Genomic DNA, 141600 nt, shown 5'->3' on the forward strand with positions numbered 1-141600 from the left:
CTGACTGCTGTGTTCTCAGAGGGTTATAATATTTCTTGGGAAACCATCTACCAGAACTTTCCTTACTACTTTTTGAATGAGGAGCTGGAATACCAGCTACGTTATAAGAGAAGGACTGACACCTGGGAGGTAAGTGAAATGTGACTTTAAACTGAAAGAGGGTAGACTTAAGTTAGACATTAGGAGGAAATTTTTCAGTATGGGGGTGATGGGAAAATGGAGCAGGTTGCCCAGGGAAGTTGTGGGTGCCCCCTGCCAGGAAGTGTGCAAGGAAATGTTGGTCAGGACTTTGAGCAACCTGGTCTAGTAGAAGGTATCCCTGGCCATGCAGGGGGGTTGGAAACAGATGAGATTTAAGGTCCCTTCCAACCCAAACTATTCTATGATTTTATGAGTCTATGTTAGCTTCCCATCAAGTAGTATGCACCATCAAAGAGGAGGCCAGCATAACCAGGACAGGAGTAGTAGTGTGGAAGAAGGGTTTTCATGGTTTAGAGAAGGTGGCTTTTTGGAGACCCTTTGGAATCTCTCCTGAACTGAAAACAGGCAAAACTGAAAAAAAAAAATTGAGTAGCAGAAGCTGCTTGAGAAGTAATAGATCCTGTGGGAAAGGCTCAGAGTTTCCTTGCTTCTTGTGCTATCCTGCATGGGAACATGGATATGCCCATGGGGGCATGGGTCCCCCAGGGTCTCCTGCAGCTACTGACCAGCCAGAGCAGGGCCTGAAGAAACATGTCCTTGGAGAAAAGTAGAGGAGAGTACTTTTGCAGGGCTCCTCACTGTGTGGCAGTGAGGGCAAGGTGGGAACAGTCGTTCCAGCACTGAATGTTTTGGTGTTTAATCATTCACAGACTCAGAAGACTAAAGCTATTCATGAAGATAAACGGACACTGGTGATCCTGCCATGGGAACTCCAGGCAAACACTGAGTATGAGTTCCAAGTGAGAGCCAGACCCCGGGAAGACACGAGCTTCCATGGATTTTGGAGTGAATGGAGTTCTGTGCTGACACTGAAAACCAGCCCTGCTGGTATGTACCTCCAGCTCTCCTTGCCCTTCCAGTTGATGTCAGAGAATGTTTCTCTATTATCAAATTAATTGGAACATATTCTAAATAATCTAGTAAAGATAGGCATGTTTGTCTTGCTTGTTGAGTATGTGAACCCCAGGACTGGGCTGATATATGCTGTCTCTATTGACCTTCTCACTGTGATGTAAAGCCCACCTTACAGCTTGGGTTTGGTGGGTTGGCTGTGGGTTTGGGTGCCTCTGGCTTTCTTTCTAGTGTCAAACACCCAGGGTCCTGTTGCAGCTTTCAGAAATGGGGGAGTTCCTAGTAGTGTTGCTTCCACTACTGCAGTTTAGTATTGCCTTCAGTTGAGGGGAGAGGGGACCCTACTCTCAGGCTATCTTACATCTGAACTCCGTTTTTTGGTGATACTGGGTATGGGTATGTCATTTGATAGCCACCACTCCCATCCCACAAGGAGTGCACAGTACCTAATGCACAGAAGCACACTGGTGCTTGTCGTGGTGGAACAGAGGTTATGAAAACAGGGAGTCTCTTCAAACAGAGCAGGGCAGGGTGACTGTGGTCAATGTCAGAAGTGTATGCTGAACTTCTCTGCTGTCACTGCTGTGCAGCTCAAACTGAAGTATTATATGGTGCTGTGGCAGCAGGGTCAGGCTCTGTTTGCAAAGGATTGTCTGAGTTCTGGGCCTCATGGGTGCTCCTTTCCAACACAAGCAGAGAGCAGCCAACAAGCACTCATCTAGTCAACACCTTTTCTTCACATGTCTATAGCCAGCTTCACTCTCTACTTCATAGATTGGTTGTGGAGATGTCCCTAACCCAGAAAGAGGCAGAAACACCAGGGATCTTTGCAGCAAGGAGCTGCTGTTCTGCCCCAAGTATGTTGTCTGTCTGTGCTATGGTCTGTGGTTCAGCCAGGCCATAGGGCAGCTCATGCACTGCTCCTTTCATTGGTGCATCTTCATTAAACTTTGTGCCTGGAGTGCTGGATGCCCGGTGACAGTCTCAGTGTCCCTAAGAGAAGGTCTGGGGTAGAAATGGAGGGTGTTTCCTTGTCACGTCCTGCTTACTGACCAGGTCAGAAATGCAAGGTGAGCCTGAATGACCCTGTCTCTTTCTCCAGCAGTGACACAGGCAGCAGGTGTGAGCTGGCTGCTTCTGTTTGGTGGTGTTGTGGCAGTCACTGTCTCAATCACAATCTTTCTGGCCAAGCAGCAGAGGTAAGAATGCTTCAGGAAGCCAGAGTAAGTGCTCCTACTCTGTCTGGCTAAAGATGGGGTGCTCACATGCACCCTTCTTTGCATCTTTTATATCCATGCACAGACACAGCTCTGTGTCTCTGGGGTTCAGCAAAATATGGTCTCCAGATGGTGTACTGCCAAGGGTGCCTTGCTTTTCTCTGGGGCTCTGCTGTCACCATTCAGCTGGCTGGGACAAGCCAATAGCACAGGGGGGCTGAGCAGGGGCCAGCCAGCCTCCTGGACTGCTCTCCTTGTCCAGTCTGTGCTCTGCAGCTGCCAGATGGGAACAGCAGCCAGGGCTGCCCTGCCCTGTTCCAAAGCTGACACAGGCCCCTCAACACTGTCTCTCTTTTCTCCTTCAGCTTGTGGAAGAAGATGGCTTGCATCCCTGATCCTGCTGCCTTTTTCAAACCTCTTTACCTGGTGCATAATGGAGATTTCAAGGTATAAATGGGCTACATAAGCAAGTGAAGAACATGACAAAGCTAAACTAAAAGGCCTGTCATCCTACCCTGGGCAAGGGATTCTCATTAGACAGTGGGAGGGGGAATCTGTCTCAAGGGAATGCCAAACAGGTCCAGGTATAAGGACCAGAGCTCTCCAGTGTCTGTTCTGTGCCACAAAGGCCTTTTGTCTGGTCTGTGCTGCTCATTCCCTGTAGGTGCTATCTCAGTGGATGAGTTGAGCTCGTGTGATATGTGAAGCCTGGGAATCTGAAGGGATACTAGGACAGTAACTGGAATTTTTCCAAAGGTCCAGTTCCATGTGGCTGGCCATCAAGGCCAGGAATCAGACTTCAATGTAGAGCTCAATCTCCCTGTGCAGTGACACAAGCTCAGCATTAAGCCTTGTAGCTCTCTCTGGAGTCACTCATATAGAAATAGATAAGTGTATCATCCTGGAAAGATGGCTTGAGCTTTGGGGGCATGTAACTGCTGGGTGATTGTACAGTGCAGCTGCTTCCATATGAAGGAAGTAACTTTGCTTAATCCTCCCAAATCCTCTTCTTGTTTAACACCAGCCAAACTTGCACATGTGACAATGCAGTTTGCAAAGACTGCAGATTTTGCTGGAGTTATCAGGATACAAAAGTAAAAGAACTCTGAGCATCCATAAATAATGACTGTATTGAGAAGAAGAGCAGCTCACATTGCTGTTATTTATCAAGCTGTGAAAGTGCTGGCATGTGAGTGCAGACATCACTGCCTCTTTCTGAACAAGTTCCTGTTGCTACAGCAGCACTTATCAGAGACACTTCAGTGTCTGCTTTTTGGTTCTGATTTTTCTTAGACCCTCAGGAAGCAGGACACCAGCTGGACCCTAATGATCTTCATGTACTTTCCCACTTCTGCACTGCTGATGTTTGCAATGAGGTTAAGCAAGTAGTCTTGGATGGGTGCCATCCAAGCTGAAACCTGGTGTGACTGTCTCACTTCCTTCCTGCCTTCCTCTTTCATCCCCATTATGGCTTCCCATATCTGCACCAGAAGGGCACTTGCCTCCTCTGGAGAGGCAGGTGGCCCTGATTGCTCTCAGGGGAAGAGGTCAGGACCAGGTAAACTCAGTCCTGAGAGAAGTAATGTCTTAAGACAATGGAGCAGAGGAGATTTGGTGTATTGGAAGGGGACTGTTGGCTGATGCACAAAAGAATGCTGCTCTGGGCAGAGGCTTTCTTTGCAGCATAGAGAAAATTAAAAAGCCATACAGACCTTTCAGAGCTTATTGTTTTCAATGATGAGTCAGTTCTCCTGCAGCTGCCTATGTCTGGTTATAACAGCATCTCATACCCTGATTTTTGGAGAAGTGAGCAATCTTAGAGTTTGACTTTGCCTCTAAAAGCATAAAAACTTTGGACATTTATGTCAATAGTCAAATCTTATGATACTGACCTCTTTCTCCCTGTATGTCTTTTTATGCAGCAGTGGGTTGGTGGATCCCATACAAAAATGACCCTTGATTTCTTTGAATATGGAATAGTCCTTCCAGAAATCTTAGAAGTTTACACCATGTGTCCTTCCAACAGCACCCCACAGGAGGAGCTGGGTGAACTGAGAAAAGATGTGCCCTGCAAGCCCTGTGTGTCTTGCCTGGCTGCCCCAGGTCAGGACAGGCAGTCCCTGCTGTCTGGTGTGAGCAGCAGCAGTGGGGCACAGGAACATCCATACCGGCACTTGTCCATTGATACTGTGACTGTGGTTGATGAGTTCACACCTTGTAGCTGCCAGTGCAACTGTAACCCCGTGTACAGGGGACACCAGCTTGCCAGCCAGGAGCACAGTTGTGCTAGAGAAACAGGTTACCCCAAGATTAACATTGATGATGAAGACAGAAAGATATCCAGTGACTTGCATCTGGCTGACCTGAGCACACAGGACAAAATCCTTGCCTCAGGGTCTGTGTCCACAGGCCCCCTGGGGAGTTCACATGTCCCAGACCACCAACAAATAGAAAGAGCTTTGGGAGGAGGCATGAGGAACATCCTAGAAGCCCTTTGCTTGCAGCCTGATCAGTGGGATTTGGAAAATCAAACTTCTCTACCTTCTACTGCTGGTGAAAGTGTTTCCTACAGCGAAGTCTCCTGTGACTTCTTTTCTCATATCACAAAGCCTGGTGACAATTATCCTACAATCTGTGTAGATTTAGACACTATTGACAGTGGCTTTGTAGACTCAGACTGTGGGAGTCCAGTTGACTGTGAATTTGAGGAGAGCAATCAGACCAACTGTGGGTCCAACCCTCTTGAGCAGGAGGGGGAAGAGGACAATCCACGGAGTTACATCAAGCAGTGGGTGTCCTGTTGCTCTGACTGCCCACTCAGTGGGACACAGACAAGCTAAGGGCATGATGTTGCCTTGCAGAGTGCAGGGCCTTTCCACACTGTACCAGGAGCAGTGTTAGCAAAATTCAGAAAAGAAACAAAGTTTACTTTGTGCAAGCTCCATTGCATACAACTGAAAGCTGTTAGATCCATAGAAATATATGCCTATTTCTATTGCCATTTATCCTGTTAATATCTTAAACACGATGTGATGGTTTTTTCTTTTGTTTTGTTTTGTTTTTTTAAGAGTCCTAGGTTAACCCCCCTTATAACAGCACAAAAAGCAACTGTTCCTTTAAAAATTACCCTTTAGCTTACGTAGAAGTGCAATTTTTTTTTTTCGGCAGTAAGCTTACAGAGAGTGAAAAACTTTAAATCCTGGTATTCTCACATGACTTGAGAGTTTGTATGTAATTGTAATCTTAGAACCATAACCCGTGGCGAGCATGTTTGTTATGTTAAATTCCCCTACCCTTTCCAAACAACACAGGTAGTGTTACTTTTCCTGCTAATATTCTTGGCTGTCTAAACCCAGCTTTCAATATTAGTTAATTACAGAGGGACCAGGCCCTGTCCATGGGGTATGATCAAAACCAATTCTCATTTAGTTATCACAGAATTATGTGCCCAAAAGACAAAACACAACTGAGGTTTCAGAAAGGCTTTGCCTTTCCAGGTGAAGGAAATGCAATGAAAGCAAACAAAAGTCTTCAGGATATGTACAATTCCAGACTAACTCTGCTACCAGGGCTTTCTACTGAACCAGCACCTCTCCCAGTATTTTCCAAGCACATTAACAGGAACATTGAGCAACTTTTAGGATTATATTGAAATTTCAGAAATGTGGTCCTCTGTGGGTGTGCCTGCAACTCCAACTTCCACCTGGGACCTGGTCTGCTGCAGTAAACAGGTCAGTAGCACAAAGTCTGAGCCCAAGTTTGAGCAATTTCTGCTAGAAAATAAAGCCAACCATGAAACTGCTGTTTCTACTGTAACTATAACTCCATTTCCCTCTGACATCTCCCTGTCTCTGTTGAGGTAGTTGGCTTTCAGAGTTACTGTAATGCTGATGTAGGACTGGCCTAATGGCTACACCAATGGCTGCCAACCGGTGGAGGCCAGTGACAAGTGGAGTCCCTCAGGGATCAGTGTTGGGACCGGTCTTGTTTAACATCTCTGTTGGTGACATGAATGGTGGCATTGAGTGCACCCTCAGCAAGGTCACTGCTGACCCCAAGCTGCATGGTGTGGCTGACATGCTGAAGGGAAGGGATGCCATCCAGGGGGACCTGGAGAGGTGGGCTCATGCCAACATCATGAAGTTCAGCAAGACCAAGTGCAAGGTCCTGCATCTGGGTTCAGACAATCCCAAGCAATGATCCAGGCTGGGCAGTGCCTGGCTTGAGAGCAGCCCTGGGGAAAATGACTTGGGGGTGCTGGTGCATGAGAAGTTCAACATGAGCAGTCAGTGTACACTTGCAGCCCAGAAATCCAGATCCTTGGCTGCATCAAGAGAAGCATGGCCAGCAGGTCGAGGGAGGGGATTCTGCCCCTCTACTCTCTTCTTGTGACCCACCTGGGGTCCTGCATCCAGTTCTGGAGCCCCTTGTACAGGAGGGACATGGAGGTGCTGGAGCATGTCCAGAGAAGGGACACGAGGATGCTCAGAGGGCTGGAGCAGCTCTGCTGTGAAGACACTGAGAGAGTTGGGGTTGTCCAGTCTGGAGAAGGCTCTGAGGAGACCTCACTGTGGCCTTCCAGTATCTGAAGGGGGCTACAAGAAAGCTGGGGAGTGACTTTTTCAGATGTCAGGTAGGGACAGGACATGGGGGAATGGATTCAAACTGTAGAAAGGGAAACTTAGATTGGAAGTTAGGAAGAAGTTCTTCACCATGAGGGTGGTGAGACACAGGAACAGGTTGCCCAGAGAGGTGGTGGAAGCCCCATCCCTGGGAGTTTGGAAGGCCAGGCTGGACAGGGCTCTGAGCAACCTGATCTGGTGGGAGGTGTCCCTGCCCATGGCAAGGGGTTGGAACTAGATGATCTTATAGGTCCCCTCCAATGCTGAAAATTCTATGATTCTATGTAGAATGTGGAGACCTACATCTTATGTAGCAAAGTGCTACCAACTCAACTTCTGGAGCTGCTTGGCTCCAGAACATCTTATAGTGGGAGAACCTTTGTTATATGTTTCCAGTTTCCAAAACCAGTTATAATCTGGTTTTGCTGTGATACCAATACATTGTGATACCAATACATTCTTGTCCCTCTCCCTCATTTCTTTTACCCAAGACTTCGGCCAGCTCTCCGGCCCCCTAAATAAGAGGAAGCACTGTAATGAAGAGAAGCTATTTCTTTCACAGATGATTCCTGGGATAATTTTTCTATGTATCTACATCCCTTGTTTGACTGTTCAGATCAGCCACAGTCCCTCCTATGCTGATTTTGAACCTACAGGGCTTAACTTTGCCCATGTTCTTACTACCTTAATACTCTCCTAGCTCAGAGTCTTCCTGAGCACTGCTCCAAGCACTCAGATATTTTTTGTTCCTTCCGTCTTTATTTTCCTTTTTTCTTATGATCTTCTGTAGGAAGCTGTGGGAGGCATTATCCTATTGTGTTTATCCTTCCTCCCAGTGCTGCGTGCCCTCCCCAAGGCAGCAGAGGATCAAGGCAGCTTAGCCTCCCTGCTGATGATAAGAGCCTGTCCCAGTACAGCTGTAGTAGCTCTGTGGTGACCTGCAGCACTGTGCTGAGGAGGTGCAGAGATACAACATGGATGCAACTTTTACCTGCAGGAGATGGGATGTTTTCTGCTGCAGCAGGAGTACTGCAGGCATCTGGACAGTTCTGGGGCAGCATGTATTATTTGAATGCTTCTTGTGTTTTAGGGGCTTTCTGTTCAGGACTGTTGTGACTATGATAAGTGTAATATGCATTTAAATGGCTACCCCGGGGCTTTAAAGGATTCTTAGTTTGTAGGGAAGGTCCAAAACAGGTATTGGGAGGAGCACCATAACTCAGTCTGAAAATGTTTGTTTCCATTTCTGCATGACCTCCATCTTCCTGTCTCTTGGACCCTAAAGCTTACACTGGTAGTAGACTGTTGTTCAGTCTGTGCTTTGTCTGCTTCTCTCTTTCCTTTCCCTGGTGCTAGACCTGTGTACATGACTCACTTTGTGGATCCTGACTGTAACACTACCACTGCAGCATTGCATCTGGGTATGGAAGATCTATTCCTTATACAGTCCAGGATTTGAACATGGAAGCACTGCAATGCTTGTTGCCTTTGCTTCCAGAGTTGCCCCTTTGAGCACAGTGCCGCAATAGGCTGTGGAATGGTACAGGACAGGGGAGTTTAGGGGTACCTCAGGCACCTGACCCCAGTTGGGAAGAGGCCTTGAGGCCTTGGATGGAAGCAGTCTTGCCTCACATTCGTACAAGGCTAGGAAATGGCTTGAGGTCACTTAGACAGCTCTTCTGCTGGCTTTTTTTATATAAATGTTGCAAAAAGGTACTTTTATATTCAGAACATTACTTGTCCTTTTAAATGTTAACCCTTTAACAGATATCCCTCAGTTTCTCCATTACTAATGAGTAATTGAAGATGCAGCAACTTTTTAGCTCAATCTGATAATCTGAGCACTTTTTCATTGGTTCTTAAGATTATCTTTAAAATCAGGTACAGTAAGATCTGCTTTATTATGCCACTGCTGCTACAGACTGCTCATCAAACCACACAGCCTAAACCATGAAGGCACAGTACCAGCGTGAAAAGTGAACTTTCCCTTGAGCTGGTAAGACAGTTTAACATATTTCTGGTAAATCGTGATAGGGTATATCTAGTGAGCTAAGATACTGAGAAATAATTTCTTTACCTAAATGTGGAATTCTGTATTGGTTTTAGTACTAGGAACCTGGAACAATAAAACCACAAGAAGAGTCTTTGTGCTTTTGTTCTGTTAAATTCTTGAGCACCTAACCACAGTATTGCCTTTATTCTGATACAGAAAGAAGTACTGAAGAAGTTCTGTGCTAGAAAGAAGTACTATCTTGAACAAAAGATTTTTAGGTACTCCTCTCTGACTGAAACAGACAAATGCAAAATGAATGCAGCCAAAGTAGCCCTCAGTGTTTGGGACTTCACAGAAAAAACATGCTTGTTTAATGTGTATGTATATGTATATAATAGATGTGTGTATGACTATCACTTTATTGCAGTAGTCATCCTTTGTAGCAGCTTGTTTTCAGCCTCTGGGATCTAGTTCTGTCAAATCTAAAAGAACATATCTATTTGTGACCATCTCATTGTGGAAAAATGTCCCTCAAAAAAAGAAGGGAATAAAAGACTCGCTATATGGGGTTCTCTCTGATAAAATGCACAGATGAGGAAATCTTACTACACCTTATTCTCCATCAGTTTGCATACTGAAACATGTGATTCTGTTATGCACACTTCACATGCTTCTGTCAAGCCTAGATATTTGGGAGGTGGATAATGTATGATTAATTTTTGTTACAGAACCAACTCAGCAATGTTGCAGAAACTGTCTGTTAGAACAACAGAAAACATCAAGCAGACTGGCTAGGAAATTGATTTGTCTTCCAGTCCCTTAGCTGCTGTAACAGTGTCCTTGATGCTAGCACTGGGCAAAGGACATGCCAACGACATAGATTTTTAATATTTTTAATTTTTTTTTTAAGATACCTAACCAAGATTTATAGCCTACAGTTTATCAAATTGCTAGCAATTGCCTGGAAATATTCTGCCCTGGTTTAGTTATCGTGACCTATGTTTGTGTGCCTGAACAAGTTCTTGTAAGCACAAGTATAATTCCACTTAATGCAACTCTGTCTCTCTCATAATTAGTAAGTTTTACTGTATTTATCACAGGGATCAAATGCAACCCTGATTAGAATGATAAGTAGGAAAGACTTTGTGCCTCCCAGCCTCGCTCAGCTAAAATCAGTTAATGGTAACACTTCCTTTTGACAACCCCCACTCTGAAGAAGTCCTGCAGCAAACAGGATATTTACCAAAAAAACCCCAAAACAAACCAGAAATGGTGAAATGGAGATGAGAAAGATTACTTTTGATCAGCTTCTGAAATACTGTAACAATTTTACTATTTGATGCAGAAAAGGGACACCATAAGTGGGCATATTTACAGGAAAGAGAATGATATGTGGATGCTGCTCCCTAGTTTTGTGAGATCTGGGACTGGAAAGATGCTCTTGGTCATAAGCAATGCCAAAAAATGCAGGAAGAAGGAAAGCTGGAACACCTTCCTGATCATGATCAAATGTCAGGGATTAAAGGCTTCCTTTCAGGGAGCTGATGCTTTAGATTACTGCCATGAGGAGAACAGTTTCTGTAGAAGAAACTCTACATCTGAGTTGGTGCCCTGTCAGATGGAGTCTGACCATACACCTAAGCTTCAACCTGCTGGTACAAATACTGGCAAAACTACCTCTAACAATTGTTCTGTTTTTAGATAGATACTGTCTGGCATGGGAGGACATGTATGGCAGCTGGGCCTCCAGCTGTGTGTTATTGCTGTGCTGCTCTTTGGTGAAGGAAGAGGGAGAGGTAAGAGGAGGTCCGGAGTAGATCCAGCGTGGGAAGAGAGGCATGTACATGTGCTCCTTTTTGGTTCACAGACCCCCTAGAGTACGTAACAGAAGATTTTGTGGCTGCCCTTTCCCGGGCCCCAGGAGCTGATACAGCTGGCTGGGGAACTGCTGGGCAGCAGAAAAACCACAGCCACTGCACCAGGTCCCTGCCCTGACATCTTATACTCATCTCATGCAGAGAAGTGCGCTGCAAGAGGGGGAGAACCTCATGAGGGAGGATAGATGAGGTGCCAGTAGAGGAAGCACTAGAAACTAATGAGTCTGATGTACCGAGCCAGGCCTCATCAGGTGTCACATGAATGCAGCTCTGGTCTCCTTCCTCTGCAGAATTCCCTGGCAGCCTGAGCTGCCTCAATAACTACGTGACTACTGTCAGCTGCACGTGGGCAACAGAGGAGCCTGTGGGCGATGGACCTTTCTACCTGCATTTCACCAAGTAAGAGCTGCAAAGCCAGAGGTGCCAGTGTCAGCCCCAGTCCTGGCATGGACAGGACAGTGCCAGGGAGCAGAAGGGGCAGCCTCAGACTGTGCTGTCCCCACAGCAGGAGACCTGTGGCACAGCCACCTCTGCTGCCCCAGCACGCCAGACCGGGGCTGCTGCAGAAGCTGCTCCCTTTGCACCCTTCTGTGGGTCCATGGCCTTGGGGGTTCCAGCACACACAGCTCCGTGATGTCCTGCCGGCTCAGGGCAGTCCATCTGCCCGTCCAGTGTCCCCTTGGGCAGGGCCCTGAGTGCAGACCCTACCCATCCCAGCCTCTGCTCCCCATGGCCTAAGGACCTTCAGAGCCCATGAAGATTCCTAATTAATTTCTAATTGCTTCTCAGTTTGTTGCATAGAACTAAACCCATGTGGTTCAATCCAAATTAGTTCATATATATATATATGTATGTGAACAATATATATACCAAAGGATTTTGAAAGTCTGGTGAGTTATAAGCTTTAATGACAGTTTTAGAATATTATGTGAATAGCTTTTCCTCTAACAGAAGAAATCAGGTGAGTAGTTTGCTAGGCAATATGTTAATAAGCATTGTGACATGTTAATTTGAGATGAATGTGTGTAGATTATGTTATAATGTTGTTTTGACTACCAATAACTGCTGAACTAATACATGAGGGTAAGCCACTCTGACATGTATTCTAGCCTCATATATTCTGCTAATGTTAAGTAAAAAATGGTCTAACTCTTAATGATACTGGTTTTTAAATCTATGGAAAAATGCCAAGCTGACAAGCTGTGGTATCCTACTTTATTGTGGGGTCACATGCAACATTAAAAAAATCACTGATCAATTGCTACATCAGATAGTTTAATAATAGAGGACCGTTCTTTGGAGCTTACTCCCCAAGATTATGTTTTCTGTCATCCTGTTATGCTGTGCTGAAGCTTGTGAATAGTGAAAGAAACCCCACCAAACAACAAACCAACCGTAGACATGTTTTCCTGTCAATACTGGTGAAGCAATTAAAATGCATTTATGGTAATGCGCGCAGCATTGGCAATAAGCAGAAAAAGCTTGAAACTATTGTCCAGCAAGAAATCTATGATATAATTGCCTTTACAGAAAACTGGTGGGATGCATCCCACGACTGGAGTGCTGTAATGGCTACAGGCTCTTCAGAAGGAATGGGCATGGAAGGAGGGGGGGGGGGTGAGGCCCTGTATATTGTAGAAGATCTCGACTGACTTGACCAGGTTAATGATGGTCTTGATGGGGTTGAATGCTTATGGATAAGAATCAGGAGGAACATAAATAAGGCAGATATCATGGTAGGGGTCTGTTACAGACAACCCAACCAGGGTGAGGAGGTTGATGAAGTATTCTGTAAACAGCTGCGAAGGCTTCAGATTCGCTTCCCCTTGTTCTTGTGGGAGACTTCAACTTATCAGATGTCTGCTGGTAATATAATACTGCAGAGAGGAAGCAGTTCTGGAGATTCTTGAAGTGTGTGGAACACAACTTCCTAACAGAGCTGGTGACTGAGCCAACTAGGAAAAGCTCACTGCTAGATCTCATTGTACAAGGTTAACAAGGCCAAGTGCCAGGTCTTGCACCCCATGGGGAGCTACAGACTTGGAGAAGTGTGGTGAGAGAGCTGTAAGTTGGAAAGGGACCTGGGGATATTGGTTGACAGTCAACTTAATATATTGAGTCAGCAGTGTGAGCAGGTGGCCGAGAAGGCCAATGGCATCCTGGCTTTTGTTAGGAACTCAGTGGCCAGTAGGAACAGGGAGGTGATCATCCCTCTGTACTCAGCTCTGGGGAGGCTGCATCTTGAGTTCTGTGTTCAGTCTGGGCACCTCACTATAAGAGGGACAGAGAAGTGCTGGAGCATGTCCAGAGAAGGACAACAAAGCTCAGGAAGGGCCTGGGACACAAGTCCTGTGAGGAGCTGAGGGAGCTGGGGGTGCTCGGTCTGGAGAAGAGGAGATGAGAGGAGACCTTATTGCTCTCTTGACTTACCTCAAGGGAGGTTGGAGCAAGGAGGGAAACAGCCTCTGCTCCTGAGTCAACTGTGATAGGACCAGAGAGAATGGATGGAAGCTGTGCCAGGGGAGGTTTAGGATGGATATTAGGAAATGTTTTTTCCCTGAGAGGGTTGTCAGGCACTGGAATGGCCCAGGACAGTGATGGATTCACCACCTCTGGAGGCATTTAAAAGGCATTTGGAGCTGGTCCTTAAGGACATGGTTTAGTAGTTAGATTATGGTGTTGGTCAAAGGTTGGACTGGATGAGCTTGGAGGTCTCTTCCAACCTAACACATTCTGTGATACTGGTTTGTTTGTAGTAAAAGAGGCTTCAACGTACAACTTCATTAGCTCTGTGCTGTGCACTTTGTAACCAGCTGTATGCTCACTCCTAACTCCCTACACCAGCTGCTTTCCTGCAGAAGCACTTTAGAGGCCTCTCACCTTCAGAGGGAGCAGGGGCAGGCAGCTGGCTCTGTGCAGCTGCTGGAAGATTTGGTGCTCTGAGAAGTGAGGTTATGAAGGCCTCTCATTCCTCCCTCTTCAGTCCTGCTTTTGCATTTCTTTCTATTCTGTTTGCACTAAAAAGGTCTGTGTTTTTCCAGAATGTAGTGCTGTGCTAAGCTGCCACACATCTTTTATAAACTGAAAAGCACTTAATCATATGACTTAAAAAGAAACTTTCAGCCCTTTTATTCTTCTAGCCTCTGGTCAAAGGGCCACAACGCCAGCTGCAATCTGAATGCCAGAGAGGGAATGCAGAATCAGTACCACTGCACAATCCATTTAGCCAGCCAGATCTTGGAAGCTGATGGTTACAGAGTCTCTCTCCAAGGCAACTTCTTTGGATGTAATTACACATATATTACCTTTCCAGAGTACAATCCCCGCAACCACAGTAAGTATGGACCAGGGTAGCTGTGGCCTGAGGCCCTGCCCAGCAGGTTTGGGGGAGAAGCCTGACACACACGGCAAGAAAGGATGTCTCAAAGACAGCAAGTGAAAATAATGGAAACAAGCCAGGGCAACCATCACCCACAAATGCACTACATGGGCTTCATCAATAAGAATGCAGTCCCAGTGTGTTTCCATTATGATTTTTCCAGTACTTCAGAGAGTTCTGGCTCTGGAGAGCCTTCAAGTAAACTCATTTGCATTTTCTTGTGCCATGGATTGATATATAGTTGAGGGTTTTTTGGGTGTGTTTTGTTTTGTTTTCCTAAGTAATGAAGTAATGAGAAATCAAAGTCATGGATCTGCTTCAATGTCCCATGGCCTGGTACTTCAGATAACAGCTCTAGTATTCAAAATCTCAGAGCTTGTATACATTAGTGGTATGCTAAAAGGACAGAATGTGACATCGAGAGTGGTTCTTCACTTGCAGGACTACCCCCAGCAGCTATTTAATTATCATTAATTTATGTCAGTTCTGACCTGCCCTGTAAGCTAATTTGGTCTAATGCTGGTCCTAGTATCACTCTGTAGACCCATCTTTATCTTCCAAGACTTTAGCCACACATCTCTCTGTTAGTGTTCATGTCTCAAATACTGTGAAAAAACCTACCTCTCTATTTGCAGTAAAACTTGACCCACCTTTGAACATCCAGAGCAACGTCACTGCCAGCAAGTGTCAGATATGGTGGAGTGTACCTTGGTACCTCACTGAAATTCTTCAATACGAGTTGCAGTATAAGGAGTACAGCATGTCCTGGGAGGTAACTGGATGAGGCACACACTGACACTACCTTGCTCTTTGGGTGCAACGGCCTTGCCACTCAGCTCAGGGACTTCTGGCAGCTGACTCTTTTAAGCTGGCCTTCTGATTTCCCACATCAAAGCTGAAAGATTTTGTATAAAACATCAGTACTGAAGATCAATATGTCTTCCCCTGAGCCCTCTGTTCAGTAGTCATCCATTATCATGCAGACCCTCTTCTTGCATCCGAGAAAAGACAATTTATAAAAGTGAGATGAAAAAAAAAAAAAAAAGTATTTAAAGGACCATCTCTTTGCCCAGCCTTGTTAACAGAAAATCTTTGTAATACTTTGCAGGCTGCATTGAACAAGACAGTGCCCAGTTCACTGCCACAGATAGAAATTGAAGCTACAGAGCTTCGCAGAGGCATTGCTTACGTTGCACGAGTTCGCTGCAAAGTTTCTGAGGATGAGGATTCCTACCATAGCCAGTGGAGTGAGTGGAGCCAGAAAACAGTGTTTCAAAGAGAAGGTATACAGAATGTTGTTTTTAACCATAATTCAATTTTACCTTTAAAAAAAAAAGATACCTTGTAACATGAAGCTTTTCAAAATAGAAATAGCTTTCTTCATGTTTTCATAGCCAAATTCCTTTCCTTGAGGCCTTTAGTAGCCTCTTTCATTTGAATTTCTTGGTTATTTCTATCCTGACTTCCAGAATTTTTATCAATTATTATTGTGCTGATTCTTTTCCTAGGTGAACCAAAACTATCTGAAAACATGCTAAATAAGAGGACTCTGCAATTTTTGTTTATTCCTCTGAGTTTTGGGACTCTACTGTATATATTTTGGAACTGCAAGATTTCCTCAAGGTACGTTAAAGGTTTTTATTTAAGTTCCCCTTGATCTTTATATCCCTTTTGCTTTCTGTTTCTGCTGCACAGACACAATAATTTTCAAAACCTCATTTGACAAATTCAAACCAGTGGAAATTTATTAATTTTCATGTAGATAAATTAAAAGTGAAAGTACACACCAATCCAGAAAGGTGTGAAGGATAAAAGGAATGAAACTAAAACTCTCAGTTCCGGAAAAATTTGTTTAGCAGTAAGATACTAAGCAAATGTATAAATAGCTCCATGCTTATAATGAGTAATAGACTAGTATTGAGTGTGTGGCATGAAACTGTCCTCAGGAACTTTTAAGGCTGCTTCAGGGAAGAAACATTAAATGAATGCACAGGAAGCAGATAAACAATTGCATGAGATGTCAGAAACCATGTGAAATGGACCTCTTGTGCAGTCTTTCTAACCTAAGTGTGAGGTGTTCATTTAATCCATGTGCTATATCATTGAGACAGAATACAGAAATATTGCCTTTTTTTAATTTAAGTGTTGTTTTCTCACTTCAGGGCAAAAAGGCTCTCCTGCTTTAACATTCCCACACCGGCTGCTTTCTTTCAGCCACTCTACAATTTTCACAATGGGAATTTTAAGGTAAGAAATAAATTTAATATCTTTCTTATGACCCTCAGTTTAAGGGGGGAGAATTTTTTTTTTTTCTGGGATCAATCATTTTCGCTCCTGAATAGCATTCCTGGCATGGTTTAAGTTTTCCTGGGAGATTATAGTTTCTCAGTTTCTTGCCTTCACATATGAGCAACACCACCAATGCTAGCATCCAGATTCCCTCTCCTTAGAAACGTAAACCCTTCCAATCATCACTCGCTTTCCCTGCTGAATGTGAAGGGTGTACCCTGCCTTGGCAAAGCTAAAGCAACACAAGCAGTTTGTAGTATATTCTGGAGGTAAATTATTGAAAATTTATTGTAAAATCCAGTGAAAACAGCAGCTAGGCTCCCTACCCTTTTGCCCAGTAGATTTGCACTAGACATTGGGATTATTGCGCCAAAGCCACATAGCAAGAACTGTTATTTTGCAAATTCCAACTCTAAGCCAAATGTCCTGAACTTATTGATCCTTTCATTAGGACTGGGTTGGACCTAACATGGCTTGTATCCAACTCAGAAGAGAAGAGGCTAGCAACTCAAACCAAGTGACTGCAGATGGAATTTTTGATATAAACACCCAAGAATTGATTTCCCAGATCTCCTTGAAACCTATAGAAAGCACAAATCTGGTTGGTGCAGAAGAAAACTTTGTATTTGCCCCAGGTTCAAGCCAGCAGGATGTCCCCAGCAGGTATTTAAGACCAGAAGAGGTAGGAGTAAGATTGGGACTGTTGTTTGCACAAAACCATGCTGATGATACAGCTGGTCAGAAAATATCTGAAATAATTAAAGCCAATCTTGAGAGCCCTGGCATGGGAAGGAGTTATCCCTCTGACCCACAGCACGGAAAGGATGATTTCCTTATGCTTCAGGAATCTTTGGAGATAGCAAATTTGTCCTTCAGCAGTAGTGACTACTGTACCTTGTGTGATAATGATACCATGGGAGGTTTGATTCCTGCTGAACTACTGATGCTCTCCAACTTCAGTCTTGTTAAACATCAGAATGATCAGAGTGACCTTCCCTGAGGAATACTGCCTGCAAAAATATTTGTCTTGTCCTCTCATCTTCAAACACTGTCTTCCCAAGTGGCTTAAATGGTGACTGTGCAGAAAATTACAAATGTACCATTTCTAGGTAAATCTTCAATATTTGTACTTCAAAAGAAAATTGTATCCAACTCCTCTGGCTAGCAAATACTAGCCCACAGGCATGACAAGGCCTGACTCCAGCAGCATCTGCTGTTTCAGGAGGCAGGCAACCATGCCCTTCCCTAATTTAACCTCCTCAAAGCAGCAGAAGTCCATCAACCCCTTAATCTAAGGAAGCAGCATCAGACCTGCTATTTTTTCCTTAGGAGGAACTAGTGGAATTGTGTGCCTCTCCCTGGCCTGCAAGATGATGCTTTCCAAATTTCCTTGTGAGACAACAGCTCTGCACTGCTCTCAGTAGATAGGTCTTTCCTCACTGCAAATCAGGTTAACTCAACCTTTACTCTATCCTGAACATTAGCACCTGCTAGACTGAGAAGCAGCAACATTTGTGGTGTGAAGAACCATGATTTAAACTCAACATAATTTTAAAACTGTGTACAATTCTTCATAAAACCATGACAATTCTTGCTAAAGAGGGTAATTTTGTGTCTTAATGTGATAATGAGGACTTCAAGTGGTGTCTGATTTAATCAGAATTTATAATAGCACTATTTAAAGGCAGTGGGCCTTGTTCTTTAATATACTGAATGGCTGTACCTTTTATTTTGCAGTAACTAAGCCCCATGTACTACTTTGATTTTGGCACAAATTTTTTGTCAAGTTTAAGTGCCTGGGCTGATCTAACAGAAAAAGGTGAATAGCAAGAACTAACACTTTGTGATTATTCAGAAGTAAATAAATCAGAGGAATTAATGCAAACTTCAATTTTTTTAGAATTTAGTGTCAGAGAGCCTTAGAAAGAACTTTAGTTTAGAAAATGGCTGACTGTATGAATTCTTAGTAAAAGTTGTTTGACAACATCATAGAAGTAGAAAAGGTAAGACCTGAATGCTGGTTTGCAGACCAAAGCACTAAAGCCACTGCTGCTGGACCAACAGAAAAGGGGATAAGAAAACTCCTGAGTGAAGCTGTACTTCACAGCTCATGGAGCTAAAGACAATGAGCACAGTGAGCTATGCTATGGTGAACAGCATGTGAGCACCAGTATAGTTCTGCTAGTGCCCACCTGTACTGCTGGTGGAGTACTGGTGTTCCCAGTAATGAGTGACAGAAGCTGTATCTCCATCAGACATTCTCTTTAGTCATTTGCATGCTCATTTCAAGAGGAATGAGAAGATTAGACTGAGTTTCTAAGCAGTAAAGGCATTGCCACACCAACACAAAACAAAAATCACAAATCCTGTGCTGCAGAAGTCTTTATCACCAGAGGCCTTTCCAGGCAAGTGAAGCCCCTTGAGTGTCCCAGCAAGCCTCAGCAGTGTGTGCTATTTCTCAGAGCCACCCACATCTTCACCCATCTAGCCAGTAAAACCACCAAAACATAGAAATATTCTGTTTAATCTTCAGTAGTTTAATCTGATCTTCAGATCTGTTCCTGCTGGAGGCACAATTCTCAAGACACAGGTGCTGATCAAGTACAGAGATCTAAACTACCAGTTCTAAAGCACAAACTGCTGCAAATATTCAACAACACATATTTATATTCTGGGGATAATATTTGGAAAATAGGGGATGTTCTTTTTGTGCTAGGAAGGGAATGAAAATGCAGAGGGGGGTTTGTTTGCCTCTCTCGATGGATTGCTGCTCTCCTTGTATGGACTGCTGGGGACTTCTGGGCGTGATGCGCTCAGATGTCGATCAGCTGGAAAGAACCGGGCAGAGGCCGAGACTTTGGGTATACAGTCCGGAAGAGTGAAGTTGTATTTAAACAAAGCCCTGGACACATTCACATTGTTTGCTACAGTGCCATGCACAAACACCCCAGCCCTGCCTCACCCAGGCCCCGCGCTCAGCTCTGGGTCGGGCCTGTGCCTCCCTCCCTTGGGGGAGTGCGCAGCGACCCGGTGCCGGGGAGCGCCCGGTAAGGAGAGCTGCCTGTCGGGGCCACGGGCGCAGAAGCCCATGTGTTTCTCAGAGGGTCCGGCTTGTTGTTGTCAGCGGTACGGTGACACACGGCAGGGACACACGGTACCGGAACCGACACCGCAAACCCCTCCCGCCCCGCTGCCCCCAGCGAAGCCCTCACGCGCCGAGGGGCGGGGCTGCAGCCCCTGATGACGTCACCACTCCGCCGCTCCCGCGGCATTCTTGCGTCCTGACACGCACCCGGATGTGAGCGCGCGGAGGGAGCTTCTTCCGCCCTCACCCCGCTCCGCCGCCCGCCCGGAACCGCGGCCGCCGGCGTCACCGCGCGCACTGCGCCTGCTCGAAGCGGCCGTGGACGCGGAGGCTGATGGGGGATGCGCTGCCCGTGCCCGAGCGTGAGTAGCAGGTAGCTCCACTCATGAGAGAGCGAGCGTCACGGAAGTCCCGCCTGCAGCGGAGGGGGGGGGGCATTGTTGTGGTGACCTCACGAGCGGGGGATGCGGGCGCCCCATTGGCCCGGGCTGGGCCGTGCGAGGGGAGCTTAAAGGGTGAGGGGAGCGGGGGCCGCGCCGGCCGGGCGGGCCCATGGCCAGCACCAGCAGCCACCTGGTGAGTCCGGGTCGCGGGGTCCGTGCTGCGGGCTCCCAAGGTTGCCGGCGGCCCGCGAGGTTCGCCGGGGGAAGAAGTAGGCCCGGGCGCCGGGGCTGGCCCGTGACGGAGCGGCCGCCCGTGTCCCGCACGCCGCCGGGGTTTCGGGGGCGGCCCTGCCGCCCGCTCGCACAGGGAGAGCGGCCGGGCGAGCTCTGCCCTCGGCGGGGCCCGCCGCGGAGCTGCTGCTCCCGGTCCTCGTTTCCCCTCCTGGGTCGCCGCGGGCCCCGCGAGAGGGCCCCGCTGTCGCCCCAGGCACCGGCAGGGCCTTGAGGCGTGGGGCTGGCGCAGCGGCGGGCGACCCCAGCTCGGCCTGTCAGCGGGAGGAGGCGAGCGGAGGCTGCTGTTGCTGTCGCTGTTGCTGTGACCGAGGCGGTCGCCCCGCGGCCTCTGGCGGAGCTTCGCACTCGGTTCCGGGTGCGAGGCGTTGGCGTGGCTGTGTCGGACCGGGCCCCGCCGGGAGCCGATGCCCAGGGAGAGCCACCTGTTCCTCTGAGATCCGCCTTTTGTTCGGTGGGAACAGACGTGAGGAGGGCAGTGAGGGTCGTGTGGGACGCCGGTTGTTTACGTTGTGTGACAGTGTGAAACTCGTAACGTTTTGCGAGCGCTGAGTAACGTGAGGTGGGGTTGTAGCTGATGCGCAGAAGTGGTAATGGTAAATCTTAATTTGCATTGTAGTTTATAGAGTTGAGTTAGTGCAGAAATTCCCCTATGGTCAGCGTGCTTTTACAAAATTAAATACTTGCTTTTGTTGCTGTCATTGTTGCCAACAGGCAAAGGGATGCTCCTTATCCCTGTGTTCATGCTGCTGAGCTTTTGTGTCTGGTGTTCTTTCTGTGGGCTGTAAGCTGGCAAGCTTCCCTTTGCAGCAGCATTTAAAACTTTTTCATAGTTGGAATTGGTTAGAGTCTTCTGCATGGGGACTGGGGCAGCTGCATTGATTCATGGAGTCAGGTTTCACTGTGCTCTCCTTCACACTCGTTGCTTTTTTCATCAGGGTGTTGCATGTTTGTTGATGGAAGATGAGAATTATGTGAAATATGTGAGGACATGGAATACTGGATCAAGGATTATGAAATACAGCAATGTTTGATTAGTAAAGGAATTAGTTTTGCTTTCCTGTCACTTGAAAGAGCTCTATATGACTACTTCTCAGCATCAGAGATGACTTCTGTTTACTTGGCCTCTTAAATGGGGACTGTGCTTCCCTTTGTGCTTCTGTCCTTGTTTCTTGCATTTGTTTCCAGGTTTTTCTCTCCAAAATACTTTTATTTATGTTCTTTTTCTAAAGACTTCTTAGGTCCTTGCCTGTAAAAGAAACATATAAAGAGACAATGATAGAAGGACAAAGTTGACAACCATCTTATTTTAGTTTTAATAATTTTTTCAGGGTAACTTATTTTTAATTCCTTCTCTTCCATCCCTTTTAATACTTTCCTGGTCTGGTGAGTAGCAGTATCAGACAGGTTCAGCTAACCTTTTTGTAATTCAGATTATATCAAGTATGGGAAATCAGTATTTTGGAAACTCTGAGGAGGTTACTGTTAATGTCTGTGTGATGGAATTAATGACATTAATTAGCTCTGTTGTTGTTTTACTGAAGCAGCAAAGGACTGGGGGAGGGGAATAGACCACAACTTTGAAAGGAATATACCAGCGTTCCTCTATCAGAACAGTTAAATTTTGTATTCGTGTTTGTGGAGACAATTCCTAAAACATTCTATTAACATTTTTCTGAAAGCATGGTGCTAAGGGGAGAATTGCACTTTTAAGAAAGAAACAACTTCAATGCTGCTTTAGTTGCAGGTGTCAGTGCAGTCTTAGTTATTTGCAGTTAATGCCTTCATTATCGCATGTTTGGTCTGACATGAAGAAGTGCTCTTCCTCTCAAATGAAGAGTCTGAAGGCATGGTTATTGCACCTACATTTCTAGCAACAATTTCACTGTCAGGTTTAGCTGCTCTAGTGATTGTTGTATTCTACCAGCACTTCTGACCTGGGGACTGGAGGGATTTTTCCCTGCATTACTCACTGCTTAACAGTCTCTTCTCTTGGGTTTGCAGGGTACATCTCTGACTAATCTTTCTCACTCACTAATAGGCTTTCAACTTTTTTTCTGTAAACCTCTTACCAAAGCAGACAGCAGGAACAGAAAACAGTGAAAGATGCAGATGTTGAGGTGATTGTCAAAGGGAAAAAATGGAAGAAGCTTAAGAGGTGCAATTTTGTATTCATGCATGTTTCTATCATGAGAAGTGCTGGTAGCTAATGGAAAGGGAGCAGTCCAGGTAATAAGAGTGATCTTCAAATAAGCAGTGAACTCACTGTGTAGGTAGGGTTTATTTTTGTTTTTCAAAAGCAAATTATTCTTTGGCTTGTTTGTCTGGTAGTTAGTGCTAGAAGGAATGTCTGTTCCACGTATCTCTTGAAACTCTACACGCAGATTGCTGTAGCTGCACGCTGTAAGACACCCTGCAGACTCTTAATGGTTTCCCAAAGCAGATCAGTTGGAAGGCAGCGTTGCAGGAAAAACTTGGAAAGGGCTGCTGGCTATTGAAGTGCATACAAAGATTTTGGTACAGAAGACATGAAGCCAGAGGTGCTTTGTTAGACTGGAAAAAGTAATAAACTTGCAGTTTACTTAACAGCAAACTTGCATTTTATCTATTTTTTTTTCTAGGAAAGCTGTATGAATTTCTATAGAACTAGAACATTTGTGGCATCAGAGAATATGCAAGTTAGAAATTATTTTTTAATATGGAAAGATAAAAAAATTAATACAGAAAGCACTATGTTTCAAAGATAAAAATCCTTCTCCAAGGTCCTCAGGTTGGAGTTTTTGAAGAAATTGTATGAAGCCAAGGAATTTCTGGCATTTCAAATGGGAAAACTTTTTTGCAGGTGGCAAAGTTAGGTTATGTATATGTAATGAAGAAGCAAAAAAGGGGAACAGGATGATTTTTCTGCCTCCCCACTTCCCTTTCTGACATCTTACATGCAGGTAAACTTGTGGAAGATTACTAAAGTCTAACTGAAGTGTATGTAATGATTGAACATAGCATGCACAAAGTTGTTATTTGGTCTAGAACCTTATTTTTCACACTGCAGTTCTGTAGGAAATAACTTGTTTGTTGTTTGATTAAATATTTAAGCTTGGATTTGCTTTCTGCTTTAACAGACCATCTGTAAATACTTCTGACAAATGTTTTAGGACTCTTTATGGCAAAAAATTGCAAGGGTCAATTTACTTAGCACATTCTTCTGAAAATAAAATAGCAAATTTGATGTTCACTTCTTTAGTAATCCTAAAGAAATTAGATTTCCAGCTCTCTATTGCACTGTGCAACTTCTGTATACTCCTTCTACATACTGCCACCTCCGTGTGGCCAGTTCTCTACTCTTCCCCCCAAACTGTTCCCTTTGCTGTCTGGAATTGCTGGCAAGGAGCCTGGTGTGGGAAGTCCTTTTGTGTTTGTTAGCATGAGCCCTGTCCATACTCAACAGCACCTCTTGGAATTGGTGTGCTTCATGATGTAATGGATGGTGCAGAATATGCTCCAGACTGCTGCGGTTACTTTTGTTTTCCTGTGAGCTGCCCTGGATCTGTTTGTGTGAAATGAATTCTCAATGACTTGTTTACATATGAAGCCATTTGGGCCATAGGCTGACTTTAGGTTCTTAGAGATTTTTGTGGTTGTCTGTTTCTGATCTGTTTTGAGGCTAGGGACAGGAACAGGTAGTGGAGGGAGGCCTGAAGTAGTGTCTGCCTCTGAAGGTGCTTTGAATTTAAGTGCTTTGTTTGGCAGTGGTGGAGGTTAGAGGCTAATTGGCTGAAGTGCAGATTCTTACAAATCCTTTCATTAGCTTTAATCCCTGCTTGACTTTGGAGTTAGGATCCTGGAAATTTGTGGAGGAAATAACATGTGTAAGGCTGTTAAATTTAGAATAATGCATTTGCAATAACTAAGATGCTGTGCTCAATATTGCTCTCTGTATGCAAGAAACTAACAAATTCAGTCTTATGGATAAAATAGCTGTCTTCCCTAAATGAAGAGTGAAGACTATCTAACAATGTAGAGATGTTCTCTGTGGTCCCAAATCCTTGAACCTTTGGTTATATTTTTTCTGTTGTAACATGAATCTTATTTCCTCTTTGCTCTCTTATGGATAAACTGCTTTATAGATTTACTGCAAAAAAAGCAAGGAACTGGTCATAGGTGATGTGTTCAGTTTTGAAGGAAGCGTAGTGTCAAAACTGAGCTTTGCCTCTGTTATTTTGAGATCATTTTACATGAACAATATCCTGTGTCTCCCCAAACTTTAAAACACTCTTTGCATACCATGAACTTTTTGAGGATGTACATCCAGAAAGCTTAAGAAGAAAACTCAGTTAATGTTGATTCTTTTTCAAAATTAACTTCTTTTTTATGTTTTGAAAACAGAATTTCTATCTTCCAAAATTGATTTTTGAAGCCTATAGCCAGCTAGAAATGTATTACCAGGACATTACTTTTAAAGAAATCTTCTTTTCCTTTAAACAGGAGCAATTTCTATCAACAAACTTTGTTAAATAGATTTCAAATTTTTTTTTTCCTGTTTTGGAGGGGGGAGGTTAATCAGTTTTATGCAGTTTTATGTTAGTGCATCAGTGAGTGCTTATCTTCTGTGTTGGAGAGGTTTCAAGGTTTCAAATGACGCTACACTAGAAGGTGAGCATAGTTGTTTTCATGGGTCAGATCCTAGACTTCTTTAATTAGTTAGTATGGCAGTCTGTTTAAACAACAACAAAAATCCTCCCTCTTTAAATTTACATGATTCATTAATAAAAACAGTCCATCAAGATTTTTCATGTGCCAATTTCTGAGATAAAAAAATCTTACTCCAGATAGATGCATGACTTCAGAATCTTTTGCAAAACCAAGTTAAATGTAGTAATCAGTAACCATTTATGAGCCTTGATCAGAGTATAGATTCTTGACAAATCGTCCTCATTTGGTTTTGCTACTCATAATGGTTTCTTTCTTCCAGAGAAGTTGATGGGCAGTTTGTTTGGTTATGAGCCAGGGCTTCAGTTCTGTACAGTAATCTTTGCATACCATTTGACCATCAGGTTTCAAAGAGTGCTGATGCAGCTTTACACAACATAAACCACTGTGCTATACAAGAATAACATTTGTTGTTAATGCCTTTTTTAATATCTGCAAGGAACTGATACTTGGGGTAGGGTTCTTATTGCAGCTTGAGGAAAAGGGCTTACTATGATACCCAAATAACTTTTCGGTAGAAAAATGGCATCCTGTTGTCCTGGGACAGCATATCTTTGGCATCTTTGTAACCCTGTACAGTTTTCACGTAGGTGCCTCGTTTGTTTTTTTTGTTTGTTTGTTGTTGGGGTTTTTTTTGCTCGATTTTATTTGTGATGATTTTGTGTTTGTATTCATTTCAGTTTTGTAATCTTTGTCTTATATGACAGTATCAAAATAATTTAGAAAACCTCTCAGGTCAAGCTTATCTAAAAATGTCTTTAGCAAAGTATCAGTATTGATAAATAGTAGCTAGACAGCTCTTATTTCTGAAACTACAAAAAGCATGACCAGTGAAATCAATTACCTTCTCTGAATGTGAAGAAAAGGCCTGTGTTCCTCCTTAGTTGCACAGCTAAATATATACTCCATGTTTTTACTTGAAGACTGTATTAATATGGACATGGAATTTTAGATGCATAGGTTTTGGAAGATCTTCCTGTTCTCTATCAAAGGGCTTTGTCAAAGATGTAAAACTTGAGCTTGGACAGCCAGCGAGGGTATCTTATGTACCATGTACTGTCTGTTTTTGCACTGTCTCAAAACGCATTTGTAAGCGAAAAGGTTAATTTATAGATACCCTAGAATGCTTCTACATTCCTTTCTGAACCCTGTAATTTCTTCTGCAGAGTTTACTAATTCAGGGCATATGCTTCTATTGGTTTATTTTCATGGTAGTCTGTGAACTTCTTGTTATAATTTAGTCTAACACTTATGACATACACCTCTCAGTGATTCTTATGTCCTGTAAGATTTGTATTGAATTGCAGATTGCTCTTATTTCAGACTTCTATATTCTCTGAGACCACAAGGCTAAACCAGTCAGATTCTTTAATAAACACAGATTTCAGGAGCCTCACGTAGCCTGATGATTTAATGTTTTTCCAGGAGATGTGTCTTGATTTTCTCCTGAACTGGTTTGTTTTGATTTTTCTCCTTACTGTTTCCACGGTAGTAGTGGCAGTAAGATTTTCAAGTTCTGTATATTCAGGTATGGACTAGCTTGAGCTCTTCATCTGCTTGTTTCCCACTGTTAGGCCAAAGTTCTTGGACCATATTGAAATTTGTAGTAAAGTTTTGGTAGAAACAAATGTAAAGTCTCACTAATTTACAAGAAGCTGTAGGTTACTTTAAGTAAGAGCTACACTTTTTTGCCAAATGGTGTGTGGTGGTTCGGTTTTTTTCCCTCAGTCTTTGAATTTATGCAATTATCATTTCAATCCTTTTGGTTTGAGAGTCAATCCAGATGTGAACTGGAAGAGATCATTGGTTGGGGATGAATGTTGATTGTAAGTTTTTCAATAGTTTATCCAATTTTACTTAGAATGTGTCCCATATTCATTTTCATCAATAGTATTCTGCATTTCAGACACTGTGTAATGCTAAGTCAAATGTTTTATGTATGTGTATCTGCATTGTTTTGTTTACTAGACCTGTAATACAGTAAAGCATAAAGAACATTCATAAGAGGGTTGTGCCAATGTTCTAGCTTATACAGTTCCATCAGCATTATTTATTATCAAAGCAAGTATTCCAGTTGAGATGTAGAGCTCCTGTTGCTGTGTGTAAAAAATACTTTTTTTGCAAGGTGTGTTTCCACACAGCCTTATAGTTAAGTGGATGGAAGAGCTTTTCTGTTCACATCTGCACAGTGTCTTCATGCAGACAGCCTCAGTAATGCAGTCAGCTGCTGAAGTCAGTGTTACCAGACAAGTGGTAGGTTACACCTGTTCACACCAACTTTCTTTGTAAAAGAAATGAGACTTTGCTAATATAGTTTAAGTGGTAGCAAAGTCATCTTCAGGGCTGTGTCACGTCAGTTAGAGTGGAAGTAAGGGATTCTGGAAGCTCCAGAAGGCCTAGACCCTACAAGTATTTTTTGCTGCTATTAGTGTTGGTAGGACTGTGTTAAAAGCACAGTCTTGCAGATTTTATGGTGGGGAAAAGCTAGTGACTTGCAGTTGTCATTGTACTTGCTTTATAGCAGGGGGCTAGAGCTAGAGGATCAATGGTTATCAGTGTGGTCCACAGTGATGTGTGGTATGCTGTACTCTGTGAGGGTCTGTGCTTTCACTGAATTGCCATCTGAAAAATGGGGGTGCTTGCTGGAAGGGGAGAGCATCCTTTTCTGAGAACTGCGAATGCAGTTTAGGTAGTTTTTAAATTCTTCAGTGATTGACTTCATGCCTCACTAAATAAGTCTGTGTCTAGCAGCAGGAAAATCTTAAATTTGATTTTTGTAAAAGGGCAGCTGGACAAGGCTGGACCAGATAAGGAAGTCTGTATTCTGTCTCTGGCGTATGTGAAGACATATGTATGCATATACATATATCTCATATACATGAGAATATACTTGAGTATATGGTCTCTGCAGATGTTTTTTTTTTAATCTTTCAAAGTAAAACTGAGAAAGTAAATAGTACAGGACACAAAATACTAAACAAGAATATTTGGAGTGTAAAAAGACAAGTGTAGGAGTAGCCTTTTCTGTATATGTTCAGGTACAGCATACCTAGTTGCATAGTTTTGTCATTTCTTAGGCAATTGATATTTTAGATCTCTTGCATCTTCCTCTGTCCTTGTTCTTAATCTTGACTTTCCTTTGAGAAAGTCAGGGGACCAATTGACGTTATACCTTCTCTGGAAATAACCTCTCCCTACAAAGTCCTTTACTCCCATCTCTCTTTCCCATAGGACTTTTCTATACTTGATAGTCTTTGTGATTTGGTTTCAGATACTGTGCAAGGAAATACAAGGATACTGTGCATCCAGTACCTCCCCTCCACACCTTTTTTTTTTTTTTTCTCAGTGCTCTCTGGTGCTATTTTGGTGTGTTGGTTTTTTTTTTTTTTCATTTGTTTGTTTTTTAAGGTGATCTTACTAAATGCAAAATCTAACCAGATCCCCCACAATGCTGCTGCTTTAGTTACCTGTAAACCCTCAGTTGCTCTGCAATAGCCTGACTAGAGCCAGTCAGTCATTTAAATCCTAGTATTTATTCTCATTGTGTGCTTTTTATTTACTATATTTTAATTGATGGGATGCACGTTATTGTTGAGCAGTTGTGCTCGTCAGCCTTGCTGCACTTTGACAGGAAAGGGCACATTCTGGTTTTAATTCCAGCTGCTGTTTGAGTAACTGTCTGAAGGAATGATTATTCAGTTGGGCTCTGAGAATGCTAGGGACAGTAACTAGTCTGGAGAAGGTATCAGCTAAAATATCTACACAGAAGTCATAAAAGGAACCATGACCTACAGCACATGTACTTTGTGCTGTATTTGTAATAGCAGCATCAATATACTTTCTTCTTTTCAAAGGGAGGAATGCTGTGTGACCAATTCTGAGAAGAGGCATTTACTGCTCTCTGGGTGAGTTAGTGAACCTTTCAAAAAGCAACATCTGTCTCAAGAGTCTTCCCCCAGCCATGCCCCCCTTTTGTTCTAACAAAAAGTGTAAAAAATGTAGTAAATAACTATTATCATAGACTGATTCCTCATCAGTCTGCTGTATCACAAAGCTTGGACAAAGGTCTAATAAAAGCTGTTACCTAAGGAGCAATAGGGATCCTGGAGCAGGTAGACTGCATGCAGATTGGAGAGAGAATCTTCCCTTTTGCTTCTCTGAGGATATTTTTGGTTACTTTTCTAATAATAGATGATTTTCAAACTTGTGGGAATTGATTCTCTACTCTCTGTAACTGCTGTACTCTTTTAGACTTTGTTAATTAGAGTCAATTTAGGAAGCATAAATCTGCATGCTTAGAAATGTTTCTCATTGTTCTGTAATGTCACTAAATGTGTAAGTAAAGTGTACTTCTGAGCTGTAACTTCTTTTTGAAAGAAATCTAGCTGTAAATTAGGGCTGCTTTTCCCTACTGCATAGAGCACAGTCAGGTGAGCAATTGCTAATTTGCTAGCTAGGTACTTTTAAGTCCATGTGCGTGAGTGAATGCAAGTCCAAGTGCCATCTAAAGAGGCTTCTGCTAGAAATGTAGAAAAATGTTCTGAATCAAGTTGAAATTCATAAGGTAAAAAATTATTTTTGTCAGAAGTAAAGTCAATTTGAATGTCAACATGAGGTATGTTACAGACTAGGTCAGAGTTATATAATACATCTGTTTTGAGGAGACTTTCAGTAAGTCATAGTTTCAAGCTGCTTGGATGTATGTTAAAATATTGAGATTAAAAATAATTTTCTAGCATGGAATTAATTTTCTTAAATATTCCCTCTATTTGCATAGCATTTCAGTTTTTATTGTCAGAAGTAATTCAGCAGAGCTCTCCTATTGTCTATGTTTTCTGGACAGTTTCTAGAAAAACGTTTGAAGCAGACATCTGACAAGATTAACGCAGAGTTATTGCAAGCAGAGAGGGAGAACAGCTTGGTGTGTTTCCTTGGTCTGGGAAAAATTCACAAAATGGCACTAAATGATGATTTTCATTGTGTATTACAAGAATCCGTATTTAGAGTGTATCCTCTTGTACTTGGTATTTTCTGAGCTGTATCTGGTTCTTTGATTTGGAATGGGGATGTGTTTATGTGACCATATGTACAGTTTAAATAGTATAATCTCCCTTGTTTTCAAAGGTCATGGACCAGAGCATTCTTCAAGGAAAGTATTAGATATTTAATATTTAATATTAAGTTATTAAATCCTCCATCTGATCTGCATTTTGTATGTTCTCTTTTCTTCCTGTCACTCTCCAGTGTGGATCAAAGAGAAATACTGTTGGAGAAAGTGAAATTTCAAGTAAAAATGTAGGCATGTATCCCTTGTTCCCATTAAAGTTTTCATGCTTTACTTGATCATTTAGAGTTCGTTGTAACTTGGATCCCTAGACTAATGTTATTAATTACAACCGTTTCAAATAGGACTGTGTATGATGCTTGTATGGAAATAAAGTGCAAATATATTTGGTAATTATTTGAAAGTATGGGACTAACAGTTTTGTTTCTCTTTTCAGTATGATGCTGTTCCAATCCAGTCTAGTGTGGTGTTATGCTCTTGTTCATCCCCATCAATGGTGAGGAACCAAGCAGATTCCAGCACTCCATCTGTCATTTCCACCTGTGGCAGCAGACAGGGACCTAACATGGAGAGCACTGCAGCTGAATCGATATCTAGCTCAAACTCCTTGCAGCAACATCCAGGACAGCAGCCTCCACAGCCTCGAAAGAAACGACCTGATGACTTTAAATTTGGGAAAATTCTGGGTGAAGGATCTTTTTCAACGGTAACTTCACTTCTAATGAGAGCGTCAAAGATCTTAACTAAACTTCAAAGTTTGTTGTGCAAATTCTGTTGATGAGATTTAAATCTGGAGAGAACAACTTGAAGAGCAAATGAGCAGGGCATAGTGATTTTAACTTTAAAAATTAAAGTGTTCCTCTAAATGTGGGCACTGATTTTTCAAATAAATTTTAAACTCATCAGAAATTCCATTGTATCCTGGTGATGTGATGATTTGATTTTTAGTAGACAGAGCTTTCTAACGTAACTTTGATAGCATAATGTGTTAGAATTTTGATATAAATTATTGGAACTGGATGAGAAGTGTCTCATGGTAAGAACTTCTGTGCATTTTCCTGTCTGTGTCAGAAGCTACTGTCAGATTCCTAGGGAAGAAAGTAAGAACAGTGATACATACCCAGTATTTTTTATGAGCCTCTAGTGTCCTGGCCCTGAAGGACATCATCAGTGTAGTCACCTGTCGTTACAAGGTTACTGCTCACATTCATGTAAGAAGACCTTAAGACCTTGTCTTAGAAGTTGTCTTTTACAGAATTTCTTTCTTGAAGATGAGCTCTAATTTGGGTTTTTCCAAAAGCTTTTTTTCTTAAAAAACATAGAACTGTTTACCTGAAGCTTTTTCCCTTGCTTCTACTAGTTGGAAATCTGTCATTCCCTTTCTTTAAATATTTTTCCTTACAAACTTCCTTTAAGAAGATTTGGCCATTTACTGAGATTTGTGTCACAATAAATCTTCAAATTATCTTCTGGAAAAAAGGTAAATTAGTGGTTACCCAGTCAGGTGTGTAAGTTTTAGCAAAGCAAGTGTTATACTTAACTGCATGAACACATGCTTAATTTTGTTGATTGCAGTTCTGATAGCTGTTACTTTGGACAGTCAGTGTTCTCAGTACTTCTAGAAGATCAGAATCAATGTTAGTATATGTCTTTAATGAATGGTTACAATATATTTTCTTCCCTCTGGCACAGGTTGTCTTGGCTCGAGAATTGGCAAGTTCTAGAGAATATGCCAGTGAGTATTGACTCCTTCAACATGAACTTTTAAAAAACTCATCATCAGCGTAATCCTGTTACAAAACATCTGCTTTAAAACTAGAACTGGTGGTTTTACGATAATTTTATCTTACAAAAACACCTCAAAAATTACTTAGATGGACTTCATTTGATTGCATCTACTGAATTTTCACTCTTTTTTCCATTAAGTTAAAATACTAGAAAAGCGTCATATCATAAAAGAGAACAAAGTGCCATATGTGACACGAGAGAGAGATGTGATGTCCCGCCTCGATCACCCTTTCTTTGTGAAACTCTATTTCACCTTTCAGGATGATGAAAAGCTATGTATCCTTTGCATTTCAAAACTTGCTATAACACTTTCTTAAACATAACAATCCTCAGTTTTGGTTCCTTTGAAACATTGTCCAACAGGAAGGATGAAAATAACTTGAGGAATTTGTGTCTTAATATCCACGGTGAAACTTTTGCATTAATGCTTTTAGTAGAAATTAAGCAAACAGAATGATTGTGGCCCCTCAAAGAGACAAGTGCATGATTTCTGGGATAGAGGAAGTGAATAAAAGAGTAACTTATAATGTCCATGAGGTAAATGCTGAAGGGTGACTTGCAAGTTTAAAATTATTAAAAGAAAAAAAAAAAAGTTAGGAGGTGTAGGAGAAATATGTTAGACATGTTTTTTCCTGATATGTACAGTAAAACACCACAATTTCTGTGTTTAGAATAGGGATAGCCAACTATATTTACTACTATTTCTTATTTGAAAAATAAGGTATATTAAAATTTTTCATATGTAAAACTGATTGCAGAATAGTATGAAGGATAGAAAGTTGAATTTCTTATGTTTGGGCCACTAGTTCCCAAGTTCTTTCTCCAGCAGTAATTGCAAAGTACAGTTATATCTTGAAAGCTCATTGGTTTGCAGTCAGCTTTTTTTTTTTTCTTGTGATGAAAATGTTAATCATGTGAATTTCCTCCTAATCTTCCTGCTTCAGTTTGGCTGTGCCAAGCGTAAAAGATAGATAAGTCTGTTCCTGGGGTTGATAAGTAGTAGTGTTTTTCACAGTGGCTGCTGGCAGTACTAACAGGCCCCATACTGTGTATACATGCATACACTAACAGCTTGCAGGTCTCCCTTCTCTCATGAGAACATTTGCTTTTTGAACACTACACTGATTTTGAAACTTTGAGGATGGGACCATTTTAAACTTAGATTGCTATGACTGTAAGTAGTTCTCCTTGAGGTCAATTATGTGTACAGTTTGAACGAATTAACTCAGATGACTGAATGGAAAAACTCCAAACTTACCCCTTTATGCAGTCTTTGCTAGGCCAGTATAATTTGGTCTTGTGTCTAAGATTGTTAATACATTTAAGAAACTGCTTTGGATGATTACATTGTGACGTTGCAAATTAACCAACTTCACATTCCCATTATTTGCATATTTTTAGTGGAGTTCCTGTCTTTGGAATGAGTTGTAAGGATTTTTTCTTTAGAATGTTTTACTGACAGACCTTAACTATACTTTCATTCAGATTTTGGGCTTAGTTATGCCAAAAATGGAGAGCTGCTGAAGTATATACGCAAAATTGGCTCATTTGATGAGACTTGTACAAGGTTTTATACTGCTGAAATTGTATCAGCCCTGGAGTATTTGCATGGGAAAGGAATAATTCACAGGTAATACAAAGCTGTGACCAAAATGCATTTGATTAGGCACAAGATGTATTTTCTAGAAATGTTCTTCATGAAATCTAAAGGAAAGATGCTAATGAAAGCAGAATAATATTTCATGACTGTTAGTGCTGCTGTTAACACAGAGAGCTAGATGAAGAAAACTTTGGGAAGAGGGCCAATCTCAGTTATTATACTAACATTACCAAAAGCTTGTCTTGTTCAAGCTTGACCAGTTGGTCTAGGAATGGAAACTGAATTTTTAAACTATTTTTTTTCCTGCAGTGTGGTTTACAGTTCTTACTGTACAGAACTGTCCTTACAGTTCTTACTGAGAGCAGGGGACTGCCATTTTTTTACTAACTGGAGTTTTGCACTGAGTATAGAGGCCTTGGAGATCTCACTGCCTTATCAATCTGCCAAATAGTTACTTAGATTAAGGCTTAGAAGTGAAAGGGTTTTTTTTGTTGTTTTGTATTTTTTGCATGTTAGCAAGTGATACAGACAGTAGCTTAGTTTGAAATTATTCCTTACTTCAAGTCTTCTGAGAAAAAATGTTAATTAATGAGCTTTTCAAAATCTGTTGGAAGTCTGCGTGTTGACAGCTACAAGTTAGAGAAGAGTTGGCACAATGATGTTTGTAGAATGTCTGCCTCATTTATGATAGCATTATGCATGTAAGTCAGGCAGCTTTGCAGCTTAAATTTGTGCTATTTAAATGTAAAATTTTGCCCTTTTCAGGGATCTTAAGCCAGAGAACATCTTGCTAAATGAAGATATGCACATTCAAATAACAGACTTTGGAACAGCAAAAGTTCTATCTGCAGATAGCAGACAAGGTATGCCATAATTTACTTCATCATGTGGAACAGCTATGGCAGGTGGTTGTTTGAAAATGTATGTGTGTTGTATTTACCAACCTGTAACCTTCAATTATTATGTCTTATTTCACAAAATTATTGAGAGATCTGAGGCAGTCTTGACCATCACTGCTTAGGTTGTCAGAAGAGCTAGTAGGTAGTATAGCCAGCTAAATCAACAAACATAGTGGGGAATTAAACTACTTCAAATTAGTTTTCACTTGCGAGGCAAGAGTATGAACAAAGGGTTAATATGAGTCATCTGAAACAGTAAGTTTTGAATCTGCTTATGTATTTTATTTAGTTCCAGTGACTGTCAGAGTTGCTCAAATGTGAAGGTTACAGAATTCTTGTCACTAGTTGCTCAGTATTAACCTGTGAATCAATTACAATAAAAAAATTGCCTTAAAAAAGCACTAAACTGAATTTGATAAACTGAATGTTTCACTCAAATGCAGTAAGCTTGTATTGGTAGATTTTATACCTAACAAAGTGTGTTTGCCTAGTTTCAAATGAATGCCTATGAAATGAAATTAATTCAAATGAATTCAACAAAATGCCTGGTTTCTTGAACCAAATAGGTATCACTGTGATTGATTGTTTTGCTTCTTCTAAATGGGTTTTGTGAATGGGTAGAGAAATAAAATTCCAGTGGGCTCTTTGGAGCATTAGATAACTTGCAGTAGTGGGGCAGGGGTGGAAGTGGGAGATTGATTTCCCATAAATGTGTATTTGCTAATTTATTTCAATTTTCTAACCAGCGCGAGCAAACTCATTTGTAGGGACAGCCCAGTATGTTTCTCCTGAGCTGCTGACAGAGAAATCTGCCTGTAAAAGGTGAGGACTCTCTTGTATATATAGCCTCCTTTTTGTTTGTGTCTTAAGAAAAGATTTAAGTGAAAAGGCTGCATTGTGAATATTTTTTTTCGCATAAAACATTTTGAGGAAAGGATTTTAATTCTGAAGTGCCAAATGCTGCAATAAGTTGGATGCATCTTTGAACTGTGATAGTGGATAATATGCATTCTTTTTAGTCTCGTTATATACCCATTGATCATTTTGACTGAGAATTCAGTGGTTTTACACATGTTCAAGACTAGCTGTTGTGGAATGGTGACTGTATACTGGTTTTTTCCAAAATTGTGTTGCTAGCCTACTCTTCTGTCAAGGAATGAAGTGAAAACAATGAGGAGATTATGCTAGGCAGGTTTGTCCAATAAATCACAGGTTGGAAGAGACCATCCAGTCCAACCTTTGACCAACACCATAATCTAACTACTAAACCATGTCCTTAAGGACCAGCTCCAAATGCCTTTTAAATGCCTCCAGAGGTGGTGAATCCATCACTGTCCTGGGCCATTCCAGTGCCTGACAACCCTCTCAGGGAAAAAACATTTCCTAATATCCATCCTAAACCTCCCCTGGCACAGCTTCCATCCATTCTCTCTGGTCCTATCACAGTTGACTCAGGAGCAGAGGCTGTTTCCCTCCTTGCTCCAACCTCCCTTGAGGTAAGTCAAGAGAGCAATAAGGTCTCCTCTCATCTCCTCTTCTCCAGACCGAGCACCCCCAGCTCCCTCAGCTCCTCACAGGACTTGTGTCCCAGGCCCTTCCTGAGCTTTGTTGTCCTTCTCTGGACATGCTCCAGCACTTCTCTGTCCCTCTTATAGTGAGGTGCCCAGACTGAACACAGAACTCAAGATGCAGCCTCCCCAGAGCTGAGTACAGAGGGATGATCACCTCCCTGTTCCTACTGGCCACTGAGTTCCTAACAAAAGCCAGGATGCCATTGGCCTTCTCGGCCACCTGCTCACACTGCTGACTCAATATATTAAGTTGACTGTCAACCAATATCCCCAGGTCCCTTTCCAACTTACAGCTCTCTCACCACACTTCTCCAAGTCTGTAGCTCCCCATGGGGTGCAAGACCTGGCACTTGGCCTTGTTAACCTTGTACAATGAGATCTAGCAGTGAGCTTTTCCTAGTTGGCTCAGTCACCAGATCTGTTAGGAAGTTGTGTTCCACACACTTCAAGAATCTCCAGAACTGCTTCCTCTCTGCAGTATTATATTACCAGCAGACATCTGATAAGTTGAAGTCTCCCACAAGAACAAGGGAAATCTCCCCATCTTGGTCTTCCAGTTCAGGGAGCTGTACCCTCAGGGAGCAATTGGCATTGACAAAGACTGAGGCAAAATGAGCACTCAGCAGTTGAGCCTTTTCCGTGTCGTCAGTCACAAGCTTCCCTCCCAGGTCTAGTAGAGGGGGGAGATTCTCCCTAGCTCTTCTTTTGCTATTTCTATATGTATAGAAACTTTTTCTATTATCTTTAATGATGCTGGCCAGATTTAATTCAAGGTGATACGTGTTCATGCTATGTTCTAACTAGCAGAAGCTTAAGATTTAGTTTTAATTTAAACACTTACAACAAGCTATATGTCTTGTCTTTTCTTTTGAAGCTCTGACCTCTGGGCTTTGGGATGTATAATATATCAGCTTGTAGCTGGATTGCCTCCATTTAGAGCTGGGTAAGAAATTTAAGCTATTTCTTTGCATGTGCATCATTAATATATTGACTTGGTTTTGCTTTTACCTTACTACCACTTCTGAAGCACAACTTTTCATTGTGCAGTGTTTATGTCAATGTCATGTCTGTTTTTATTTGTCCTTCTGATATCATGAAGATTCTTAGAGAGCTATATCTGGAGTTGCTGCAAGTGATTCCTTAATTTGTCCTAGGATTCCACATAGTTTGTACAGTAAAGATAACTACCTACATGAATAGGGTGTGAGGCACCTCTGTATTGAGGTGCATTGGGGATCATACCTGGAAAACTGTACCCCTTTACCTTAGGAAGATTTATGGGAATGTGACTTAACTTAGAGATCCCTTTTAATATTTGTCCAGGTTATGCAGTGTTAAGGTGAAAGAACTATGGAGAGCTAATAACAAAGCTAATATCTTTCTCTTGCAGAAATGAATATCTTATATTCCAGAAGATAATAAAGTTGGAATATGACTTCCCAGAAAAATTTTTTCCCAAGGCAAAAGACCTTGTTGAAAAGTTATTGGTAAATATTTGCTGCTGTTAAATAATTTGATGATGTTGGAAATATTCACCTTATGTAACTTCCTAAAGTTTCTGTGCACTCTGTTGCAAATCTTACAGTAACAATGTCTGTGAGCTGACTGACTGCACAGGGGACTGTCTTGAAATTCAACATCCCGTATTAGTCAGCACTTATTATATTTTTCAAATGCGAATTTTAATGTCTGACACAAAAGTGGAAGCAAATTATTTATAGATACTGTGTATTGCACATAAGTTAAGATTCAAATACTCAGGTTTATGTAGTACTCTGATTATTGTTGAACTGTATAATGAATATTTTAGTTAAAAGCAGTGCGCTATGCATCACAATATGTATTACAATATAAATCAACGTACCTTGCATTTTAGCATGCACTTTCCTTGCATTTACTACATTTTAATAGTGCCAGCCAAAGGATTACTCTGTGTGTGAATGTTTGACAGGATGAAAAAATAGTTCTATCTTGTAACTGAGATTCAACCATTACAATAAAATGAATTTACAGAGAGCATGTTTGATAGTATAAGCTTCTTAAAGTTTGTTGTCTGGCATACTAGCAAGGGGCAGGGAGGTGAGTAGGAAACTCAGGGTCTTATGCTTGTGGGTGTTGAGTGAATCCATTGTAAAGGGCCTAGCAGCAGGTTGCTGTGACCAGGCCAGCTCTATGGCTGTCTGTGCCTGCTGAAAGATAAGGTCCAGGCTGCATCAGCATCCTGAGAACTGTGTAGTTTTAGGGCTCTTGAAAGGCTGATGTTTGACACCAGCTATAGCTTTCCCAGGTTCTTGAATGTCAGAATATACACACAGAGAATAATTCATTGAAGTATAGCCTAGCATCCCATTCTAATTTTTGCTTGTGTCTTTATGAAGAAACAAAGCCAAAAAGTTGTGTGGACCCAAAGAAATGCTCCTTTGTCTAGCTGTGTGAGCTAGTCTAATACAAAATGTTGCTAAAAACCCCATACTGACTAATGACATCTTTTATTTAAGCAATCTCCTTATGGTCCATATATACATATGAATGCTCAAGTCAGTGAGAACAACTGATTTAAAGTTTTTGCATGCTACTGCTCAAATGGGAATGGTGCTTGCTCTTTCCTTGTCATTATTCTATGCATGTTAATTTAATTGTAATTTACTCAGGTTCTAGATGCTACCAACAGATTAGGTTGTGAAGAAATGGGAGGATATGGACCTCTTAAGGCTCACCCCTTCTTTGAATCTATTGTGTGGGAGAACCTACATCTTCAGACACCTCCAAAACTTACAGCCTATTTACCTGCTATGTCAGAGGACGATGAAGATTGTTATGGAAATGTATGTTTGTCTATTGCTGTATTAATTCATTCAATAATTAACATTTGAACTAGTCTTCATTTTTTTCTGATAAAGTGAGTGGAAAAAGTACTCTTTGGCTTGCTTTTGACCCAGCATACTTCTTTTTGGATAAGTGTCTGTTAATCTATGGAGAGTAGGCTGCTTTTTTGCCCAAAAGCATAATGAACAAAACCATGCATAAATTAAAAGCTGCAATCGAGTGGAAAATAAGGTTTTTAATTAAAGAAATTTAATTTTGTTTCCTCCCTTAGTATGACAATCTCCTGAGTCAGTTTGGTTGCATGCAAGTTTCTGGTTCTGCCTCTTCCCATTCACTGTCTGCCCCAGAGACAAGTACAACACAGACATCTGGAGGAAATATTGAACAGTATATTCATGATCTTGACAACAATTCCTTTGAGCTGGACTTACAGTTTTCTGAGGATGAAAAGAGGTTACTTCTGGCAAAACAGGCTGGTGGAAATCCTTGGTAAGATCTTTGAATAAAGCACATCTGTTACTTGCACAGCAATCAGAATCCAGAAAATTAAAGTTATTTTGATTCAGGTTAATATTTGTCAATCTTAATGTATTCAAGCAACTAGATTTTTCTTGACCTCTATTTTTAAAGCAATATCAACAAAACCCTAATACTATGTTTCTGTAATGTACAAGGTATAGAAGATGTTGTGGAGTATGTTTATAAGACAGGCAGAAATGATGAAATGCCAGTGCTGAGAAGTCTTCCCTCCACAGAGTCCTATAACTAGAAAAGGTTCCTTCTTTCTTACAGTTGCCATAAGTTGTTTTTTTGGGTTTGTTTTTTTTTTTTTTGAATGATAGTGTGCTATTGATATCTAAGAAAAATATGCCTGGACCATGCATTTATATAGTGTTTCTCTCCACTCTTGAATTTTCTCATCTGTGCTTTTCATACCCCTCCTTTCAGATTTTAGATTGGAATGGAATGAGGAAGAGTCCAAAACAAATCTAGTAAAGTTAGACTCCTTGGCAGAAAAAGAGGCACTAAGGAGAGACATGAAAATTTGCATAATAATAAAAATAATAAAGCTGTTTCAGTGGAAGAATTACTTCTTGACTGATAGTTTTCTTTTGTTTTTTAAGGCATCAGTTTGTAGAAAATAACTTAATACTAAAAATGGGTCCAGTGGACAAAAGAAAGGTAAGGGCTCTTCTTAACTCCCTGTAACGATAGCTCTCACATTTTCGCACAGTTGCACAGATAAGGAACCTGCTTTAGAGTTTCCTTGTTTAACTTATTTGTAAATGTCAAATAGTTATGTTTGTTTTTTTAAATGTACGTTTTCCTTATAAGTAGATTGGGCTTTTTGTAACTTAATGGTGTGCTCTTGATTTTTAGAAAAGACTAAAAGTAGATGTGTTGTTGATCCTTTTATTTTGAGAGTGTAGTAAACAAATTTTCCCCTTCTTTTCCCCCTCCCCCTCTTTCTGGGTCATACTATATAACCCAAAAAATGCTTTGTCTTGATGGGTGTCTGCATGTGGATTGAGCCACAAATACCATAAAATAAAATACAAGCCCATATTGTTCTGAACTGTGGTGTTTTTTTCCTGGATCCAACTATTGTCTGTATTCTGAGAGGCAGAGATGACATTAGAACAGCTTTCAGTGTTAATTTTAATGTGGTACAAACTAGCTATGACAGTTTGTGGCAGCTTTACATGTAGTCTCTCTTCCATCTAAGTCACTACCTGCTTGTTTCTAATTTTCTTCACAAATTCATGAGCATTGATTTCTGTGCTGGAACCTTTGACAAGTAGATTTTGCTTTGCTCTGTTTTTCTAGAACCTGAACATGCTTTCCTAAAATAGTAGGAATGTTGCCATGTAGTAGGAATGTACTACAACTCACTAAGAAAGGAGTGGAATGCAATAGGTAAAGCAAAGGAAAAACAAAAAAGTCCCCCAAACTCAGACATACTGTCCAGTCACTGACACATTTTCGCTCTACCTCTGTTGCTAGATTCAGAGATCTCCACATTTACTTGTTCCCTCATGCTTGTTCTTGCACTGCCACCCTTGTTAGGGATTGTTTGCACGTCGGCGCCAATTGCTGCTCACAGAAGGGCCCCACCTGTACTACGTGGATCCTGTCAACAAAGTTCTAAAAGGAGAAATTCCATGGTCTTTAGAGCTGCGGCCAGAAGCCAAGAATTTTAAGACCTTTTTTGTTCACACAGTAAGTAACTTCAGTTTCTTTGTAAGTTGCACTAAGGTTGTTGGACAATTATTTTAAGGTGTTAACAAGTAAATTTTCCTGGGGGAAATACAGTGCCTTAACCTAAAATGTTGATAGTCTTCATTTTTAAAAAAGCTCACAGAACTCGGACCCCAGATAAAAAAACACAAACAGAAACCTCCCCAATATATGCTTTTCCCACAAAAATGCGAGTGTTTGTTTTTAATTGTTATTCATGTGTAAATAAAAAAGTGGATTTGGGGATTTAAGGAAGTTCTTAAGAAAGCTAGTTAAAATTTAGGCTTCTTTGTATATAGTGGATCACAAGGAGCGTACCAGCAGTATATTGTCAGTTGACAAATGCCAGATGCATTGTTATTCAGTAATATATAATGTTATATAACTGTGAATTTAACTTTTGGTAAGTTTTTATGACCTGCTTCTGAAGAGATTTTTTAATTGATAAATGAAGAGTAATTACTGCTTTTTGGTTAAACTGTATTTGGAGTAATTAAAATGTTATTCACTTATAGCCAAACAGGACATATTACCTGATGGACCCAAGTGGGAATGCTCATAAATGGTGCAAAAAGATACATGAAGTTTGGCGGCACAGATACCACCAGAATGCTGCTAAATAGTAAAGCTCATCCAAAATTTCCCAGTTTCCCTACTTGCTGCTAGAACTCCATGTGCAGCCGATCAGAGGAATCTTCGACCCACCTATTACCATCTCAAGGGGAAGCATATGTCTGAATTTTTTTTTGTTGTTTTGTTTGGTTTTTATTTTCCTTTTTTTTGTTTTTTTGTTTGTTTTAAGAGAGAAAAGCAAAAACCTAATGGAATTCAGGGTCGCTTTGCTCGCTCTTTGTGCTTCTGTTGAGGCTTCCACATACATATCATTGCAGTGCAGATCTTGCTTTTGTGCACTTCAGCTTAGTTTCTGCTGCAGGTTAGTGGATAGACCTTGCATTACCAGCTTCACTTAAAATGAGTTAAAACCAATCCACACGCACACACACCGAATCATGTACCAGCCTTGCATTTTATGGGGCTGGAGTTTTCTGTGACTTTCAGATTATCATTAAACTGTATTTCATCAGGGAGCTTTTATATGCCTCTCCTAAGCACCACCTCTTAGTTTTCTCTTCCTTTCCCCACTGTCCCCCAGTTTATTGGTATATGGCATTTGTAGCCAGATCAGTTGCACCCTTGTGTAATTTCTAATATAGTTCTGGTTGCAAGATTTATGTGGTACTTTAGTAATTATGTGAATGAATCAGATGTATGTATCTGGCAGACAGGCTCCAATGATACAGGTTTTGAGAGAATAAAATGTTCAATGTGGCACTGAAAGTTTTCTAAAATTGAAACATTGGCTTCTGAAGCATATAAGATTTTAAACGTTCAATTTAGATTTTAATGAGTCATACATGTGTTTAATCAAGGGACAGTAAACTTACCGGCATGCTTTTAACTAACACTAACCAAAAAATTAACTAGTTAGTATGGGGTATAAAAGGTTACTATTGAAGTAGTAAATAGTTTTTCACCTTTTCAGGAGCTGAGGGCTAGAAGCTTTCTTTCCAGGGTGTGCATGTATTGTGCATTTTAGTGGAGCCAGCCTATTTACCTGGGTAGAGAGGGAAGTGTGAAAACTTTGTACAATTGATAATTTGATCTTTTTTATCTCATTGTATAAGGAGATGTACAAATCCTATTTATGGTCCTTAGTCAAATATTTAGCAGCTCTGAAAAAAAAATTAAGCAATTGAACTATTAGATCCTTAAAGTAACCTGGTTAAAAAAATAAAAGGAAAATATTGTTAAAAAGGGGAAAATATATGGTACTTAAATCATATCTGTAAAATGAAAATGTTTCTCATATCAGTCTCCTTTATCCTCTTCAGATTAAGATGTTTCTGTAGTCAAACATTTTTTGTTATGATGCAAAGACAAATTTGTTAATTTGTGCTAAATAAGTGCTAAAACCAACTTCCCTAATGGTATTTTCAACATGCCCATGTTGCAGAGAGGAATGGTCTGGACAAAGGCATCCCTTCCTTGTTTTAAAAGCAGTATAAACATGACACCTATTTGTTCACTTTCTACACTTACAACCTCTTTACATTTTGAAGTCTCATACTACAGTGTGCTTTTCCTTCCACCAAAATAAGAAATGTTCCACTGTAATGTTGAATAAACTTACGGGCTACTGTTCTAGAAGTAGTATTTTAAAAACAGTGGCTTATAAAGATTTCTCAGAAAATGCATAAATGTTGGAGATTTTTTTGTTGTACAGAGTTAAGGAGATTTATTATTGATCTCTTAAACTGTGTTACATGATTGTAGTTGATGGCAAGTTAGCTTTTCCAGTATCTTTCAGTCTTTACAGAAGAGAGTGCTGTTGCTTTTACTTTTGGAGGAACTGCATTCTTATAATCTTCTGTTGCCCCACCAGGTACACAGGCTTGACAAAAGTAAATCACTGGCTTACAGTTCCTGGTGTTGAGAGCTGAGGTGTCCTGTAAAATGGCTGAGATGAGAAAGACAGAACACCATTCCCTTTGCTTCATGAGAAAATTCATCACATACAAGGCACACTCCTTGACACTAAAATTTGATTAGCATAGTACACCTTCGGTCTGTGCTAGTATTAATCCTGTATTTACCATTCTAACCATTATGACATTCATTGTTCTCTCCCAGTCAAATTCCAGCTATGTGTTGGCAACCCTACTGAATCAGGATTTAGTCTTTGGTGCAGACATGTAGACATATTCCAAACATTATACAGGAGAGTTTGACAGTGATGAAGATTCATGGTGCCACAACTGTTCAGTGTGGCAAAACTTGACCTGACAAAAAAGTCTGGTAAAGTTGTTTTGCTAAAGTGACCAACTTAGCTTCATTAGGAGCAGTAATGAGCTCCATTGGCTTGTTCACTAATTGGAAATCCAAGGATGCCTAAACATGTTTTCCTGTATTATTTAGATTTGTAGTAATTTTGCCATAACAAAGTAATTACTCTTTTTCACACCCTAAAAATCCTCTCTCAGTAGACTTGTATCCTGTCCACTAGAACCTTTCAGACAAAGAAATCTTGATAGCAGTAAGCTGTCAGGGTGTTGTCTGGAAGTCTGTCTGCATACTAGTATTCCTTTTTTTTTTTTTTTTTTTTTTTTTTTTTTCCCTTCTCCCAATTATGTCAACCTGTGAGCATCTCTTACAGGCATCCCTCCATTTAGAACTTCAGCGTTCCAAATCAAGTCTTCCTTTGCTGCTTTTTCAGGGAGGGACTTGAACTTTTCTGGGAAGGGATATTTGTCTGCCTTGGACTGTGAAATCTGTGGTTTTTGAAAGATGGCAGTAGAATAAGGCATGACAAAGCAACCATATGGATTTAAGTATGTTTCAACAGTTTGTCCACTTAAATGTGTATTGGCAGATGCTGAATATTATGAAAGACTTGTTCCTGTTTTAAATGCTTATATCTGAAGCGGGGTAGCTTCAGATCTTTGTCCTGAAGATTATTCCTGTCATTCATGGGAGTTCATGGAAGGAAATGTAGAAGGGAGGCTCTTCAGAGCTGCAGATAAGCCAATTAATTTCTCTGCTCTTTATCTGTGTTTTTTCAAAGCACAAAAGGGATTGTTAGGCACTTGAAGACTGTTATTAAGACTCCTCACTGCACACACCTACTGAGAATCCAAACTCTTGATTGATTTATTTTATCTTTTATGTTTTGGACATTTGCCAATCATCCTATAAAGAATCTGGTCAGTAATGTCTGTTTGCTTTGCTTGATTTGAACTTCATGAAGGTGTTTACTGCATCTGTTTTATGTAGGATGGAGCTTAAAGAATGAAATACTACTACTAGAAAGGATTTTTGAATCAAGCTGTTCTATTCAGTGTCCAGCCCAGTTACAGGAAGTTTAGAACTACTTTGATAAACTGGAGAGATTAGATTATTACCATTGGCCTGGAAGTCCAGTTTTAGGAAGGATTTCTTCAGATGAGATGCTGAGGCATTGTGAGCAGACTGACATTACAAATTAAGATCTCATTTGCTAAGCACTTAGATGCTGAAGACGTCGAACTATCAGGTAGTTTGTGCTCCACTTACTTTTCTCTTTCTTATCTGATTGAGCTGTGAAGTGACTGATGTATTATCAGCCTGGGAAAAGCTCTATAGGTTTAAACCAAGATTTGGTAACTATAACCCTTTTCTGTAGCTGAAGATGTTTAATGTACTTGATACCATTATGTTTTGTGCTGAGAACTTTGAGGAATCCTGACGTGTAAAGTCAACACAATTACTTCATTTGGCCTGTGAACAAAAATTTGATTTTAACACCTTGCTGAGGGGGAGAACTTGTATATTAATAGTTGCCTAAAGATGTGGTCTGTGGATTTCATTCTTCTAGTGAGTTACATGAATAGGTGTGGTATTTATAACTGAAATTTTGCTGGATGCCTATAATAATTTATGCAATTATTTAATCAAACGGAAGTGCTCATGCAAATCTTGATGACACAGATTGTCCATCAGCTGATAAGTGAGCTTACAGCCATCCAATTCTCTGACCCAAAATGGCATACTTCCAGTCAAGACTAGTAACTTAATGTTTCCTTCTTTCTTAGAAGAAATAAGACTTACACAGAGAGGTTCTTAAGCACCCGGTAATGTGGTCTGTCAGTGTGACAGAGAATCTAGATGTTGCCATTTGACAAAGCTTCCTGTGATGTGTACTAACTCTGATTGGATGTGGCAAATGTTCTAAATTGTAGCAGAACTTATATTTACTGTATCTGACAAAAGAGAAAAAGTAGGAACCAGGAACTATAATCAGTTTTCATAATTGTATGCTAGCTGTTTTCAGGTTGGTGGCAGTCAGTTACGTGTGTAATATTTTCTACCTGATTTGTAGCTGTAACTGTGATGTACAGATAAAAGAAAACTGAAAACAAACAAAAAACCCCAACCCCCCTCAACAAATGCCACAAAACAATCTCCCCTCCTCCAAGAACTCGTGAAAACAAGCAAATAATGCAATGATAGAAGATACACAGTTTTGTATTTTTATTCTTCTAAGGTTCTTTGCTGGCTCTTGTTGGCCTCTAGTTCAGTCTGTGTTATTTAAATTCTAATATATGAATTATTTGGATTGAATTCATGTTCGGGGCCATGGTGTTGTATGTATTGATGTACAGCCTTGAATGTGAATAATTATTGTAAACTATATTTTACACCTTTTTTTTTTTTTTCTGGCTTTATTATATAAATTTTCTATTGGTTGATGATTTAATCATCTCATAATTTAATGACTGTTTATTCTCCTCTCGACAGATCTCTGTGCTGTAGATGTGTAGTTAGTGACCGGATGATGGATTCACCTATGCTCGGTAGTCTGTAATAAAGGCATGTAGGGTCCTGGCTCGGCCTCCGCCTCTTCCTTCCGCGCCGAACCTCCGAGACGGCGGCGACGCCCCCACAACGGGCCCGCCCCCCCGCCTGCCCGCCTTGCCGCTTCCCCCCCGGGGCCACCCCCGGTCCTGCCCCTTCCCTCCCGGGGCCACCCCCCTCCTCAGTCCTGCCTCTTCCCCCCGGGCCGCCCCCATCCCTGCCCTCCCGCCCCTCCTGGGCTGAGGCCGCTGCAGCCCGGGCTGAGGGGGGAGGGGAGGAGCGGGGGCGGTTCCACGCGGCTGCTTCCGGCGTGGGAACGGCGGGGCCGGGGCGCTGGGCGGGCCCTTCCGGCGGCGGCGAGGATGGCGGCGGAGAATCACTGCGCTTTCCCGGTTCACCCCGTCGGCGGCCTCGGCCTGGGAGGCCCGGGCGGGCCCTGCCGCCGGTGCAGCTCCGCGCCGCCGCCCGGCGCCGTGCCTGGCAAGTGGGTCCGGCTCAACGTGGGGGGCACCTGCTTCCTGACCACCCGGCAGACGCTCTGCAGAGACCCCAAGTCCTTCCTCTTCCGCCTCTGCCAGGCCGACCCCGACCTGGACTCGGACAAGGTGAGCGCGGGTCCCGCCTCACCGATTGCCCCGGCCCGGCCCGTTCACGCTCGGTTCCGCCGGGTCCCGACCGCGCCAGCCCAGCCCGCCGGGCCCGGGGGCTGCAGCGCTTCCCGCGTGCGGAGGCGGCTGTGGCGGCGGGGGCTGCGGGCCGGGAAGGGCTCCTGGAGAGCATCGCTGGGTGCGAGGGCAAGGCGGGAGCTGGTGCGTTCGAAGGGTTGGTGTGGTGTTGTGAGGCAGTGTCAGAATACAGTAATACGTGCTGGTGCCGGGCTGCTTCTGCGTTGTCGTCATTCTTTTGTCCAAGAACCACATCAAGCTACTTCAGATAGCAGCCCCTCACTTGGCCGTAGCAGCCTGTGTTTCAGTAACTATTTGAGTAAAATATTACTTGCTCTGCAAACGGTGTATGATACTCTGTATTCAGGTATTCACTCCGAGTCTCTTAGCAGGGTAAGAAAAGTTACTGGTTAAGGTCATATTTGTGGCATGTTGTGTAGTAATAGATACTAAACATTCGTGTACAGTGCTGGCTTTGAAAGAGATTTTTGAGCATAGTGGACAAAATTGTACTTCCACTACAGCACACCTGGGCATGAGAGGGGAACAGGTTATAACTCTTGAATATATGAACAACAGGTTGAAAAAATAAGTTGTTTTCAATATATATATATATGTTTCAGTAAATTGATAGTTTTCTTCATTTTTCTCATGTACGACTTCCAAAAAGGATGTTGAAATGCTTCAGAAGGTAGGGAACAGAACCTGAATAGGCTTCCTGAGTTAGAGAAAAAAAATACCTTAAATTGGAACAGAACCCCTAAATAACAGTAGGGGTTATTTTTTGTTGTCTGGTTTGGTTTGAGGTTTTTTTGAGAGGACTAGCTTAAACTGACCTGTAAAAATAAACTTTAAAATGTAGGTGGCTTCCTGATAGGTCAGAACCTGTTTTTACTTGGGAAGGGATAGGAAAGTTTTCTTCTAAGGTGTCTTAAATAAAAGATAAGGCACATGTAATAATTAAGGCACCTATTCCAGTTGTTCCACTGTAAAAAGGTGCTTGTTAGCTATCTCATTGCCATTGGAGTGAGAAGGTGTGTTTTTAGAAGAAATGCTTTAGTTCTAATTAAGGCATTTGGCTGCCTTCTTTCACCAACTGATAACATCAGTCATCTTCCACAAGTATAATCCGTGAGGTCTTGCTGTGTTGCAGAAATATCATCAGGCTGGTAATCTAGACATCTTCTTTTCCAGTGTGTTTTTGGGTTGTAGCAGAAAATCTTAAATTTATGCTAAAGATACTTAGCTATTTGGTGGGATATGAAGCAAGCAAGAGGTGTAGAGAAAACCCCAAGTTGTTGTGGAAAATCAGGATTTAGAGAAAATCCTGTTACTGATAGATATATTATGTAAGGTTATGAACCTGGATGCCTCCAATCTGACATGCAAAAAGTAAAGCCTTTCCTGGGTAAATATGCACTATGGTCTTCTTTTCAATACCTCTGTCAGTTTCATTCCCCATTGTTTTGACAATCTGTAGGTATTTGGGGCATTGTTTCTGCAGTCACCTCTCATCTTGGATTTTGCAGAAGTGGCCTGCCTCTTGGATTACCCATCACAGTGCCTAAGACTACATAAGCACCTTTCTTCCAAGGACTTCATTCAGAATCTTTAGATTCTTCATCTCCTGTAAACAGCAAAACATAATCTGAGCAGATTCTTACTTTTCTCTGAATGGTAACAGCATAGTTGTCCTTCAAAAGAATAAATCCTTCACAAGTTTGCCACAAGTTTGTGAGCTGTCTTGGTACAGTAGCACACCAGAAGATTGTATGATTTACTTTTGAAATATCAGATACCTTTGATTGATGAGCATGGATATTTCAAGGGAATATTTTGTGATATTTGTGTTATCATGAACTCTGGTCCATGAGCAGTCATTCTTACAAGGGGCAGCTTAGAGATACTGCCCTCTTAAAGACTGAAGTATTGGAGCTGGTCTTTGACCTATAATTCCCTGGATTTGAGTCCATTTTTTTTTTTTCTTCCTAAAACTCACGTGAGTTTTAAACACCTAGTTTGAAGTTTTGAAGTAAGAGAATGTGTACTTGAGCTCCTGTGTAGACTGATGCCTGCTGCACCCATCCCAGCCATGCCTCTACCTCCAGAGGAGGATGTGGGGGGAGGTGGGGTGGGGAAGAATCCTGTGTAATGAGCCAGCAGATGAAATTTATCCAAACTGATAGCCACAGCCCTATTTTGAAAGAAATATGAAAAATACAGCCTTAACAAAGTGTATAATGTTCCCTGTATGGAGAATTTGTCTGGAATGCACGTTCAGTGACTCACTTTGGGAAATTTTAGGTGCATTTTCATAAGATTAATACTGAATTGTGCTCATAATACAAAACACTTTTTATAGCTCATAGGCACATCTCATATTCTTCTGATTGTGCTCCATCTGGTAAGTAACTCAGCAAAAATGGAGGAGGAGATGTATCTTTTTTTATAACTTTAATGAGTTAAGTCAGTTTCTGGAGAGCTGTAATGTTCCAACTGACAAAAGGGGAGGGGGCAGGTTCCACATCTAGAAGCAAGACCAAGCAGAAGAGCCAATAATTAAATTAGCTGGTACACCAGTGGATATATTTCTTTGAGAAAAAAGTTTCATTCACATTCTGTCTTCTTTGCAAGGTTGCCAAACCAGAATCTTTAGAAAATGAAGCCATGAGAAATGCTTCGCTAAGATGGAATAGACCTATAAGTAAATGAAATATTAATGCTGAAGCTGTTTCTGCCTAAACTCAGTAAGTGAGGCATATAAAAATTTAAACCTGTTGATACATTAAGAAGTTCTGAAAGAGGTTAACTGGAACTGAGAATAGGAAACTGAAGTAGTTCATGGGTTGTACTTTACAAATATCAGTTATATACGTAGCAGTTTTCCTCTACTGTAATTTCTACACCATGTTTCTTTGTTATTTAACTAAATTATAAGATTTATGTAATGCTTGTTATTAAAAGGAATTGAAAGTCTTCAAGGAAGCTAGCATGTTTACCATCAAATTATCTTCTGATGCTAATTTTGCACAAGGCTGTGCTGCCTGTCTGTTGGTGTCACTTCTGTTTCCAGTTGCAAGAGAAGAAAGATTAACCTTGGTACACACCTGTGGCAAAACTAGCATTGAATGGAATGAGATAGTGATGTTGATTCTCTGAATTTGGTGTATTTCACAACGTGATACATATCTTTGTATTTAAGATTTTTTTTATTTCTTATATAAAACTATTTGAGGATGATTTCAGTATATGAATGACTGGTAGTGGTCATACCTACAGTTCCTGGTAGGATTTGTTTTCCAGAGAAAAGTGAGCAGAGTCTTGCTCACTTCTTCAGCCTTATTAAACTTATATAATGCTTGTATTTTAAGTTTTTCTGCCTGGTGTTACCTAACTCAGCACCTCCCTATTTTATCTATATAACAGTTTTTCTTCTGTAAACTGTTCTGTCATATTTTAAACTTTCATCTGAGAAGACTGTCAACCTTTCTCAAGAAGTTTTTTGGCAGCAGTATTTGTGCTTGAGTTTAGCATAATTGTACTGGGTAGGATTTATTAAGGCAGGAAGGAAGCAAACAAGCAAGCAGTGAATGTTTTAGAAAAATCATAATCCTCTTGGCAGCCCATCCTTAACTGTCAGCACTAAAAAGTGTCTTAATTGCAGTCATTTTCTGAGATATAACTGAGATGAACTTTACTTGTGCATGAGATTTCTGACTAGTAAGTTGAGCTGTGTTCTAAACGTAGTTTTGATTAGTACTGTCAGTCTGATGGTGCTCAAAATTTTTTAGGTCACATAGTTTAAGAAAAACATGCATCCAGCTCAAGGTTTAAAAAGCATAGTGGGGTAGGAAAGACAATTATTCGTAAATACAGATTTACTGACAAATATTGTTGTATATCTGTGCATATTACTGCCTTTAGCAGAACTTTTGCTTACTCAATATATGTAAATTATGTAATAATTTTATAGATACTCATGTTAGAGGCATACAGCTAAGAGCTTGTCACTGTAGATTCTGAGTGGGTCCATCCTGGAAAAGTATTTGAGGAAAAGTCTTTGGACTAAGTTTTTGACCTCATTTAAGATATTTAACTGGAAATAGTTTTCTGACATTTAAACCAGTGTATTAATGCAATTCTTGGGGAGAATGCTAAATGGGATTCACAGAATATCTGTCTTTGGGCCTACTTTTGAGTCCCGCTGGAATATTGTACCTGATCCTGGTATCCACTACTCAAGGTAACTTCAAAATGAAGGACATTGAAGGGTAGTCACAAGATGAAATATGATTTGTCAGAAGTTTGTAAAGAGCAAAACAGTTTTATTGGGCAGGGAGTTTAAGGAGTGACTTCTCAGTCCAGAAGTGCATACATGGAGACTAGAAAGCCAATTGGAAAGACCTTTTGGTTTAGGAAGGATATTATGAGGTCCATCTGGTGAAGTGTGAAACTAGAAGTGTGAGGCTAGAAAGTACTTACTTTTTAACAGCAGCAGTAATTAGTTACTTGAATGGCTTGCACAGAATCGTTAGGTTTCACCACTATTTTCTAAATGTTAAATTTCACTCAATTAATTCCAGTATTTTCTTGTCCATGTGGATGAAGCCAGTCCTGACAATTTCTGAATGCGTGGAAGGACTTATGACACATAGTTTGAGAGTTCTAGGTAGAGCAGATGACTACATTACTATGTCAGCTTTTGTTGGATTTATGCTTACATAAATATGCTTACATCCTTAAAGTCCTGGTGTAATCGGCTTTCCTCAGCAATTTCAGCACAAAGTGCTCAGTGTGTGCTGGAGGATGATCACACACCTCACTCTAAGGTAGGAATGGGAGTGCATTCTACATAGAAGATGCCCAGGATGACAATTCTGTGCTTCTTCACCTGTTCATTTCTTTTGTATCATTAACAGCATTCTTCATTGGATGGTTTGTATTTTGGGTCTTGACTCCCTGGTGCTAACTGTATCATACCTGAATTGTAAGGTCCAGGCCTGAGACACATATCTTTCTTTTTGGAAGAATGTTAACTTATAATGCATGTTTTCTATGTCTGTAATATGAGAAAACAAGTGGCCAGTTACTCTGAGTTGTTCTGTCGATTCATTATTTTACATGAAATTTTCATAATAAAGTGAATCCTATTAACAGAATTTGGATTGCTCAGTGTTAGCATCTAGCCAGAGTCCTTAAACTTTAACTGTTGATATTTTCTAATGTGTAAAAGAAAAAAATTTACTATTACACCATAAATTGTAAGACTTTCAGGCTCCCTTCTTTTTTATTATTTTGTGAAGACACATTGTTGCCTAAAAGGCTGCACAGAGTAAAGTTATCTTGTAATTACAGATAAATGTTTGGTGTTTGTAGTCCAGCCTGTTTTATTTTTACATTCTATGAACCCTGGTTAGGAAAGCACAGTTATCCAAAAATCCACATACCTGAAAATACATCCACGTTTTGGGTATTTTTTTCCAATAAAACATTTTTTAAACATTAGATACTGTTTAGTAGACCATTTTCAGGTATCACAGCTTAGTACAGTTTACACATGTAGTTTGCATTAATGTTCAAATGCAAAGGACTGGGTCCGTATCACTATCACGTGTAGGTTTTGGAGAGAGTTTGTTCTTGAGGCACTGCCACATCTCTCCAGTATATATCTGTAGGATATCTGTAGGATAGCTATTGCACTATAACTTCAGCTACTAAAAGATTAATACTTTCAGTGATCCACTTGGTAGTAGAAAGGAGCAGTGGATCTGTGAGGTATTTGTTTTGTCAGTCTTCCTTAGACTTCTACTTAGCATTGAAGTATGTCAGTACTGCCTTGATCACAGGTGCTCACATATAGTCTCTGTGTAGGAATGCCAATTTTGCTTCTTGATTTCTGTGTCAAGATTATTAGCTATACAGATGTATTTCTTTAGCTGTGTTTTTTGTTACACAAATGCTGTCCTCTGTTCATTGGCTGCATGAGATAGGTAGGAACTTCATCCTCAGTATACGTTTTTTTTTAAGAGGACACAGATGCTTCAGTATCCCTGGAGTTTGTAAATCTGAGCTAAGATAAAACTAAAAGCTTTTAGAACAAAGTTGTGAGACTAGAGAGAAGGTAGATTTGTTTACCTTTAAAAAAAAGCCTGGTAGATGAACCTCGTTGGAATGTTGCCTTTGATCTGATCCCTCAGATTTCCAAACAAACAGTTTCCTGTTTCTAAGTGTTACTGTTCATCCTTAATTTTCCAGTGTTCTCAATCACTGCTTAGATCTTTCACACCTTGATGAGTCTATTTGACAAGAGTTTGGGGGGATTGTTCAGGTTATAGAAATGTAGGACATGATTGAGTAATCAGTCCAGTGCAACCACATTGTTGAATTCCTTCCAGTGTCTTAACTTTGGCTTAAGGGGTGTGGCTGTATTGAAATCTGCTTGCTATTCGAGTACCAAGCTGAGTATTTACTTGCAATGCTTGCTTGGATGTTCAAACTGTAGGGTTTTTTGAATTTGTTTGTTTAGGGGTTTTTGTTGTGATTTTGTTTGTTTGGTTGTTTTTTCCTACTCTAGGATGAAACAGGTGCCTATTTAATAGACAGAGACCCGACCTACTTTGGGCCAGTGCTGAACTATCTCAGACATGGGAAACTGGTGATTAACAAGGACCTAGCTGAGGAAGGTAAGATGTTACTAATCTCTTGCTTTCTTGTCACTTGCTGTTATGTTCACTGCTTTTAAATCACCTGAAGTGACTTACAAATCTATGGTAAATCTTAATCAATGTAGCATTTCCATCTGTTTCAGAGAAGCTGACAGGCATTGTGCCATTATAGTATATACTGTTATTTGAGTATAATTCCTGACTTAAACCCCTGTCCCAGACACAGATAGAACATAAATAGTAAAACATTAGGGAAATGCCTTTTATAATATGATCTTGTATCTTTCCTGAATTTCTATGTTGAAACACATTGGTTAGTTCTCTCAAGCAAAGAATACTTGGCTGTGGAACAAGCTTTTAGAAGCTCTAAAGCAAAGCAGAGTGCATATGGGAGTTCAGATACACGGAATATACTTTTGAATGTGCCCTCTCTCCCTGTTCCTGTTCAGTTTTTCTGTAATGGAGGGTGACTGTTTTAAACCATATAAACTGTTTTAATAAGGTATTGAAGAAATTGGTCAAAGAGAAATACAGTCTATCAATATTAGAATGAAATAATGTGAAAATTCATTTCCATGTGTATTGTTAAACACTTAATATGTGTGGAGAACAGGTAAGGCGTGAGCATATGAGTGGGAAAAGTGTGTAGTGTGTATCTTTAAGCTTTTATTTCATAGTGTAAAATCCCAAATAACAGGAAACAATTTTTTCTGCACACTTAGCAGCTCGAGGAGCTTTACAATAGGACTGTTTGAATTTCTCATTCTTACTGCAGCCTGGGGTGAGGCCTGAGTTATGGTGGTCCATCAGCCTGCTGTGGAGTGTCATTTGTGCTCCACATGGTTTTTCTGTTTTTTTTGTTTGTTTGTTGTTTTGTTTGTTTGTTTGCTTTCGTGCTTGTGTTGAAGGTTTTGGGGTTTTTTTTGTTTTCTTAGGACCTAGAGTTTTTCCTTAGGGTTTATTTTGTTTTGGTGTTTGGTTTTTTTTTTAAGTTTTTCAGAATCAGCTAAACTTTGAACTACATGTGCCTGAAGGAAGCCAGAATCATTAGATTAATTAATGAGACTTCTTTCTGAGAGCAAAATAGTTTTTATAGCTGCAGAGAAGATAATTGTGGAAACTGTTGGTAGTTTTGGCCTGTAATCTTTGGTTACACTCTCTTTCCAAAAATGTTCTTACACTAGGTGTACTGGAAGAGGCTGAATTCTACAATATCACATCACTAATAAAACTGGTAAATGGACAAATAAGAGAAAGAGACAGCAAAATCTCACAGGTGAGGTGTGTGCTTTGTTCTATGGCAAGTAGTGGGTGGGTTCCATTATTTTTTCCTTAACCACTTTTCTCCTCAGTAGGGTACTGAATCGATGCCTCTCATCGCTGTCTGAGCTGGAACCAGTAGTATGCACAGATTAATATTCTTTACCACCTCTGCTTACAGAGGACACAGACACAGGGTTCTGTTTTTTTCAAAAGCTGAAAACATTCTAAAAAATTGTTGAAAAATGTCTGATCATAGTAGAATTTGTCATATAATTTCTGGAAATGGTTATTTTAGAAAACAGCTTTTTTAGAGCATATTTTTTTCATTCACATTTGAATATGCTGCATATGATAGGAAGGCCTGACTATGGTGTAGCTGCTGTTTCCACAGTGTGTTATACAGCAGACATGCAAGTGCTCTTGTCATACACTTTTATAGTAAAGTTAGTTTCTTTATTTGCTGTGTTCTGTAGAGAAGACCCTGCCTCTTCTCACAGCAGCTCATGCATATTTCTTCATGAAGTGATGATGATAGAGAAACTGTTAAGTAAATAAAGTATACAAGTTTGTTCTTAAGCTCTGCTACTCTGGTCTTCCCTGATTAACAATCTTCTTGGAGAAATTACAAGTTAATGGGCCAAATTTCTCTTGAACCCAGGTCATAGGATAGCAGAGTTGCTCTGAAACAATTTTCTAACGGATTTCAGCTGAAATGGTCCCATTATTCATTGCTCTGGATGGGGAACTTTGACAGGGAAAGACAGACTTTTTGAAATATGGTCAGACATCCCTTAAAGTTAGGCATGCCTCTTGAAAAACTTCAGCCTTGATTTTGAATGGTATAGTTGCTACCACATGGAACAGTAGGGAAGTCTTAAGATTATTTTGTTGTAACTGTTAAGTAACACTTTTAGTCCCTGAAATACTCATGAATAATGGAATCTTCTGCAGGTGATTGTGAACAAAGGAGATTTATTTTAAGAAAAGAAAAGCAAACAAGGTATTCAGGAGGGTGTTGCATACTTCTAAAGAGTAAGGGTGACTTTACACATTATAAGCATAGTGAATTCCATGCTTTATTGAGAATCTTGTATTTCTTCTTGAAGGTGCCAGTCAAACATGTGTACAGAGTGCTGCAGTGCCAGGAAGGAGGAACTGACTCAGATGGTTTCCACCAATGTCTGATGGCTGGAAATTTGAACAGGTAAAAAACATACGGGATATAACTACAAAATTTCTCAAAATTTAGATTGGTGAAAGAAGAGTATCAAGTTAATTCAGAGCATCTTTTTAAGTTTAGTCATTTTGAGAAATAGGATAAAGAGAAACAGTTGAATTAAAATTTATGTTTGTATTCCTATTTATCAGAGAATGAACAGACTGCAGCTTTCCAGGAGGTAAATTTGTGATAACTTTCTATAAAAACATCTGCCTGGTGTTTGAAATGTAACTCTTCAGTGTCTACACATGCATGTTTGAAGGGTGAATAGACAGAAATCCAAGTAATACAAGTTTATACAAATGGTAGAGCTCTGGGTGAAAGATACGGGTTTGGGACATAAATATTGTCAGGCCCTAACAATGTTTCTTTAGACAAAGGACTGATACAGGAAAAGTGAACTTAACCAGCATGGATGTGAATCTGGGTGTGGGTTGTGTGGAATGCTTTTGTTCTTTGGACTGCCAAAAATAGCCTTGTGTGTACATTCATGAATACATTGTTACAATATTCATTGTAACATTACAGTAGGATCTTTCTGTTATTTTTGCTGATCTCTGTAAATAGGAAACTAACTACATGGCCTCTTCATCCTTCACTGTCCTAACCTACGAAAATTTTTAAACTGCATTGGAGCAATGTATCTGTTATCTCTGGGGTGAGACCTGTGTGCTCAGCTGCCAGCATCTTTTTCAGTGTTTGGTTTAGGAGAGACTGGAACAGGCACAAACCTCTTATCCTCTGCAGTCTCACTCTAAGAACACACCAAAGCAACGTTTTTAAAAAGCATGGCACACAAAGGTAAAAGAGAACTTTTTGTTTTACCTAATGATGTGATAAGGAGACAGCCATGATCAACTAAACTAAACCAGCACAGAAGAACTTCTTATGCTTCATTTCTGTAGCTCAGGTGTTACCAGGTTTGTTTGGCATTCCAGAAGCTGAATGTTTTTTAAGTCCCTGAAAATTATCTCACTTAATGCACATGAATGTTTTTTGACCAGTGCATTTTTTTAATATTCTGCTTTGTCATGAGAAACTAGCTTTCATTACAAATATAGATTCTTTACTTCTTAACTGATTCAATAATATTGTGCCTTTTACCTGTCCTAAAGCCTTATATTCTATGGGAATTTTATTTTTAGGAGTAATACTGCTTTGACAGTGCAATTGCTGGAAGAACTATCATAATATCTTTTAACATTTAGAATCTCTTTTGGAACTGGATAATTCCAGTGATTTTCTTGAGTGTTATGTCCTTGTTTTATCCAGCTTTCTCCCTACTTCTCCCTCCCCCATGTTGCTCTGTTTTGGACACACAATCTGAAGTAGATGAACACAGCATCTGCATGGTCTCACAATACCCAGCTTCTCAGTACCTTTGTCTGGGCCATTCCGTTCTATTGCAGACCTGACTTCAGCAGACAGCAATTGACTTGAAACATGAATAGAATATTCTGTAAAACCTAAAAACAGTTTTATTGTTAAGGTTTGAGAACACTGTAGCATTTCTGTAAATTATCTTTTCTAAACCTGTGTTGCTCAGCAGCATGCTTCCTTCAGAAGCAATCTTTGGGGTAGTGGTCTGCCACACCTCATACAACCCCTTTGGTGGATAAAAATCATCAGCTTCTTTAGTGGAGTGATACTCCTACGAGTTGAGAGTCCTTGTGCTCTGTGCCCCATGCATCTTTAAGTGTTTTTTGATAAAATAATTTTTTCCCCTTAACATTCAAAGATTTTCTTGAAAAATACAAATGGATGTGGTGATTAAATGGGCAGTGGAAGGTGTTAAACTTTGTGGTATGCTTACATGGATATATTGATTCACTTTTCTAAAGAATACAAGTGGAAGTACTGCCAGAATACTGCAGTTGTGTACCAGTCCCAGCCCCAAAACTAGTGCCAGTGGCTGCCCCACTTTTGTGATACCTGTGTTACTCTCTAGTGATTTTTAGCTTCAATTGTTAACCTTTTCAGGCAATCTGAAAAAGCATTATTTGGCAATACTGCAACACTGAGAAACATTGGGTTCTACAGAACATCGACATACAAAAGCTTTAGACAGCAGTGGTGTGTAAGTCATGTAAATTTTAATGATTAATATAACCTTAGTCTGTCACCATATCACTGTCATAAATATGTTCACTGTGTGAGAACAGTATTTAATTGCTGCCTTCAAAATTATTCACATATCAAAAGCAGGATAAAAATAAGTTTACTGTTCATGAGCCTTCTCATCTGTAGTAATTTCCAGTTTATTCAGAAATAGGCAGTTGTTGTCTAGTTCTTCACACTTAATTTAAAGCTCTAATCTTTTTCAAGTGTGCTGGCAAGCTATGCTTTAATTTAATTGGTTTATGAATTGCCATGTCTTATTATGATAAAATATTTTTTATAATAAGAAGTTAAAAAATATAGCTTAGGTTGTTCTGAACTTCTGAATTATTAGACATTTGGCAGATGTGACCGGTTCTTGATACTGATTTTTATGGGAGCAAGACAGAAAATTTTTTCCACTCCAGTTATTTTCTTGGTTCTTCTGTACATTACCCCTTCTAAAACCAATTTAGAGCTCTCAGCTTTTTTACCTCCAGTTGATCTCATGTGTTTCTTAGCTACTTTTGTTTATTCAATGTCTGGAACAAGAATGAATCTCTCTCATACCAGGCTTGAGATACTACTTTACACAACACCTTCCAGTCTTATATCCATGTTTCTTCCTGCACTTGGCAAGTCAGGAAAATAATGATACACTTGCATGATGCACCAAACCTGGTTTATGTTTTCAGGGTAGTTGCTACACCCCAGTGATACGGGGAGTTTTCTCACTTAGTATCAGTAACTCTTAAACCCTCCCTTGAAGTTGCAAAGGGCTTCATAAATTTTTAAGTGTGTTGAAATGAAAGTTGTAGCTTGATAGCAACCTGTCCTAGTGGCAAGTAAATGTTACGCTGAACATTTGAGCTCATCTGTTATTTCAACAATTTGGAAAATGGTATTGTGCTTCAGCTTTACAAAGGTTTCTTTTTGTGTTTTGCTTTGATTGGTTATTTCAGCTTGTCAGTATAGGTTCCCAGTACAGCTGTGGCCGGGCCCAGCAGTCAGAGTATCTGCTGATAGTGTCACGGGAAGTGAAAGGGGAAGAGAGATGCTTCCAGAAATGCTGCAGTGAGGTGTGTCACACCATTCTTTTTGCCCTCAGACTGATATGCTTGGCCTCCTTGCATTTCTGCTGCTTTCGAATCATTTCACTTTTTTCCTGGATGTACAGCACATAGTAATTTGTGTGTATTTGTGACTGGCTTTTATTTATATTCACAGTATTTCATCATATGTTATGACTGTTCATATCATTAAAAAACAAAACAAAACAAACACCCTCCCCCTAGTTATTTAGATAAAGGTTTTTCTTAAGAAGTTCTTACCTTCTCAATAGGTAACTTCTTTTCCTTAAATCTTCCTCCAAAGTTAACAGCCTTTTGTCTGGTTTTGTTAAGTAAAAGTGGTACATTTAAACATTAAGAGCTCTGTAAATAAATCTTTGAGTTCACTGAGTTCAGAAAGGGAGATTTCTGTGTTAATCATTGTTCCAGTTTGAGTGCATTTCATCAGCCTAATAGCATGTTAGGTTCTGAGTTTGAACCCTCTATTTCTGGTAACTCACAACTTAACTGATTTTCTTGGTGGATGAAATGCATTTAAACTGAAATAATGAGAAACAGAATTTTTCAGAAATAAAATAGGGAGGAGTGAGGGGAGAACAAAACCAGCAGTTTTAAAATCTTGTCTCAAGTGGAAAAAACATCCTTGGGTTTTTTGGCTTTATTTTTTTGTTGTATCATTTTTTCCTCTCCCCTAGGGAAATTTTTTTTTAAACTCAAAGAATCATAGCTTCATGTATTGTTTAATAATCCTTCCTGCTCCCCTTGCCCTTCAGTCACTTCTTTTTTAACTCCTGTGTTACTTCAAAGTGTTCAAGAGTTTGGGAATGATTTTTTGCTAGCCAGTAACATTGGAGGCAGTTTCCAGTTCTTTATAGCTGTGCTCCATTTTGAAGTGTCTTACGTGAATTGACTTGGGAACCTGATGTTTTGTAGTATTTTTCATCCATAAAATATTCTTTAATACCTCTTATTTTCCTTGCTTTATATATGGTGAGTGCTCCAAGCAGCTCTATAGGTAGCATTTGGGATGTGAAATTCATTAGTTTATGGAACTAAGCAGGAAAGGTGTCCTGTTGTTAAGGATGTGTGGAGTACAGGCAGTGTGATATTATTCGTATGTTTGCATCCTAGATAGCTCAAAGTAAAATTCAACATGATAAAATGGGTAATGGGAGAAGGCAATGAAGAAATTAATGCAGGCATATTTAAAAAAACCCAAAACCTCGAAGAGGAAGGAATGTCCTTTCCTCCTAGATTTGAAGTCTGACAATTGCAATAAAAGACCAGAAAGAAATATACTTGCTGTCCTGGTGTCAGTCATCAGTGTTGCTACTTACGCCAAACTGATGTGTTTTGGTTTTTTTTTCAACTTTGCCCTTTCTGATTGTCATCTTTTATCCTACTTAAAAGTTCAGGCTTAATGAGACAGGAACTTCCCTATTATTATTTCTTTGACTTTTCAGGAAAATCCTGACCTGTATTGGCACACCAAGCAGTATGATGCAAGTATCTATATTTCTGTTGACATAATAATAACAACATCAATGGTGATGATGCTTTCCATTCCTGCCTTTTTTATTTAAAGCAGACAGCCTAGTAGTGTCAGTACCCTTAGTCCACACAAACAGTGAATAGATAGTGATCTGATGAATTTTCTATGATAAATAACACTGGAATTTCCCTCTGCTCAGTTAGGACACCGAGCTCACAGGAACACTCAAGCAGGATCACACTGCTGTAGGAAGGAGTGTAATTAGGATGTATGGGCCCTGGGTAGGGGGTTGTTTAGCAGTTCTTTCCAGTTTGTCAGCGTCCTTCTCAGAATGTTCCCACCAACACTGGGTACAGTGGGGTGAGTTTTGGAGTACAAGTGCTGAAATACTGCTTTATTTCTGATACGCTTTCTGACACAACAGTATAGTTCTAATCTGCAATAATTTTCCATTTTTTCTTTTTCTGTCATAACCTTTATTGCTGCTGATGCATCTCAAAAAGCTACCACGAAGTTTCCAGCATGCTATTGACACTATGCAAATAATCCATTCTTAGTTGTGGACATATGGAACTGGTTACAAGAGTATCATGTGTTGGAGTTTTAAAGAACTTCTGTTCAATGTCGCAGAAGTGACTTTATTTTGAAATGCGCCAGCTGATTAATAATGGCAAGAAGTCATCCTGCTGTTTTTCAGTCTGTTAGATCAATGGCCCTATCCAACTAGCTAATAAGTAGTCAGTCTCCCACATCTCATAAAAAAAAAAGACACGTAAAGGGTCAACTTATTTGGATTATATGGAGTATTAGTGGGGGTTATAGGTAACTATCAACTGAGGATCTGTCAGACTTGTTGAACCAAAATTGATGATTTGGCTGGTGTCTGGATCTTGTGTCATATATTCAGAGATTGCTGAAAGATTTCAGAAATTACAGAGGTTTCAATTGTGGCTTTTGAGTAAAGAAATATTTTTCCTTCTGGTAGTTGTTATGATAGCTTACCTGATACCAAGTTCTTGTAATTTTGCAAGAAGAAGGGTTGACAGTATACTAAATCAAGTCATGTGCTTGAACTTTATACTTAAGATTTCTCTTCAGAGAAGGTGAATTATGCATGGCTTCATTTATACATGGATCCAACTTTTTGAGTGCTTTTCTAGCCTTTTAGTGGGGCTAAAAATACTGTTTAAAATAGTCCTACCTTTCACCTCCATAATTGAAGCAATCGCTGTATTCATATTATATGGTTTGTAATTGCTATGTAATACATGGGATAAACTATACCACTTCAACAGATTTTGAGACCAATTAGCTGGTTTTTTTCCCTGGAAATTTGTGTCTGATATTTTTTGCTAACGGGGAAGGGAGATTACAAACCATATCTATATGTGAAGTAAGTCTGGGAAGAGGGAGATTCTGTAACTTCATTACATGGTTTTCATGGAAAAACTGTCTTTTTCACCTTCATTTATGATCAGCCCATGTCCATTACTGTGTATGTATTTTGGAGAACTTGAGTGATGTTAGAAAAGGAGGAGGGAGGGAAAGGTGGTGACACCCAGACCATGTGGTAGCTTAAGTGCTGAGTTTTGGTGGCCAGTACTGGTCCTTGGAGGCTGAGCCCTGTGTGCTGCAATACCATCAGGGATGACAGGGTGTGAGACTGCCCAGGCCTGGCATCAGGTCCTTTCCTTGCTCTCTGCCTCTTGCTCTCTGTAGACATTGGCTTTGCTGTCTGTGGAGGTGCTTGCTTGGCCATCTTGGAACAGTGCTGGAACATCTGAGCATCTCTCCCCTCTCTCTCCTTAAAAGTACAGCAAGGTGTAATTTTCTCCTGACACTACTATATGGAAGCTGCTTTTAGCCTTGTTCTACTTTCCACTTTTGCTGGGGAAATAATCTTATCCCTCAAGTTCAGATTCGAGACCAAGATTTCATCTTGGTTGCATGTTCCATGCTTTAACAAGGCTTTTTACTCTCTTTGATGCTTTGGTAGACTAGTGGCAGTACACCATTTGTTTTTAGACAGATAACGACAATGTTTCAAGTACTGTTGTCCTAAAAGTTAAGCCATTTCCATGAGGTTTGTTCCCCCCTGAGGAATAGAGAACACCCTGACCACATGCCTGGTGATTTGACAGGTAGATTAAATACAGTTTAGGTAATGGCTTTGAATTGCAGTGTATCTGTGCTACAGGTTGATTTTTAGGACTTTGATCTGTGTTAGCAGTAATAGCACCATACATTACCTTGTTATACTTTTGAAATAAACTTGTAAAATAAATGAACCAGCTACATCTGAATTCATTCTGGAAAGGGAGGATGTGTAGAGCTTCTAGCATTAGGTAAGTGTACTTTGTGTAAAGCAAGACAAGTTACATGAAATTTCTCCCATTTGGTAAACATGATACATTTGAGGTAGTACTGATGTTGCATATATCCTTCTTTCTCAGTAAATTGTCATTTATCACTCAATATTTAGACTTGTAGAAGCTTGTAAATATGTCGCATTTCATTATACATGGCTTCAGCTTGTAGTGCTTCCTTAATTAGCTTCATTGTAGCAGTACATAGTAATTTCAGATGTTAATCTTGGTGTCCTGCCATTCTGCCTCTTGCTGTTTTCCAATCAAATGCAAGTTTTGTCTTTGTCCACTCAATAAGTTTCAATACAAGTATGGTTATTCTGTAAGTAGAGGTGGGTATCCCTCCAGGCAAAACTGCTTCCTGCATGCAGCCATTTAAATGTTAAATCATGCCAACTTAAAGTTACTGCATACAAGCTTTTTAAAAATTAACTTTGGAGGATGGGGATGTTTATGGTAAATAAAAGAAATAGGGACCAGGCTACTTCTCTGCCTGCCTTTGTAGCCTTTTCTTTCACAGCATAATCATAACTGTAAGTTGTTAATTCTGTAAATGTTTAAAAAGAAAAGCTATGTTTATCTTACTAGAATTTCAGTGTATTTGTCACCATCAAAAATCTATGTGCATTGGAAGGTGGAGAATTATGCTTCAGGCACAACCACAGTCTGGAGTGAGGAGTGTTTGTTCTAGTGATGAGAATTCATGGAATTTATGTGGAAATGCAATTGATATTTTCCTTTTTCATCTTTCAGCTGGTCAGTATTGGTTCTTCCTATAACTATGGCAATGAGGATCAGGGCTGAATTTCTGTGTGTTGTCTCAAAGGAATTGCATAATACTCCCTATGGCACAACCAGTGAACCCAGTGAAAAAGCAAAGGTATGTTACTAAATATTGAATGAAAGAATGGTGTCAAATTGTGTGGGCCTTCCCTAAGCCATGCTAGGCTTGCCTCTGTTCTGGACTATTATTTAATTGCTGTTTTCCTCTCATTCATGGCTAATAATGGTTCCCTCCCCTTGTATGAGAGACTGTAAATGGTACTGTTGTGCCAGATGCATTTTTATTTATGCACCATTCTCTAGTGTTCCTGATACCTGTCCTGTTTTTTTTTCTTTTAAGTATTGGCAGATATTTATGGTTTACCATTGAGAATCCAGGTTTTGTTTCTTACACATTTGAGTGCTTCCTTATTCTGCAGCTGGTTCAGTTGAAAACTGTTTTTTCTTGCTTTGAGTTCACCTGAAGAAATCTTGCTGTCAAGAATGGAGATTGTAATCTGTTGTCTCTGAAAAACAGTCATGTGCCATATGTTATAAATGGAAGTATTTGTCAGCTTAGTATTTTAAGATTTCTACCCAGTTCTCTCTACTTTCTGTTACCAGCTTCACAAAAAGATTGTAACAGACACTGTATCTTAGCCCTTTTACTCAGTTGTGTGTCAGAGTTTGTACAAGGGATAATGTAAAACTGAATAGTAATAAGACAGATCCATTATTCATGCAAGGGTATTCTTCTGTGAATATTGAACGTTTTTTATTGTATTCTTGCTTTTTGTGAGGATATGACTGCAGGGCAAAAGATGTTTCTGTAGCTGGCTTAAATGCTTTTCATTTAGTATATGTAATGGGAAACGATTGATAAACATCAAAAGGTTGCTTTTTCAAGAATCACCTTCAGAGAAATGAATTTTGAAATACTGCTAAGAATGCTGTGCATCTTGCACTGTGGCCTCAAATAGATAAAACTTGAGTACTTTCCATGCCTTGTAACTGGTTATGCAGGCACACATATGGAGGCATTTTGTAAATTGCACTATTAAAATGCTGCAAGTTATATGTTGGATTCTTTTTGAAATTATGCTCTTTTTTCACTGTTGAGTTGTAAAGTTTGAAGAGTTGTTAAAGGTATAATGTGATCAAGGTCAAACAGTGAACCTGGATAAGTAATGGCTCACTTTTCATGACCCTAGTGAAGATCTGGTTTTGCCAGGATGCTTCAGGAGTACTTTAAAAGTTGACAAGTTAGAGAGCTGTGTAACAATAATTTAGGGCCAAGATACATACCCAAAATAAAATGTGAAATTCTAGAACTAACAACCATCTTCATACAAAATGGTAGTACATCTTCAAGGAACTTCAAGAAGTTGCCAGAGCTATACTGCATCCTTAACGTAAAGAAAATACAGATCAAATGAAATTTAAAATCCTAAATAGAAAAGCTAGTTCAGAGTGCAGTACAGCTCTGTAAATTCAGTAATGCTGAGAGAAGCTAATCTTAGACCTTCCATTGGAAATGCTTCTTGAGGTCATTGTTTTCAGAGAACAGAGCAGAGTAATAATTGACCAGAATGATGGAAGAGAGGTTAGCTGTTAACTTTGGTTGAAAGATACGATAATTCCCTTCTTTTTGTCCTGGAAGAGTTGAGCTGTTGCTTAGCAATTAATGGCAGAACTTGAGAATAATTTTTATACATTGTGTTTCTAATAGATAATTTCTGTAATAGGTACACATTGTTCCTGGAAAAAAAAATTTTTTTTTTTGGTTGAGAGGTTTGTAACAGCAGCGTTCAGGAATTTTGACTAGACTTGGGAGCTGTTGTCTCAAAAGTTCCCTCTAGTTTGTGTTGATCCTCCAGTCTGCAGTCTGTTCATTAGTATCAGAGCTGATCATTATGAAGTTCATATGATTGAAATTCTGGTACCCAGTGATGTATACAGAATAATGTGTTCATATACAGGGACTGAATTATAGAAGCCATGAGAAAGTTCTCCTATTGCTTGTACAGCAGTGTGTGTTAGAAAAAAAGCAAAAGACTGACAGTATGTAATTTTTATGGACAAGCACTTCAATTGTAATTTATAATAACTGAATATTCAGAATAGAAAAAGCATTTTCTGGTAGCCGTCTAAGCAGTCTTCACCTTAATTCCTTCTGAGAGACTTTTTCTTCCTGTTGTTCTTTTCTTTTTTTTCAAATCAGTTTGCATTCTGATGTAGTAGTTGACTTCTGTGTAACCTTCCTAACATGCCTATGCAAAGGAAATTAATGGCTTTTGGGACACTGATTTAAAAGGTTCATGTGGCTTTCTCTAAGTAGCCCACAGCACTACTGAAAGATAACCTCTATTCCCAAAAGCATTCTTCTCTTGCCACATTGACCTGTCACTATTGGGACAAATGACCAAAGCTTGTTTAGTATGTCTGAATCCAAGGTTAGATTCTCAAGTGGTATCCTTTCCCATTTGTGGCAGAATGTATGGGTTTAAGGTACCAGTTATACAGTTTTACTTACATTTTCTCTATAGTTGTTGGTCCCTATTGTTATGCTGCATGGCACTACTGGTTTCTACCTTTTGACTTAAGGAACATTTGAAAAAGGAAATTTCCATGAAATCTGTAATGTTCCTCTTTGGAATGGTCTGCTGTCATGCTTTGTTACATAGAGGGGGGGTTGTCCCAGATAAAAGTAAATAAATGTCATTCCAGATGCTTCAGGTGTTAAGTGACTGTACTTTGTTGAAGCTCTGACTCACTTGCAATCTCTTCTTTTCCCTTCCTGTTCTCCATACTTGCCTGCATGCTGCATGCACTCAGAGTGAGGATGAAGAGACGGATTACGATATGAATGACTCAGATTAAGTGTAAATGTCATGGTGAGCAAGAGCTGGCCCTAGATTTTACCCAGATGCTTTTCTGCCTCATCCAATCCTACCCTGACTAGTGCTGTCATTTGGCTAGTCCTGGTGGTGCCTGTCGTTTGGATGACCATTGTGGCCATGGTTAGCAAAGAGAGTATTCCTGTTCTGGTATTGCTCTTTGACAGAATAATTAGCATTTGCTGTTGTAACGTATTGTGATCAGCTCCTTTAAAGCTTTGCTGAGAAAAGAAGTTCTGCATATGATTCCATGGTCAGAATTGGTTTCCATTATTATTTTCCATGCACTGTTTTTTTCTGTCAAATGGTTTTTTTTACATGTGAGGCATCTAATACAAACTTAGAGTATACATTTTCAGTAAACATTTCATTTGGCAATAAATTAGCAAATTTTTGACTGAAGTGCAACATAGTCAAAAGGTGGTCTTACCTGATAATTTTGATAACTAATAATTTTTTAAACCAAGACCTGGCAAATATAAGTAATTAGTGTGATTGTGTTGCTACAGTTACATTTAGCACAGGAACAACGCTCTGGGGAGGGAACAGGTCCTTTTGCGCTGTGGTTTGAGATCTTATTGAAGATCGAGATACTTTAAATGTCACAAGTGGTAGAACACAAAAGTTTTATCAGAAAGCAACTTTTCCAACATTTTCCTAGTGTCTGCAAGACTGCTCATATTTATTCTATCCGATTTCTAGATGGTAATTTATTATTGAATAGTCAGTGATACAGTGTGTGCATAGTCACTAGGGCCTGCATAAATTGAAGATACTTAACCATTGCATGAGATTAAACTCCTGCTTTTCACCTGTATTTGCACACTGAAATTTTTTGCTGTAGAGCAGCCTACACTTCTGTCTAAAGTGTCTCTGCACATGGCTGGAAAACAATGTACATTAGTTTTCCTAACTAATACGAGAAACTACTGCTAAGGTGGGATAAGGCCTTACGCTAAGTCTTCAGAACGGCTGCAAAGATGGATCAAATCTGAAGCTTTATTGAAAAAAAAAGAAAATGACCGTGTGTTGGAATGGAATGCAAGATTCTTAAGCTTGCGCTGAGAGATGAGCAGTCCTTAAAATGCTATTTTGTCTTCAGCAGATTTATTTAAGTGGGAAGAAGTAGTTCTATCATACTCTGCTTCCTCAGAAGCAATCACATTCAGAGCCCCCAGGATACTGAGACTTAATTCAGCATTGTTTAGAGTTTATAAGTCAACTTTAGATCTGGGGCACCTGGAGGAGGGAAAAACAGAATAGAAATATGAAAAGAAATAAAATCTGGAACACAGCAGATCTGCAGCAGGGTGGGGACAGTCCTCAGCATATGAGTACAGATTGGTCCTGGAGTGGATTGGGAGCAGTGCTGCAGAGAAGGATTGGAAATGCTGGTGCTTGGAGAATGGGTGATGAGCCAAGAGTGTGCACCTCCAGCACAGACAGCCAGTCACCTGGGAGTGTTAGAGTGGGTCCAGAAGAGGGACACAGAAGTTATCAGAGAGAAAGAAAAGGGCTGGAGCACCTCTGCTATGGAGATGGGCTGAGGGAGCTGCAGATGTTCAGCTCTGGGGAGGTGTTTATTGCAGCCTTCCAATCATAGCCTTTATCAGAGCCTTTAGCGACAGGACGAAGGGTAATGTTTTTAAACTGAAATAGGGCAGATTGAGATTTCCAACCCAAACTATATGGTGATTCTGTGAACTGAAGTGTGCAGACAGAGGAGCATTATCAGTGAAGTCACCTGTTTAGCTAGCAGAGCATGTTCTCAAGTGAAAACTTAAGTGCCTGGTTCTGCTCCAGATATACTCCTCAATCCCAGCTATTAGCAGTTTGGGAGAAGACCTACTGTAACTGGCTTCAGATCTTATTGACCTCTGTTATTGTTAAGATATCTTCTCTTGGCATTTTCCCAGTAAGCCACTAAAAATTTCTAGTAATAGTCTTAATAAAGTTTTTTTTCAGGAAAAAAAAAAAAAAAAAAGGAATTTCAAATTGCTGAACAAAATCAATCATCCTTTCAGCATTTTGTAAGTACAGTTTTGATAGAATTTCTGGTAACTGAAACTGAATTTCTCTTTTGGAAAAAGTCACTGCTCAGGACTACAAAAGATGCTCTTTCCACAACATTTCTGATGAGAGGTGTATGAAATACCTCTCATGAGAGCTTTCTGGTCAGAAATCATTTCCCCTCCTGTAAAGACAAAAGTTACAGGAGAAGTACCAAGCAAAGTGTGTTAAAGTAGTGCTTGATCTTGTAGAATTTTCTGCTTTATGTTGGATTTACTGGCTCAGTAAAGTGTGCAAAGGCCAATGTCCAGATCCAGCTTAGCTTTATTTTACTTCCTGTGTTCCTGAAGCTACAGAAATGGTTACAAGTTTATTAATCTTAGAAGTCTTTTTATCTTCTAGGAAAGAATTAAACTCACATTTAATTTTGAATTGGAAAGTTTCACAAAATTAATAAATCCAGTATTATTTTTTAAATTGCATGGGTGATTGTTTTAAGCCATGTTTTTGTCTCTGAAGATTGTTTTGCTTACTGACTACATTTGCTGGGTCAGGCAGATTTCACCATGTGGACATCTACTCCATCACTGTGTTCTCAGCTGTGACCAGCAGCAATTACTCGCAGAAGGAATTTAAGGATGAAGCATTTGTCAAACTAACTCCTCATATATTTCCGCACCTTCCACTGTGCCTCAGTTTAGAAATTTCTAGGCTTCAAGCCTACATCCAGGTCATTGTGTGAAAGCTACAGTGACACTGTGACACCATGAGTGGCTACCAATAGCACCATCTTGTGCAAGTTTGTCTAATTCCTGTTGAATATATTATACTAGTAGTTGCTGAACCAATTTTAGGGCCTGGCTTTTCCTCACTTCTCTGTCTCCTGCAGTTCCACATAAAGTCTTTTTGCTTAGTATAGATGATTGAAATAAGCAATGTTTGTATCCAAAATATATCCTAAAGCTCTATTTTGGAAATTTATCAAAGCAGCTGCAGTGACATCTGGCTTTCTATCTTTCAAATTAACAATATTGAATTTTAAATGAAAAAGAACTACTTATGCACAAGGTGAGATCCAGGTACTGCAGGAAGTGCAGTCAGCTAATGATAAAGTAGATCTTTTTTTTTTTTTTTTAAGTTAACACTAAACTGTCTTTGCACTGTCCCTGAGGCAAACAAATGATGACAAGTTCTTTATAAACTCCAGTCCTTAAAAAAACCCTTGGAGTTGTGCAAAGCAGGTGAGACCCTACTTGACTACATGGTATTTGGCTTGGTGACTGATAGAGGATAATAGGTTAAATAACGAACATTTTAGCAATATTAAAAAGGAAACAAGTATCTAGACTTTTATATTAAAAACGGTACATGAAACTGCTCTGCTAAGTGGCTGCCAAAATTTACCCTACAAGCACAAATGCTGAAGAGTTTTGTGTGTGCTGTCAAATGCTGTGGGTTCCATGGGATGGAATGTGCTATTGTGTGGGAGGTCTTGGTGTCACTGAGATCACTGCAGAAAGAAACTCTGCATTGAAGACAGCCATGCCATTGCCAGGGGCTTGTGCCATTGCTTTCTTTGACATCAAGAGCCCTTCCCTGGTACTTGGAAAACTGTGAAGAAGGAAAAAGAAATTAAGTGTCATCAGATACTTTTACTTACAGATTCATGTTGTTGAAAACTTGAGCTCAGTGCTTTGTTTGGCTGCTGTTGTGGTTTGTTCTGCAGTTTGCTTACAGGCTTCCCTGCAGTGCTGCACAGCCCAAGAGTTACCTCCCTATTGCTGATCAGGTTACAGTAGTAACCTGAGAAACATGGCTTGAGCAGTCAGTTCTGAGGCTTAGATCCTTTCTTCACTGGGAGGAGTGAAACAAAATTGAAACAGAAAAACTAACAAAAAAATTGGAAGTAGAACAGTTGGTCTTCATTTTGTAAGATGCTATAAACTGGATCCGTAGGTTTTCAGGGGGTGTTTGTTTCCATAGACTTTTAGCCCCTATGTTTAATATATGCCTGTTAAAGTGAGTCTTTAACCAACTGCTGTTAGGAAACAAAAAATTATTTTTACTCGCTGTAATGGGAATCTCAGTTCCTTGGTAACAGTAGGAGAATCAAGTTCCTTAGGCAGAATTTTTGAGAAAATATATTCCTCCTTGTGAAATCAAAGCTTATGTTGCCTGTCAGCTGCCTGCCTAGGTTATTTGAACAGGTGGACAAGGTAATGCAAAAGAAGTTCAATAAGCTGTGTGCGTGCTGTCTACACAGAAACAATTTTCATGTGGACAATACGTGAAAAACTTGTGAGATCTTGCACGGGCAAATAATACAAAATATGTTTCAATAGCTGTCAGAATGGTTGCTATTTTCATTTAGCCTATTGGTCCAGCTGATGAGCTTTGTATATCTGAACAGTGTAGTATAACTCTGTGAAGAAATGTACTTGGTTGGCCAGTTCATGCAGAAGGCCAAGCCTGGGCATCTATTTCAGATTTAAAATTAACTTATTGATTTAAATCTTAACAGCTCATACTCTTGGCCTTTGAAAACTTCCTGTGTCATTTCACTGAGTGTGCCCTTTGTGCACATTTTGAACTGATAGTTCATTATTTCAGTACTAATTTATGGGACACAGATGAAACTTCAGTGAATTAGGGTATTTACAAAATAGGAACAATGAAGATTAAATTAAATTTCTAATAAAGTACCCAAGTTCATTTACCACATAGAAGCAAGGCATCTTTGGAACTGTGGTGAAGTGGCATGGATTATGCTTTACACCTACCAACCCCTAAGCTTTGCATATTGTAATCACACTCTATAGCAGTAATTTACATGTGTTTTCATGGTATTTGATAGTAGATATTATATGTATCAATCTTTTTTCAGCCTGAAAGCACAGACTTCAGGAATGTCATTGAACCAGCCCCCTGACACTTTAGCAATTGTTTGAAATAGTCATGATATTGCTCCTAGACCTCCATGCTTTAAAAATGATTTTGAGTGAATTTTCATTTATAGAATTTTTATTGGTCTGTTTCAGATTTTGCAAGAACGAGGTTCCAGGATGTGAAGACAGTATTGAACGGTGACAATTTTTTCTCTTTTATTCCAAGACACAGTGAATTGTCACACTGAAGAGGCTTGGCTGCAAAAGAAACAAAAAATCTGATTTAGACAATTTTCTGTTGATCTGGGTTCAACCATTTTTGCCTAGAAGTTGGTGTCAACTGGCAGAAAGCATTGCAAGATTACTTAATGGGAATATATGGTGTGGAAGTGTGTGTTAAGTTTTGGTAGTAGAGCATGGTTTGTTCTCTCTTGTGGGCTGACTGGCACTGGTCATTTGACAAGAAATGACCACGCACATTTTCCTCTGAGACATGTAGCACTTAATGTCTGGTGCTGGATGACCCAATATTGATCAGTTCAGAGACATTTTCCTACTAATCGTTGTAAACATTTAAAGGACAATGCAATTGGTGCTACACACACACATGTTACAGCCCACAGATGCAAATATTTGGGCCTGTGTTGTTTCAGAGTCAGTGGCAGCCCCAGTTGACTGTGTTAAACTGCACATTCCTCATGGCTCTGTGACATACTCTTTGATGTAATAACAGCCTAGGAGATCAACTGAAACTAGCATGTAAAAAGTTACACAGCAGACAAAGGAAGGGTGTATATATATTGACTGGATTTATAGCATATTTTAGTACCCAAAGGGAAGACTAAACTCAGAGAAAAGGGCCTTCATCTGAGTTATTGCTGATGTTCCTTCTGTTGAAACAGTCTCCTCATGCAAAAGTTAGGCTGCAGTCTTAGCCAGATGTTTGGAAGTGGAATCAAAATTGTCTTAAAATGAACAAATGAACATACTATTTCTTTTGAGATGTTTGTACTTATATGTGTGCCTGTGTTTTTATAAAATGTCTATAAGCACTGAACTGTTTGGATTATGGTAGAGATTTTTCAGGAGCTGGAGGTTGTACAGAAAGATGTCTGGCTAGTCCTGGATCCCCATCTCTGTGACTGGGATTAAAATCAACCTTGAATGTGAACAAAAGCTGATCCAATTGAAAAACTTAATTACTTCAGACATTCAGGATCCCTGTAATCAGTCTTTCTCTTTCTATACTGTTTCAACTATGCACTTCAAGAGCACTGTTTGAAAACATCTGGTGTAGCTTTATTAGTTTGTCCTTGATGAAGGTTGGCACACAAGACTGGAGCTTTTTAATACACTATGTTTTCAGCAAAATATTTAGCACACCTTTAAAACATGTAATGAAATCGACAGTATAAAACTTGACTTCATTATGAAAGCAGTGGAAAGGAGTTTTAAAAAGCTACAAGATTTTTTTTTAATTCTAAAGACATTACAGTTTTAATTCTCAGTAACATCAGAATTTATGCATATACTTTAGGTAATCCTTCATACAAAAAACTGATTTTCAAACACTCAAGGTCTACTTTGTTTTTTTGAAGGACTTATGCATTGATAAAAGTTTGGCAGAAACAATTTGTAAAAACTATTTCTACTAAGCAGGTTAAGCAATGGGTTTGTAATGAATTTTGTGACTTGGATGTGGTCTGCACAGGAAGCTGCTGGCCCCTCCACAACAACATATAAAATGTTTGTCTTTTTTAAGGTGTTAAAACTGAATTGAATTTACTAAAAATGTAATTGTGTAGGGGGAAGTGTTTATACTTTTCTACTTTTTTAGGCACCATATTTTATTCAGCTTAAATTTTAGCATCCAAGTTTCCCCTAAATAGTAACAGATTATCTTGTGTATCTGAAAATAAGGATAACAGTTGTCTGTGTTAACTGCATATTAAAACATTTCCTCTGCTGCAGTAGTCACTGTGTTTTTAAACAGGGCAACTCCACTGAATTCTCTGAGCTCCCTAGCTCATGGAATTGCAGCCAACTATGGTTTGTGTTGTTTCCTTGATGTGGAGTAATTTGGCGTTGGCCTAAGTAGATTTTAATGCCTAAAGTACCTATTTTACAATGATCTTTTCTAAATCAGCATTTCTGTTGTCTCTCTTTTTAACCCCAAAAAGACAGAATATTTGACAGCAGCAAAGTGTAAGTAACAAACTGGGCAAAACTGAACAAATTTAGAATATGTAAAAGAGTGGGGTTTTCTAAGTATGTTTCTTCCACTGGAGTGTTTTCAGTAAAAACATGCTTATGGTGACATTACCTGCAGTCTAGTTTACATTGTATCCCTGTTGTAGCAAATTTTGGGGAAACAAGTGGTTAATTACTTTGCACTTTTTTTCCAATACCTCACAAAGATTTTAAGAAAGAAAAATAGGTAGGTACCTTATAAGTTATTTTAAATATGCTGTTACTTGAGACCACCTGAGCCAACTACTTTCCTATGCCTGCTAATATCATTATTGCTTAATTTTTTGTGAACATGTGAGGCTTTCAGATAGATGGAAGTTGCTACTATATGCCTTTTTCAAGGCATTAAGGCACGATTTGTTAGTAAGTTTTTGTCTTACCCTTGTAATTTTGAATCAAGTTAGCTACGGTAACAAGGTAATTGCATTAGAGTCCGATCTAATCACCAAGTTTGCAAACATTGCTTTATCTGTTAAGACCTCACAGGATGATGAGGTAGTACACAGGTACAGTTTTAACTGGACTGCTGATGAGTTCAGTAGGGGGCTGTAGTTGAAAAGCTGTACTTGCAAAACCTTTGAATGAACTCTGGATTTACTCAGCTTCTCTGTTCTTAAAGAAAATCAGTACTCCAGGTTAGGAATTAAGATCATCGCAGATGGAAATAGAGCAAGAAGGGAGAGATAACAAAACATAACAGCCAAATGAGGTGATCTCTCATGAAAATGTAAATTCTGTGAAAGATTTAACTTTCTGCCCTTTTGATGTATAAATATTCGTAGAAACACATAGTCTTTTGGTAAAGTCATTTGGCATGTTGTCCATGGAAGGGGAGGTTCCTAGTGAAAGTAGTGGATTTTCAGTGAAATTCATTAAAGGCTTTTACATTATGGACTTCCAGATTTTGTTTAAAAACTGAGAAGGTCAAATTTACCATAGCAGTTTTGTGCTTGAATTAAGAAACAGCATACTGTTGGCTTTAAGTTTCATCAGAGGCTAATTTTCTGGATTGGAAATTACATTTTTATATTAAATGCGTTTGACTTAAAGCAACAGTTAAGCCAAAGTTTTATCTGCAATGAACAAATCATTCTGAGGCCTCTAAGATGTCAATGTCACACGGTCCATAATAATTGTCCAGAAGTATAGTCTGACTCACCAGCTCCCACAGCAAATGTGGAATATGTATTTTTATTATTTTTTTAACAAAACATTCTTCTAACAAAAGAGAAACATGGAATTTTCTCCCACTTTCGTGAACATTTCTGTGCATTATGGCTAATTGCAGTTTGTTATCCCACAGTGATTTAATTGTGTGTCAAAGGCCTAATTGTATTTAGAAACTTATATTGATTCTCTACTAAACTTTCAGTCCTTGGTATCATATACTCAGAAAATATGGAAGATGGACTGTTGGGTTTTTTTTTTAAACTCAGCTAGATTTCTTGTAGTGCTAAAGGTTCCTTTAATTTTTTGTTGTTGCTTTAGTAAAAGACATTTCTTAAGAAATGGAGCTTGATGTATCCATTCAACATTTTTGTCTTCAGATTTTATTTAGTAAAAATGAAGCTGTGTAGCTCCATTTCTAGGTATGTGATTGCACAGTTATGATTTATCAAAAAAAGGACTCTTTCTGGGAGATACCAAAATTGAACCAGTCTTCTCTTTCTCTGAGAGAGTTGGGTTGTTGGGTTAGTTTCTCAGGAGAAAAATGGAAAACTTGAGGCAGATTAAGCAAAAAAGAACCTTGACTGGAGATCTGTTGGGTGGTAGCATGGTGATGTTTTCCAGTTTCTGTTCGGTGAACATCTGTTTCAGGTTGTTGGGAGTTGTCAGTCTCTTTTTGAGCAGCAGAGAGCTACCACCAGCAAATTACAAACACATAAATTACTATTTTTCTTACTGTTAGAAAAATTAACTTGGAATGCAAAAATGCAATAGCATCTGATTGAATGAAATTACCTAGAAACCAGATGTGTATTGTCCAGTCCTTTGGGGATACTGGGATAGATTCCTTGAAAAATACCGAGAGAAAAGTGAAGTGCTGAGCCTGTCATGAAGATTGAAATCAAGTGAAAAAGAGTCTGGAGATGAAGCCTGGGATTTTGTTCATTTGAGATGTGATAAAATCAGAAAGTTGTATTCTCCTGTTGTATTCTCTCCCTTGCCACATCAAAATCATCTTTCAAGTTTTTCAGACTGACTTCTTCAATCAGCCCTGAAAGGTGGGACACTTGAAAATACATGAGATTTTATTACACTTATAACAGTACCTGTTAGCTCAGGGTGGTAGGACTAAAACTTCCAGTGGTCATTGGAGAAGTGTCTTGAAATACATCCAGTCTGAGAATACTGCCTGTTGTTTCATTATAGTCTAGGCTGCAGTGATCTACAGCTTTAAGGACAAATCTGAAGTTCTTACCTGGGCGGTTGTGTGGAGTTACTTATTCTCAAATAGTATAAATATTCAGTTTTTTAAAAAAAAAAATCTGGGTGGCTTTCTGAACTCTATGTTATACAACTTCTCTTTCTTGTGGCTCACAACAATCAGGAACTGTCTTTAAAGGCTCCCTACTGAACTGAGGCTTTAAAAAGGACTAAATCTTATGTAGTTTGCCTAGGTGAGTGTCAGACAGAAGGAACTCTTTCCATTTTCAGTGCAGAAATGCTAAGTGCTAAAATCCTTTCCAGGGCTAATTCAAGGTTCCAGAAACAACTAGTGTTTTTTTTTTTTTTTTCTTTCAACTCATGAACCTCAATTTTTACAAATATCTGAACCAATCTGAATGGCAGATGTAAGCGTTAGTACACGGCTTGGAATTTCAGTATCCAGCCTGATAAGGAATGCACTGGGAAAAGGCAGTACTCTTGCCACGCAGCTCAGTGTTTCAGCTCTGCTGTAAGCACTGGCGATAGAGAGACTTTGGGGAAGATTCTGCCCCAGGATGTTGTGACTGAGTATTTCATTGCAACTTAGCTATCCTTCACCTTAGAAAAGTTTATCTAGGGATACACTTTGCAGAAGTTCAGTTAGTAGATGCTGCTGCAGGCATAGCTTTCCAGGCCCATCAAAGGGTTCTCTGTAGGATGTTGTGTGTGAATAATTGTTATATTGAGAGTAACTTTTTAGAAAGTTATTTTGCTACTTTGGGGATAGGTGAAAGGGGTGAAGGTTCTGTGAGAGTGCTCTCCTTGCCTTAGGAAGCTGAGCCTAAATTTTGACCTGACTTTACACTTGGTGAGATTTCTAGGCCTGGTAATCTGAACTGTAAGAGTTAATATGTTTATGTACATGATTCTTGCTCCTTTTGAAGATTTTCCTAAAGCTTATGCACAACTTTACTCCTTGGTACATGTACTTGCTAGGATGAAGCAAGCACCAGGGCACTGTAAGAGAAATGTTGCCAACCTGTCTACCTGGCAGGAGAGAGATGAGCAAACTGAAGGACTGGCAAATGGCAGCTGATTCCCCCTGCTTCTGCCCCAAGCCTCATCTGAGCCTTGCTATGAAAAATCTATTTCTTATTAACTTTCATGTGCCCAATTCAACAGATTTTATTTTTCCTTTTCCCCCAAATCAATGGTCAGAATCAGTCGTGCATCAGCTCTTTGTGTTAATATCCAAGCAGCCATACTCACAACATGTAACGTCCTGGACAGTGCATTAGCAATAACTCTTAATTTTGTGCCAATTCATTATCTCTGAAGTGTTCTTACTGCAGCAAAGTTTGAGTTTTGATCTGGTTTTAATACTTTTTGCATTAGCCAAAATTCTTAGACACAGGCAAGAAACTGAATCCATGGAATTTCCCTGGATAAAAAAAATCTGCTAGGGCTTCCCAAATAGTTTTAAGATGGTCACAGTTAACCATCATTTTTAAAGCAAACATTCAATTAAAATGTGTGTGGGTATTTTTTAACCTTTTCATAACACTAGCATATTGTAAACTGCATGAAATAAACCTGTTTTCTCCCACCTTTTAAAGTCTGATGTCTTAAGTCCTGTTCTTAAACTGTTAATGTTTGTTGGGAAGAGCCCAATGGACAACACACAGATCAATATAATCCAAGTATTGCCCTTTATTGAGAGCAGCAGGAGCCCTGTGACACACAGCCAGGCTGGTAAGATAATGTGAGTACATTGCTGATGGGTACAACACATTCTCCATGTGCCACAGGGCTTTATCTTACTGGTTAAACACATCTCTTTATGTGCTGTCTGTGTGATGCTTTCCCATCCTGTTCTCCTTCTTTTCTGCTGCCAACTCCCTTTTCTTTTGCCTGTAGCTGATCCTTTGATAACCTCACAGCTGGGCCTCAAGGCCCTCACCTCACTCTGGCTAAAGCTGAACAGTCAGGATTGCTCACTTCCAAAAACTCCCCCAACAAGCGTTGATGTTACTGGTATAGAATGACTGGTGTTCCTTGTTTAGCACTTCAGATACACACTGTAATGTCATTTTTGTGTGGTGATACAAAGCAGTTGTACTTTTTCCTTTGTAAAGAGATGTGCCCTTTCTGTTGCCTTAGACTTTGACATACAAATAAGTCATATTTATTCAGATACAAATCTGCTGGGAAATTCAGGTATTTTCCTTTGCACTTAACTTTGACTGTTGCTGATCATTATAGTAGGAAATAGTCCCCTCTGTTATGGATGGATAATCACACAAAAACCCACAATGTAATAAGTTTTAATTAATCACTGCATATGTTTTCTTTCACACAACTCACAAACCACCCTGTGTAATGTCACAGATTTATTTTAGAATCTAGTACTTTGCTTTTTAATATAAATGCTTCTTTTGAAAATTAAGTTAAAACTGACACATTGTAGTAAGGCCAACATATTGTGTAATAAATTTAAATAAGATGTTTGCTCCAAGAGCTTTACAGATAGAAATGGCTGAGGGAAGTAAATGATGGAGTTGCTGAAATCAGTCAATTTGACAGCTGTGCCCTCTACAAGTATGTAAAAATGCACAGTTCAGTATTAGAACTGATACCACTGGGGATGGCTCTTATTTTCCAAACTGCTACTAAGAATTAAGTATGAGAAACTAAGCTCGAAAATCTTAGAGGCTGTACAAGTACATATGAGGTGAATTTCATCTTAAGTTTCATTGGTTTTAAATGCAAAGCACATTCAAATCTTTCCTTATATATCCAGCAACTTTTGGTAAAGTGACATTTTACTGAACTAATTTCCCACATTTGACTTTATTGAAACAAGTCCTAAGTACAAGCATTGCTCAAGCATCGCAGAAATTACCTAATCAATGTGTGCATCTGTGTTGTTATCCAAATGTCTTACTAGAAGTATTTGTACTTTACTGCCAACTATTCACTTTCAATCCAAAATCCTCCTCTATCTGCAGCTTCAAGTGTCTTCATTAGTGAACAAAAGTTAGAGCATAAAAGGGACAGGTGAGCAGTCTTTTAGGATAAAAAAAACCCACCCACATAATTTTAAAAGCCGAATAGAACAAAGTACTAACAAATCTTTCCGGCAGTTCCGAGCTTTCTTCTTGGTGCTTTTAGGCACCAGCGGGAACCGGCACAGCCCCCTGCGGCGGGAGGTTCAACGCCCCGGTCCCCAGGTGGGAGGTTGGGCCACGGGGTTCCTCATTCAGCAGGTATTTGGATTAAGGTCCCGTTAAATCCTGGTGATATTTATCGCACCCGAGAAACCACTCTGACCTTTAATGCCACATAAAAATAGTTCAAGAACCATTCAGGAATCCAACGCGAGACGTGGCCGAGCAGACTTCAGGACTGGAATTTTGTACATATCATTAAAATAAATATGAGAACACAGCGTGATTCACACCCCGTGTGCCACTTAATCCATTCTTCTAAACGAAACCCACAGACCGATCGCTAAGTCGCCGCCGCGGCCCCGCGCAGCGCTCAGGCCGCCCCGGAAGTGGCCGCAGTCCCGCGGCTCCTGATAGGCTGGACCGCCCGCCCATCACTCCCGGAAGCCCGCCCCGGGGCGCCAGACCTCGCCCTCCAATCAGAGCCCGGCCTGGGCATAGTGGGCGGGGGCTCGGCCAGGCTCGAGGGCGTCCGGGGAGGCGTCTCCTGCCAGACTCGCGCTATCGCCCACGAAGGGACCAGGCCGGTCCGGGCGCAGGTGACTCTCTCAGCGCCCGAGGTAAAAATTCACCGAGGTTCTCTGTGGGGCCTTGTGGGGACCGAGGGCACGAGGAAGCGGTGGGGCTCGGGAGAGGCCTGCGGGGATTTTTTTTTCCTGCGCTCAGTGTTCAGGCATTGTTCTGGTCACCTCTGGGTCCTGTGTCTCGGGGATGCGTGAAGCGTGGCGGACGGATCGCCTTGAGGCTCAGACGGCACGGGCTCAGTGGCGCGGACGGGTCGGGCCGAGGGACACACGGCAGCGCCGCGCTCGGCAGGAGGGGGAGGGAAACTCCGGAGCAGAGACAAAGGGGGGGAGCCGAGCCGGGAACATCCGGGTCATTCGCTGCAGCTTCAATCCGGGACACGCGCGGGTGCTGCGGCCGCTCACGGTGAGGCCTGGCGGGGCGGGGGGGCCGGGGTCCGGCGGGGGGCCGGGGGGCCTGGGCCGGCGCCAAGATACGGGCAGAGCCGGGCCTGGCGGGTCCTCAGCAGCCGCGCGGCTGGGCTGAGCAGCGCACCGTTGATGGCCTCGGTCGAACTCTGCGCCGCCCTCCCCCGGAGGTCTCGGTCGCCGCGGGCCCGCATTTACTAGGAGGTCTGGGAAACAGCCGACCTGCGGCGAGCGGCCTCCTCCCCGACGCGGACTTGCCCGGGAGTCCGCGGGCGGGCGCCGCCGTGCCTTGTGCAGGCCTCGGCCGCTGCACCGCCATACCCGCGGCCTTCGGCAGAGGCGGGCGGTGCGCGGCCCCGCAGAGGCGGCTCCGTGCGAGGTCATTTGGCGGGTTGGGCACCGAGACCCACTGTCGCCCGGGTCCTTTTGTTGTTCTCGGGGAGCCGCTCGGCAAGTACCGCCGCTCCTACCTGCCGCAGCAGGAGGAGACTTTCTGTTCCGAAGCTAGAGTTGACGTGCTTTAGTTAAAACTCAGCCCTTGGCTTTCTCCACCCTTCTGAATAGTAAAGTTTGTGTTTTTTGGAGTAAACTACTCCAACTAATAATCTCTTTCAGTGTCACTGTTAAACCTGAAAAAAGAACACAAAAAACCAAAACAATCCCCCCCCCAAAAAAAAAAAAAAAAGGTAAGAGCAGCAATTTGAAGGATTTTTTGTCTTGTTTGGAATTAAGAAGAGCAGTTGAAAGTTCAGGAGACTAAAGAAGGGTTCTGTTGATGTATTTAGAGACTTGTCACGCATTAGGACTGTGGGTACGATTATTGTTTCTGTGGTATGGAGGCACAGCCAGGCTGGCTTTTTTTGTGTTCGGAAGTGGGTTCCCTTCTTCCCCCTCCAGTGGGAAGGTGTAGTTGGGTGGTATGGTCTGTATTGAGGAGCACTGGGTTTGCACCTGTGAGGAGTGTGATGACTTTGTTTTGTCCATTTCTTCCAAAACAGCAGCAGAGTCGGGATACCAAGTAGATTCAAAAGTTTCAGCTAATTCTGAGTTGATAGCAGTAAAGGTGACATTGCTACCTCTTAATGCCACTGTGTATTTGTGGGGCATTAAGACCAAACACAATGTGAAGACAACTCTTAGGCTTGTGTGGCCCCCGCAGGGTAGGGTTGATACGTTTCTTGCAGTGCAAAAGTTTCTGTTCTTTCCAGTGATGTAACACATAAATAAATATGCTGGGACTTCTGTTCATTAGCAGTAAATCTGTCAGGTGAAAAAACCACATTAGATATGATATGAAATCAAAACCCTAAGAGCTGAGAGGCTCAGGGTTTGTACTTGGTATGCTTTCGGTGTTGTGTGTGGTGTTGGAATTTGTTTTTATTTGTTTGCTTTTGTGTGTGGTGATGTGGGGTTTTTTTAACTATTTCAGGTTAACAGGTGCCTTACATTTGTGTGGTGTATCAGAAGCTTACCAGAGCTAAACTTAACATACAGATACTTGGGCAGACTCCTATTCCAAAGAAAGAGAGAGGAGAAAAAACAAACCCAAACAAGCCATGCACATAAATTATTGAAGAATATAAAAGAATCAGTGAGAATATAATATTTTCAGGTTTAATACCCACTTAGTATCTCAGTCCTTGCTGCTCCATGATTTCTGGGACCAAAATGTATACTGGAATGATCAATCTCTGCCTGATCTGAAGCACCAGCAGAACTAAAGTTTAAATTATTTTACTGAAGAACTGCTAGAGAGTATATACTGCCACTTTGTTAGTTGGTTGATTTGCTTTTGAGGGGGTGCTTGCCTAATGGGATCTTAATTTTTGAAGTGGGCTTTCAGTCTTGTTTGCCTCTGATCTCTACTGTAGTGGCATGTGATGCTTGGCTGCCCTTCTCAGGGTACCTGAAGCCTCTGGAGACAATATGCATGTAGTCTCTGTTCTCATATAGACTGAAATTCTGGATGTAGTCTCTCAGTGCTGAACTAATTTGGATGCCTCAGGATTTAAAAAGGTATTCATAGATCATAAGGAAATCTTTAATTTATGAGGGTACAGTACAGTGCATAACTATTTACAAAAGCAAGCTGGATGCAGAGCCTGAAAACTCTGGGTTTTGCTGTTGGGTTTTGCTGTTGAAAAGTTGTTTGGTTGGTGATGATCTGTGGGACATGCTTTGTTTATATGCCTTCTGAGAAGCTGGCATCTCAGACATTAATTGTCTCTTACTCTTAATTGGCTCATTTTCTCACAGAAAATATAATTAACGTATTTGAAAGCATCCTGTAATCTGTTTCTTGGCAGAAAAGGTAGCTGAGTTACTTAACTATCTGAGCATATTTGAATGGTTTATAAGCACAAATAATTTTTCAAATTATTATGGGAAGGTTAGTGTTGTGAAAATGGACCATCAGGTACTATCTGCACAACAGAAACTGTGTGTTCTGTAGTTTATTTACGTCTGTTGCAAGGACACAGGGTCACAAAATATTTTAAGTTACTCCCTGTATAATTCTCTCAAGGGGGAGTTTTTTGTTCTGCTGGTTCTTTTCAATGGCTTCAAATGTCCTGCATATGAACAGGCTAAAATCAGAGGTGGTAGGTACAGTTTGTATTGACCAAATCCTGCAAATCCTCTGATACAACCAAGATGCAGACTCATGTGTTGGCAGTACTGGGTGAATATTGGACTGAATGTAGGGTTTTTTGTGTGCGTGTTTACTGAGTGTTAATGGTCCCAGATGGCTTTGTCTGCCATGAATATAATTGCTAGTTTAAAGCTGAAACTATGGATAATAGATCTATGCAAAACTGACTTGCAAAAAAGCTAGGCAAAGGGATTTGAAATTCCAGCTGTTCTAGGAACTGCATGCAACACTTAATTTGGTGCTTTTGAAGACTTCGTTCAGGTGTCTGCACTGCTAAGCAGTTTTTGATTAAATATAACTATTATATTGGAAGTGTGCTGTCTTCTGACCTTCAAAGGTATAGCAGGTGAACATGAGATGAACGTAACTCACATGGAATAGGTCAGTGCCTGGTGAATCTTTCCCACATGGACACCATAAAAGCCATGGCACGCATGTGAAATTTTTAGAACAAGTATCTCGATGAGCTACAATTCATATGGTTATAGTAGTACAGTACAGTACTCTGTCAAGTAATTTACATATTAAAATTACATGAACTTTCCATAATTCTTAACCAGTGTTCAAATGTTTGCTTTATTAAAGTGGTAACGTTCCTTCCATTAATTCTATGCATGTGTTTAGTGGAAGAATTCTACTTCCCTGGTTGTTGACAAGACTTGTTATCTCTGTGTGGAACTGAGAACAAATTAGCCTGGGTTCTCCAGCTGCCAAGTATCAGCTTTTATTTAAAATCGGTAGAAGTGCAATAAGAAGGATTAAAACCTTTCACTGGAATTTCTTTTGACCATGTGGCTAGTGAAACTCTGAATCTGGATACAGTTTGACAATGAAAAATAAACTTCCTGTGGCTACTGTTCCCGTTGAATTGAGTATCCTCCCCGAATTAGAAAGCATTGTTCTTGTGTCCTGTGCAGCAGTGACCTGTGCTCTGTGCTTGTTCTGTGGTATCAGTCCCTGTGCTGGGATGTTACAGCAAAGGTGCAGGAGGGTCATTCTGCTTATACTGAAATTGAAAACCTGCCTTGTGGAAGAAGCAGGCCATTGGCTTTTCCTTAAGTTGATTTTGTATTGCTGTCTGTTCCAGCTGCTTCTGAAGAGTTGTATAGTGGCAGCATGGCAAAACTGAGGTGGTTTTGTTAAGGTCTCTTACTGTGTTGCTTTTGTTTAGAATACGGGCTTTCAAAGGAAATTTACAGGTTTAAAATAACATTTCCTGCCTGTCAGGAGGGCAGTACAGGTGATAGCTGTCATTTGGTTTAATTGCCAGGCCAGTGTTACGAGTTGTGCCCTTGTGTGAGGGGGGGTGAGAGGTGGCTGCAGAGGCAGGAGTGGGGGTGCTCTCTTTACCAGGTGTGCTCATTCCCCTCATTGTAGTTGTCTTACTCCTCACCAACATATGATAATACATGACAATACTTACACATACCTGGGAAACATTGACTACAACGATCAGGAGATTCAAAACTATAACAAGCATATTACCATTTTGACTAGAATCTGGTGAACTCAGCCCAAGAGTGGTATATTTTCTCAAAAGAAGACTGAAAATGTAATTACCAACAGTTTTTAATCCTTGTATGAAACACCACTGCTCTGTGTACTGCACTGTATATTAGTATTGCAGACCATATCACAACTACTTTTCTCAAGCGGTGCTTACCCAAAATAAGCCACATAATAACACTCATTCCAGCTGCAAAAATACAGATCACATCCCCTGAATACCAAAGGTATGGCATGACTGGTTTAATCTCCAACCCTGTGAAATTTCCAGAGAAAAAGGTCTGATTCCCACTCAGCAAAGCCATATTGGTATCATCCCACTGGTGTTGGAATTCAAAATATTCAGGCAACTTAGTCAGAATTTGAACTGGACATGAGCTAATTATCTCAGGCCCCACGTTGGGCACCAATAAATCTGTCATGGTTTAACACTGGCCTGGCAATTAAACCAAATGAGAGATCCTCTCTATAAATGCCCCTCCCTGATAAAGGAAGGAGAAGGATAAGGATAAGGGAGAGAGACTGATGGGTTGGAAACTAAACTACACAGCTTTAATGAAACAGTAATGATAAATAGGAAAAATTACTAAATATATACAGGAAAATTGATACCATGTTCCTCCCCCATCTCCCTCAGTAACTCACGTCCCCACCGAGGCTGCAGGGCAGCGCTGGGAAAGTCCAGTCTGGAGTCCTGGAGACAGCAGCAGTGTGGAGCTGGAGGCAGGAACACGCAGATTCAGGCTGGCATGGATCAGGAGCACAGGCAGAGGAAGGGATGGAATCCTCCCAGGATGCTGAAGCAAACAGGGACAGGAGAAGAAGGGGAAGCAGGAAAGGGAGAGGAAGGGATTTGACCCTTGTTATCCCTCAAATTTATACTGAGTATGAGGTGTATGGGATAGAATACTCTGTTCAATTCTGGCATCTATGTTGTCCATTCCTCCCCAAAGGAGGGTTTCAGGTGTGATCTTTTTACTCCTTCTCTCCTTCCGGAGGGTAAGATGTTCCTCAGAGCTGAGCAGTGTCCTTGGCTCTGCACACCAGGCTCTGGCTGTAACTATAAACATCGAGTGTTATCAGTCCTAGAAGCAGACACTGACTGAGAAACTTGCTGTTAATTTCAGCAAGTGCAGCTCCTGACAAGAGACTGAGCTGAAAGCAGAAGTACAAGACAAAGTATCCTAGCCCAAACCAGGACATCAGCCTACAGAAGAAAGCCATACCTTTTGTGGTGTAGTAGGGAAGATAGACCATCAGTCATGCTAGTGGGCTAGTCTGAACTCTTTTCCCATTACTAATTGTGTTTCTGATGTCAAGCTACTATCAAAGTAATTTCTATGATGTGGTTCAAATAGCAAACAGAAGGTGGGAATAGTATTTTGTAGGTCAAGTCCAGTAGCTGCAAAATTGTCAACATGGGAAAACTCAATGTTCTTCTTAGTGTTAATGTCTGCAGAGTTTGCAAAAATGTGTATCTTGGCTATAGCAGTGAAAACTAGGCCAAAATACTTTGTAAGTAAGCAGGGCTTATAAACAGATACTATAACATTGTTTAAAATGCAAGTAAGGGTTCATACTAAAAGCAATAATTTCTGTTTTAGAGAGACTCTGAATATGTCTGGCATAGCTCTTAGCAGACTTGCACAGGAGAGAAAAGCCTGGAGAAAAGATCATCCATTTGTAAGTATGAGAACTCTCAAATTTCTGGCTCTGCAATTATTTTGGTGTTCTAATTGATTTTTTTTCAAATTAAATTTTTAAACAAAGCTGCTTAATTCTTTGTAGGGGGGAAAGAAATAACTGTGTAAAGATAGAATACTTCATGACATGTTTTAAATACATCTTCAGAAATCCTCACCCTTTGCCTTTTTGCCTTAATTCAGGGATTTGTAGCAGTACCTACAAAAAACCCGGATGGTACAATGAATCTAATGAACTGGGAGTGTGCTATTCCAGGAAAGAAAGGGGTAAGACTTAACTGTCCTGATGTCTCACATGTAGTGAAAAGTAACATAAGCCTGCTTGTGCATTACACTGACAACAGAGAGCAAAACTTACATGTAGTTTATCAGAAATGCTTGGATCCTGTGGCTGCTTTAGAATCGTGGTGAAGTGGGCTATGAATGATACTGGACAGAATACACTAGGAGCCTGTTCAACTGTTGGCACTGACCACCTTAAGAATAAAGTTTTTCAGAGGAGTGTGTAAGGATGCTTCATTGAGCAAACCTACGACTGTTGTAATCTTCATGCCAGGGTTTATTGTGAGTTCTGTTCTTACTAAATGCTGGTTTAAGCCCTAGAGCTTCAAAATTAATTGTACTGAAATGTTACCTGTGATGTTTGATTGCCAGTACCTTTTTTTGTCCATGAAATAGTGTGACTTGAGTCCTTTAACTTACTGGATTTAATGGAAAATAATTTTGTTATCAACACGGAATCTCATTTCCTTTCATTTTATGGAAATTTCTCTTTTGGTGCTGGGGAAAGCAGAAAATTCTTTAACTTCTTTTTTATCTGATTTCACTTGTGCTTTTCTGTCTCTTCCCTTAAAATAAGGGAAAAGAAAAAGTCTAGAGACTATATTACTCATTACTCATAGAGACTATATTACTCATTACTAGAGAATATATTACTCATATATTACTCATTACTCCAGCCACCAGGCTGAAGTGGTTCTGGGAGATAGGAAAGAAAGACTTTCAAGTGGAAAAAAATCATTAATGCATGAAACTTTTTCAATTTTGTACACTTCCAGCATTAACATCTGATTCTGAGCAGAATCTTATCTCTGTTTTTCAAGATGTTAATTAGCATGTAGAGATGATTCTTGAGTCCATTAGATACAGTTCTCTCTAAGATATACTTGGTTACCTCAGATAAATTTTTGGTAGTTTTTATTCTTTTGGGTATTCAGTATTTTGCATTGGATGTGGGATTTCTTCTAATGTTTTGCCTATTCTGTTGCCTCTTACCGACTCATTTCAGTCCCCTTGAGGTCTCTTTTCTTTGACTCTGAGAAGACAAAGTGTGTTGTCAAAACCTGCAGATTCTGTACTCCTGACTCAGTTTAATGATCAACATGGCATCATTGTTAGCTACAACTTTATTCTGCGAGTGATCCACACAGCTCAAGTTAGTTCTTTAAGAAGCATCTAAAAATAATTTAACAGCATAAGTAAAATCTTATTCCCTTGTGTTCTGCCAAAACAAGATTATCCCTCATGATATCTGGTTATGTATGCTATCAAGATATGTCACCTCTAAATGCTTAGGAAAGTCTTCATCCCATAGGAAGTCTTCAAAGTTTTTTAAACAACAAAATGGAGTCCAGCTACTTAGCTCCTAGGAAAACTTGCCACACCAGGAACAGATCAGTTATGCTTATGCAATTCCTGGTTGAGATTTACTTAAAAAATTGTTTTTACTTGAGTAAAAATGCTGTCTCTCCAAGAAGCAGCAGCATGCCTTTCCCATCTCTAGCAGACCAGCCACTTGTTCTCTGTTCCTTTGTGTTTGGAGGCACACTGTTCTGAGCTGCTTTCCCTGAAACAGAAGAGTAGTCGAAGCTACCAAAATGATTTGTCAGCCAGATCAAAAATGGAAGTGTTCTGTGTTAGAATCTCCATTCACTTTTTTGACAGCAAATCACTTGTTAACTACCTAAAATTTGACTCAAAGATACATCAGCAACCTGTCCAGTAATGGAACATGAGCTTGATGGTACTGCTGTCATATTTATTAGCTTTTGAGTGTCTCCTTCTTTCATCCACAAGGTATGTTGCTCTATCAGAAGTTAAAAACTTTTTGTTGGCTGTTCTGCTGTTCTATATGAAGAAATTATTAAAAGCTATTGTCTTCCCCTGTGGTGGAAAGAAAAGCTGGATAAGTTTATCAGAGGGCTTCTAAAATGAAAAAGTTTGTCTCCTCTGAGAAGGAAGGCAGGATAGGTGTTTTTAGTTGTTGACCACTGTTCTGCACAGGTTCTTTAAATACATTATAGCAAATGTAATTAAAGGCATTCACCTTTTGAAACATAGTTATTTTCCTATTCTGTAGCACTTTCCCCCCCCATTGTAGCTCGAAGCTTTGCATAATAAATACCAATTATAACGGAGTGCTTTTTCTTTCCTCTTTGGGAGGGAAGGGATGGGGTTTCTTTTTTTTTGGGGGGGGGGCCTTGTGGGTTTTTTTCCTTCTTCTAAAAATCACATAATTCAAGTTGGAAAGAATTGTGAATTTCCTTCTAAGGTGGTCTGCAAGAGACCTGTCTGTCCCCAAGGATAAGATTTGATAGTTTATGCTTGTAAGATGTGAGACCATGTTTACATCAGCTTGTTTTAAAGAATGAACCCAACACTTGCATGTAGGACAGCTGGTTTCTGCTGTGTAGCAGAAGGGTGTCTTAAGAATACAGTTTCTCAGGCAAAGCACAAGTGTTTATCCACAAGTGTGGCTTCCTTGCTGTAATCTGAACTCAACCTTTTATAGACACCATGGGAAGGAGGTTTATTTAAACTACGGATGCTTTTCAAGGATGACTACCCTTCTTCACCCCCAAAATGTAAGTGGAATGACTAAGATCCAGGGGTTTATATGAACATTGTTAAACTAGTCCATAATGTTCTATGAATGGTTTTTACTTCTTTACAGGGTTTTTTTTTAAGGATAGTTGCTTTTTCATTTTTCTTCACCCACCACTTTGCATTAAGAAAGCTGTGATTAAACGGTTCAGGTGCTTAGTATTAAGAAACTGGGAGGTGAGGGGGACTGCTGTGTGGGTTCTCTAAAAAGTTTGACAAAAGCAGCACTTTATGTATTTACTTCTTGAAAAGCACTGGAAACTCATTGTCAGGCATGGTTAGACAGAATCCTTTTGCATGTTCTTACCAGTAAGTTACTCTTCTCAGGCAAGAACTCAGGAGGCAAGAATTCAGAACAAATAATTTTTTCCATCAACTTTACCCTTTTCATCTGCTTACTCTTAATATATGGATGGTTTTTGGTTTTGTGGTGTGGTTTTTTTTGTTTGTTGTTTTTTTTTTAAATACCTTCAGATATTTAGTTTCCTTGTTAAGTTTTACAATTTTTTTCTTATCCTATCTCAAACTACTTCAGAAATCTGTAAGTATCTATTGCTTTCCCTAATCTCTTGGTTTTTTAATTGGCTTTGTGGGTTTTTGGGGGGGAGAGGTCATGTCTTTGACTATTTTTTTTTTCCTCCCCTCTACTGATCTAAACCAACTCTCTGATCTTATTAGCTCTGCATGCAAGTAATTTTCTCTTCTTCATCAGGTAAATTTGAACCACCATTATTCCACCCAAACGTGTATCCTTCAGGCACAGTGTGTCTCTCCATCTTAGAGGAGGATAAGGACTGGAGGCCAGCAATCACAATTAAACAGGTCGTTAATTGAACTTAGACATGTTCTTAGCCTTTTTATTTGCTTTGCTTGCTTATCTGATGTAGATGTAAGATGCTCACAGTGTTTCTACAGTTGGTTTCTAAAGGGGCTTTTTTTGGCTGAATGTTTCTTAGTAATAGGTTACTTCTATTCCTTTTTCTACAGATCTTGTTAGGAATACAAGAACTTTTAAATGAGCCAAATATTCAAGACCCAGCTCAAGCAGAGGCTTACACAATTTATTGGTGAGTTTCTCTGCATATCAGCTTGAAAGCTGTCATACTGCCTACAGCTGTCTGTTATGCAAAAACGTACAAATATTTTTAGGAATGATTAGGGTTTTTTTCTTACCTTCAAGGCTTTATCCTGCAGAGATGTCTAGCTTGTACTAAACTTGAAGAAGTCAGTAACTTTACAGCTGTTAGGCTACGGGAGCTTCTCATACCTTCACAACAGTGGTCAAGTTTGAAGAAGTGGTCAAGTTCAGTCAGACCATGATTCCAGTAATGGTTGTAGCCCAACATAGAGCACTTCCCTTTAGAGGCTGAGTAGTAGTGATGAGGAATAATGATTTGATGACAGCAGTAAAAGAAAACTGTATTAGGTGGCAAGTCCCATTCATCAGTGTAGTAGTTAAGTGTCCAGTAGTGTTTAACTGTAAATGGCACAATGATAAAGGAGAGTTTCTGTGGTTACAGTAGGAAATATACAGCATTTTGTGAAAAACTGCATCTTCCAAAAGAATACAGAAATACTGAAGACTTGCAGCTTTAGCAAAACGAACTTTGCATTGGTTAGAAAAGATGATAATTTGCAAGCCTAAAGAAAGTACTTTGGGCTTAAAGTTTTCCCACCATTAAAAATGGATGGCTGATCTATAAACTTTAAAGGAGCAAAACACTATAAAAAAGGTGCTTGGCACCAAGCTACTGAAATAATGATCAAGATGGAAATGTGAAATTACCATTCTGGACAGAACAACTATTCTCCAGGAAAGTGCCAAGTTTGAAAAGTGGCATTTTTAAATGACTTCACATGCCAGTTGTCAAAAATAGACATGTTATAGGACCCTAGAGAAAAGGAAATACAGGGATAGGCATCGTAGATTATAAGTAAATATGAGGGAAGATTGGACTTGATGATTTTAGAGGTCTTTTCCAACCTTTATGATTCTAAGATGAAGTGTTGTTTAAGTAGATGTCTTTTAGTCAGTTTGTTGTATTTCAAATACAAACTTCGTATTAAAAATAAGAATACTTGTTCTCATTGTCAGGATGGATTTGGTATATATTTTCAGTCTGTTGCTGGTAAATGTTAATTGTATGTGTCCAAAATTGGCTTAATTTCTTCTTTCTCAAAGCTGTCAGCCTCTGAAGATATGTACTGGTTTTTATTTTTTATTGCAACCTTCATAACTACAAGTAAATTATGTTTACTGCGAAGCTACTTGCAAAAGCTTGTCCCTGTAAACTACCCATGGCACAAAAGTAATGGTGACAAATTTTTGTTTAGCTCTTGACTGACACTTCTGACAGCTAATATAAAATATGGTGCTGAATGTAAATGGATGCTTAACAAAGCTACCACCATCCCGTGTTGCAAGGGGCCCAGGAATAGAAAGCAAATAACTCGCCCTTTATGTCTCGAGTTGACATCTTAATGACTGGTCATAGCTCCTTGTTAGTAGTATTTGCTTATTTAATCAATCTGTAGCAAGTGTCCAGATGAATATTTGTATGTAAGGTGCATCTGGCCTTGAGGAAGAGCAGACACAAACCTGTTCATAGAGACTTCATGGGGTATGAAGCCAGACAGTACAGTCATTTGACAACAGAGGAACTTTGGGAAGTAAGTAGTCAAACTTTACTTTCCTCCCCAGGAAATTATCAGAGTAATGGTCTAGAAAAGCCTTTAATATATTGTAGGGTTTTGGGAATTCCTGTCTAATGTTTTTGCCTTCAGAAATGACTTAGATTCATATTGAAAAGAAACAGAACAGTAACTCTATAATATGGTCTCAGACTTCTCAAGCTCTTATTACGCTTTCTCTCTCTTCTATTCAGCCAAAACAGAGTGGAATATGAAAAGAGGGTTCGAGCACAAGCCAAGAAGTTTGCACCATCATAAGCATCTGTCATGCAGCATCTTAAAAAGGAAGGGATTGGTTTGGCAAGAACTTGTTTACAAAACTTTTGCAAAATCTAATGTTGCTATGTACAATTAATATCCACCTAGGGGAGGGGGTTGTATGTGTGCCATTTTCCATATTCGCCACTTGTATACAGTTCTAAATTTGCTGAATTGCCCCCAGTTTTTTCATACAGGGTCTCTTCCTTCAGTCTTTTGTATTTTTGATTGTTATGTAAAACTTGCTTTTATTTTAATATTGATGTCAGTATTTCAACTGCTGTAAAATTATAAACTTTTATACTTCTATAAATTCACTAGTATCTCTAGTTACTTTGCTATCTGATGCAGGCATGCTTTAAAATATTAGAACTATATTTAGCCCTCTAGCTGGCTGTATGAAAAAAAAAGTATCATACCCACCACCCCCTTCCCTCCCTGAATTTGTTTTTCTATCTTTCAGAAAACTAGGTTGTTACTGCTTAAGAGCCTCTGAGATCCAAAGTCAGCCAGCATCCTTATTCTGCATCACTTCCTTTGTGTTTATATGGCGTTCTGTCTGTGTTGCTGTTTAGAGTAAATAAACTGTTTATATAAAGGGCTTTGTTTCATTTATCTTCATTAAAATTATTTTAACTGCCATTTAAACAACTCGGAACACAATTCAGTGCAAGTCCTGTTCTTAAGGCTGGTGATACTGCACTTACCTTTCCTTTAGATGTTCCGTTTCTTTTCCCTGCCTCAACCCCCCAACATGAATGTGGCCCTTCTTCATGCCCCGAGCAGTAGTTGCAGCTCTTCAGCTTTGATCTGTTCCTTACACAGCTTGCGAAATTTTGGCTAACTAGAGATCAATTGTTTTTGTGCATAATGGGATCGGCATACTGGTGTGACCATGGTAATAAGAAATAATGCAAGCAGTAGACTGATATAAACAGCAATAGATGCTGTCCAGGAAATGCACCAGGGACCTACAACTGGGGATTCTGAATGGTACTTGTTCATCAGAAATATTCTGTGCCTTCTTCCATTTGTCAATGTACATAGATTTTAGGAAAAGTACGTGCCCTGTGCAATTAGTTTCCTTATGTAAAAGGAAGTCAGTTAAGTTATGCAAGTTATTTTCATGTATGTCAAGCTGATATGCCCCATATTAAACTTTCACTGCTTTTTATTGTATTTTAGTCATTCTGCAAAACAAACTGTGAAAGGCTGTGTTGCATCTGAGCTGCTTTGGTGCTTTTGTTATTAAAAAAATGTCTACTGCTACAGACTTAAGTAATTCTAACTGTGATAAGGCTCTCTTATGTCTGTTCTGCTGTCTGCATTTGATTGATAGCTGGGAAATTCAAAAGGGCATTCTGTTTAAATGTACAGAAAACAACTGCTAACACGACACCACTGCCACTTAACAAACTGTCAGGCTTATGGAAAAGAGAATGAGATACAGGTGCTAGTGAGTCTCTTGACTCAAATCTTCAAGGGTCAGATAGCTTTTTTTCTGACTTTGTAGCATGCTGCTTCAAGTAATGGGAGCACTGCTGAACCAGGATATGAAATTTTAGTCCTGTTCCAAATAAAAAGTGCCAAAATACTGCAGTGTTGCCTAGGACCGTCTTTTAGAGTAAGTAAAAATCCAGCATATAAAGTTAACTGAAAAACCATACTCAGATGAACAATAACAGGAAGCACCTTTTTACTTTGATGTTTAAGTACTCATTTTACCCTAAACCAGATGAAGTAGTTGAAATACATATGGCAGGTTCAAGACTGCAAAAAGTCAGAGGCTCCATATCTGGTAGGTACTCAGGGCAATAATGTATTCATGTTTTCCTGTTGAAATACAGCCTGGAAATTGGAAATGTTTACTTGATGTACTAGTGGGGTAAAAGTAATCCCTATAAACCACTTTCCAGACACATTTCCAGATGTGTCCAAATACACAATGGATTTTCTTTTGTTTTTAATTTATAACAGCTTCATGCTTTTAATACAATAATTAGCATTACATAAACCATTATCTAAAAGTTGAGTACCTAAAGCCTTTATGTGCATAATAAAGCTCCATCTAGCCTGAGGCTCACTCAAAGGAAGGCATTTTGCTCATCACCAAGTAACAGGTGAGTTACCCTCACTGTTAAATGTTCACAAGAAAATTTCTTTATCAAACATGTTACAAGGCTTTGGGAGGGTTGTGGGGGTTTTTTTGTTCGGATTTTTTTTTACACTTGTGTTATGTGGGGTTTTTTTGTTGGTTTGTTTCACTTTTTAAATAGTTGATTTATTGGCTGTTGTTGCACCATCATCTTCTGAACTCTCAACACTGCTTTCAGTAGCATCACCTGGAGTGCTCACGCTGTCCTCCTCAGATTCTTCATTACTTTCTGCTAGTCTGGAAACATTTTTCAGGATTATAAAAGTTAAAACACCTTATAATAAAAAAACAACAGTATTTAAATTAGATTTATTACCCTGGGGAAGTGATTGGTCTGTTTGGATTAGAAAATTCTTTCCCTGAATCAACATCAAATGGATCTGGAAAAAAGAAGGGAAAAATAAAGTACACATTGATGAAGATATATTCTAATGGTCTGCCTTTGTTTGCATTTTAAAGGAGTATTATTGGCAGGGCTGTGAAGGCATATGAAATCTGGTCCAGCTTTCTGGTAAGTTACCCTTGTTTGGTCAGAAACCAAGGCAAGGTGAGAAACAGCTGCCAAATCCCACCCCTGCTGTTCCAGCTTTTCATGCTTTTCCGTACCCTCTGTGCCCCCCCAAGGAGTTCAGCTGCTCTCTAGCCAGGCTGTACAGTTTTCTAAGGCTTTTAATAAGAAAAATGTGGATGTTCTCATTGTGGTGTCATTCTATCTAGTTAGTTCGTGCCTACTTAGAAGTGAAATACAGCTGTCCAAGTTTAGCTGTTGCTGAGTAAGGGTTAGGTTTACTTTGGCTTACACAGCTGGAAAGAACTGTTACCTCAGGAAAGTCCAACAAAGCACAATAGTGTTGGTAATACAGTCCATCCAGAGAGTACATTGGACTGAGGGTGGAAGTGTGTTTTATTTAGCACAGCAGTGTTGCCTCCTAAGAGCTGTCTTCAGTTTAATGTAACAGCAATTAGGCTTCCACCAAACACCTGGATTATTTCATTCAGGCTAGCATGTCATAGCAAAGAGATCAGAGTTCAGAGAAACAGTCTACCATCTTACAGTTCAATCCCCTGGACTATTGTTAGGGGACTCACCACTGTGAAAAGAAGTCATTAATTAGGAGCATCTCTCTTCATACATCCTTTATAATTTGATTTGGCTTTTTTGTGCTGTCTTAATGAGATCAAACACTCACCTGTGAATATAGCCTGAAATACTGTCATGCCCTTGTTACTGGAAGATTTTTGGAATACACTACTGTACTTAAACTATTTTTGTTATCTCTGTAGGTATGATTTTAAATGTCTCAATTAGGGACTATAAAAATATGTCCATTAAGGGTCTTTCTTAGGTTTATGTATGGCTACCTTGCTGTAGACTGCATGCTTATATTTATCTTTTAGTCCTCCTGTGTTACTAATATTTTTACTCATACTCTTAAGACCTGCAGATAGAATGAGAAAGCATAGTATCTTTAGTATCCTTAACTAAAGTAGCTGCTCAAGTGCAGCTGTGAATATACTGCTACATACATATTTCTTCAATTGTTTTCAACTGGAAAGTTAAAAAAAATATGCAAACTTGCTTCTAAGAATACACAGTTAACAACAGAACAATATATCTCAACAAAGCAGTTATTTTCTACTTTGCCAGTATTTTCATGAGAATAAAGGAACAATGTATGGAACCTAGTTAAGAATAAGGGTGTTTGTGGTGTGTGTTTTTTCTTACCTATTTCTTCTTTGTTCTTGGATGCTGGCTAAAAAGTCCTTTTCAACTCTCAGCACTTCTTCCTGGCAATGGACAGGCTGCATACTTTTCCAAGAGATTTTTGTTCAAGTCAATAAATGACTTACCCCACTTAAACTTCCTTAGGAGAATGGTGGCTAGCTCTGGAAAATCCTAAAACAGAAATAAATTATCGGTTTTTTTCAGTGACATTTCACTCCACTTACAGCTTTCTAATATGCCTTTTTATCAACACAGGTGAGATGTTTGCCAGGATTTTTTTCAGTTTAGGGATTCAGATTTAGAATTAAAAATATTTTCAAACTTCAGTTTAACTTGAAATATCTAACTGAATCTAAAGAAAATTAATAGTCTTAGTGTGGTAAATAAGTCTTTTGTCCAAGTAAGAAATGATTTATGCTCTAGCTCCCACTGTACTCCAGGAAAAGAGCAGTTGTGTATACAATGTTTGTGGAAGACAAGATTTATCTGCAGAACAGTAGAGCACATCTCTTCGGTTGTCAAGAAAAGTTCTGTGATGAGTCTGCAAAATACGACAAGAGGGAGCAATTTCTTTTGTTCTTAACCAGAACCTACCTTGTTAGCAGACAGCTGTTACTTTCTATAAGACAAAAGGAGCTTAAGGATTCACTCTGCCTTCTCTGGCTTTTTAAGTTTTTCTAGTGTTAAGTGCCATCCTGACAAAACCAGGATCATTGTTTATGTGCCCTGTTTCATAGTTGACTTGAACACCTCAGAGATACTTTGATGCTACAGATACAAGTACCTGGAGGAAATCCATTTCCAAACCCAACAAAATGGTGACCAGTGGCACAGCATTACAGTTAATTCTGTTGCAGATCATCTCATCTGATCTATTAAGGGTATAAAAATTGCTGGTAGCATATTGCACATCAGACATATCATAGCTTACCAACAATGCAAAAAGCTGCAGCAAAAGCTTCCACACAGGACAGCTTCCATGGCCGACCATAGTTTACAGGATTTGCAGCCACCAAGTAAGGCAGCAGCCGTAGGTGACCTCCTCTCATTCTCTGAAAGGGAGTTTCTTCTAGTTTGGCCCAGGAGCAATCTATAACTGCATTCCCACGCTGAGCAATGACATGCCTGAAAACAAGAAACATCACTGTATTTGAGAAATTGTTATTGTATTGATAAAATGAGTTGAATATGGAATCATAAAAAGGCCCATAGTTTTGAACATTAACCTACAAACCATATACTGCGGTTTCTCAAGTGGGATCCATGCATGACTTTTTTCCCCCCGTGGCAGTTGTTTGAAAACTTAATCTGATTAATAAAATGGCTCCATTCCTCATGTTCTTGCATCAGCAGTTTGGCAATGAATAGGTGGTTAAAATGGTCTCCTCAGTACATTATCGCTGCACCGTTTCACACCGCTGCTCTGTGAGAAGCTGGAAGCGGGTCACCCGAGCCCCACCGGGACGTACCGGTCCGTGGGAGAGACGTACTCGGTGGCCAGAGGGCTGAGGACGAGCCCCGGGAACCGCTGGCGGAGGCGCAGGGTTCGCAGCAGCCCCCTTTCGGGCCAGTTTCCTCCCGGTGCACCTCTTGGGATCGCAGTGCCCGAGCTCCCACATGGCAAGAGGGCAGGGGAGCTTCGCCTCGGGGCCCGTCCCCGCGCAGCCTCGCCTTCCAGGCAGGCTGAAAAGAACAGACGCGTGTTAGATCCCAGCAGCAGCCCGGCCCGGCCCCACGCCCCGGCAGCACTCAGCGCAGGCCCCGTGTCCGGCCCGGAACCCCCCACGCACTCCGCACCTCTCAGCGCGGCCTCCGCGTCCGCCGCGAAAGTCTCGAGGGCTGCCAGCACCGCGTCGGCCGCGCCTCCGCGGGTTACACCGCCGGCCGCGCTCCATGGCCCCACGCCTGGGCGGAGCCCCCGTCTTCCGCTTCCGCGGAAAAAGCCGATGGCGGCCGCCTGGCTCCTGCTGCTGCTGCCAGGGCTGGGTGAGCGCGGGACCGAGCGGGTCGGCCGGCGGGGCGGTCCGCCCGGCTTGTCGGCTCTGCCATCGCAGCCAACTGCTCTCTCCTCGGCAGGGTATCTTCGCCTCGGCGGGAAAGATGAAGATCGTCGAGGAGCCGAACACGTTCGGGTACGTGACCGCCCCGCTCGCCGGTCTCCCGAGACCCACCGCACCTGGCGGGGCCGGGTCCATCGGCCGCGCCGCCTCCTCAGCTGTGCGTTTCCTCAGCGGTCGCGGCTCCCGGTGTGGGACGCTCGGGTAGGGAAGGGTGCAGCCTCCTCCATGTGCACAGCTCAGCCCTAAGCGTTGACTTTCCTTGTTTTGAAAGGCTGAATAACCCCTTCTTGCCTCAGACGAATAGGCTGCAGCCGAAGATGTCTCCGTCTGCAGTATCAGGTTTGTTTCGGGTATCTTTTGTAGTTACCGTTTGTTCGGGTATCTTTTGTAGTTTTCAGCATTTACTAACGCTCATTTTTAGAATAATCTACCTTGACTTTATGCAGACAAAGTCTAATTTCAGTTGTCATTTTATGAGCATCGTGGAAAATAAGCATAGGCAAATATATTTCTTGTGCTTTGGAGGATTTAAAACTAAATAAACGTATTCGGTGTTCTGTGTCGCAGGGTTGTTTGCACTGCTTTTGTCACAGTGTTAGCCATATGCTTTATTCTGTGTTTTTGAGCCAGTCACAGATCCTTATGATCCTTACAAAATAGTTCTTGAAACAATCCCTGACATTCTTGAAGATGACATATAAAAGTAATCCCATCATCTGATAGTACTTAATATTAAAAAATTGTTTCAAAAAAGAGTCCTAAGGGTAGTCTTGGAGCACATAACAGAGGCTCAGCTTTACACATAAAGGGCTGGGTGCTGCTATGTAAGTCCACCACTTTAGCAAAATAAACAGTACGTAGAGAATTCTGAACCATATGTGGAGGAGTAGAGAAAATAAACACTGAACGCCAGAAGTAAGCAAAAGGAAATAACTTGTTTCTCTGCTAATCTTAGGCACAGACTTAACCTTGCTGAGGTTCTGCAAAGCCATTTTGGTATGGTGATGTTGAATGTCATTATGCATAATATTTTCTGTCATGTTTTATAAATGCAGATCAAACATATACCTTCTGCATGAACTGCATATGAAGAGTGAAACAGTTAGAAATAGTAATAATTAGAATACTGAGTGGAAAGTGACAAAAACAACAGGGAAAAAAATTAAAAGGACAGTATGCTAGAAATCCTTTCCTGATGGGGGAATTTACGTTATAGCAAAAAATGGAGTGCATGTGGAACTGGAATCTGGGCATACACAATTATTTCTTAGCATTCTTTTGTTTCCAGGCAGTTGGGTTAATAGTTCCTTACATTCTCTTAAGAGCATCTGCCCAGAAATGCTGGCATGAGTTTTAATGCATTCCTCAGGGACATTCAGATTTGCTTTTCTTACTCTGTGAGTGGTGCATCCCAAACACTGAGGCACAGCTTGCAGGTAGCAGAGGGGCAAGTGCTTTGGCTGAGGCTGTGGTCATCTGCAGAATGAAGTGCAAGATCGTACAGTGAGAAAAATCTCAAAAGAAACCTGGCTGTTGTGTCAGTTGGTATGGCATTCCATAGGGAGTGATTTGGGGGGTCTGGGCTTTCCTTCTAGGATTGCTTGTGTACATCTCTGCAATTTTAGGTTGTTTTGGGGACAGACATGACAAACAAGAGTTCTAGTGATTTCAGTGTTAGATTTTGGCAAGATCTGCACTGATGATTCCTTTTGTGGATCTGCTTTCCAAGTATTTATTTGTATACAGATTTCTTACTTACCATTGTGGAAAGAGACATATATTTCTCGGAGTACTGAAGAATGAATAATCTTAAAAGATCATGATGCAAATCAAAATAGCTCTAGTGAGAATTCACAGTAATCCATATGAAAGATACAACTTTTTCTTACGTACAGCAGAAAACTAAACTGTCATATCCTCTTTGTAGTTTCATCACCATACTAATTGCCTAAATTTAACTGAAACATTATTCTTGATGTAATTTTTGTGTGTTTTTAGGCCCTGCACATCTATTTAGGCTTGCTGGCAAGTGTTTCAGTTTTGTGGAATCCACGTGAGTAATGGATTTGGATATTTGATTCTATGTATTTATTAGGAACTAACTAGCTTTTTATTTCTGACTGAAACTTTTTTTTTTCTTTTTAAGATACAAGTATGAGTTCTGTCCTTTCCATAATGTCACTCAGCATGAGCAGACTTTTCGATGGAATGCCTATAGTGGGATTTTAGGGTGAGGCTTTTATACCTCTAAGTTTTACCTGGGTTGTTAGCAGACTGTTTCATAGCTTGTCAAAATGAGGGCATTTTAAAATTGAAAATTATCTTCTTGATCATTGTAGGTCATTGTTAGGTCCCAAGATGTTATGCATAAGAATGTCCTGTCTTGAAAAAAATTAAGTTTTTTTTTTTTTCTTTTTTTTGAGGAATAGTAACCTCCTATTTTAGCTGAAGGGCTGATTAATAACCAGTGTCAACTGATGCTATGATACCTGCATTTAAGGAATTCAATATTTTATAACTGCAGCTTATAGTAACAGATTTCTTGTTTGTTAACTACTTTCTCTTGAAGTTGAATATAACCTTAAAAAAATTAAATGAGTGTTTTATGTCAAATATGTCAGATATATTTAATAAAGACTTCAATAAAAGACTCAGACCAAAAAAAAAAAGTATCCCGAAGTATTCAAAGACCCCAGAGTATCCAAATCATAAGACCTAAACTAAGTTTAATTATAAACCAGTGCACAACTTTGAAATTCCTGTCTTTGTATGCAGATGTATCTTTTTTTCCCTATTTGCATAATAATTACTGAGCCAATATGAGAGGAAAAAGGTACATAAAGATGCTGAGTTATCCATTGACTTTAGGACGAGTAGAAGTAGAGACTAGTTTTTGCAGGTGCTCTCACCAGCACTGAATCCTCCAAACACTCCCAAGTTGCACAGAGTACTTAGCATAATGGCATTTATTGTACGATTGATCTATAAGCTGTATTTTATCTGATTTAAACACAAATTTGTAAGTGCACATGGTTTTCAAACTGAAAGCTGATGCAGAACTTGGCTCTCTAATGTTGATTTACCTTGTATATGTATATGGATAACACACTACACTGTTGATAAGATCTCAGCTGTAGGAAATGGAAATACTAAGAGAACAAAAATTAAGTATATACAGTTAAATTGAACATGATATATTCCTTCTTTCGTTCCTGACTGTTCACCTTTCTCTTTCCAGTAACTTAAATTAAAATTGTACTGTTTTTGTTCAGAATCTGGCATGAATGGGAAATTGACAACAACACCTTTGTTGGAATGTGGATGAGGGAAGGAGACTCATGTGAAACTAAGAGCAGACAGACAAAGGTATAATTACATAGACTATGCTAATTCAGACAGCATGACTTTCTACACAAACCATGACACTCTACAGACTGAAATATTCCTACCATGACAATGACATCGTTGTAAGTCTTGATATAAAACATAAAGGTTTGTTCCCTCAGCAGGGATAGAGTGGAATATTCTGGTATTGTCAGTACTGTAGGAACACATAGTGCTCTGTAATTTGTGTCAGGAAAAATTAAGAAAAAACTGTTGAACTTAAGATGCCACTCTATTGTACTAAGAACACCCAGGAAAAAGGAGGGAAAATAATTTGGCAGTCATCGACAGTGTGCTGAGAAGCTGTTAGGTGTTAACACAAGAGCAGAGGGCATGCAAGAAGAATTAAGGAAAGAATGAAATGCATGAGAGTGGCAGAGGATCCAACACAAAAGAAACAGATGTTGGTATGAGTGCACTTTGAAGAAAATGTAAAAATTCTTATTTTGTTGAGTGTTCTGATGCTATGTGCAGAAACGTATCTGCTAGCATTTGAAGACAGCAAATAGATCATCAGTGCTGGTCCTATTTAATGTGGAGGTGTTTCACTCATCTTTGCCTTTACTCATGTTTAGGTTCACCTTGTTTGTGGAAAAAGCAATAAATTGGCTTATGTGTCTGAGCCGAGTACTTGTGTTTACTCTCTGACATTTGAGACTCCTCTTGTGTGCCATCCCCACTCTCTTTTGGGTAAGATTTAGGAAACTATTTATCAGAATGTAAATCTCTAGGTTCTTTGATTTTATAACTTGATACAAATTAGTATTAAATATATAATACTGAGAGTATTTTAAATCTCAATTTCAAATTCTGTAGGTATTTCTCAGATAAATTGTGGTTGCTAGCGGGGACCCAGTGAGTGATATTTTGCTTTTTTATTGAACTGGTTGTAGGAATCAGCACTGTAGTATCTGCTTATTTACTTGCATTACAAAAAGGGAGTGCTAAGAATTACAGTCAACAGAGAAATATGAGGACTGCTAGATGGAAATAAGAGAAAAAATATAGTTGTCGGCATTCACTAGAAACTTTAGATGTGTGAAGTGGAATTTAAATTTAACTCTTAAAGCAGTAGATACAATGTACCTTACTTACAGAAACATTGAGTTCTTACAAGAAATATGTTTGAATAATACTAGGGGAGCATTTAACTAATGCAGGACAGTGTTGTTGTTTTTTACATTGTTTTATTTCCATTTCTCAGTCTACCCAACTCTGACTGAACCACTACAAAGGAAGTGGGATGAAGCAGAGCAGCTTCTGTATGATGAACTAATAACAGATCAGGTTTGTTGGTGTCTTCCAATTCTATTCGGTAAAGAACAGTTACTGTAAAATAGGCAAATCTGGCTACTACAGTTTCTTCTTTTGGAATGGATGTATTTAATCTGCATTGTCTTTTTTAAACATTCTTTTTTAGGGATACAAAAAAATGCTGCAAGAGATTTTTGAGGAAGCAGGATTTCTAAAAACAACAGAAGAAAAGGAAGATGAAATACAGAGTAAGAAACTAAGTCTGGAATTTGAAACAGTGGAGAAGTGCAGGAAGGTATAGAGCATAATATTTACAAAATGGAATTAAATTGCCACCTTTTTACTGTACGACAGTATCCGTGTGATAGCATTATGAAAATATTCTTCAAATTTATCTGAAATCTGTTCATGGAATTATCTTTTCTCACTTCAGTAGGTGATGGTCTGCATACAGAGGGATTTGGTATCCTTATTCTAGCTCTACTCGAAAACAAACCAGTACAGTTGAATGTCCAATGAGAAGACAGGAGGACATGTAGGAATTAGTGTAGGGGCTTTATGAATACACTAAGCTTGCATTATGAATACCTCATAAGAACTTTCTTATATATCAGTCTGGAAACAGGAGGGTATCAATAGTGAAAATAAATGAGTAATGATCCATGGGACTGTTAATATCTCTCTGTGGGTAATTACCTAGATGTGTCATAACGTGTTGGCAGATAGGAAGATGTATGCTGTGTCCACTTCTGAATGACTTTCCTGTGTGTGAACAGTCCCTTCTGCAACAGAATTGAAATGGGGAAAATAGAGGCAGAAGGTGCAGCTAAAAGAGAGCAAGCTGAACATCAGAAAAAAAGTATAAAAGGGGATTAATTCATTATAACGCAGAGAAGCTGCTGTGGTCATTTTATTTGAAAATGTAGCAAACACACACACATAGTGTGAACACGTACTAAATAATCTGAAGTTTAGCTGCATATACTTAAAAAGTTACCATTTTGATGTGGTACTCTTGGGAGCTGGAATATTCACCAATTTTTTTCAATAGTTACGAACACAGTATTCAATAATTTGTACTTCTTTTACTGGCTTTATAGCTTAATTAAGATGAGGGTGCTGGTTTGCTTAAGTACAGAACCTTAAATAGTTAATCTCTTGTTCTTTCTTGATTCATGTAGAAACCTAAACACAACTAAAAAATGGAGCTTCTTTGAGATTTCAGATTCATGTTTTGAGTCTCAAAAGTACTGAGCAATCCCTGCCTTTGTAAGTTAACAGAGAAAACCCTTGGTCAGGAGTTGAGGAGGTGATGAATTTCCAGACTGTAGCATTACTATATAAAATGAGATACAGCTGGTCCTGTAGCAAAGTTGAGAATGCAATTTTGTGCTATGATAAAATGGTAATTAGGGGATAAATCAGAAATAGTTACAGAAAGCACTTTTCCTTTCCGGCTTGGAAAGAGCTGGCTTTTGTTTTGGCAACATAGAAATGCATCTCGTTATACAAATTACACCTTGTTCTTGAAATAAGCAGTCTGTCTTTAAGGTCTGTTAACTAAAAAGCTGTATAAGCCCATAGGTTTTTGTGAACTTCTACTTTATGTATGCATTTGGAGAGTAGGAGAGACATTTTAAATGTATTTTATTTTCTAGGAATACAAGCAACTTTCTAAAGAAGTAAAAAGACTTAAAGATTTATTAAGTCAGCATGGCATTGCATACAAAGGAAATTCTGGTGAGTTTTTTTATATCCTTTTTCATTATTGTCTCTTAAGAATCTGAATACCCTAATGTTGGTTTCAGTTACCGAAAGGATGAAATGATCTGTTATATATGAAGGTAAAATTCAGTAGACAGATCTTTTAGTAAGTGCTTAATAAGGTCCTGATTTCTGCACAAGAGGACTTTGAGTTGCTTAGTGGTGTGGGGGTTTTTGTTTTGTTTTTGTTTGGTGGGGTTTGTTTGTTTGTTCCACGCCCTGCTCCTTATGAACTATTTGTCTAAGGGATTAATTCTGTAAACCATATAATCTTTATAAGCAATCTTTTTGTTGTTTTTGTTTTGAAAAACCTTTTATTTTTTTTAAATTAGTGAATTTCTTTTCTAGGGAAAATTCATTGTATTAGAATTTTCAAAAGAATGTATCTAAACATATCATGAACTATTAACCATGTTACTTGCATAGTATTTCTGCCTGTTTGGTAGTTCATTTAATTACTGCAGATTAGAACTCTATATCAAAAGCAGAATTTTCAGCTGTAGACGACATTTCAAAACTATTTAGTGAATTCCATTAAAAAAATGTTTAGGTGTTTAAAAGCAGAAATAGCTGATGTCTTAAACTAAATATTCCAGGTGAAAATACCGGTGTGGAACATGAGAGTCACAAACAGGGGACTACAGTGACAAGTGCTCTTAATGGGTCAAAGGATGATGAGCACCTGCATGGAGATACAGGGATTTGGAATGACACTGCATGAAGAAACTTGGGTGGTGAACAGTGAGTTCATACAGAACGTGTATCGTGGCACTAAGATGGTTTGCTGTCTGCAAGTATTCTTGACTTGATTTTCTGCCCTAGAGCAAAGGCAACATTATGGACCAAGGGCTCGCTGTTTCTGGGAACAGTTGGCTGGTCTCTGAGAAAGTGAAACTTTGCTGAGACTGGTATTGCACACATGTTTAGAGATTGTGGTCTCCAGTTCCAGCTTTATTTTCTTACATCAAGCATGGTAACAGATGGTGGAAATAAAAAATACTTCGACTAATGCTGGAAGAGGTATGAACGTACAATATTAATATTTCATCTGTAGTAAAATGTTTTCTGTGCAGACTTTGGCAGAAGTTCACTTTGTGTGGAGCACACACCTCCCCCTCCCGTGTTCAGGGGCTGCCCTCGTCTTTGGATAACGGGTGGTAAAGGCGAAGGCTGTTCAGGATCTGATAGAAAGGTGCAGTTATGAAAGAATAGGTGCCTTAAGGGAACACATGGCAAATCCCTGCACGTGATACGGAATAAAAGACAGCTCTTCAGCAGGAATGGTACTGTTGGCATCCCCAACCCTGCTGCCCGCCCTCTTCGCCAAGCGCTGTCCGAACCCCCGGCCCTCCCCGCCACCGGGGGCCGCTGTCCCGCTTCCGGTTCCGGTTGTTGGCGGCTCGGTAGGATGAGCGGGGCTCTGGGCCGCTGGCGGTGAGGCGGGGGATCGGCGCACCGGGGGGCCGGGAGGCCGGGCCGGCTGCCGCTGACACGAATGTCTTTGCAGGGCGGGGCGGTGGCTGTGCCCACCGGTTCCGCGGCGGTGGCTGGCGCGGCGGGGCCCCGAGGGCGCGGATCCGGAGGGGGGCCATCCCCTTCTCCGGCAGCAAGGCCAGCCCGCGGGTGTGGAGTGTCCGCCGTTCCATGGGAGCGACCACGAGCGGCCCTGGGGGAAGGTGCTGCCCCTCAGCTTGCTGGGCACCGGGCTCCTGCTCTGGTGCCTGTTCCGGGAGAGAACGGAGATTGATGAGCGGCTGGAAGCGGCGTTCTCCGGTCAGATGGCTGACTCAGGTTCTGCCCCAGAGGACAATGCTCTCGTGCAGCTGCAGACGGGGAAATGAGGGGAGCGCGGCTGCAGTAAGGTTGCTGGCATTCACCTGGTTAAAATCTGTACCAACACTTGAATGGGAAAATTGTTTTTCCAGCCTATCGGCAGCTTTATCTTGCAAGCTTGATTCCTTCATGTGTTGTGCCGTTTTCTGTGCTGTAATTGACTGCCGCAAGGAGTAGCTTCCTGAACTGAACGTTAGGGGTGGACAGGATGTATTGCAAATCAATTTATATCTGAAGATACGTTTTATACAACTCCTCTCTTACACGGATTATTTTTCTTACAGACGCAGTTTATTAAAATATCAAAGTTATAAGTCTGTTAAATGGCTGCTGAACATGACCTTCACTTGACATTTTGCTAATTATTTGCTGTCATTTGCTGGAGTTCACCTTATTTTGAAGACAGATGTTAAATGTATTCCTTAATATGTTATTCTTTGTGTTTTTTTTTAAATTCTAAATAACGTAGAAATAACCTTCAACCCTTAATGCTTAGTCGGTTCTTGGTTTTTGGACTATAACATGATAAGACTGCCTATCCTTGGTGATTATTACTGGTACGAGAGATTTTTGGAAGGAACTGATCGGCTTGCAGTATATTGCAGAGGAAACCCCCTAGTTTTATTGAATACCATAGTATTGTTTTTCATGCAGAGTCACAGATAATCAGACTTGCATACTGTAGGGACTTTACTCAGAGGGGAATTATCTAAGCTCCTCAAGACAACTTTGTTCCCTTTAAAGTTAGAGGAAATTTTTTTTCTAAGCTTTCAAATGTGAAAAAATGTAAATTTTTTTGTGCCATTAAAATTCCTAGTTGAAAAAGAACAAAACACCTTAACCCCACAACAAATCAAAACAAATAAAAAATCCCCAAATCAAGCATTCTAGCAGCATTCTAAGACAGGCTGGAGCTACAGAGGAAAGAAAGTTGGCATCGTCTTTTTCCTACACTGCTGTTGCCACTGAACAGCATGCATTACGGCAGCACTTGATTTTGCTGTAGAGTCGCCGTAGTTGAACTAGGTGGTACCTAGCAAATGAGTACAGGTTGGTGTCGTCTCAAGGGTTAATCTGTCTTGGGCTTCAGCTTTCACTGCAGTAGAATGTTGCAGATGAGATGCACACATGGGGCGTCCTGGCAAACCGGGATCCTGGGTTCTACTCAGCTTGATCTAAGGTGTAACGCCTCTGTCTCTGATTCGCGTGCTTTCTCCCTGTTGTATTAAAGCCAGGAACCCAGCAGTGTACTCTTGCTTTAGGGGACCGAGGACCTTCCCCTGCCTCACTTTCTCTCCGTCTTTAGCTCCTGACCCCTTCCCGCCCTTTCGCAGCCCCGCGCCGCCTGGCGGCGGGCGGGCGGGCTCGTGCCAGCGCGTGGCGTCACGGGGGTGGTGCCGGCGGGACCGGGCGGCGCCTGCGCGTCTCTGCCCGTCGGAGGAGATGCCGTCGGATTCCAGAGCTGTGTCGCGGGGCAGCGCGTTTCCCGTGTCCCAGCAGACCGAGCAGCCGACGCATTATACGTAGGTACCGCGTCCTGGAGGCGCCCTGCTCCAGGGACCTTGCGCCGCGCGGGGAGGGATGCAGGATCCGCGGCGGAGGGCCCGGCCGTGTGCGAGGCCTGCGCCGCGCGGCCTCCTGCGCCGGCGGTAGGTCTGAGAGGACTGCTCTGCCCTGGCCGCCGCTGTGCCGTGTTTCGGGCTCGAGGCGCCGCGGGGAGGAATCCGCGTTCTGCGGCGGCTCGGGCATTCCTGGCTGCAGCCTGCTCGCGGCGGCCCTCCGCCAAGCGTCTGCTTCGTGGGGTCGTGCTTCTCTGGCCCTCACTGTAACCTGCCAGCATCATCCCGAGCCCCGGAGAAGCCTCCCGCGCTCCCACGCTTTCTCCGGGCTGTGGCAGCAGTCCTTCCATTTCTCCTGAGCGCTGCGTAGCCAGCCTTAGTACAAGTCCTCGGGACGTTTTCGTAACAATTTCTGCAGACCTTCGCGTACTAAAAGACGTCGCCCAGGTGCTCGCCATCCTCTGCAAGCCAGTGCGTTTATTTTCTTTCCATATGGCCTATACAGTCCCTGCAGCCCAATAGCACTGCCGGTAGTCCATCTTACGTAGGACCCAAGTGCAAAATAATTTGTCATTTAATTGTGGCATTCTTTTGTTCCCAGCCCCCCTATTATCACTTCTATAATGTCACGTTTCCATACCACAAGAATGTAGTCACTTAGCTGGCTACTGCTGTACAGTAGCAGCCTGTGGTACAGCTCTTAAGATCTAAAAATTCTGTGCTTTTGTTTATTTTTTTTCTCCCCACGGTCCTGGATAGTTGAATTTTCTCCAAAGAAATCCCTAATAGCTCTGTATCTCCAATGTATTAATGTAAGCAACTGAGAACGAAAAGATGCCCTTTACTTTCTTATCCTTTCCCTTCCCTAGATCTTCATTTCACCTGTAACTTGTTGTAACATTCTGGACCCTTTTAGAGACCTCTGGAAACCAAGGTTCTGCAAAGCCCCATGTAGCCCTTTCTCTGCAAATACTCCGTATTTTTAGTAGTGTAATGAATTTGCTAAATTGCTAATAGATACATAAACTGAGACAGGAGGAATGCCATAGTAGTGCCCAGTCTGCCATTATCTTGGTGTCTTGTGGAAATCACACTTCCTAGGTAGTTTCTATGCCCTGCTAATGAAGGCCTTATTTACACCCAAGTTACCTTAACAGACTGGCTTAACATAAACTTGAAGAGTAGATAAGTTAAATTTGCTGACCTCCTCTTAAAGCCCTAGATAACCTTCACAAATCATTTTTAATCCTTTGTCTTTTTATAGTGTGACCATATTCTGGGAATGTTGTGCTTAAGGGCTAATATTTAAGTTAGGTTTAGCTACAGCAGACTTAGTAGGACTGTTTTGTATGGTAGCAAGCATAGTCAGTGCTCATTCAGGTAACTTTTTGGATTTATAATCAGTGGTGATTATTTAGGACAACATTCTAAATACTGTGCTTTTTAATGTATTTATTTCATTTTAGTTTAGTTACTAGACTATACATAGTATAATTTGCCAGGTATTCCCCTGTGTTTATTAGTAATGCATCTGTCATAAAAATTAAGTAAATTAAGAAACTTTCATTTCTACACAGTAAAATGTGCATAGGAACTAAAACTGTATGCAGGTACATTTGTACAATTTTTCATGGGCTGTATGCACTGAATTGTCAAGTGCCCTGTTAATACTGTAAAAATGTTCCTCCAATAGGATAAACTTGTAACACAGTTTAATTTTTTTAGGTATCTAAAGGAATTTAGGACAGAGCAGTGTCCTCTATTTTTGCAGCACAAGTGTACCCAGCACAGACCATTTACCTGTTTTCATTGGCATTTCCTAAATCAGCGTCGTCGTAGACCTATACGAAGGCGTGATGGGACTTTTAACTACAGTCCAGATGTTTATTGTACAAAATACGATGAGACTACAGGAATCTGTCCAGATGGAGATGAGTAAGTGCTTTTTTTCAGTCCTAGGTTTTTACAGTATTATCAATGACATTTAGGAAAGATGCTGACTTCTCCTTAGTGACAGTGATCAGTAGAATCCTGCTGCACTTTATTTGAAGACAGATTTCTGTAAGTGACTTGTCATTTTTTGGCACATATACTTTTGTATAAGCATGTATTCTTTAGGCTATCATAGAGTTTAGAAGTATGAATTTGTATGGTGACTTGCCTTTAAAACATAACATAAGAAACTACTGCTAGTGATGTTCCTGCACACTTGTGCTAGTATAGGTGCAAACCATACTGTATAGGTCATCTTCCAGATGTCAAATTTATGTAAGTTTTGTGAAGATTGATGGGTAGTGGGACGTATGACAATTAAGTTTGCTTTTAGTAGTCTGGATAACCGATTAGTGTTTGTATTTAGGCACGTGTCTCATTTAGATTAAGGCTACAACAGAGTGTCTTCAGTGAACTTGGGTGGAAAGGAGGCTTTGTGGAGATGAGAATGGCAAGTGGTACAGCAGGCAGGCATACACAGAGGAGCTGGGTATATTGTGTCTTATGTCACAGGGCCTGCCTTCATCTGCAGTGATGGAAGCTAGGAAGGACTTGTGACAAAAAAATTACAGGAAAACAGCCACGAAATGCATAGTTATGTTGGTCACCTGTTTTGAAAAATGGAGATTAATTATTTTTGTTCTTTACTCTATAGCATCACTTGTCACAGAACAGGTATCTTTTGCATTTTAGGCTATAGTTATGAAGAAAAAGATGGGATTTTTCCCAGAAGTTTTACAAACTAAACGACAGAGATAAGAGAAAGTAAGCAACAAATACACTGGCAGCTTAACAGTGCTGAGTACTGTGCAATATAAAGGAGAAAGCTTTCTACAAGTACCTGAAAAAAGGTTATAGTGGGGGGGCTGGTCTCTTCTCTCAAGTAATAATTAGGACTAGAGAAAATGGCCCGAGTTAGCTCCAGGGGAGTTTTAGATTAGATATTGGGAAGAATTTCTTTACTGAAAGATAGTCAGGCTCTGGAATAGGCTGCCCAGGAGGTGGAGTCACCATCCTGGATTTGAAAGAGAGCAATTTGTTACCTTTTTAAGGTGTTTGTAAAGCAGTCATGTCAGTCCTGGGCACAATGAGGATAATGGATTCTCATGCCATGGATTGGTTGGAGACAAACAATGACCCTTCTAGATTGAGTTTTAGGTACCAATTCTAAACAGGAAAAAGAAAGCAGTGTTTTAGAAGGATTATAGCTGTCCACGATGAAATTATTAGAAGCAAATAAGAGGAGATGTTTCAGTGACTGAGATGTGGATGGAAACCTTTTTGCTGCAATTGGATTGCAAAAGTTGTCCCCAACGGTTGCTGAAGATTACTGGCTAGGGGAGTAATCTTCAGCCCTCATGGCAAACAAGGTGATTATATTGTCTGGCATAATGAAGTGTGTAGGAGTTGCCAGAAATGAGAAGAGTAGCATGATTCACACATCTATTTTAGCACGTTGTGCTTACTTTTGAATTGTGGATAGGCTTAGGAATTACTAGCAAACGAGGTATGGTTTTCACGTTGTGTTTTGAAGTGAGATTGCCCAAATGTAGAAGGATAAGAGCAGGGCCAGGTTGGTAGTGCTGTGAGACCTCTCATCAGAAGTGTAAGACAATGTTTAAGTTGGAAGTTATCCTGCAGGAGGGTTGGGAGGAAAATGTAAGCATACCTGAATTCCCATAAACAAAGGAGAACAATGCTTCAAGAGGGAAAACTGGAAAGCAGACGAAGTTAAGAAAAGGAAGATAGATATAAATAGAGAAAATCAAATCTTTTTTCTTTGACACCATTGTAAGTGATATTATTGGAGTAATTTGTTAGAGTCAGTTTCAGCTGAACTGTTGAGGACATACTATAGATCTGATCCTGAGAACTATTTGATAGAAATGGCAGTTAACTATTGTAAGCTGGTAGCTGATTGAAGTTAAGGTAGAAGAGAAAAGAATACAGGGTAAATAGTTGGGAAAGACAAGAGAATCAAAAGTGAGTTTATAATGATAGAAGACATCAAGCATGTCTGTTGTGGCAGGAGAAAAAAATGGAGGAAAGCAGTAACATTTCTGAGGGCATGCTTACAGTGTGGCAGCATTCCTGATTCAGAACTTGCAAAAGAGGTTGTTTTACCATGTTGTCTTTTGACTTAAATGTAACCTTTTATTTGGAGGAACTACGACTCTTACAGAAATAGATTATAAACAGTAGTGCCCGGACACCTTCATTTCAAGCTGTCTGTGGCAACAGACTGGTTTTTTTTGGCTTTTATCTATGTCTGTTTCTTTGTTTTGCTCATCTGAATCCATGGGTAGGTTAATGCTGTTTGTGAGCTGATAAACGAACGTGCAAGAGAGATGGAGTGATGACACCCTTGTTTGTTCTCATGAACTTACTTTAAAGAGAGTTAAAGCAGAAATTGTTGGTTTCTGCCAGGCTTTGACTGTTGTATTTATTTCTGAAGTTCAGTTTGAACTGAAAGGAAGACAAAAATTTTAAAGCTGTTCAAAAAAGTGCCTTTGTAAGAGTAGTAAATTAAAGCAGGCTCTTCCAAGGAAGAGCCTGTGAGAAAGACAAAAGACTGCTTGCAGAGTTGGAGGCAAATATTTCAAGCAGTAAGTAAATTTCCCTCTAATGTCAGAAGTGAGGATAGAAATGATACTTTTTTTTTTTTTAATCTGATTTGGTTTTCAGCCATTGTCAACTCATGTTAAGTTCTAAAAGAGATTAATCTGGGTTTTTAGTATCATAGAATCATAGAATCATAGAATTAGCCGGGTTGGAAGGGACCTCAGAGATCATCTAGTCCAACCCTCTTTATCTTTAATGCATGACTGCTCTTAAAGTGAGTGAATCACACAAGCCAACTATGGATGAGCATTTTAAGTAGTCATAATAAAAAATAGTTGATTGCCTCAAGATTGAATAGACCTATGGAGTTTTTTTCATACATTTTTAGAATAGCATTACTCTGAACAGAAATTGTTTTATTCTGTATGGATATCTTTGGAATGTTTATTATGTCAGTTAAGTAGAGTCTGAAAAGGAAATGTATGTATCAGTAATCAGTTAACCTTTTAAGTTTTTGTGAATGTATGTTCTGTTTTATGTTATATGCATCTACTTACTTTGAATAATGTAATAATGGTTATACTTTGTGGGATCTGGTGTCAGAAAAGCAAGCTGATTTCAGTAGTTAAATGTGTGTAGACTTTGTTAGAAATGTAATGTTCTTTACTGATTCCCAATTACTAAGTTCAGATTCAGTACAATTTTTTTTTATAACTGGGAGATGGCTGTAGAAATATGGGCCATGAGGTGGATTTGTTACTCTGCCTGGGAACAACATTTTATTAAAAAAAAATCAACACCAAAAAAACCCCATCCTTGTTCCTGCACAGTGAGAGATGCCTGAACAACTTAGTACCAAACTGTGGTACGTAGGAACAAGTTTATCAGTTTGCAGCCATGTAATCCAATGATATTTAGCATCAGCCTGCCTAAAATTAGAAGTTTTAAATCAAAATACTGCTATTGTTTAAAGTTACATATTAGAATGTATTATTTATGTGTCATTAAAATATTAAATTAAGGAAGTGAATCTAAGATATCCCTCCAGCTTGTTACAGGTTGAGTAGAGCATCTGATTTGTTTACATTTCAGTGCATTGGCCGAGTTTGATACTGTGCATTAATAAGTATTCTCTACCATCTAAAAGCTGTTTTTTATTAGGGATCTTTGCCTTCCTGACTAATGATCCTACAGTGAACTACAGCTGTGCAAGATGTCTGTGGTTAGTAGTACATATTGTTGTATTGCACAAATAACTTGTTTTTATGTAAAATTTACTTCTGCAAAATTTATACTATCATTTTTTGCTCTTTGAGGTTTGTGTGCATTTTAGTAGATCCCTGAGTCACCTTTAGGAGTAGCCCTTTGTCTAGTTCTTCACAAGTGTTAGGTAGTGAGCTATCTCAGTCACACTGGGTAGCCTTATTAAAGCATTCTGTTAGTTCCTGGAGGGAGGGCTTTACGCGTTATGGTACCTTTGGGCAGGTAGCAAAATATGCAGTAGGAAAGCTGTGTTTTTAATAATACTCAGATTTCAATAGCTGTCGATGGCACAAGTATTGAGTCTTTGTGATACCTTAAAATTCCATCGCCGAAAGAACCCTCTAACACTTGTCTTTGACTTTCAGAAGGTAGGCATTGTTTATTGCAGCGCTGGATGCACAAGAGTGTTCTCAAAGTCGTGCATGCCATAAGTCACAACAGGCAAAACTTAATTGTCCCACTCGATACGTGGGTATGAAACTCATTCTGCTATACATCACATTTCCTGAAACTAATTGCAATCTGCTCCCGATTTCCTGGAACTTACTGTAATATTTACATTCGTAGGTGTGTGTGTGGGGTGGTCTTCCAGGAAGTCATTCTGAGATGTTATTTTGGTTAATCCCCTCTTAGTCTAGCTGTTCTCAGCCAATTTCCATCTGCAAGGCTCTCTGGTTCCTTGATCCTATCTAAGTACATGCAAAAGGCTTGGAGTAGGTGAGCCAAAATCAACATCCTGTCAGAAAAGAGTCTTGCTGAGTCATTTACTCAAGAATGTGGATTTCACAAAGCAGAATTTAATTTCAGTATCTTTCTACTAAATATGCAATAAAATAACCTAGTCAGCTATCACTGAGCTAAATCAGTGCATTATATAAAGTAAATTCATAAGTCAAATAAAATATATTATGTTAAATTCTGTAGCTATCATTAGAACAAACAAACCTAGGGAATTAAGAGTCTTGTGATACAGTTATATTTCTTTCCAAGCTTGTTTTTAGGCTCTGTTTTGTCTTTTTGTGAAAAGAATGATGACCCAAGCATTGTGACCCCTCTCACAATGCATACAAGTTGTGCCAAGCTTGTCTGATAATGCCATGACTGTATTCCATTGATTTTTTTTTTTAAACAATCATTTAAAACTCACTGACGGGTTTTAACTTTTTTTTTTTTCTTTTTTTTTTTTTCTTTTTTTCACCTCCTCTGATAAGGTGCTTTTGCTGGGATATTTAAGCAAAGTAGATGTATCTAAGTAAAAATGTTAGCTCTCTGGTAAGGAACCATGGACTTACAGACAAGCAGTGACCTGTAAAGACTTGTACACTTACATGGAAGAGAATTCATTTAATTCCTCTTGCCAACAGGAATGAGCAAACTTCAGTGGATTAAAATGTAGGTGTGAATATTATGATAAGAATATGACAGAATATTCTCACTTTGGTGAAGTGGGCATATATGATTGAAAAGTTAACAGTTTGCAATGAATAGTCTGCTTATAAAATGGAGACACTTGACCCCTGCAAATTTCTGCTAGTGGTGGGACAGTTAGAAATTTTTAAAATACAGCTCCCTAGCTCAGGTTGCATTTCCTTTTTTTGTTTAGAGTTCTGTGTAGGACAAGTGCTGGCAAAAGTATCAGGTTGACTCTTGTGGTGTTTGTGATACTTTGATTTCCGTAGCGATGCTCGCAGAACAAGATGGCTCCGTCAGTGCTGTTCACACATCACATCAGAACACTGAGCTGAGGCACTGTAATGAGTTCAACAAAGATTGCCTCGTCTGCCTTTCAGATTCTGAGTTTAAGCTGTGCTCTGTCTTTGACTGATAAAATAAGATGTAGCGCTAGTCTTCCCACTACTTAATTGTGTTGGCACTTAAGCTGCAGCCAGTTCATCTGGTTTAACAGAATGCTGGTTTTAAATTCCTACAAGGAAACAACTTGGTTCTCAGAAATAATAAACAGTATCAACTCCTGGAAGTCAGCACAAGCTGCAGGTGTTTAGCCAAGCAGAAAAAAAAGTATGATATATAAATTAGAGAGTACTAGATGTTTGCACACAGTTGCATTTCTTTGATCTATTTTCTAATTAACATTTTTAGAATATAGTAAAAAAGCTTCATCCATCATAAATTCTTACGAGTGTTGAAGTCTGTTTAGTGCTTTGCTCCTCTCACTGTATGCAAAAGGAAATAATTCTGTTGGACTTTTCACTTGTTCTGTATCAGTCTTTAAGCTGTTAGGTGCAGTTTCTCTTTATTTTGCGATAGGAGAATGTAGTTTTGGAGATGAATATTTTTTCAGAACCAGCACAGACTTTTTCAGAACCAGCAGAGATTAATTACAGTTAAATAAACAGTGAAACAACAGACATTCCAGTATATATATCTTGCAGGGTTTTAAAAATTTGTTGACTATTGTTAGTTGAAATTATAAATGATACATGATTAATTATTCTGAATGTTGGATGGTATCTCGTGTGTGTCAAAGATTATTAGCCTATGTACAAAGATGTATTATTGATGTAAAAATTGTTCTCTTTTAATAGAAGGGATGGAATGGGATGGGATGGGATAGGGTAGCATAGGACTTGTCCCTGAAAAGGTTCAGTAATTTGCACGTTGGTAAAGAGCAGGCAGGAAAAAAAATTAACCGTGTTTCAAATACTCCTTGATTTTAGGTGATGATAACATTACAACAAAAAAATAATCTTGTACCACTAAGTGTGGAGGTTCTTTGAGCTTGTATTGGTATGTCATTCCTTAGTTCAGATGGTGTTATTGCTTACAGGGGTGCTTGCTAGTCTTAATAATACCTTTGTGAGCCATTGTGTTACACATTCTTAAAACTATAGTAGAAACTAAGAAATAGCGTTTTTCATTTAGAAGCTGATCATTGATAGTGTTTTTTTAGGACATTTTTTTGCATGAAGAATCCTGCCAAGTTACTTATTACAAGTTAATACAATGTACATTTTAATAATTAAATTATTAAAAGCAAAACTCAAAGCAATGCTCTAATTTTTCTCTTTTCTATTATGTAGTTGCCCTTGCCTGCATAGAACAACAGGGGATACAGAAAGGAAGTATCATATCAGATACTACAAGACTGGAACATGCATTCATGAAACAGATGTCCAGGGTTACTGTGTGAAGAATGGAATTCACTGTGCATTTGCTCATGGTCAACATGACCTCAGATCACCAGCATATGATATAAGGTAGTCTTGCTTCAAATTTTTCAGCTTAATTAGTAGGAAATACCACATCCATTATCACCACTTACCAGAAAAATGAAGTATGCTTTGCATGGAAAATGTACCTCTGTAACTGTAGACATGAGAAATATAATTCATTGTCATTACAGTAGCAGATAGAAGCACACTGGAAATAATATATACTAGGGTTTATATAACTTGCAGTTTGAGAGCCATATATGTAGTTCTGTGATAGTTTTGTCTTGCAATTTGCGTGTGGTTTTTACGTTCATAAATTTATGATTTTGTTAAGCCATCTCTTGGGTTCTCAGTTTGTATGTTTTGACATTATGCCTACTGACTTTCGCTATTTTAAAAATTGTTGTATTTTTTCATTTATGAGATATCGGTGTTACTTTCTGCCTTCAATTTATAATGTACTATTGTCCAAAGAAGGTGCTTTGTTAGTCCAGAGTGACAGTAGATACGAGTTAGCTGTGGCCAAAGCTGGGAGATAGGCATGTTGTGGCGTTGTTATAAATGGGTGGAGGGGGAACTTTTGCTACAGAAGTGGTCTGAATAGAGTCAAAGGAAAGAATTTGGTTCCTAGAGAGTTCTGAAGCCTTAAAGGGTCCAAAGTATCTTGTACTGGACACTGGAAGAGCATTCTGGGGAACTATCACTATAAGTTGCCCTATTCTTATACTCTAGGCACCTTCTCTTGGCCATTGTTGGAGACAGCATTCCAGGCTAGATGACCTTTGATCTGAGGCTGGTATGGCTGCTATCTTACATTCCCATCTTTCTTATCCCTTATTTCCAACAGTCTGATACGAGATGATAGCTCTCCTTTCATAATATTTTAATAAGTTAGTGCCTTTTCAGTAATCTCATAATTATTTAAATTTACATTTTCACAGAATTTTGCCACTTCTGCATTGCCTGGTCACATACTGTTTAGTTAGACATAGCTTTCCTTTTCAGAATTATCTCACTTTCCTTTCTCAGTTAGCTAGCTGATTCTTCTTATTCTGCAAAACAACTGTCCATTTTTTGCTTTTTAACTTTCCTCTTTTAGCATATGCAGCACGATGCCACATCAGTCTGAACAAAAAGTGCTTGGTGTCTTTGTAATCTTTTGTAATGTATTAGAATGAGGAACCAATGTATATCAAGACTGAAAACAAGCTCTGTTCTCTAAATGTCTTTATGTGTGTTAACATTATTTATTGGTGATTGGCTACCTATAGAGCATGAGAAGGAGCTGAATACAATCTTGGGGAGGTGGTGCACTTCCATCCTGGAGACGTGCCCTGCCCAGCACAGCTGCATCCTCAGTAGCATGGCCTCAGTAGTGGTGACCCTGCCTGTTCCAGGAGAGGAACATTGGTCACACAGTCAGTCCAGAGGATGTTTAGGGTTGTATGGAGGCAGCACTGATGGACACATTCAAGGAGTCGCAGGTGGAGGCAGTAGATAACCCATGATTCAGACCCATGTAAAAGAGTAGACAGTACAGTGGCTCTGTAGCCATTAATCTTTGTACTTTTCTTCAGACTCTTTTATGAAGTCTTCTGAATGCTCTGTATGGCTTTGCTAATCTGTTGTCTATCTCTTTGTCAATCTTGGCGTCCGAGGAAATAATGCATCCCAGATAGCTAAACTGCTGGACTGACTTAAGCTCTGATTTGCCTATGGTGATGTGGGGATGATGGAAATCTTCCTGTGGTGCAGGCTGGTAAGAACTTCTGTCTTCTTCAAGTTGACTTCCAGCCCAAAAAGGTCTACAGCGTCTGCAAGGCAGGATGTTATGTGCTGCAGAGTTGCTTCTGTGTAAGCAACGAGGGTGGCATCATCAGCAAAAAGCAACTCTGGGACGTGGTGATTTAGGGTCTTGGTGTGGGCCTTCAGTCGCCTTAGGTTGAATAGGCTCCCAAATTGGATCTTGTCGCGATCCGACCTATTATTTTAATATTTTGTTTGAGGAAAACCAGCCACTGCTTCAGAGACACGCAGAATTACAAAAGAAAATAATAATACTTAGTGATTTTAACAAGTTATAGGATTTATTTTCAGGGAACAAGAGAACAAGTAAAGAGAGGAGATCGGATTACCGAGTCCGGGCCGCGGCGGAGCTGTTCTCGGCTTTGCCTTCAGGGCTGGTTGCTCCTTGGCTCCTGGCTGCTTTGGAGTTAGCTGCTCTGGTGGCTTGTCTGTCGCTTGCTGGCTCGCCGAATGCTTGCCGAATGCTTGCCGAATGCTTGCCGAATGCTTGCCGAATGTTTGCCGAATGCTTGGTTCTTTTTTTGGGTTTTTAAAATAAAACGGGGAGAGGAAGGAGGGGGTCTTCGTTTGCATAAATTGAAGAAATTCACGGGTTTCCCGGAACCGACTTTTCTTATCTATTTGTTAATTTCCCTATTGTTTTCGGTAGGCGCCGGGGAGGTGGTCTGACCAGTTTTAGGCCTCAATAGGTGCTAACGAGGCATTCTTACAGGATTGGTGAAAGAATTTGCTCGAGAAACATTTGAAATTTTGAAAAGGTTCACATCAGATCTAAATGCCATTTTCTTCATTGAGGCCTGCTGTGGCCTTTTGCAGCATCATGCTGAAGAAGACTGTGAATAGAGTGGGTGTGAGAATTCAGCCTCCTTTCACACCATTGCTTATTGGGAAGGATTCAGAGGGTGCATTGCCATATCTGACTTGGCCCACTGATCCTCATGTAGCAGGATGATCATTTTGAGGGAACTTGGGGGGACATTCTAATCATTCCAAATTTGCCACAGGCCCTTTCTACTCAAAATGCCAAAAGCTATAGTGAGGTCAATGAATGTCACATAAAGACCTTTGTTCTGTTCCCTACATTTCTCTTGCAGTTGTCGGAGAAACACATACCATATAACACAAATACCGTATTATAACTACTTACATAAAAACCACCACACCTTTCAGACTCCTCTGAGATCCTGAGTAGGAGCATTTTGGTACAGGAGGTAAATTCCTTCAATATTTGTGTCTAGAGAAGGCAGTGCCAATTGAAGGTAAAGGGCTTTGATTCTTGTAGAGTACTATAGATCCACCTCTAGTGTTTGATTCCTCACTGTGTTTCTTCATTGCTTCAAACTCTGCCCAATGTAATAATGCTATAGTATCTTTAAAAAAAGATATTTTTACAGATTTGCCATCGCTGAATCTCTGTAGAGCTTAATTTTACTAAAAAACAGTGTAATAAAATTGTCTCAGAATTTTGGTAGAGGTTTCATACCACTGATAAAATATCTTCTAGTTTGGTAGCAGTCACTCTGATCTTGTGGCAAGCTTGTGGTTGCTTACTTGCAAAGTGGTTGTAAACTCTTGCAGAAGAGATTATATATCCTCCTAGTGATTGTTGTTTGCTACTAGGTCTGCGAATGTCTTCACAAACTTTTTTTGCAAAATCTTAAATTCATCCCAAAGTACTTTGGCTGATTTCATAAGATGTATTCACTAGTTATATTTGTACCTTCCTTCAGCGATAGCATTCTCAATGCAGAGTCTTACGGTATTGAATTCTTCTTCATAGAGGCATTCTGTATCTCTGATCACCATATTGCCATGTCTTTTTTAGCTCTACCATATCCTATGTGGTGGTGAAATATCAGAAATTGTGAGCATATTCAAATAGTCAACACACCAACATACGGGGTATATGACATGGTTATTTCTTAAGATTGTTTGTCAGCTTCAGCATGAGTAATTGTTTGAAATACAGGCAATTTATTATTTTTTTACAATTTAGGCTTGGTAAGAGGCTGGGTTAGGTGACTGAATTTTTATAGACTTGGACAGGATTATACCTGTGACAGTTACTGTAGCTTATACAGTTGCGAAGTGTTATTTTCTTCTTCCCAATTCCAGGGAACTTCAGGCACAGGAAGCCTTACAGAATGGGCAGCTAGGATGTAGTGAAGGCATTCCAGATCTGCAGCTGGGAGTCTCAGCAAGCCAGGCAATGACTGAGAAGATCCTTAGTGAAGATCCAAGATGGCAGGGTAATGTTACACTGTCCCCTTTCTGCTTCTTTACTGATACTTGATCCAATTTGTTGATCCTGTGTCTTCATCTGGGGGAAGTTCTAAAACCTCTTTTAAAGCAAAGATTTGCTTTACATGAGTAGTATGGATATTTATGAACAAGTTGTACTTTCATTCATATTTATATTCAGATTGTATTTTAAAAATGTTTGGAAGATATTTAATAGGCCTTTTCCAGTTTAACTTGATATGAGCATTGCTAATTTGTCAATTGAAGAGCTGTTCTTAAAAGTGAGTAGGAGCTCTGTCTGTGCTAAGTTGCAGTAATGATTCAAATCTTCCTTTTGAGTCATTACTAGAGTAGTTAGTGGACATTATTTTTTGCTGAGCTTGACTAGAAGGAATGAAGTAGAATATTATACAGAGAAATGGAGCAGAATATTAAAATACAAGAATGCCTTGAAAGCATTACATTAGATCCGTTAAAGTAGATCAAATGCCCTCGTTTTCCTAAAGCTGTCAAATTTTGTTCTCATGTTCTTGGTTTAGACTTGCTCACTATGTAGCCAAAGATGTTACTATCAATTGGTATTGATAGAGTTCTTGCCCAACTCTCACTGTGGAAAAGACTGATGAGTGCAATGACTTTCACTAAATTCACGTGGAGACATTAATACAGAAGAGATCACATGAAAGATGCTGTTTCTAAGGAATTCAAAGGGAGATGACTGTGTGATACTTGTCTGCTCTGTATTTTTAAGTCTACTGCAGGATGAGTTCCAACCATTTAAGTACTAATAACATAGAGCTTAATTGTCAGCTCTAAATAAAAAATATTGGATGTTCAACCTAAAAAGACAGCACAATTGACCAGCTACTAGTATTTCTCTTTCATTCCTTGCATTGTGGCAGGTCTGTGTTATATAATATTGTGTGGACTCATGTCAATCCTGGCATATATAGTAAGATTGCACCTTTGGGGATTGAAAAATCATCAAACTAATGATTTCAACCTATTTCCGAAATCTTTAATGTTGGAAAGGACTGGGCATAGAGTAGACTCCATGCAATACTCTTAACAATCTTTGCTGTTTGAAGGTATATCAATTAATTACTTCTTGAGAATGTTTCTCCAGCTAGTTTTCCACAAATCCTGCAGGAGTCTTGTAGTTTTGTGCACTTCATTTTTTGAGAACACCTCAGGCTGAAAGGCTTGCTGAATTCAAGATGACATTGACTGCTGCTGTTTACCTACAATCTACTTGCCCACCTTTGGAAGAAGTTAGGTTGCTTTGACATGAATTTACCCCTCAAAAACCCCTGCTTGCTGTTAGCAAAATTGTACCTTTTTTATTTACTTCAGTGTTTTTGTATTTTTATGTTTTATACCAGAACCTTGTTTGTTATCTTTTTCCTCCTTCCTGGCAGTAAAGGTTTAGGGATAGAGAAGAGGATCTGGAATTTGTCCAGGAAGTTCTTACTAGATAACCTTTAAATTAAAGTAGTTTTGGTAAAATAAAGACCATCAACAACTAAACTTGAAAAGAGAAATTCAGATACAATACTGCTTCAGGTTTTTGCGTTTGTCGTACTAAAATGAAAGAACATTGTTTCAGGTGTTGATTTTCAAAATGTTAAACTGTATATGAGAATTCCAGATAGTTTAATTTGCCTATAGATTACTCGTGCCTTTAGTATGTACTTTATTGTATTATTGCTACTGAACATAAAAGCAATGAAAATTGCTTTGCATGTAAATGTTTAGATTTTGTTTAAAAAAATGCAGGACTCAGCCTAAATTTGTAAGAATGGGGGCAGGGGTCAGTAAATCATAATTTATTTTTACAAAAGCTGTGTGATAACCTAAGCTCAAGTAAAGACTCTCTGAATGCCAAAAACTAGTTGTTTATTTCAATTATTGTTGACTTGTTTACAGACACAAATTTTGTATTAGCTGGCTACAAGACAGAACAATGTACCAAGCCACCCAGACTTTGCCGCCAGGGTTATGCGGTGTCCACACTATCACAACAGTCGAGATAGACGACGAAGTCCCAGAAAATTCAATACAAGTACGTAATAGATTAAGAATAGATTGTTTGGTCAGTCAGTTGTAAAGGGACTGATTTATTTGGGTTCTTCTGTAATGCAATTGGAAATTCTTTAAAGAATAAAAACATCTTTCCCCAGAGTCTTGCAAAATTTTATTGTACTATGTTTACAAAGAAACATCTGTTTAGAATGATCAGACAGTTCTTAGACAAAAGCTGTAAAGCTGTAATGGAAAGATCCTTCTTTCTTGTGAAGAAATAAAAGATTTTCTATTATTCTTAGCAAAATTCAGAATCACTAAGTCAAACCTTTTTGTTATGAAAAGATCAATTATATTTTCTGTCTCTTTTCTGGTTTTGTTCTATTTTCCATTCCTGAACAATATTTTTAGGACAAAAAATACAATGCATCAACCTCTGTTTTCATCGTTACATCATTTTACATCCTTCTTATACATTGTGGTTTCTTTGTTGGTGTTGGTGTTCTTTCTTGCAGTGTTACAAGGTTCGGAATTAAAGGTTTGCTTGAGATTCTCAGGACTGTCAATAAATGTATTTAGACATGAGATACATAGAATCTTACGAGCTCATGTTTCTGCCAAAGAATTTCCAAGAAGTGTCTTAGAATTTGCAACTTTATCAGTCCCAGAATCTAAGATTGAGGAGGAAGTGGGTTTGAGAATCTGCTGAGAAGCAAGATGCAAACACTTTTCTGGATGTAACTTTTTTCTAGGTCCACTCCTTGCCCCAGTGTAAAACATGCAGATGAATGGGGTGAACCTTCAAGGTGTGAAAGTGGGGATAGCTGTAAATATTGTCATTCTCGTACAGAGCAGCAGTTTCATCCTGAGGTAAGAACTATGTTTCTGCTTACTTTTAGCAATTTTAAAGATGTTATGGATTAGATTAGCAATTAAATATATTTTTTATGCAAAAACATGGGGCATTTAGTTCAACACTTCCAGTTGTTTAGGCATTTGCTTAATCAAAACTAAATTTGTTAAAAAATAGTTATTTTATTGCTGTGGTTTTCAACTGATAAACATTTTTGTTGTATTGCTTACGAATGATTAATGGTTCTCTGGATTTTGGCATAAGTAAACATGTCCTCTTTTTTACTCGGTCATCCAGTTCTGTGGTTAGAAATGGAATCTCTATTTGTTATACAGAAGAGAGTTACAGTTCTCCTGTCTTAGGGTTTGCTTTTCTTCTATTTTTTTTTTTCTTCTTTGTTTTTCTCTCCATTTTTCTTTTTCTTCTCTTTGATTTTTTAAAAAATGTAGTAAGAGTGAAATTTTCTGAGAAAACTAAAATACATAAATATTGCTAGTAAATACTCATTTTCTTCATTTAAAGGTTTTAAAATTTTCTAACAATAATGCCACTGTGTAACAAATATGTTTAGATTAACCACCCTTCTCTTTTTTTTAGATATATAAATCTACAAAGTGCAATGACATGCGCCAGACAGGTTACTGCCCACGTGGTCCATTTTGTGCATTTGCTCATGTTGAAGGTAAGTGAGAGAACTGTTCCTTTCTATCAGTGTTCATAAAATGAACCATCATGTTTAAGCATCAGTGACAGAAGCTATTTAACATCTTTGATTTTAATGCATAAATGGCATTTGATGTCACTGTTTTTAGAAAATTCATTCCATGTTTTCAAAATACCATACATTGCTATGAGAGCTAGCTGCATTCCATCAGCAGTAAAATAAGAGGTGCTTTTCTTTACAAATGCAGCTTGTCCTTATATTTTTTTTCAGCTTGATTTGGGCAATATGCTGCACACGTACTTGATTTTTAAAACTGTATTAGATGTCCTGTTAAAACTTATAGTAAATTTCTCAGGTAAAAGTTAAACATCCTTTCAAGTATTTGGCAGAACTAGGGCCTTAGTTAAACTGAAAAGAAACACCAAGAATATTGTCAGCTGTCCTCTTTCCCCCAAAAAAGGCTAGCTAGGGTAAGTTGGAATGCTTGAGTAATGGACTCTTAAAATAATGAACACATCTCTGTGTCATTCATTTATCCATTGATTGCCTCACGACAATTGGCATCTTAACAAAAATAGATTGTTTTGAAACAGAAACACGAGCAGACTGAAATTCTGCTAGCAAGAATCTGGAAATACTTCAAAGAATAGCTTCTGTTACTGAAAGCATTTGCCTTCAGATTGTTCATCCAAGACTGTTATCTTCTACTTTGCCACGATTGAAATAATGGAATAATGAAAACTTAACTTCTTACTTCATGAAATTCCCATGTTGGAAGAGATTAGAAATGATATAGAAATCATCCATTCCGAATTTAACGTAGCTGTTTTACTATCAGTAAGAAGAATATCATAGAGTTACAGAATAGTTTGGTTTAAGAAGGGAACCTTGAAGAAACATCTAGTTCCAACCCCCCTGCCATGAGCACAGACACCTCCCTCAGGACCAGGTTGCCTAACTTGCCCTTGAACACTTCCAGGGAGGAGGCGTCTACAAGTTCTCTGGGCAGTCTGTTCCATTGTCTCACCACTCCCAATGTAAAGAATTTCTTCTGAAGATCTAATCTAAATCTCTCTTTCAATTTGAAAATCTTAAGCCCTTGTACTATCAATACAAATAGTAAACAAATCCCTCCACAGCTTTCTTGTAGCCCCGTCAGGTAGTGGACAGCTTGCTGTATCTTTAAGGCTGAACAAATAGAAAAAAAAATTCACGTTGTTCTACCTAACTACATTGAAAAGATAGATTATTTCTTTTTGAAATGTTTGGAGGGCAGTCTTACACTTCCTGGTTTTGGTGGTATGACTACTTACAGTCATTTATAGAATATTGGACAAGTATATGGTTGTGTCAGGGGCAACAAAACTAATGAAGATTAAGAGAGAGCATGAGTCAGGTAATTGCTTTTCCTATGACAGTGTGAGGATGGACTGGACATGAGCAGGCAGCTTCACAATGCAGTGATACTTCTGAAAGTGAGAGTAAACTACAAGAAGCCAACGCATATGTTTCTGTCTTCACAGCTGTTCTTTGCATTTTCATTCTGTAAGAGAAACAGTAGGGACATTATCATAGCAATCCCTATGGTTTCTTCTTCCTTTATTTTGGGTATGGCTGGACTGGACTTCTGTGTATAGTGGGTACTTACTAGTTGCTTTTTTCCTTTCCCTTTTGTTAATCACTTCCTTATTTTTTGATTTTATACAATAGTGGAAATATCTAGTAGAGCTTTGGATCATGCAGTAAGAAGTCGTGGAATTGTAATAAGTCAAATGCTAGATAAAAAAACCACACATCATTAGAAACAATCGTCAGTTGTACTATCTCCACTGAAGAGGGGTGTCTTAAGTATGTTTACTTGTTTCGTTTCCTACTATGGCTTGTACTTTCATGCACTCTTGTAAGAGTGACTTACTGTTCCTAGTAGAGAAATTTTTAAATTTGATTTTAAATGATAAATTTATTATTACCCGCCTCCAGAAATGCAGTAGTGGCTAAAAAAAAAATAATCCTGTGCCTATAGAATTTACTAAGAGATTTTATTTTCAGTCCTGACTTCTTTACTTTGGTGTGCTTGTATGTGTGGATATGAATTGAGGAATGTTATTAGTTGTAATTGCTTACTAAAGTAAACATTTTTTTAATTAACTCATCATTTTTCTGTAAACACGAGAAGTCTAAAAGCTCCTTAGATATGTAATTTTAAGAAATTGAATAGTCAAGATGTTTAATAATTTAACAAATGGACTTTAGGGAGTTGTGAAGTAATTTTCTGTCACCGTGAGTTGAATTTTCTGTTTTGAAAATTGAGAAGTCATTGGTCACAATTTGCATGTAAGTTAATTATTAACTTTCTCATAAGTTACTGTTTCTTTTAAAGTTAAATAGTACAAGTTCCTATTCACTTCAGATTGTTGAGTGGTAAAGTTAGTTAGTTCTAGACTAGAAAAGGTAAACAACTTGTTTTCAATGATACCATTGTTACCTTTCCAGACAGGATTTCTAAAAGTGATGTCTTTAAACCCTGGTGCCATAGAAATTCTGGAAAATTAGGCAAAACCTAGAATACTTTGAATATCTGTATTTCTACTTAACTTCCCACCTGTTTTTGATTGGAGCAGATAAGAAAGACTTAATCACATTTGTTAGTGGTCAACAGAAACATAATGATGAATGATATTATTCTTACCTTGCCCATATACATATATTTAAAGAAAAAGAGAGTTTTTGTTGTTTGTGATTGATGTTTCCAATGTGACAGGTGCTGTGTTGGTACTAGGTAATGTAATTGTTAAATTCACACAGCTAAGTATCAAATCTGTGTGTAATTTGTTGGGGATTCCTTCAACAGAGGACACCATGAATGTAGTCATTCCTGCAAACTGGTTGTCAATCAAAAGCCAGGCCCTCACCTGTTTTCAACAGACAGCATAGGAAATTGCAAATGAATGGAGCAGCAGTCTTAAACTCCACAAACAACATTACAAAATAGCAGTGGGCAGTCCTGGAAATGTAAGTGTAATAATTCTGGAAAAGTTACTACTGAATAATAATCACTGTGCCAATATACCATGTTTAACATCTGTTTTTAATTTCTTTGTGCTTCAGCAAAAGAGAAAAAAACCCACAGCTATAGTAAATGTCAGGCAGTAATATTTACTGATAGTGTAAGCATAAATAGAATGTCTGTCCTTGGCACCAGATTTAACTATGTAATTATTTTGCATTTTCATTTCTTGTTCTCCCCCTTTTTCCCCTTTTCCCTTTTATTTCCCCTTTTTCCCCCTTTTCCGTATTTAGATGCAGTATTTTGAATGCCACAAGTGAGGATCATCATTGTTAATCAAATATGCAACTATAGGGACAGCTTAATTGACACATCTCTTTTTTCTATAGGAAAGGTTTCATTCATCGGAGGTCTTGCTTGATCCTAGTCCTCTTCTCTGCCGTAATTGGTTAACACTAAGAATGAATTGAATGCACTACTTGAACGTGATATACTTAAACTTCTTACTGTGGTGTGGTACAAGCAGTGTGTTTGGTAGTTGAAAGGTATTTGATTACAAAGGTGGTAAATGTAATTTATATTAGCAAATTTTACCAGTTAAGGATGGAGGAGAGAAAGGGCAAGGAAAACATTGCTGATCCTTTTTTTTCCTTTTAGTATCTGTTGGAATATATCCTTTTGTTAGTTTTTATGTTTGTTGCAAAATAATATACCAAGATAATTACATCTTTCTTGTTCTCTCCTGACTTGCATTTTTCTTAACTAATTTGCAGTGCAGAGTCCTAAGTACATACACATTTATTGCCAGAGCTTTTACTTCTACCTTTCCAGCACTATTGATCTAATCTGTTTGGCTAGAGACTAGATATTGGACATATTTCAAATAATGTTTAAATGGAACTGGCAATAAATTAAGTGCAGTTGTTGAAATTTCTGGATTTCTTTCTTATAGCTTCATATTGCCGTCCTGTAGATTTGACAATAAAGATACCAATTTGCCTACATTTATCTTAGGTTCCCAGTGCAGAAGTGTGCTTTTGTAAATGAAAGGTTCTGAGAGATGGTATTCCTTTTTAACTAGGAACCTAATTTTGTTGTTGCTGAGGTTTTAAAGCTTTCGGGTGAGATCCATAACAGCATCTCTTCTCTCAGAGTCTTCTTAGCCCTCTATGAATTATTTACGTATAGCTGAAACACTATTGTATCCAGTATTGTATTGTATACCTTCCCAGCTATGGGGAATCTTCTTCCATATACATGGATTTTTCTGTTGGTCATTAGGAATCTGGTGATGTTGTGTACGTTTTCCATTCCATACTCAGTGAATCTTGCTCTTACTATTGTTTAGGTGTGAGAATGGGGAAAGTTGACCCCAGACCCTTCCCTGTGCTTTCTACTAGAAGTTTTGTTGCAAGTGACCACCTTTTTTCTGGTGTTGGGCAAAATGTTTTGTTTTTCTTTAACTTGACTACTTACCTGCAGAATTATTTGAACTCACTTCCATTATTAGTTTTTCCGAATATTCAGTTTCTGATTTTTCATTAGCAAGTTTGTCTTCTGTTTTTCTATGTTTAATTTGTGAGTTTTCTTGTCAGTGTTTTCCTCCCTCCCCTCCATTTTCTATACGCCAGCAACTGATTTACATGCATGGTTTGTTTTTTCACCGTTCCAATGAGCTGTGTTCCTGTCCTCTCCTTCACCTTTGTTCTCATCACCATCAGACGCTGCCCCTGAGTAAGCTTAATTTTAGTGTTTTTTATCATGCTAAATTTCTGCCTCTATGCTTCTCTACCTGAGTGTGAGCAAGTGGTTTAGGTCCCAGTTTCTGTAATGTGGTAGTACTACTGCCCCATCAACATTATTGGAAGAATGAAGCCTTTAAGATTCTGTGATCCAGGTTGATAGTGAGGAAAACTGTATAACTGTTTAAATGTATACCTTATTATCTCAGCTATACTGTAATCTTTTGTCTTCTTCTAACTTGTCAATTGGACTGTCATCAGTCATTACTCTGCTGTATCTTTCCTTAAAACTTCAGGAAATACTCTCATCTCCAGCCTTTTTGTGGTGTGAGTTGAGTTTCAATGGAGAGTTTCTACATCAGTGTTTCTTTCCCTCCATGTTTCTGCTTTTTGTTTTGAAGCATCTAACATTATACTTTGCCAGATCACCTGATCTTGATAGTACTGTTTTTCCTCAGTCTGTCTTGCAGTTCCCTTTGCTTTATACTTCACCAGCTGTATCATCTAAATGTACTTAACAAAATGTACTTAACTTAAATTTAGTCCACAATGAAGTTTACCCTGTTTGGTACAGTATTTCCCTCAACTGTTAATTTTTCATTTCAGTTAGTAGTACTTCTTTCTTCACACACTTTTATATTTCTTTGTGTTGTGTTGCTCTGGCATGTCCTAGGTTGACTTTGTTGTCATACCCGTTTTTCTTATATTGCATCAGAGCTGCAAGGTGCATTAAGTAAGATCTGGAATGTTTGTATGAATTGTAGAAACAAAGTCATTCATTGTTTTCCCAGACCTATGTGTCCTCTTTAGAAGCTGTATTTTCAAACAGCGGTTTTTACTTTCAGCTTCTTGCTGCTTGTTCCTAACCATTACTACTCTTCTGTGCTCTGTTCAATGTTATCTAGTTGCCAGAAAGAACATTCTTTTTTACTCATTCTCCTACTGCTTTAATGCCATAAACCTTTTTCTCTCACTCTTCATCTTTGAAGAGGGTCTTCCTTATTTCTTCTGTTTTAGAAATTCATGTATCTGAACTCCTAAGTTACAGGAAATGGTAATAGACTAAGCTTCCTGAGTGGCTTCTGTGCCAAAGTCTCGACATAGCTTGATCAATGTTCAGATGTTACTTGCAGCATTTCAACTTGGTTAATGAAGTCAGTCATGTTATCACTTCTTCACATTTACTCCTATATCTGTTGCTCCTTGTGTGTTCTCGTGTTTTTCCATGAATCTTCAGCTATGTAATGTTTATCATACAGTATAATCTTTTCCCCTTTTAGTCAGTCACCTGTGCCACAGTAACCTGCCTGGCATACAGTCCTCTGCATCCCATATGTATGCATCATTCTCAGCAATAAGCTTCCATCTCACCAGAATTTCATCCCTTCATTTCAACTCCTGTTATTTATATCCTGCAAATTTATTGCAGTTTAGCATGCCCACATGGTCTTCTTCTATGTCAGTTTTTCACACAGTGCCATGATATTTGGATTAACTAGTCTGTCTCAGTGCATGCAGCCATAGTCAGCTGATGCTTCTCATGCTTTCTCTAGCTTGTTCATTACCTTTCACATGTTACTATATCAGTACGAAATGCATATTCTTTTGAGCATCTTTGTTGTATCAAGTTTATCAATCATTTGTAAGTACATGATCACATGTTAGAGTTAGCAAAATTAAGCCCTGCTTGTCAGCTCAGTCATGGTCATCCAGATTGCAGACTCAGGGCTAACATTCTACTGCTTTCATTGACACTCAAGTTGCCTTTGTAACTTTGTAACATTTGGTAAGTAAATAAATTGTGATAATGCATCGAAGTCTGAACAATGGTGATGAATCATGCTACTTTTACGGTGGGATTAGGGTTCTTAGACAGTGAGGGATGTGGGAATAAAATAAATTACTTGAGAGCAAAATTAATTTTACATATTAATTAAAAATACCTACATGTTTTCTCTTCCTGTAATCTTCCCATCTACCCCACAAGTGTATCAGCAGTATTTGCAAAGCCATAAAATACAACACTAAACAGGAAAACCAAGAAGCTGCTGCTTTCATAGGAAATATAACTAGTTTTATAGGTATATGTGTAAAAAAGTTCAGCTATAAGCAAGGCCTAGAGTAGGCAAGAACCAAGGGAATGTATCAGTTGTTCTACATGCTGTTTTTCTAAACAATGAAGATGTAGTGAGGAATAGTGACAAATGATCTTTTTGTAAGAATCTGATGCCAAAGTTTGTTTAGTTAAAGCATTATGAGGATGTGATCTTTGTTAAGGCAAGCTTGGAATATTTTGACTTGTGTGTCAAATGTTCAGGCATCCTCCTATGGACTTGAGCCAAGATGTGAAATTGGAAAAGTTGTTCTTTTCTAAACTCTGTGAAAGGTAATCTGAAATGTATCCAACTTCAGTGTTTAGCTAAGCTTAAAAATGAAATTTGTAACAATTTAGAGCTGAGCCTCTGTGAAGTAATGTCACAAATGTCACTGGTCTTCACTTCAAGCAGACTCTAAACCTTAAGGGTTCAACTGTATCCTTCCTGTGTTTTAAGTCTTGACTACACAGTAAAGCAGATTTCCATTTTTAGGAGGGATGAATTCCTGAAGAGTAATTAACTCTCTTGTGCCTTTTTTATCCTACAATCAGAACAATCAAATGCCACAAATCTTAAGTTACATTTGTAGAACAGTTTCCAAAGATGTTGAAGGATTCCTCTAGTGTTGAAGCAACTATTTGAATTCTGTCTTCTATTGTTTGCACTTCTGTCTAAGAAAGCAGAAAACACCCAACCCCCTCCCCAAAATTAGTATCGGTAGTAGATTTCCTGGCATCAGTGGTGCTGAGGATGTTGCCTTGCTTTTCATGCCAGCACTGATGCCAAAATGTGAATTCTCCTGCATTGAGGAACAAAAAGGAAGCATTTATAGTTTCCCTTACACTCTCTTGCACTCTTTTGTTTCTAATCACGAATATTGCACTCATTTTATGTTATTACTGACATTTGAATCCATATAAACTGTGAATCACAAATTACTCTTGATAAAAATATGTTTGTTCACCATCTTGCCATCTGTACTGCACTAAGTTGTGTGGCTGTTTCTAATGATGAGTTTCTTTACATTTCTTGGAAGTTATTTTTATCTATGTGAAAAAAGCATAAGAGATAAAAGATACAGGTATACTGTGGGAAAAAATCTGCAGAGGCTTAAGAATTGATTCCATGTACACATCAATATGATTGTATGAAATCTTTCATTAACAATCTGCACTCACTTATATAGAGAAGCCCTGTTTACACCATCATATCATGCAGGTGGCTTTGTATTCCAATTACACATTCCATTCTCACGGAACCACTCTTCTCACATAATTATTTTTCTCTTCTGTTGCGAATTAAGTTATCTCTTTCCCATTAGCTCATTTTTTGAAAACCTGCCACTAGGCCTCAATAACCATTAACCCAATGTAGCCTAAGCTGAAGCAAGTCAGGATTGCTCACAACCTGTGTATTTCTGAACTGTTTCCCCAACAGTATACTGAACAATATTTGAGAATAAGTTATTTCTCATAATGTGAGTGCTAGTTTCACCTGTCATGGTTTCTCTGTGAAGTACACCTAGCCTTGGGTTATAGAAGAGGTGCTTCTTAGAAGCCTGGTCAAAAAGGAAGAGGGTCCTGATCAGTCTTTGCATTTTTGTCCAGAGAATTTTCACCAGACCTGGAGGAGTCTCTTAGAGAGGGAAGAGAGGTAGTTCAAAAATTCTTCCTTTACTTTCTCTGCCTCAAGGATTCTATTTGGTGACCATAAGTAGCAAGACGGATCAGGTATTCTTCCCAAATATCATCTCCTCTTGCCTCTTTTGGTAACAGGATATTACTCTGGGTCTAACCCATGAGGACGTTTCTTGTGTTTGTATTAGGAGATAACCATATAGTATGGGGGCAGACAGGAGATAGAGAGGAATAAATTTTAAAGAATAACTTCATACAACAAAGAGTGATTTTAAAAAGTAGTTTCCTTGTATATTCAGAGTAGATTAATTTTTTTCTTGCTTTGTGTATTTAATGTACTGTGGATATTGTGTGACTCATTTTCTTTTCCTCCTTTGTTTGCATGAGTTTTTTATATTTTCTGTGCAAGTTGAGTCACACAAAATTTGTGATAGTTTGTAGTCCAGTTATTCAAACTTAAATAACTTTTTATTTTCTGAATAATTCAAAGGACAGAGTAGAGGCTCTCTCTGTCTACTCTTTATCTTCGTGGACTCTTAAGAGATAGCCCATAAGAGTGTAATCAGACAATGCTATCTTCATCTTAGGGGGTCAAGTGATTAGTTTAGTTTAGTATTTCAGAGCAAAACTACACAAAATTGTATTGTAAGCTCTTAATGCTTACAGATATGTATGTATGATAATGCCACTGTTGCTACCTACTGCAACCAAGGGGATCATGAGTGGCACTTTTACGGTCTAGATACTCAACCTTATATCTCAAGCCCATGTTGAACAAGGGCATCATTCCCCACTTAGAGCTCTGTTGTCACCAGGACAAATAATCCGTAATGGCTATCTTCATTCCTCCCTCTTCTTCTGGTCTTCATTAGGTCACATTGTAGGGGGAACAAGCATCATGTACATCTTTTGTGTTGGTGAAATAATCTTGTGTTGACTAGCTGAATGAGTGGACATGAAATACACATCTGAGAAACACTCTGTCCAAATTAGGAAACGCATCCTTAACTGAGCCAGTATTTTATCTAACTTAGTATCTAAATTGCATGTTAGTCTGCCTTTGCTGTCTAGTAATTTTATCTTACATATTTGTTTGCTGCATTTAGCAGCCTAGTGCTACCAGAATCATGCTTTTAAGAGTACTTTCAAGATGTAACCATGCATAAAAATTACGTTCAGAAATAATTTCAGTGTTTTAGAGTTGGAAAAATATGCAAACTTTGTATCCACAGAGGCAATTCTCAGTTTTGGATTTAGAGTAAAAGGTAATAGAAAGCAAAACTTTGCATGTTTTAACAAGCTTTTGGCCAAAACTTGAATTCTTCAGTCTTTGACTTCAGAAGAAATTTTGTACAAGTAAACCTATCAATTAAATTATTTTTGTTTTGGGGCCCACTCTTCTATTTCTGTAATCTCTCAGGGTATGTGTACATTTCAGACTTGTGAAGAGAAGCTGACTTTTGATTTCAGAAGCTATCTTATTACAGAACTATGTACAGATAAGGTTTGTGACAGGAGAGCTCCTGTAGGGACAAGAGTGACTGAATGTATATATATAGGTAATAATCTCCAGCCATTATAGGGAATACATTTGGTGGAGGTGGGTTGTTTTTTTTTCTGTCCAGGGTTAAGATCTCGTCTATGTTCATGTCTGTCCTGTACCTGATTTTTAGAAATTTGAATGTGAAGTCCCTGCTGCTCAGGAGGAAAATTTTGAGGTTGCATTATTCTGCAGGGAGAGATGTCTCCTGTTAAAATCCTGGTTTGCTTAAAATACTTTCACATTCTTTGTAGCATAGAGTAAAATTAAGGGTCAGAAGTAACCCTAAGTTGAAAGTTTAACACTAAACTATATATTGTTTATTCTGTCTGATTCAGTGTGTGTTTTGTATTTAAATAAGCCAAAACAACTTTGGCAGAATTTCACTCCATTATTGTATCAAATTATTTAGTTTCTTCAGAGCTGGCAGATTCTGTTTGGGAACAATTCCAGTAGTGATTGAAATGTGTGTTATCAATGAGTGTTCTCACCACTGGGCTGTTGGGCATAAATGTAACTACTTACACACTGTCTTTTTGAGTCCAGTTATAAATCTAGTTTAAGAGAACTGAGCGGTTTACTTTAAAATGTAGAAACAAGCAATGCCCACAGTTCCACTCAAACATGTTATTATAGGATGCTGGCACCTGAGTTCAAAAATTTCAGGTTGAACAGAACTGTACTTTTAGCAGAGAAATTGTCCAAATCTACTTACAGTTTGTATCTTCAGCTTAAGCCTGTTACTCTCTGCATAATGTACAGCAGAACTAAAAATAAATTTAGTAATGTTTTAAAATATTCTAATGGTAATTTATTGCTCAATAAACATTTTCATATTTAAGAGTTCAGAAAACAGCCTTTTGAGATTTACAAACATTTGAGATACTTTTTGCCAAGATTCTACATGTCTTTTTCTTTTTTAACTGCTTGGCTTGATCCAGATGAGTTCTTCTGAAAGAGTGAAATGTTTTATAATGCTTGCAGTAAACATAAAAAAATACTACATAGTATATTAGACATTGTTTTCTGTCTTCTACAGATTTGCTGTTCTTCAAGTCCAACTGTAATGTCAAGTTCTGGTAGCAGTAGTTCTTTATCACCCTTTGGGCCACTTTGTAGGCAGAGATCGTTAGTAAATGGCATTTTATGTTTCGAGTCTGGCACGTCAGGTGTTTCTTCACCAACATATAGCTATCCAAAAGCACCAGGCTTTGAACGAGAAGATCAGGTATGTGAATAATATGGGTCTAGAAGTGTAAGTGCAATCTTAAGCTAAATTAGATTCAGCAGAAGATGTTGTCTGCCTGCTGTATCAGCACTGAGTTTTGTTAACTTAGAACACAAGACAGAGGAAAGAACAATTTTTCTTAAGGAGAGAGAGAGAGAGAGCACCTTTGCAGGGTTTCCTGCTAGTCAGAAAGTCACTGAAAATTACTGGCCTGAAAGGAACAGAGGTCCTTTTCATTCTGTTCTGCAAGAAGTCAGTGAGCAAAGAAAAATTGCTTAGAATTCATTTTTATTTAAGTATGTTTCACTTGTTTCAAAAATTATTTACATTAAAAAAAAAATCTCTCCTTATCCTTGACCTTTTTGTTTGTTTGTTTGTTTTGGGGTTTGGTTTGTTTTTTGTTGTTGTTTGCAAATTTTGTTTGTTCATTTTGTTATTTGCAGCATGATCTATGAAAAATCTAGGCATTTTCCATTCAAACTTCTGGCTACTGTCCCATCAAATTCTTGGGGAAGTATTCTCCAGGTGGTGAGCATTTGAGACATGTTATTTTTGTCACAGCATGATGCTAGCGTGGCTGCTCACTTTTTAGACCAGAAATATCTCTCACATGCTCAGTTATGCATATAAGTGGGGCAATTACAACTGCTGTTTCTTTTCCATGTAGATATCCTCTACTATCATTAAAATTTCTCTCTCCATATGGGACTGCAATGAAGGAAATGAAGTCAATCTGTTGGAAGATACCATTACAGAGATGCCACTGACCCATCATAAACTAATAATATATTTTACAGCAATAACCCATAAAGTTCATATGTTACAGATATTTTTCTTCTCTTAGGCAAAGCATCAAAGCTTCCTAGCTGAGTATCAAGAGGAAATAAATGAACAAGACAACAAGCAGGTATTGTCAAAAGCTAAATTCCGTAAATATTTTGCCCTTTCTGTTAATTTATTAGTGTAGGATCCAAGTTATATGGTGCTTTACAAATTAGTCTAAGGAAAATTTGAGTGCAGTGACAGGACAAGGAACAAGAGGCACAAACTGAAACATGGGAACTTCTTTCTGCACATATGGAAATACTTTTTTCCTGTGTATGTGAGACTGAGCACTGAAAAAAGCTGTCTAGAGAGGTTGTGGAGTCTCACTTTTTTGAGTAATAGAAAAGCTATCTGGACATGGTCCTGGAAAGCTGACTCTGGGTTCTGTGAAAATGTACAATAGATGTGTACTGCATGGAGCACGAAGAATGAGAAGAATATGAGGCAATTTGCAGATGCTTTTGATTATGGCAAATTTATGGCTGTCTTCACAATGAAGCTGTAGATGAACTTGATTTGGAAGTAGATAGTATTTATGGAAGATGAGATTTATGATAATTAATGTACTGGAAACTCTGCACCAAGTTCCTATAGACTTTGTGAAGTTGTTTTTCATTTTATCTTGTTACGTGATTACATTTTGTTTTAATTTTGTACATTTTGTTATTTAATGTTGATTTGCGTGAAAAAAATGCTCAGCTAGGAAAAATTAGCACAGGTATAAGTCATTATATAACATGAGACAACACAATCATGTGTCTTTACTATCTAAACCAAAGATGAGTTTATGCACCAATTGCGTTTGGATTAAATGAGAAAATAACAGATAAAAACAATGACATGATTTCAATTTGCATACACATGCATAATGAAATAGTACAGTTTCTCAGACTTCAGCTAACTGATTATGTTAGTAGAGCTTATTTGCAAGGATTCAAATATATTTTTACTGAAAGCAAAATTCCCTCGTGGTAGTGATTCCCAGCCACACAGGAGAAATGCACTTGATGGTAAATGAAAAATACTGTAATCTATTAATTCAGAGGGTTCTTCTGTATTTCTTTCTGTTTGAATTAAAATAACTACTCAAGAAAATACATACTGTTTATTTGATATGTTTGTACATAAATTTTTGTTGAGTGTGTGTATGTATATATATACACGCACACATATGGATATACACACACACACACACATATATGTTGTTAATGGTTTTTTAACAGACTCATCTCAGTGTTTTTCCAGTGGTTAATCCACTTGCTTCAAGTACAGCTTCCAGTATGGCCTCCAGTGTTGGATCAGATAGTTCATCGGCTACAACTGTCTCTGCTATCAATGCCAAAGCTCTCTCATTCTATTCTGGCAGTAACACAGTTGAATCAGTAATAGGTAAGTCTTAACATAAAATCTTGGATTGTACATATTCTGTTGCATTAATCAAGTGACTGTTTAAGGTTCAGAGACTTTATTGGTAAAGGCAACAGTATACATACCTGCTTTATTACATGTAATTAAAAGCAGTATCTGAAATTTTGTTTACATATATTTTCACCCCAAATAATTATTTTTCATAAAGTCTCCAATGTGAGTGTAGAAATGAGTGAATAGGACATTTAAACTAAAATTCTGGCTTTGTTTTTAACCCAGTGATTTAAAAAAATGTGTTAAACCTTCATAATGCCACTCACTGTTGCTAGAAGTACTGTCGTCTGAACTTCAGTTGGTGGGATGATGAGATTTGACTTTACTTTTTTAATGTTAGCACAGTCAAATAAAAATGAGGGTTTTTTCTTTAGCTGAACGCATGATTTCCAGTCTGGTTGTCTATATGTTCATGGTCAACATGTTTTGTTAACACTATGTGGACCAGATCCTCCAAAGAAGAGGAGCCCTTGCTTTCTAGGTGCATAAGACAGATTTTGGGAAGTACTTCAAAAAATTCCTGAAATTTGTCCAGAGCTTTTCCCTTACTACCAATCAGGCTGTTTGTGTGAAAAATGGATAAATATTTCAGTAATACTTAGGCACTGGGCACTTCAAAACTGGGCATGGTATTCTTGCTATGGTCTCATAGGTGCTGGACAGAGAGAAGTAATCACTTCCCCCAGCCTGCTGAGTACAGTTCTACTAATGCAGAACAATATGCTCTGTAGATTTCATTGTTTCTTGACTATCTAAAAACTCCCTATTGCTGCAGAACATGCTGAATGTGTCATTGATTAGAATTATGTTCTTCAGCCTTTTGAGATCTCTCTGAACAGCAGTTCTGCCATTGGGTGTATTGGCTGCTCCCCTTTAATTTAGTGTTATCCACAATCTTGTTGAAATTTGTTGTACTTTGATGCTAAATGTGGTTTATTCAGAGGGCACAGCAAGCAATGTTGTGATTTGAGAGATGCTGTACTGCCCATTCTGTGGTGTAAGTCACATGATCAGGGAGTCACTGTCATTAGCTTTGTACTTGAAGCTTTCTGTGTTTAAATCGACGTGTGAGCAGCAACCAGGAGACTGCAGACAGTGAGTCAGCACTTCGGCATGGTAAGTTAGGCATTTGAGCTTTAAATGTTTTTAGGAAAAGTAATCTGTGCAGAATATTAAATGGTGTATCTTCTTCTGCAGTTTCACAAGGGTATAGCTTGCTTTCTTTGATGGTGTGTTTGAACTGTATGTTATAACAGAAAACAAATTTTGAATTATTTTAATTTCAGAACTAGAATGAACAAAGTCTTTGGTTTTATTCTGTTCTAGTAATACAATGTCATAAGCTTATGGTTAACATTTTAAAATACTATGGAATGAAATAACATTTTTGTCAAGATAAATATTATTTCTGGAATTAGTAAGGACTAGTTGGCTGAAAGAAGTCATGACAAAAAATATTATGGTCTAATTTCTGTATACTAGATGTGGTACTAATTCAGTATAATTTTTAAATCGTGACACACTGAACAAATGAGGAAAAGTAATTTAAATAGTGATATGCTATGTTTTTCGTGTCCCAGCTTGATTGTGTTGTAAGCACAAGAGAGTTTTGATTCCTCTGAGTTAGAATATGAGTTGCTGTCTTCAGATGTTTTTCTAAACAGTTTTCAGTATGCTGCTAACAGAATCTGAATCATAAAATACGTCTCACCTATCCTTTTTCCAGTGTTTGTCTTTGTGGCTATACAGGAGGTCTGTAAAAATAAAATGCTGCACATAATCTGAAGAGCAGAAAATTAAGATGTTATTGTTAAGAAAATAAACACACGGTGTTCTTGTAGGAAGTGATGGACTGAGGGATCATTTAAAAAAAGGATTAAAGGAGCTGCAGCAAGGAAAAGGGCAAGGTGATTATGGAAAAAGGGTTTGAATAAAGGGTTAGGGGAAAGTTCCAATTGCAAGTATGAGGAAGCTTTGTCAGACAGTGGGGTCTGTGGCCCTTTATCTTGATCTCACTGAGAACTCAGTCTGCTCTCAGCAATAATCCCAAGAGCTGAGGGCGAGAACAGTGCAGAGGAGTTGGGAGTAACCTTACCATTCAGACAGAATTACTATTTAGCATTGAGACTTGGACAGTATATTGAAAACTGGAAGTGATGGAGTAAATGAAGGTACATTGCTGCAGTCTACTGTCACAGTCAAGGGAGATGGGCTGAGTTGTCAGATTTTTGTTTGTCTGATCTGAGAACTGCAGGGTGTATGAAGTCCTACTGAAAAAGATAATTAAAAAAAGAAAAAAAAAGTTAAATATTATTAAAGATAATATAGAAGTCAGATGAGCAGAGTGTCAAAGGAGACAGATTTGAAGAAGGATAAACAAAAAATGGGCATCAGTGAAGGGAAATGACTCAAATGATAGGAGAAGGTAGAACCTTAACACTAGGGAACATCTGCCAGCCTGTTACTCCACCTTGTTGCCTGTGTTAGGTTCTGTGTGGACCTCCTCTTCCAAATCTTTTAATTGCTTCCATTGCTTCCTATTTGATAATCAGGCTTGGGGATTTTGCCTGTCTAGGAGACTTGCCATTCAAGGAAAGTTGATGTTTCTCCTTTTGCTTTCCATAAATGTAATCATAAGGTACTGTCTGTTTTCTCTCCCTACACTCCAGTGACTTTGTACCATGTGAGCTGGAGAGAGAGACAGAAGGTATCAGAAATTATTATTTGAAAACCTTGATAATAAACAGTAAGGAGACATGTCTGTCCTTTTTATGGTAGGGGAAGATGAGTGTGGTGGAATGAGTTAAGGGCTCACATGAGAAGAGCATGACAGATTAGTGATTTAGTAAAGGTGCAGGCTTAGATTTTATTTACTACTTGAGCAGTATGCTTTATGTCAGCCTCATTGTGTTTTGTTCATGCTTTTCATACTTGTTTAGCAAAATGCTGCAAATAATACCAAATATTAATAATGTCAGGGTGGTGTGGGGAACTGCAAGAGTTTGAAAGAAGCAGTTTGTTTCCCTGTTTCAAGAGAGTGACAGTGCTGGTGATGGGATCTTAAGGCCTCTCTTTTCGCAATTAAGAACATTTTGAATTTTTTTGCAGGAAGGTGTAACATCTTTCCTGGGTGTCTTGCAGCATTGTGATGTGAGGTTTGCTGTCATAGGTGTGTAGTGGTTTTGCTCAAAGGATGTTGAGACAGGTTTACATATGTGAAGATTTACTAGTGGTTTTTGTAGCTGATGGCACAGCTAGATAGCGAATCATAGTGAAAATTATTTCCAAATAAATATAGAAACATAAGAAAGGAAAGCAAGAAGAAAGGGAAAGACAAAACTGTTCCAGCAGCCAGGTGGAAAGAGAAATGACAGGTAGTGCAGACAGGCATGCTCCCCAGAGCAGGAGGTAGTTCTCTCCTGTGTAATACTTTCTTCATATTTACTGTGGTATCTGTAGTTTCACATCAAGACTATCGCAAACTCCTTACCAGCTCTTCTTGGTTATGATATTATTACTGTCAGTTGAAGGACACTTTAGGTCAGTGGATGGTGCTGTGTGCTAGCTGGTTGCTGAGCTGTGTCCAAAGGTATTATTGGTCCCTCCAGTGTAAATCAAAAGCTACAATCAGGAGTAGAAGAGGGGAAAGGAAGTGTG

The 141600-nt window shown here is 39.4% G+C and overlaps 9 protein-coding genes across 22 annotated transcripts in view; 8 read left to right on the top strand and 1 right to left on the bottom strand.

The window, feature by feature from the left end:
* Nucleotides 1–5148, top strand: part of IL21R (interleukin 21 receptor) — a 16206-nt gene extending 11058 nt beyond the window's left edge. The window contains exons 5-9 of the mRNA XM_008490375.2: nt 1–129; nt 852–1029; nt 2156–2252; nt 2636–2717; nt 4193–5148. The exon at nt 1–129 is cut by the window's left edge and continues 23 nt beyond it. Coding sequence (XP_008488597.2) covers nt 1–129; nt 852–1029; nt 2156–2252; nt 2636–2717; nt 4193–5110 — 1404 coding nt within the window. The 3' untranslated portion in view covers nt 5111–5148. The remainder of the gene's footprint in view (nt 130–851; nt 1030–2155; nt 2253–2635; nt 2718–4192) is intronic.
* A 5454-nt stretch (nt 5149–10602) lies between these two features.
* Nucleotides 10603–17963, top strand: LOC115599164 (interleukin-9 receptor-like). Its single transcript, XM_030459913.1, has 8 exons — nt 10603–10681; nt 11053–11161; nt 13903–14096; nt 14777–14913; nt 15250–15424; nt 15650–15764; nt 16304–16388; nt 16882–17963. The coding sequence occupies exons 1-8, from the start codon at nt 10603–10605 to the stop codon at nt 17428–17430; spliced, it is 1443 nt and encodes a 480-aa protein (XP_030315773.1). The 3' UTR covers nt 17431–17963.
* A 1807-nt stretch (nt 17964–19770) lies between these two features.
* PDPK1 (3-phosphoinositide dependent protein kinase 1) lies at nt 19771–46304 on the top strand. 8 transcript variants are annotated; one of them, XM_030459535.1, is made up of 15 exons: nt 19859–19877; nt 28751–28801; nt 30398–30667; nt 31654–31696; nt 31888–32025; nt 33235–33379; nt 34115–34212; nt 34995–35070; nt 36694–36762; nt 37210–37306; nt 38471–38644; nt 38917–39134; nt 39770–39827; nt 40713–40865; nt 41399–46304. In XM_030459535.1, exons 3-15 carry the CDS (start codon nt 30455–30457, stop codon nt 41504–41506), a joined length of 1590 nt encoding a protein of 529 aa, XP_030315395.1. In that variant the 5' UTR covers nt 19859–19877; nt 28751–28801; nt 30398–30454; the 3' UTR covers nt 41507–46304. The 8 variants fall into 8 exon arrangements, with proteins under 8 accessions (XP_030315391.1, XP_030315395.1, XP_030315394.1 ...); XM_030459534.1 differs by having other exon boundaries at nt 19863–19888; XM_030459532.1 differs by lacking the exon at nt 19859–19877 and adding an exon at nt 20010–20091.
* Nucleotides 46305–46556: 252 nt separating this feature from the next.
* KCTD5 (potassium channel tetramerization domain containing 5) lies at nt 46557–76389 on the top strand. Its single transcript, XM_030459729.1, is given in 9 exon segments — nt 46557–46879; nt 53514–53622; nt 54789–54880; nt 55974–56015; nt 56017–56043; nt 56045–56071; nt 63865–63909; nt 63911–63991; nt 71819–76389. Coding segments are annotated over 9 exon segments (696 nt in total). The 5' UTR covers nt 46557–46636; the 3' UTR covers nt 71849–76389.
* Nucleotides 76390–79986: 3597 nt separating this feature from the next.
* UBE2I (ubiquitin conjugating enzyme E2 I) lies at nt 79987–93314 on the top strand. 3 transcript variants are annotated; one of them, XM_030460214.1, is made up of 8 exons: nt 79987–80072; nt 86205–86283; nt 86487–86570; nt 89095–89167; nt 89899–90008; nt 90174–90253; nt 92072–92177; nt 92600–93314. In XM_030460214.1, exons 2-7 carry the CDS (start codon nt 86218–86220, stop codon nt 92133–92135), a joined length of 477 nt encoding a protein of 158 aa, XP_030316074.1. In that variant the 5' UTR covers nt 79987–80072; nt 86205–86217; the 3' UTR covers nt 92136–92177; nt 92600–93314. The 3 variants fall into 3 exon arrangements, with proteins under 3 accessions (XP_030316074.1, XP_008488627.1, XP_030316075.1); XM_008490405.2 differs by having other exon boundaries at nt 92072–92737; XM_030460215.1 differs by lacking the exon at nt 79987–80072 and adding an exon at nt 80333–80442 and having other exon boundaries at nt 92072–92737.
* A 1082-nt stretch (nt 93315–94396) lies between these two features.
* Nucleotides 94397–97955, bottom strand: TSR3 (TSR3 ribosome maturation factor; the record flags this gene model as incomplete). The annotated part of the gene is given in 11 exon segments (XM_030460014.1): nt 94397–94436; nt 94438–94527; nt 94607–94670; nt 96017–96030; nt 96032–96087; nt 96089–96187; nt 96934–97141; nt 97486–97574; nt 97576–97676; nt 97679–97699; nt 97814–97955. Coding segments are annotated over 11 exon segments (924 nt in total), but the record flags the coding sequence as incomplete, so codon positions are not given.
* GNPTG (N-acetylglucosamine-1-phosphate transferase subunit gamma) lies at nt 97468–105512 on the top strand. The gene is made up of 11 exons (XM_030460213.1): nt 97468–98002; nt 98094–98148; nt 98348–98415; nt 100075–100129; nt 100223–100306; nt 101349–101442; nt 102036–102150; nt 102665–102747; nt 102881–103009; nt 104373–104454; nt 105075–105512. Exons 1-11 carry the CDS (start codon nt 97963–97965, stop codon nt 105197–105199), a joined length of 930 nt encoding a protein of 309 aa, XP_030316073.1. The 5' UTR covers nt 97468–97962; the 3' UTR covers nt 105200–105512.
* Nucleotides 105513–105854: 342 nt separating this feature from the next.
* On the top strand, nt 105855–106800 carry C14H16orf91 (chromosome 14 C16orf91 homolog). Its single transcript, XM_030460216.1, has 2 exons — nt 105855–105912; nt 105986–106800. The coding sequence occupies exons 1-2, from the start codon at nt 105887–105889 to the stop codon at nt 106317–106319; spliced, it is 360 nt and encodes a 119-aa protein (XP_030316076.1). The 5' UTR covers nt 105855–105886; the 3' UTR covers nt 106320–106800.
* Nucleotides 106801–116818: 10018 nt separating this feature from the next.
* The window catches only part of UNKL (unk like zinc finger), a 44668-nt gene continuing 19886 nt past the window's right edge, over nt 116819–141600 (top strand). Inside the window, exons 1-7 of one of the 5 annotated variants that reach the window (XM_030460067.1) lie at nt 116819–116905; nt 122834–122969; nt 123682–123799; nt 124380–124464; nt 135508–135696; nt 136541–136603; nt 137745–137910. In XM_030460067.1, coding sequence (XP_030315927.1) covers nt 123708–123799; nt 124380–124464; nt 135508–135696; nt 136541–136603; nt 137745–137910 — 595 coding nt within the window. In that variant the 5' untranslated portion in view covers nt 116819–116905; nt 122834–122969; nt 123682–123707. Of the gene's footprint in view, nt 116906–120832; nt 120916–122833; nt 122970–123681; nt 123800–124377; nt 124465–127297; nt 127459–135507; nt 135697–136540; nt 136604–137744; nt 137911–141600 lie in introns of those variants that run through there. The other 4 variants (XM_030460066.1, XM_030460069.1, XM_030460070.1 and 1 more) reach the window with 4 other exon arrangements.

The sequence above is a fragment of the Calypte anna genome, chromosome 14, assembly GCF_003957555.1.
Source record: "Calypte anna isolate BGI_N300 chromosome 14, bCalAnn1_v1.p, whole genome shotgun sequence".
In the NCBI taxonomy this organism is placed as follows: domain Eukaryota; kingdom Metazoa; phylum Chordata; class Aves; order Apodiformes; family Trochilidae; genus Calypte; species Calypte anna.

What these genes read in the sequence shown, in the direction of transcription:
- LOC115599164 (XM_030459913.1), top strand. Translation starts at nt 10,603, where the DNA reads ATGGGAGGACATGTATGGCAGCTGGGCCTCCAGCTGTGTGTTATTGCT. An exon ending in AACTGCAAGATTTCCTCAAG is followed by an intron (nt 15,765 to 16,303) that starts GTACGTTAAAGG and finishes TTCTCACTTCAG; the next exon opens with GGCAAAAAGGCTCTCCTGCT. An exon ending in TTCACAATGGGAATTTTAAG is followed by an intron (nt 16,389 to 16,881) that starts GTAAGAAATAAA and finishes TCCTTTCATTAG; the next exon opens with GACTGGGTTGGACCTAACAT.
- PDPK1 (XM_030459530.1), top strand. Translation starts at nt 20,068, where the DNA reads ATGGCCAGCACCAGCAGCCACCTG. An exon ending in GAGAAATCTGCCTGTAAAAG is followed by an intron (nt 35,071 to 36,693) that starts GTGAGGACTCTC and finishes TTTCTTTTGAAG; the next exon opens with CTCTGACCTCTGGGCTTTGG. An exon ending in AGACCTTTTTTGTTCACACA is followed by an intron (nt 40,866 to 41,398) that starts GTAAGTAACTTC and finishes ATTCACTTATAG; the next exon opens with CCAAACAGGACATATTACCT.
- C14H16orf91 (XM_030460216.1), top strand. Translation starts at nt 105,887, where the DNA reads ATGAGCGGGGCTCTGGGCCGCTGGCG. An exon ending in GGGGCTCTGGGCCGCTGGCG is followed by an intron (nt 105,913 to 105,985) that starts GTGAGGCGGGGG and finishes ATGTCTTTGCAG; the next exon opens with GGCGGGGCGGTGGCTGTGCC.
- UBE2I (XM_030460214.1), top strand. Translation starts at nt 86,218, where the DNA reads ATGTCTGGCATAGCTCTTAGCAGACTTGCACAGGAGAGAAAAGCCTGG. An exon ending in CTATTCCAGGAAAGAAAGGG is followed by an intron (nt 86,571 to 89,094) that starts GTAAGACTTAAC and finishes AACCTTTTATAG; the next exon opens with ACACCATGGGAAGGAGGTTT. An exon ending in GAGGCTTACACAATTTATTG is followed by an intron (nt 90,254 to 92,071) that starts GTGAGTTTCTCT and finishes TCTTCTATTCAG; the next exon opens with CCAAAACAGAGTGGAATATG.
- GNPTG (XM_030460213.1), top strand. Translation starts at nt 97,963, where the DNA reads ATGGCGGCCGCCTGGCTCCTGCTGCTGCTGCCAGGGCTGG. An exon ending in TTCAGTTTTGTGGAATCCAC is followed by an intron (nt 100,130 to 100,222) that starts GTGAGTAATGGA and finishes TTTCTTTTTAAG; the next exon opens with ATACAAGTATGAGTTCTGTC. An exon ending in GCCTATAGTGGGATTTTAGG is followed by an intron (nt 100,307 to 101,348) that starts GTGAGGCTTTTA and finishes GTTTTTGTTCAG; the next exon opens with AATCTGGCATGAATGGGAAA.